At 56.3% G+C, this 132495-nt stretch overlaps 11 protein-coding genes, 1 long non-coding RNA gene and 4 other non-coding genes across 24 annotated transcripts; 14 read left to right on the forward strand and 2 right to left on the reverse strand.

The window, feature by feature from the left end:
* Positions 1-267: 267 nt before the first annotated feature.
* On the forward strand, positions 268-14957 carry TRNAU1AP (tRNA selenocysteine 1 associated protein 1). Of its 3 annotated transcripts, none has more exons than XM_071576848.1 (10): positions 306-410; positions 3533-3615; positions 3730-3827; positions 4539-4638; positions 7852-7904; positions 8452-8583; positions 11699-11818; positions 13231-13393; positions 14298-14331; positions 14476-14957. In XM_071576848.1, exons 3-10 carry the CDS (start codon positions 3742-3744, stop codon positions 14610-14612), a joined length of 825 nt encoding a protein of 274 aa, XP_071432949.1. In that variant the 5' UTR covers positions 306-410; positions 3533-3615; positions 3730-3741; the 3' UTR covers positions 14613-14957. The 3 variants fall into 3 exon arrangements, with proteins under 3 accessions (XP_071432947.1, XP_071432949.1, XP_071432948.1); XM_071576847.1 differs by having other exon boundaries at positions 3533-3609; XM_071576846.1 differs by lacking the exon at positions 3533-3615 and having other exon boundaries at positions 268-410.
* Positions 14958-20293: 5336 nt separating this feature from the next.
* On the forward strand, positions 20294-23175 carry LOC139682375 (uncharacterized). Its single transcript, XR_011699633.1, has 5 exons — positions 20294-20502; positions 20831-20905; positions 21780-21826; positions 22167-22253; positions 22845-23175. It is a non-coding gene; the product is annotated as an uncharacterized lncRNA (long non-coding RNA).
* LOC139682551 (small nucleolar RNA SNORA16B/SNORA16A family) lies at positions 20536-20678 on the forward strand. The gene has a single exon (XR_011699651.1). It is a non-coding gene; the product is annotated as a small nucleolar RNA SNORA16B/SNORA16A family (small nucleolar RNA).
* LOC139682553 (small nucleolar RNA SNORA44) lies at positions 21545-21675 on the forward strand. Its single transcript, XR_011699652.1, has one exon. It is a non-coding gene; the product is annotated as a small nucleolar RNA SNORA44 (small nucleolar RNA).
* On the forward strand, positions 22660-22730 carry LOC139682559 (small nucleolar RNA SNORD99). The gene has a single exon (XR_011699658.1). It is a non-coding gene; the product is annotated as a small nucleolar RNA SNORD99 (small nucleolar RNA).
* Positions 23176-23895: 720 nt separating the features above from the next.
* Positions 23896-25374, forward strand: LOC139682430 (ras-related protein Rab-42-like). Its single transcript, XM_071576765.1, has 2 exons — positions 23896-24155; positions 24839-25374. Exons 1-2 carry the CDS (start codon positions 23896-23898, stop codon positions 25254-25256), a joined length of 678 nt encoding a protein of 225 aa, XP_071432866.1. The 3' UTR covers positions 25257-25374.
* A 1025-nt stretch (positions 25375-26399) lies between these two features.
* LOC139682499 (ras-related protein Rab-39B-like) lies at positions 26400-29045 on the forward strand. The gene is made up of 2 exons (XM_071576904.1): positions 26400-26653; positions 28176-29045. The coding sequence occupies exons 1-2, from the start codon at positions 26439-26441 to the stop codon at positions 28606-28608; spliced, it is 648 nt and encodes a 215-aa protein (XP_071433005.1). The 5' UTR covers positions 26400-26438; the 3' UTR covers positions 28609-29045.
* Positions 29046-29801: 756 nt separating this feature from the next.
* On the reverse strand, positions 29802-36304 carry TAF12 (TATA-box binding protein associated factor 12). 2 transcript variants are annotated; one of them, XM_071576905.1, is made up of 7 exons: positions 36201-36250; positions 34992-35137; positions 33215-33466; positions 31965-32042; positions 31209-31323; positions 30939-31027; positions 29802-30279 (listed from the first exon to the last, which is right to left on the reverse strand). In XM_071576905.1, the coding sequence occupies exons 2-7, from the start codon at positions 35058-35060 to the stop codon at positions 30244-30246; spliced, it is 639 nt and encodes a 212-aa protein (XP_071433006.1). In that variant the 5' UTR covers positions 35061-35137; positions 36201-36250; the 3' UTR covers positions 29802-30243. The 2 variants fall into 2 exon arrangements, with proteins under 2 accessions (XP_071433006.1, XP_071433007.1); XM_071576906.1 differs by lacking the exon at positions 34992-35137 and having other exon boundaries at positions 36201-36304.
* A 318-nt stretch (positions 36305-36622) lies between these two features.
* Positions 36623-36752, forward strand: LOC139682557 (U11 spliceosomal RNA). The gene has a single exon (XR_011699656.1). It is a non-coding gene; the product is annotated as a U11 spliceosomal RNA (small nuclear RNA).
* Positions 36753-38339: 1587 nt separating this feature from the next.
* On the reverse strand, positions 38340-48238 carry LOC139682432 (discoidin, CUB and LCCL domain-containing protein 1-like). The gene is made up of 15 exons (XM_071576768.1): positions 48090-48238; positions 44989-45210; positions 42828-42965; positions 42331-42382; positions 42073-42145; positions 41833-41966; positions 41657-41694; positions 41341-41535; positions 40585-40706; positions 40334-40502; positions 40121-40213; positions 39852-39942; positions 39679-39716; positions 39402-39518; positions 38340-38814 (listed from the first exon to the last, which is right to left on the reverse strand). The coding sequence occupies exons 1-15, from the start codon at positions 48193-48195 to the stop codon at positions 38441-38443; spliced, it is 1962 nt and encodes a 653-aa protein (XP_071432869.1). The 5' UTR covers positions 48196-48238; the 3' UTR covers positions 38340-38440.
* Positions 48239-48664: 426 nt separating this feature from the next.
* GMEB1 (glucocorticoid modulatory element binding protein 1) lies at positions 48665-59279 on the forward strand. 4 transcript variants are annotated; one of them, XM_071576769.1, is made up of 11 exons: positions 48665-48781; positions 50121-50282; positions 51175-51257; positions 52183-52307; positions 53107-53210; positions 53632-53786; positions 54880-55008; positions 55681-55818; positions 56876-56998; positions 57609-58288; positions 58571-59279. In XM_071576769.1, the coding sequence occupies exons 2-11, from the start codon at positions 50155-50157 to the stop codon at positions 58673-58675; spliced, it is 1770 nt and encodes a 589-aa protein (XP_071432870.1). In that variant the 5' UTR covers positions 48665-48781; positions 50121-50154; the 3' UTR covers positions 58676-59279. The 4 variants fall into 4 exon arrangements, with proteins under 4 accessions (XP_071432870.1, XP_071432872.1, XP_071432871.1 ...); XM_071576770.1 differs by having other exon boundaries at positions 48724-48781; positions 50105-50282; XM_071576771.1 differs by having other exon boundaries at positions 57609-58661.
* A 1480-nt stretch (positions 59280-60759) lies between these two features.
* Positions 60760-81695, forward strand: YTHDF2 (YTH N6-methyladenosine RNA binding protein F2). Its single transcript, XM_071576812.1, has 5 exons — positions 60760-60937; positions 61573-61597; positions 61851-61930; positions 65592-67172; positions 80740-81695. The coding sequence occupies exons 1-5, from the start codon at positions 60911-60913 to the stop codon at positions 80761-80763; spliced, it is 1737 nt and encodes a 578-aa protein (XP_071432913.1). The 5' UTR covers positions 60760-60910; the 3' UTR covers positions 80764-81695.
* A 3405-nt stretch (positions 81696-85100) lies between these two features.
* Positions 85101-87354, forward strand: LOC139682427 (peptide methionine sulfoxide reductase MsrA-like). Of its 3 annotated transcripts, XM_071576760.1 has the most exons (6): positions 85101-85237; positions 85639-85707; positions 85812-85931; positions 86415-86519; positions 86838-86944; positions 87078-87354. In XM_071576760.1, the coding sequence occupies exons 1-6, from the start codon at positions 85165-85167 to the stop codon at positions 87234-87236; spliced, it is 633 nt and encodes a 210-aa protein (XP_071432861.1). In that variant the 5' UTR covers positions 85101-85164; the 3' UTR covers positions 87237-87354. The 3 variants fall into 3 exon arrangements, with proteins under 3 accessions (XP_071432861.1, XP_071432863.1, XP_071432862.1); XM_071576762.1 differs by lacking the exon at positions 86415-86519; XM_071576761.1 differs by lacking the exon at positions 85639-85707.
* A 7957-nt stretch (positions 87355-95311) lies between these two features.
* ID3 (inhibitor of DNA binding 3) lies at positions 95312-97180 on the forward strand. The gene is made up of 3 exons (XM_071576675.1): positions 95312-95877; positions 96079-96150; positions 96603-97180. The coding sequence occupies exons 1-2, from the start codon at positions 95557-95559 to the stop codon at positions 96133-96135; spliced, it is 378 nt and encodes a 125-aa protein (XP_071432776.1). The 5' UTR covers positions 95312-95556; the 3' UTR covers positions 96136-96150; positions 96603-97180.
* A 6901-nt stretch (positions 97181-104081) lies between these two features.
* Positions 104082-113064, forward strand: E2F2 (E2F transcription factor 2). Its single transcript, XM_071576695.1, has 6 exons — positions 104082-104693; positions 110022-110109; positions 110574-110793; positions 110911-111069; positions 111226-111340; positions 111583-113064. Exons 1-6 carry the CDS (start codon positions 104412-104414, stop codon positions 112054-112056), a joined length of 1338 nt encoding a protein of 445 aa, XP_071432796.1. The 5' UTR covers positions 104082-104411; the 3' UTR covers positions 112057-113064.
* Positions 113065-114934: 1870 nt separating this feature from the next.
* On the forward strand, positions 114935-131805 carry ASAP3 (ArfGAP with SH3 domain, ankyrin repeat and PH domain 3). The gene is made up of 26 exons (XM_071576794.1): positions 114935-115223; positions 118509-118581; positions 119121-119266; positions 120754-120828; positions 121110-121159; positions 121403-121529; positions 123504-123589; positions 124356-124431; positions 124556-124642; positions 124882-124991; positions 125200-125269; positions 125843-125930; positions 126425-126473; positions 126565-126749; positions 126835-126968; positions 127356-127450; positions 127763-127943; positions 128182-128267; positions 128378-128493; positions 128584-128651; positions 128877-128984; positions 129117-129363; positions 129453-129726; positions 130220-130364; positions 130528-130650; positions 130915-131805. Exons 1-26 carry the CDS (start codon positions 115101-115103, stop codon positions 130987-130989), a joined length of 2997 nt encoding a protein of 998 aa, XP_071432895.1. The 5' UTR covers positions 114935-115100; the 3' UTR covers positions 130990-131805.
* Positions 131806-132495: the final 690 nt, after the last annotated feature.

The following is a 132495-nucleotide window of genomic DNA, read 5'->3' on the forward strand; positions in this document are numbered from 1 at the left end:
ACATTACCCCAAACCCCCCAAAACCCCCCAAACCCCCCCAAATTCCCCAACCCCTCCCCACATCACCCCAAACCCCCCAAACCCCCAACCCCTCCCCACATCCCCCCCTCACACCCCCCCGGCTTGGTCGCTCCTCCCCGCCGGCAGGGGGCGCTGCGGGGCGGGGGTGCCGCTCTCTCCGCCCGCCGGGGCCGCGGAGGAGGCGGCGGGGCCGGGCCGGGCCGGGCCGGGCGGGCCCGGGGGAGGGACCGAGCGGGGCCCGGGGCTCGGAGGGACCGGGGGTGGGGCGGAGGGAGGGCCGGCGGCGGCGGCAGCGGCGGGGCCGGGCCGGGAGGCGGAACGCGCGGCCCCGCTGAACCCGCCGCGGGGCCTGCGGGAGCAGCATGGCCGCCAGCCTGTGGATGGGGGACGTGAGTGTCCGGCCGGGACCGCGCGGCTGCGTGAGGGGCGGGCGGGGGTGGCGGCACCGCGACGGGACCCGGGGGCGCGGGGGGCACTGACCGGCAGGGACCGCCCGACCGGCACCCTCACACCGGTGACAGGCACACTCACACTGCTGACTGACACGCTGACACTGACTGGCACCCTCACACCGGTGACAGGCACACCCTGACACTGACTGGCACCCTCACACTGCTGACTGGCACCCTCACACTGACTGACAGGCACCCTGACACTGACTGGCACCCTCACACCACTGACTGACAGACACCCTCACACTGACTGGCACCCTCACACTGCTGACTGACACCCTCACACTGACTGGCACCCTCACACAGCTGACTGACACCCTCACACTGACTGGCACCGTCACACTGACAGACAGACACCTTCCTACCCCTGACACCCTCACTCTGACACTCTCACCATGACCGACTGATGCCCTCACACTGACTGACACCCTGGTACTGACTGGCACCCTCACGCTGACACCTTCACACCAACCGACTGACAGACAGCTTCATACCACTGACACTCTGCCTGACTGACACCCTCAGACTGACCGACGGACACCCTCACACCACTGACTGACACACACCCTGACACTGATTGACATCTTCACTCTGACATCCTCACACTGACTGACTGACACTCTCACACTGCTGACACTCTCGCTCTGGCACCCTCGCACTGACTGACTGACACCCCCACACCAGCTGACATCCTCACTCTGGCACCCTCATTCTGCCTGGCACCTTCACTCACACCCACTGACTGACACCTCTACACCAACTGACACCTCACTCTGAAACCCTCTCACTGACTAGCACCCTCACACTGACTGTCTGACACTGTCACACCAACTGACTGCGACCCTCATGTTGCTGACACCCTGACACTGGCTGGAACCCTCACTCTGACACCCTCACACCGCTGACACTCTCACTGTGACACCCTGACACTGACTGGAACCCTCACTCTGACACCCTCACACCGCTGACACTCTCACTGTGACACCCTGACACTGACTGAAACCCTCACTCTGACACCCTCACACTGACTGGAACCCTCACTCTTACACCCTCACACCACTGACAGTCTGACAGCCTCACACCAGTGACACCCTCACTCTGACACCTCACACTCACTGAGTGACACCCTCGTCCCACTGACACCCCCACTCTGACACAGCCTCACAGTCCCTCACCCACTCAGACATGTGTGTACACTCCCAAACTGACTGATCCTCCCCACACACGCACTCACAGGCACAAACCCCAGCCCAACAGGCAGGATTGTGAGCAGTTACACCCTCCCAGACACAGTTCCCACACCCCAGGGTGACCCTCACTGCCTCCCCTCAGCCAGGTCACAGCCACACTCGTGGCACTCCCGCTGGTGTCCGTGCTGGGCTGGCACTGACAGGTCTCACACTTCGTGCTCTGAGAGGCACTTACACACTCCCACACTCACAGCCTGTGTCCTTGCATGCTGTGAGGGTTTGTCAGCTGGTTTATCTGCTCCCCTGCTCGTAGGCACTCACACACACTCACACTTGTAGGCACTCACATGTTTGTGGGCACCTCTCCAGGATTATCCCTCACAACCTGCCCCACACACGCACCTGTGGGTGCACTCACACCCTCACAGGGATTTGCACTCTCCATGCACACACACTCACAAACACTTCCACACTCCAGTGTTTCCCTCATTCCTGCCTCTCTGTGCACCTGGCAGGAAGAAGCCCCTGTGTGGGGTCACACCAGCGTGTCACACTTCCTTGTCACATTCTTGTCCCCTCTTTCTTGCACACAGCTCCTCTTCCAGCCCCTTTCCCACAGCTCCCACAGGCACAGTCCTGCTTGCACACCCGTGTGTTCCTCACATGAGTGTCCCTCACCTCTCACATGTGTGTGTTTTACACACACAGCCCAGCACAACCAGAGGATCCCACTGGGTGCTTCTCTCCCACTCACACACTCAGCACATCCAGTTTACCCTGGCATTGCACACTCACACTGGCACGTCAGGGAGTCCTGCCCTGCCTCTGCTCATGCAAGCAGACCCCTGGAGCTCTTTCTTTTCCCCACACAGAGGGTTGTCTGCCACCTCTCCACCATAAGCCCATCTTCTTCCATCATCACCCCTCTCACACGCAGGATCCTCTCTGAATCACACACAGCCTGTTGCCTTTACAAATCCAGGTTTCCTGCACACAACCCCCCCGGGATCACCCTGCCTGGCAGAGTGGTGCTGCCTCCTGCTCCTGGCACATGTGACAGAGTCAGCTGTGCTTCTCACTCACCCCCACGGGGCATCTGCTGCCTTTGACACGTGTGAGTGCAGCGTGGCCACCCAGCTTCACACCCTGCACCTTCTGTCACCTTCTGCTACCTGACAGACACACAAACACACCCGAGGGCTGGTGGTTACTGTGGTAGTTTTAGCGACAGTTACCAAAGGGCCACCTGTTTTACTCACAGAGGTGTGTAGAATTATATACATGGAACTATATGTATTTCCTTTATATATTTTATATACACACAGCACTCCCCATCAAAAAACCCTTACTTTGGGTTAGTTCCCTCCTCCACGGAGAGGTGCCCTGTTCCCTCAGGCCCTTTGTCATGCATGTGGTCCAAATTCCAGCACTGTTTCGTGCTCACCAGCCCTTTACACCACACAGACACAGCTCTCCAGCGTGTTCAGTGCCACACACAGTGACAGTGCCACCCTCCCCTGTCACCCCAACACGGTCAGTGCTCCCGCGGGCAGGGCGGAGCGGGACGCAATCCCAGGGCTCCCCCCGAGTGCTGCCCTGCCCTCTCCGGGGTTGTGCGAGGCAGACACGGCTCTGCAGCCCCTGCCCCTGCTCCAGGGGGGCTGTGCCACCTGCCTGCTGCCACCCAGGGCTGTGCCACACCTGTGTCCCCACGGTGCTGGCCCAGAGAAGGAGCCCAGCACCTCCTTCTGCCCCGCTCCCTGTAGCGAACGCTCAGTTTGTTGCTGTTTGTTTCTGAGTGGCTTTTGTCCTTCTGTGAAGCTCCCTGTTCTCTGAAATTCATGCTGTCTCTTGGGTTCCACTTTGCAGACTGTTGAGCCTGGTTCATGCATGCCTGCTGGTTTTGAGTGGCATCGACCCTCTTAAATGAGTCTTCTTTTTGAAGTGTAAGGGTAAAATCCTTCTCAATAATGTTTTAACTGCTTAGGGGGACATTGACACATATATTCTCTTTTTTGTAAATGCCCTGATCTAACTTGTTGTTTTGTTTTTTTTTACTTTTATAGCTGGAGCCGTATATGGATGAAAACTTTGTTTCAAGAGCCTTTGCCACCATGGGAGAGCTTGTACTGAGTGTAAAAATCATTCGAAACAGGTTGACAGGGTAACTGTTTATGTTTGTTCTCCCAGTGCATTTGGATTGAAGCCTCACCATGGTCCATCCATGTCAGGGTGATTTTCCCTTGGAGCTTTTCACCATTGCTGCCACCAATATGGGAATATTGATGAGTGCAATGGAGAGGGCACTGCTGGCTCTTCAGCCTCCCCTCAACAAACAAGGTTTGCCCCTCATCCTGAAGTGCTCCAGCACTCAGTTGGAGCAGTGTGTGTATCCCATTCCATCCCTCTGGGAATTGCACCTCCTGAAGGCTTTGCTGACTAGTCTGTAGTGCAGCAGAGGTGGAAAGTCTGGCTTGGAGCAACATGAGAACCTTTTGAGTCCAGCTGGAATTAAATGGGAGTGCAGAATAAAGTAGTTTCATTCTAATTCATTATCCTTTTAAGTGGTGTAACTTCAGTTTGCACTTGTTTAAACTTGGGTGGGAAAACTGATGGTCAATGAAAGTAGAAAGTAAACTGTGAGCAAAACCATTTTGTGTGTGCTTGTGTTGACATGACTTATGGTAAGTAGGGGCTATCCCTTTGCTTGAGATCCAGGATTTCTACCTTCTTTTTGATAGCTGAAAGAAAGAAACTGTTCTAAGTATTGCAACAATAGCAAATTTCCTACCAGTTGTCTAAGACACAAAATTACTCCTCAGATGTGTTTTAAATGTGTAACCTTTCTCTCTTCTCTCCTGTGTTGTATGTTCAGAATTCCAGCAGGCTATTGCTTTGTAGAATTTGCAGATCTAGCTACTGCAGAGAAATGTTTACACAAAATCAATGGAAAACCTCTTCCTGGTGCTACTCCGGTGAGTCAGTGGGATCAACCCGTGGAAAACCAAAACTGGGAAGGGTCAGATGGTGTAGAATCTGCATTTTGAATGATTAAAGACAAATGTAATAGTTGGCTAAGTGGGGTTTTTCTTTCTTTAAAGTTTTGGACATAAAACTATTAATGTTGCTCAGAAAAATTGTTGAGAAAAGTCACTGATTCCTGTGTGAATGTCTGGATAAAATCCAGGTGGAGAAATTCTGTGGAGTGGGTTTTTTATTTGTGAGCCTTTCTGCTGTTACCAAGTTGGACTAACAAGAATCCAGAGAAAAACAAGGAAAAAATTAGTTTGAGTGTGGGGTAGACCTGCCACAGTCCTTCCATCTCTCTTCATTTTTAGATTCCTGGAGTCTTAGAATAGTTTGGATTGGAAAGGACCTTAAAACCCATCTCATTCCACCCCCTGCCATGAGCAGGGACACCTTCCCCCAGCCCAGGTTGCTCCAAGTCCCATCCAACCTGGCCTTGGACACTTCCAGGGATGGGAGAACCTGAGAATTGATGTGTGTGTGTCATTTCATATTTACAAGATGAACTTGCAAGTCCATACAGAGTTTTGGGTAACTTTGAAGCTTTATTTTTTTCCTTGGCCCTTAGCAAACAAAAGTTATTCAAACCTCTTTACAGTGGAGAAGGAGCCAGAGCAGTGGCTATTGCAGTACATAACTAACACCTCCTGTTCATGAAAGCTGGGTAGTTGAGAAGAAGAGGAGGAAGAGTCACAGGGTCTAATTTTAGGATGTTGACTCAAATGTAGATTAAACTGGGATGGCTGACACAGCTGTGTGTTGTACCCACAGGAGTTGGCTGCAGGAGCTGGGGTGACTGGTTCATAAAGCAGCTCTAGAATCACCTCAGTTATGGTGTGAGACACAAGGTGGATGGATTCCTATTTTAGTGTAGTTAATTCCCACAGCAGGAAACTGGGAAGTTCAGGTTGAGCTGTTTGGTCAGAACTCCTCCTGTTAAAGGGAGCCCATGAGAGGCCTGGAGGGATCTGATTCATGTGTTTGCCCTGTATCAAAACTAGCATGGCCAGCAGGCCCAGGGCAGTGACCCTTCCCCTGGACTCAGCTCTGAGGCCACACCTTGAGTGTTGTGTTCAGTTCTGGGCCCCTCAGTTGAGGCAAGAGATTGAGGGGCTGGAGCGGGGCCAGAGAAGAGCAACGAGGCTGGAGAAGGGACTGGATGTGGCACTGAGTGTCCTCTTAAACACCTCCAGGGACAGAGAATCCAACATGTCTTGATCCAACCCCACTGTGATCACCAGCCCAGGGCACAGAGTGCCAGAGTGATCCCAGTGGGGTTGGATCAAGGGTTGATGATCTCAGAGGTCTCTTCCAACCCAAGTGAGAAGAGAAGAGCAACGAGGCTGGAGAAGGGACTGGAGCACAAGTGCTGTGGGGAGAGGCTGAGGGAGCTGGGGGTGTTCAGCCTGGAGAAGAGGAGGCTCAGAGGTGACCTCAGCACTGTCTGGAACACCCTGAAGGGAAGTTCTGGCCAGGTGGGGGTTGGTCTCTTCTCCCAGGCAGTCAGCAATAGGACAAGGGGGCACGATGGGCTCAAGCTCTGCCAGGGGAAATTGAAGTTGGAGAGCAGGAAAAAATTCTTTGCAGAGAGAGTGCTCAGGCCTTGGAATGGGCTGCCCAGAGAGGGGGTGGATTCCCCATCCCTGGAGGTTTTCCAGCTGAGCTTGGCCGTGGCACTGAGTGCCATGATCTGGTAAAGGGACTGGAGTTGGCCCAAGGGTTGGACTTGATGATCTCAGAGGTCTTTTCCAACCCAATCAATTCTGTAATTCTGTGACAGACAAGCTGATCATCCTGGGTGCCTTCTGTAGTCACTGGAGAGGCAAAGAGAGCAGGAATGAGATGATAATGGAAGTTTGTTTTTGGGAATACCCATCTTTCTCCACAGTTTCGTTCCAAAACGTGTTGTGTAGGGGGGTGATTTGCATAACACACAGAGGGAATTACAGATGCCAGGCAGGGATCCAGTGCAGCCCAAAACCCTGCACTCAGCAGCCAATGCCTGGCTCATCCCTCGCATTTAGACACTTTTGTTTACAGAAAACTGAGTGTGGCTCACGCTTTTCTTTATTTATTTTTAAATACTGAATCAGCCAGAGGAATAACAGAGTCCTGGTGCTGGTGCTGCCTCTCTTTTCCAGAATTGGTATCCCCAGTTCCCATCTGGGTGGAACCACTCTCAGGTGTCTGGTTGATTTTAAATCCAGAATTTTTGCAGTGAAGTGTGAGATCCAAAAGAAAAAGATGGAAGTGCTTCAAACTGGAATCAAAATTTTGTGTTAGCTTGTGAATGATCCACAAAAAGTTGTTTATCACTGTGCTTCAGTGAATGCAAGTGTGCAAGGAACAGGATTATAGCCCAGAGTAAAGTCTGGGCTCCATTTCCCAAGAATTATTTATTCTGTCTTTAAGGGAAGGAAATCATCATACAAGGTCCAGGAGCACACTGGGCTCTTCTGTACTGAACAAATGTCCTGATCTCCAGGGAATTTCTGATCCTGGTCTGAGATGATTTCTGATCCTGAGATCAGCCCCTGGTCCCTGGGGCTGATGAAAAGATCAGCTGCTCCTTAGTTCTTGTTCTGGGCTCACATGTGAGTTGGACACAAGTTGGTGAACTCTGGTAGGATGTGGACAGGGAGTTCCAGCTGTGCCAGTGGGCACAAATCTGGGCTACTGGGAAGCTTATTTTAAAAATAACATCAGATACAAAATTTAGGGAGGCTTTTAGTGTCCAATGACAGGTAATTCTTTCAAAAACACCTTAATTTTGGATCATACTAAATGAGCACATCATCCAGAGCAAAGTATTTAGCCATGTGTCCAGACTGGGATTGATTTTCCAGTGTGTTGGATTCTGGTCTGCCAGTGTTTGTGTTAAATCACAAATGTCCAATAGCTCTGCTATCATGTCAGTTTAAGACCTTAAAATTAGAATAATTTAACATTTGTTATCAATACCTCTGTTCAGGTTCTGATTTTCATTATCATGGCTGTACTGGCATAAATAAAAACATCCTTGATACCTTAACTGGCTGGTCTGACAGCACTGAGCATCTCTCAGCATTAAAAAGTGTTGTATAAAATCAGCTGATTGTATTTTTTCCTGATTGAATTGACACAACTCTTGAATATTTGGGTTCATTTTTGCCTTGTTGCAGGCAAAGCGATTTAAATTGAATTATGCAACGTATGGAAAACAACCTGATAACAGGTAAGTGCTCAGTGTTTAATTACTCATTTTGCCTCCTTGAGGCCTCTTTATCAATTGCAAAGAGCATTCAAAACATCAACCCATGAGATCATCACTCAGAGGGAGCAGAGCTTGGGCTGCCAGTTTGTGCTTTGCCTTGTGTGTGGATTTATTTTAAGGTGTTCAAACTTTGTAGCATCAAATTATCTGTAGTGTATTAGAGTTTGAGGTCTGTATATTGGAAATAGAAAATCTGTAAATGAGACTTTATTGTTTTCTTGCCATGTTAGAAATCCAGACAGACCCTGTAAGAAATAAGATAAAGGTTTTATCTTTAAATAAAAAGCAGTATTGAGTAGGATGGTTGTGCTGCTTGAATTAACTTGAAAATACAAATTTTAGTTTAGCAGCTTAACTGGTGGAACTTTAAAGTCTCCATTAAATAGTCTTTTAATATCACTTTTCTCCACAGTTAAATAATTAGGCTAATTGGTAACTGTTACTCAGCACATCTCTTTCTTTTATTTGTATGATTGTACTTAAAAAGCTTTCTTTTTGATCTCTTTAGTCCAGAATATTCCCTTTTTGTGGGAGACCTGACTCCTGATGTGGATGATGGGATGTTGTATGAATTTTTTGTTAAAGTTTATCCATCATGTAGAGGTGGAAAAGTTGTTTTGGACCAGGCAGGAGTATCCAAGTAAGTCACTTTTATTCATTTTTTTCTTTCACTGCACATACACAACAGAAAATCTAAAATGCAGCAAGGGCAAAAAATAACAGTCTTATCAGCTTAGATTGAAGTAATTTTAAAATACAATATTCTTGGCCATTCTGTCTGCAGTTTCCTTGGGTCTTGAGACTCACCATGGGGGTATTTTCCTTCCTCTGTGAGTGTGAGGCCCTTTGTGTGTTCCTGCACTTCCTAAAATGCTGAAAAATGCCTTAAGTAATCTGGAAACACTCTGCTCCTGGACTCTCAGGTGGAACTGGGCTGTTATTTAGGCTATTCCTGTGAGAGCCTTAGAGGTTTTTATTTCAAACAGGGTAGGGCTGTGATTCACTCTCAGGTTCTCAGTGACTGCCTTGTTTGTCTTTACTGGAATGTCTTGCCAAAAGCAGATACCAGAAAGTTGGATTTCAAAATGAAACATTTTCTAAATAGCACAAAATTAAACTCTGTTTTCCTAGAGGATGGGGCAGTTGGTGAGAGCCCCAGTTTCCAAAGCAGAGCTTGGCTTCAGTGCAACACAATATTCCAACACCTGCTGGAATGTTGGGATAAGACCAAGACTGTGGCTGTAGATTTTCCCACTTATTCACAGGAAGCTTCTCAGTCTTAGATATGTTGGTTTGAAGGACTCTCTGGAGGTCTGTTGTCCAGTTCCAAGCAGGACCAACACTAGATCAGCTCAGCCATGGATTGAGTAGCCTGGAAAACCTCCCAGGATGGAGACAATTCAACCTGTCTGGGCAGCCTATTCCAGAGCTGCACTCCCTCTCCAGTCATGAAGTTCCTCTTCATGTGCAACCTGAACCTCTTGCAGAGCTGCTCAGTCACTCTGGCTGTTGGGCACTTGTGCTCTCAGTGCCACCTCACCTGGGACTGGGGTGGGCTCTGGGTGCCTCCTCCTCCTCAGTGTAAACCCTGCAGTTCCTGTTTGGCTGCACCTGCTGCTGTCTCTGCCTGCAGAACAGGTGTTGGGCCTTTAGCTGGGCTTTGGGAACTCTTCCTAAGTGCAGACCTCAAGGAAAAGGCATCTGTGGTAGCTTGGGAAGTGGGAAAGGAGCAGAGACTGGGAAGAGCAGAGCTGTCTCCCCTGGCAGTGCCAGCGTGTTGCTGCCAGGGGCTTTGTTGGGACTTGTGCAGTTACTCAAAGCTGAGGCAGCTGCAGGTGTCAGGGTGATGTGAGAGAGGAGCTTTGGGCTGGTGGACGTGCCCAGTGAAGCCTCAGCCCTTCCAGCCAGGGCTGGTGGATCAGGAAGGTCTCCTGGTGCCAATGCTGAGCCTGCTTCTCTGCTTCCTGCTGAGGGTGCAGGGGTGGGGGCTTTTCCAAACTGCAGAGACAGGACAGAGTGATTGCCAGGGAGGTCCTGGCCACAGAGAAATTATTTCTTTGTGGGTTTTCTTCTGTACCAAAATCTGGTTTAGCCATTGGTGTGGAAAAGCTTAAGTATCTGGAAGAGTTGGAAGAATCACTGTCTCCCTTGCTGCACCCACCATCAATTCCTGTACCCTAAATCCAACTCTTTATCTGTCTCCTTCTATTTTGGAACTGCCAGTCTTCCCATTTTTCCTTACACACACCTGGCCCCATCCAAAAGGCTGCAGGAGTCTTTGTGCCAGCTCAGAAACTTAATTGGTTTTGTGTGTGGACACCTTGAACTGACATAAAAGTTGACTTGCCCTGGATTAATTTGCCACAGTCCTTTGGCAGAGGGCAAGTTAAACAGAATGTGGGCTCATGTAGAGTCTTGCTCATGGTTAATAATCCAGATAAGCCTGAGCTTTGATGTGGTATTTTTGTGACGAGGACATACCTGTGTGTTTGTATAAAAATAAGGTACCTGGACTTGTGTGTGGACCTTGCTGTGCAAGATGCTCCATTTTCTGGGGCACAAACTGCTCTGGAGTAGCTTCCAGTGGGGACCTCCCAAGAGTAGCAGGTGCTGCTGCTTTCCAAATAACACATCCCTTAGTGTTTAGGAGTTCCCACAGAATAGATAATACATTGTAAATTTACACCCTTGCTTACGGCTCGTTCTTTTCCCCAGCTAGACAAGCCCTTCCCTCCCAAACTCCTTCCTTCACTTAGATGGATTGTCCTGCCCTCCCACACCTAAGCCTTTGATCTTTCTGCTGCGTGAGGCAGCCCAGCCCATGCTGGATCCTGGCACTGCCCTCCTGGATGCTGTTGCATCGCTGCTGACTCACTGAGCACCCAAATCCCACGCAAAGGACCGCTGGGGATGGAGGGGGTTGGTGTTCCCAAGGTGCAGAGCTGCCACACCACAGTGTGCCCTCATCCAGGGGTCCTGGCTGTGCTGTCCCTGTCCCAGCTGTGCTCTCAGGGCAGGGTTTGGCTACTCCAGCTTGTTTTCAGACCCCCTGTTGGGAATGCTGTTGTTGGGAATGGCAGAAAGCCTACTGGAATATATTCCTGTTGAAAAAGGACTTGATTGGAAAACGTATCTCTTTGATCCTGAGATGAGCTCAGTTGGTTAAAAAACTTGGTTGTAACAATGCCAAGGTCGTGGGTTCAATCCCCTGTGTGGGTCATTGACTTGAGTTGGACTCGATGATCCTTGTGGGTCCCTTTCAACTCAGAATAGTCTGTGATCCTGTGACCCTGGGGAAAAGCAGTGTTTTCCTTCACAGTGGGGCAGTTTGGGATACAGTGTCTGTGTCTTGTCAGTCCTGTGCTGACTTGCAACTCTTGAGATTATCAGTACCCTCCCAGCAGAGATTTGGGGCTTTACCACTCTCTGCTCTTGCATTTCAACATGGCTTGTGTCAGCTCCCTTCCAGCTCCCCACAATCCACTGGCACAAGAGTTGCTTTATGTTTGTCAAGCCCTTGAAAGCACCAGTGGAGCTTGGACCTGTGGCTTTAGGCATTTTGGAAAAGCAACTGAAAGGCAGAATCATTTCATCTCTCCCAAAAGCAGGGACAGCAACCCTAAAGAACGTGTTTCCTTCGCCGGGTTTCCCAGACCCAGTTCAAACTGCACCATAAATAGTTTTGAAAACATGGCATGGTTGGTTTGGGAGTTTTTTGGAGTTGGTTTGATGTGAGTTCTTCTGTGTCTCTGCAGGGGATACGGGTTTGTGAAGTTCACAGATGAACTGGAGCAGAAGAGAGCACTGACAGAGTGTCAGGGAGCTGTGGGGTTGGGCTCTAAACCTGTACGATTGAGTGTGGCTATACCCAAAGCGTGAGTATAAGAGCAGCCAGGTGTTCATAAGTGAGGCATCACATCTATTTTTAAATGTCTTTTAGTGGTTTGGGTACATTTCCTGGATGTTTCCATCACAAAGTGAAGGAATGCCCCTGAATAAGGGGAGTATCAGAATGCCCAGGAATTCAGAGAAATTATAACATTGGCTCAAGACTAAGCATTTTACACTGTTTGTAATTATATACATTATAAAATCCACACACATGTACCCACACTGTAGTTAAATATGATTGTTTTTAAAGTCTATGTTCCTTTGCATTAAATTGAAATAGCCTAAATCTGCTTATTGATGTCTGGATAGCAAAGCTCAATTATCTTGCTAATTCTAATATTATGTCTACTAAATATAAGTCTTTTGGGGCAGGGATTAACTTTTTTTTCTGTGTTTGTTCAGAACCTGATACAATGAGATCCTGGTCTGACTTGGGGCTCGTAGCACTAGGGTAATACGAATCATAGTAATTGCTCCCTATTTGAATAATATTTAGATTTTCAGTGACCTCAGAAGTCTTTGGGGGGGAAAAGGAAGAGAAAAGCAGAAAAAAGGGGTGTATTGTGGTGAGAAGATTGATGTTTCCTTCTTTCTACTTCTCACTGATTTCATCACTAGACATAGCTGTATGTGTGACATATTTTCATGTTCAAACAATATTTGTCATCTCATTTCAAATCTTGATAGTCAGGTGGGATCCCAAGTTCCTTGGGAATGCTGCCACTTCATGGTGAGGAATGGGAATTCTAGTCAGCTCACAGGGTACTTAAGTTTAATTTTTGATTACTTGTAATTCTTTTTATTTCATGAGCTCTTCCAATCCTATTCATTGAAGGCCACCCAGCTCACTGAGAAAGGGGACAAGTCATTGCTGGGTTTCTCTATGACAGTGGCAGAAGGAAGAGGGTTTTCTCCATTCTTATTTAAGAAAACTCCATTTTTTTGCAAGGCATTAAGTCTTTAACCCTTTGTGTAGAGTAAGACTCAGGAAGCTGCACTTCACTTAACTTCATCCTATTTATTAGTAATAAAAAGGGGCCCAAGAATCTGGATTATGGTTCAGGATTGTTCTAAACTCAGGCTTGTAGTCCTGAACTCTTCCCTTCCCAAAGCCAGGAAGTGACACCAAATTGACTGGTAAAGAATGAAAGCAATGTTTATTAATGAAGAGGAGGATGAATACAGGGAAGGGTGTTAAATTTAAACCACTTCTTTATGCAAATGTATGCAAATGATAAATATTGCTGCACTAAACAGTGAATATATTTTAAAGACTGAAATTTGCATGTTAGACTAAGCCTTGTCTATGTACCAGTTTGTATCTTAAGCTATTTCACTGCTTTTTTCATACTTGTTCTACACTATTTGCAACTCACTCCTGCTTTATTTTTTTAAGTAACCGTGTGAAACCCATGGAGTACAATCAGATGTACAACTATAATTACAACCAGTATTACCAACAGTACCACAACTACTACGCCCAGTGGGGGTACGACCAGAACACGGGCAGTTACAGCTACAGTTACCCCCAGTATGGCTACACACAGAGCACCATGCAGGTAGGGCAGCACAGGAGCACCCAGGCCTTGGGAATGGCCTTGGGAATGGCCTTGGGAATTCCTTGGGAATGTTTGAGCTTCAAGCTCTGAGAACCACAGAATGTCCTGAGTTGGGAGGGACCCCCAAGGATCATCCAGTCCAGCCCCAGGCCCTGCTCAGACACCCCAACCCTGTTCCTGTCCTAACCCTCCTGGAGCTCTGGCAGCCTTGGGGCTGTGCCCACTGCCCTGGGGAGCCTGGTCAATGCCCACCACCCTCTGGGGAAGAGCCTTTTCCTGAGATCCAACATGACCCTGGCACAGCTCCAGCCATTCCCTGGGTGCTGTCCCTGGTCCCCACAGAGCAGAGATTGGAGCTGCCCCTCAGGAGTTGCTGCAGCCCCCAATGTTCTCTGTTCATCTTCCACCTCCTCCAGACTGATCTTAATATACACCTCTTAATAATGAGGTCTTAGTACAGCTACTGTGTAGTGTTTTGTAGAACCTGGTGTGTCCTGTTGCCTCATGTGGGGTAAAATTTTACCCTTACTCTGGGGCAAGAAAGGTCTGGAGGACACAAGGGGTCTCTTAATACATTTGTCAGGGTAGAAGGGTTCTCTTGGTGCAGGCAGTGCTCAGAGAGCCTTCTGGGATCCTTCCCAAGGCTTGTTTTGAAGGATAGAACACACCAGAACAGTCACCCCACTTCACCCCAGGAATCACAAGAACTGCTGCCTCTGTCAGAGGCTGAGTGTGGGATCTGCCCCAAGGAGTGTTGGGAGTGGAACACAGGCTTATGTGTGAAGAATTCTGTTGTAATCACTCCAGTATAAAAGACAGTCTCTGACAGTACTAATCAACAGGTGATGCTTGTAAAAGAAAAGACAATTATCTGCTGTCCTAAGGGGTTTGTTTCTCCTTGCAGACATATGAAGAAGTTGGGGAGGATGCATTGGAAGGTATGTTTCTCAAATTCTATACTGAAGTTGTCAGCTCTGCACTGATCAGAGTCAGACCTTCTCAAACTGGCCCTGATTCCAATGTGTGACATCCCTTTACCCTTGTGTAAATCTGGGAATTTTGCCTTTCCCCCTGCCCTGTAGATCCCACGCCTCAGTTGGACGTCCACGAAGCAAATAAGCAGTTCATGGAGCAGAGTGAAGAGCTTTATGATGCCTTGATGGACTGTCACTGGCAGCCTTTGGACACTGTCTCCTCAGAGATCCCAGCTGTGTTATAGCCTCGTTGCTGAGGCACTGTGTGTGTGGAATATCCCAGCAGTGCACTCCGGACTGTTCCGCTGCCCCCGGATCCGGCGGGAAGCAGGGGGGGCCCTGTGCCCACCCAGGCCTGGGACTCGGAGTACAGGAGGACTGTGGCCCTCCTCCTGTACAGGAGTGTCATAGGAGCATCATGGTGACCTTTATTCATGGTGAAAATTAGAACTGCAACAGTTTTATTCCTTTTTGTCTTGAAATGAACTCTCGATACTTGTTGGGAATTGTAATTTATAAACTTTCGACGATGGCACAGGGGAGAGACTCGACTCCATCCTACAATAAAAAAGTTGGTCTTTTAAGTAAAATTACCTTTTGCATTTTGGTTCCTGCCCATTTTGGTTCCTGCCAATTTTGTTTCCTATCCATTTTGTTTCCTGTCCATTTTGGTTCCTGCCCATTTTGGTTTCTGCCCATTTTAGTTCCTGCCCATTTTGGTTTCTGCCCATTTTAATTCCTGCCCATTTTGGTTTCTGCCCATTTTAATTCCTGCCCATTTTGGGTCCTGCCCATTTTGGGTCCTGCTCATTTTGTTTCCTGCTCATTTTGTTTCCTATCCATTTTGGTTCCTGTCCATTTTGGTTCCTGCCCATTTTGGTTTCTGCCCATTTTGGGTCCTGCCCATTTTGGGTCCTGCCCATCTTTCTGTTTTCCTGCCCATTCAGCTGTCTCAGCCATGTGACCCAACCCTCGTGAATGTGTTACTTTTGAAAAAGATCATTGTTGGATACCACTAAAATGTCTCAAAAGCTTCCTGGTGGCTGGGTAAGGTTGCTGTAACTTGAGCATGGGATGAAAGGTTATGTTCTAGTTAACCTAAGCTGTGATCTTGAGCTAGACAGTTTGGTATTCATAAGCAATTTACCTGTTTGGAGAGCAAAGACAGAAAAGAGTGTTAGAAAACCACAAACCAATGCCTTTTACCTGGTGATCTCTTGCTTCTCCACCTGTGTATGAGGAAATAATTCCCCATCAACCAAGCAGTTTAAAAACACTTTTACCAGCAACCATATTTAAATGTTATATTGTGTATCATGCCTTTATTTTTTTACCATGGACACACCTTGATGGCTCATTAAGATGTGGAGATTTTGTAGCGTCTTCCACTGTCCTGTTTCAGAGGGAAACTGAAGATCTTGCAGCAAAAACGGGTCAGAGCAATCTCACTGATATATTGTGCAACAAATTGTTGTGAACCTGAAGGCAGTTTTCTGCTGGTGTTGTATGAACTGGATGGACAAGCAATATAAAGAAGCTGATATTATGTTGCATTAGAGGTGAAAGTGAAAATAATAGCACTTATGTACATGTTACAAGCCCTTTTCAGGCTTTTGTGCCTTAAACTCTTGGAGAAATAGGAACAGAGAAACTACCTGTAATAAATGTCTGTCCAAGGAGTAGTTTGGTAACTGAAATTGCCACTGCAGAGCGTTTCGTTGCCTCCCTGCCCATGTTGATGCAGAGATTTGCCACAAAATTTAAATACTTTGATAAAGCTACTTCTGCTACACTTTTGTTTGTGTCCATAATTATGATCTATTTGTTAGTCTGTGGTTTTTTCTTAACAATTGCAAGTGGGAATGTGAGGAACTGGAGTCAGGTTATCCCTGAGCAAGTGGAGCTGCAGGACTGCTGGATTCCTGAGTTCTCATCTGCTGTGGGTTCTTCCTCCTGCTGTGCCCCTGGCTGTGCTGCTGGCAGTGTCCTCACCTTCACATCCTCTGAATTTAAGGAGAGGAATGTTCCCCGCGAGTTTCAGAGGCAGCAGGAGTGGAAGAGAGCAGAGCTTTTGGATCTTCTGATGCAGCTGCTGAGCTCAGAGCAGCCCCTTTTCCTGGGAAGTTCAGTAGAGTGGCATTCCAGAGGTGAAGAGAAGAAGGGGGTTTATGTCCTGCTGTTAAAACACTTTCTAGATCCTTCTGTTACTGTGCTGTTCTGTGTGCCCTTCCTCCTCTTTTGGAGCTGTCTTTCCCCACCCCCCCAAAGTTTAGCTTTTTAATGCAGCCACCTCAGTTTGCTCCAGGAGGTGACCTGAAGACACACTTATTTATCAGTATAAATTTACTCTGCTGCTCTCAGTTGTCCCGTGGAGCATTTCCTAATGCCTGGATAAACCTTCTCCATCCAAACCTGTGCCTGCAGGAGAGAGGAGCAGATTTATCACCTCACAGAGACAGCAACCCTGTGGGAAAATCCTTTTTGCTCTCTGCTTTTGTTTCTGTAGTGGGAAGTAAAATGATAACCATTAGTCCAAGCCATCCTAACCCCTGATTCCTGGGAGAGCTGGGCACATGCAGACCCTCAGGAGGAGCAATCTGGGAGCACCGAGGCCAGCAGGGATGACCTGCTGACGCCTGTTTACTGGTGCTGCAGAGCTTAAAATAGCTCCTGCATTTCCTTTTCAGAGGGGTTGATGTGAGGCTCAGGGCCACGTTCCCTGGAGGTGTGAGCCAACCTTTTGGGGTTGTTTGGGAGAATCTCAGCCAAGTTCTGTGGAGCTGTTAAATCTGTGTGTTTTTTCTGTGCATCACTTACTCACCTCAGTGTTCATTTTCAGCTCCAGCCGTTATTGCAGCATCTGAAGCACAGAAGAGGCTTTTATGTGGAGCTGCAAAACAACCATCACCTGGAATTTGTAGGGCTTGTGCTTTGGAGTCCAACTCAAACAGAGTGTGGGATTATGTTTCTCCTGGATGGCTACAGGGAAAGCCTGGATTAATTACCATTTAGTGGCACACAGGATGAAAGACAAGGACTCCGTGTAAGAAGGTAATTCCTGCTTTTATCTCTCTGTGCCAAAGGCAAGAAATCCCAGGCAGGTGATACCACAGCTCCCTGGGATTATGTAATCCCTGAAAATTGCATCCAAATCTGCCTCTGAGATTATGAGGCACTCTGCCTTTCAGCAGGCAGGGTTGGGAGCAATTACAAAAACAACTCAAACATCCTTGTTGAAGGTGAGAGAATCCAATTTAGATGAAAGTGCAAGGACTCAGATTCCCATTTGAGTTCCCCAGACTGGGAAAAGTTCAGCAGAGCTGGAGGGACGTGGGTGTGTTTGGACTTTCCAAAGGGTGAGCTCTGAGCTTGTGGCATGGCCTGTTGCCATTAGCCTGTGTTTAATTAAAAGCCTGACAATACACATGAGGGGTGGCTTGGGAGAGATCCTGACCTGCTTCCAAAGGGATGAGGAGTCTGGGGGCATTTCTTCAGCAAATGTGGGGCTGGGTGAGGGGGCTGACAGGGCCTGATGGTGATGATTTTTTTCCCTGTGAGTCTGACTAGACAAAATTCCTGCTGCTTGGATCAGGTTCAGGAGATGGGTTCATATCCTGCACTCTGAGATGTACCCAACACCCTCAGGAATTTCTCTGAATCCCTTTTGAGGAGCAGAGATAAACATTTGACTCTGATCTTTCCGTGCTGGGTTTCTCATTACTGCCTTGTTAATCCCCAGCTCCTGCTAAACAAAGATCTGAGAGGAATTTTTACCTTCCAGCCTCGCTATCTCCCAGTGCATCTTGTCAAGCCTACTGGATACACCAGTTTCTGGATTTAACTTGGGATTTGCTTAGACATGAAATTAATTCAGTGGCAGGATGGGGTATGAATTTGAAATGCAATAGCAGGAAATGTCACTGACAGAGCTCACTTTCCCTTTTTGCCTGGAAGAAAACATCTCTTTTTTTTTTCCCTTGCTTAGCAGTTATTCCCAGGCAAACTGGTTTTTCCAAGTGCATTCAGTTTTGTAGGAAGAGTTTTGGGGTCCTGCTTGGCACACACTCTTTTTTTGCTCAGGCACAGGGTGGGATTGTTGGGGTGTTCTGTGCAGAGCCAGGAGTTGGACTCTGATCCTTGTGGGTCCCTCCCAGCTCAGTATTCCATGATTCTGTGACTCCAACACAACCCTACTTCTGCTGTGAATTTTCCAGGCAAAAAGCAGTGATGGAAAACACAGTTAAGGTGACAGAGGTTGGAGCTGGTCATGGCCAGAGCTTGGCTTGTCCCCTGGGCACAACAACCCCCCTGGAACAGGAATTCTCACCTGCTTTTCCTCACTGATGGTTTTCTCAGAGCACATCCCTGTGCATTGCCTGCTCCCACCTGTCAGGTGATGGGAATTGCAGCCTCTTCAGTGTTCCCTCCCTGACCTGTGCTGTGGAAGAGGCTGGTGAGAGGTTCCTGGGAGGTTTCCTCAGGGATGCAGTGGGATTTTCCCTGCTCCTTTGGGATCTCCATCCGTCTCTTTGGGGCTGGGAGTCAGCTGAGCATCCAGTGCTTTTCACTGTTGCTCTTTGGGGATTCTCCCAGTTCAGCCTCTTCCCAAACAAAGTTTAGCAAGGTGTGAATTTCTGGGGAAGGTTGGGGGGTTTTTCCTGCAGTGATTTCCCAGTTTCTGCCCTGCCCTAGGATTTGACAGGATGATTTTTAGGTTCCTTTTGCACAAGTGGCTGTGCCAAGGAGACTCCAGGGAATGCCTCGTGACTTGGCAGAGCAGCTGGGAGATCCAGGGAGGAGGAGGATGGAGCAGCTGCTGGTCCCCTGGCCCTGCCAGCTCTGCCAAGGAATGTCTGTGCAAGGGTTTGGCCACACCAAGTTTGGGGCTCGTTTCCAGACTTGGCCTTAAATGGGTGCCAGGTTTATTTTGTTGCTGATTTGACATGTTTGGGAGGAGTTACCAGCTGGAAAAGGCCATTCCTGAGCACTGGGAATTTTTTCATCACTTAATTTTGCTCAGAACAGATTAAAAACTGTCTGTTGTCCCCCATCCTTTATGCCCTTTCTCCAGGACTCGGGAAGCATTCCTGGGTTTTTCCAGCTGGTTTCCCACAGTGGCTGTGCCTTCAGCACCTGCAGCTGTTCCAGCACTCCCTTCCAAGCCCTTGGCAGGTGCTCCCATTTTAAATCCTTTCCCTGGATTATGGATCACGAGCCAGGAGCCTGACAGAGGTATCATGTTGGCAAACAGACTTTTGTTTCCAAGAAACTCCCCTGAGGGTGGGGTGTTCCCCCCATGTTCCAAAAGCGAGGAAGGAGTAGGGAAAATGCAGCTGCTGCTGCTTCAGCTTTTCCAAGAGTAACCCCTGCTGTGCCCCTTGGATGGAGGAGGAGAGAGGAATGTCCTGGTGCCACCCGGACTGGAAGGGGCATTGAGGTGGGGAGGGGGGGCACAGCTCACAGACTGGGAATCTTGGAATCATGGAGTGGTTTGGGTTGGGAGGGGACTTAAGGATCATCCAATTGCAACTCCCGGCCATGGGCAGGGACACCTTCCACTGTATCAGGTTGCTCAGCGGGGTAGGTTTGTCCTTTGGGAAGTGGGATGGGAGGGATGGATGGGTGGACTGGGATGGGTGGATGGAAGGATGGGTGGGTGGATGGCATGGGATGGATGGATGGATGGATGGATGGATGGATGGATGGATGGATGGATGGATGGATGGATGGATGGATGGATGGATGGATGGATGGATGGATGGATGGATGGATGGATGGAGTGGGAGGGATGAAGCGGGATGTTCAATGCTGGGTGCCGTGGGCAGCAGGAACTACAACTCCCAGAAGCCTCTGCTGCCCCGGCAGCCAATCAGCGCCAGCGCTGCCGCGCTTTAAAAGGCGGCGGCGCGCCTCCTTCCGCCTCTCTCGGTGATGGCGACGGGGCGGGAGGGCAGTGTGGGTACGTGGGGGCTCATCCGCCCCCATCCACCCTCATCTGCCTCATCCGCCCTCCCCGCGGCCCTCCCGCCGCTCGGCACCGGCGCCCCGTGCCCATCGCCCCGCCGATGGCGCTTCGGAGCGCTCCGATGGCCGCGAAGGGCAGCGCGCCCTTGATCCCCGCCGGGCCCGGCCTGGGTGAGTGAGGGCCCCGAGGCCGAGCCGCCCCTGGCCCGGCCCTATCGAAGCTGTGTCTGTCGGTGCTGTGGCAGATGCGGTCAAAAAGGAGCCGAGAGCGAAGGGATTTTCCCCGACGGTCGCCGCTCAGTTGGAGCTTCTGTAACTGTCCGGCAACATTTCGGGAAAATACACGGCCTGGGTGGGGCTGGAGGGAAGCGGAGGCCCCAAATCTGCTCCTGGGGGCCGAATTGATGCACGGAGAGGTGGGAGGGGGAGGGTAATCCCGTCCTTCGGTTGTTTTAAGATACTTTATATACCTGAAGCTGAAGACTCTGTTATTCCCCAGGAGCATCCGGGCGTGGAAGGTGATCCCGGAGTGTGGGATGGCTGGTGACAGACTCGGCCTGGCGGCCACGGGCAGGTGAGATGGGCGGCCTCGGGAGTGTCCCTTGGCTTGGGAATTTGGGTGAGATGGGCGCTCTCGGGAGTGTCCCTTGGCTTGGGAATTTGGGTGAGATGGGCGATCTCGGGAGTCTCCCTTGGCCTGGGAATTTGGGTGAGATGGGCGATCTCGGGAGGCTCCCTTGGCCTGGGAATTTGGATGAGATGGGCGCTCTCGGGAGGCTCCCCTAGACTGGGAATTTGGGTGAGATGGGCGATCTCGGGAGGCTCCCTTGGCCTGGGAATTTGGGTGAGATGGACGATCTCGGGAGGCTCCCTTGGCCTGGGAATTTGGGTGAGATGGGCGATCTCGGGAGTCTCCCTTGGCCTGGGAATTTGGGTGAGATGGGCGCTCTCGGGAGTCTCCCTTAGGTTGGGAATTGGTTTCGTGGCCTCTCCTGGCCAGAGAGAGAACCAGCAGCGTTCTCTGCCCTCTGCTGGCATGTCCTTATTCCAGGGATGTGGATCCTCCGCTGGGCCCTGCAAACTCCTCCTGTTTCTTGCTCCATCGAGCAGTGCTCACTGGGCCTGGCTAGAGGCAGAAAACTGGGAATGAACCCTGATCCAGAGCCAGTCGGTCACTCTGTCACAGACTTTCCTGGCTGAGCTCCGGGTGTATCCGCATGTTTATCCAAGAGCTGTGGCCCCACGCAGTGGCTGCGGGTCTCCAACAACATGCCAGAGCAACGGGAAGGTCTTTGACTGCTGGGCCTTCTCTGCCCGTGGCTGTCACTCGCCCCTCCTATATATTTTCGGGAATTGGGCAGTTCCTTGCTCTTGGTGTCAGGGTGGGATGAGTCAGGAGTGTGTCCACCTGCTGCTGATTTTTTGGGGGGTGTTGTGTTGTCTTGCAGAATTCCTGGATGTTCCAGGGCTTGCCTTCCAGAGAGACAAACCCCAGGTGAGAACGCGGTGTCAGTGTTGGAGCTCTGCAGCTCATCCCTCCATCCCTTTCCCATCAGATCTGAATACCGATCTTGTGGTCGAAAAAGGAGGAAGAGTAAAAATTCAGGCTGGTCGAAGGGCTCTCTGCGGGTGTGTCCTGTTGGAGAGGGGCCGCTGGGAAAACAGACTGTGCCAGCCTCGCTGCTTGGGGAAGGCTGGGGAGGAGAGAAGCTCCTGCCGGGACAAGGGGTGAATGGTGGGCTTGGAGGGCTCGAGTTTATGTGGAACAGTCTGAGCTGTGGATTTACAGTAACCCATCAGCTTTAGGCACTTACCTCTGGCATCTGTTTTTTCAGGAATTCCTCCAGGAGCTTGTGAATCCCAAAGGATTCTGTTTGCTTCCTGGAGGGCCTGAGTTGTGGGGAAGCTGCAGCGTGGAGCAAGTGAGTGTCCTCTGGGGAACTCCTGGGGTTGGTTGGGCTGTGGGTTTGGATCAGACAAAGGGAGAAACACTGTCCCCCTGTGAGGGTGGGCAGGCCCTGGCACAGGTTGCCTGGGAAAACCGTGGCTGCCCCATCCCTGGAAGTGCCCAAGGCTGCGTTGGACACCTGGTCTAGTGGAAGGTGTTCTGCCCAGGGCAGAGAGTGGCACAAGATGGAATTCAAACCCAAACAAACCATTCTGGGATTCTCTAGTCTGGAGTGGGGTCTGTAGGACAGAGAACAGTTCAGCCCAACTGTGCCTGTGCTGGAAATGTCCAGTCCTTCACCTGGACTGTGCAGGAGGGAATGGCCAGCTTCGTTAAGGGAGGGTTTTAATTGGGCAGGTTTGTTCCCTGTGGCAGAACCGCCTGGTCTGTGATGACTCCTGTGTGTGGAGACTGTTGGATGAGTCCTGCGGATATGGGGCTGAGGCCAGGCACGAGCTCCCCAAAACCCCCTGTGGGGAGGGGAGGGCACAGCCAGGAGCTCCCCAGGGCAGGTGGAGGCTGACACAGCACCGAGGCAAATGAAACTTTTTATCCCTTTTTTCAGGTCTAAGGCTGGAGTTTATTGAGCCCATTCCTGAGGCATTCCTTGCTGCATTGCTGGACTCTGCTTTCCCAGCCCTCCAGGATTGGGAGCTCTGCAGAGCCACAGCCCAGCTCCTTCCACAGCTCCTCTGGGTGGGAGCAACCACTCCAGGGTCTCCACTCACCTGCATTTCAGGGAGAGGGAACTGCCTTGGCTTCAAGTGCTGCTCAGGATCCCATTCTGACACTGTGTGGAAGAACAGTCCCATCTGTGGAGTTTTCTCAAGAGTGGAGTTACTTAATTTTAGCGGGTATTAAATCTTGGAGTGTGAATAAACACAATTTGCTTGAAATCCTTGCAGTGTCTCCTGTGTTTGGGATGTGTTGGGATGGGGTAAGGCCAGGGCTGGCTCTGAGCCTGACAGGGGTGGTCCATGCCAGGGGATCTGAGTGTCCCTTTCCAGTGGAGCTCACCAGTTCCTGTCCCTGCTGCTGCGCCCACCCTGAGGGTGTCCTGGAGCAGCTCCTGCGATTTTACACTTCCCACCACCCTTGGATGGAGCTTTGGTGATCCCAGTTGCCTGTTTGAGAACCAGCAGGGGTGTTGTGAGGAAACAACAGCTTGAGAGTTGGAGCTGGGTGGTCATTCCCTGTCCCTGCAGGGCTGGGACGTGACAAAGTCCCCCGGCGTGACCGGGATGTTTGCCAAGAGCACCTTTGTCCGGGAACAGGGAGGCGGTGCCTCTGACCCCTTTTCCCTGCAGGAACTCCAGAGCCCCTTCCCTATGGAGCCAAACCCTCCCAGGATCTTGGCTTTCCGGGGGTCACCAGCGTGTCTGTGCGCTGATAACCTGGCTGTCCCTTTGTCACCAAAGCCAGTCTTGTGACAACGCCAAGCAACGCCCCGAGGGCCGGAGGATGAGATCGGAGAAGCTTCTCCCTCCTCCCGGGCACTGTTTGTTTGCGCGGGTTCCTGCGGGGCCAGAGCCGTCCCTGTCCCCCGCTGGGGTGGGGACAAGGGTGGGGACCTGTCCCTGTCCCGGCCAGCGCGGCGGGTCGGGCTCCAGCCGGTGATGGGGACAGTGACAGACCCCGCGCAGGACCCCGGCTCCGAGGGGCACTTCCAGTTCCGCATCATCGTGCTGGGGGACGCGGCCGTGGGCAAGTCCTCGCTGCTGCGCTGCTTCGCCGAGGGGCCGGGCGGGGGTCCCGGCGGGGCGACCACGCCCGGCCCCACCGTGGGCGTCGAGTTCTACAGCCGGACCGTGTCGCTGCCGCCCGCGAGCACGGCCAAGCTGCAGCTCTGGGACACGGCGGGCCAGGAGCGCTTCAGGTGAGCTGGGCACGGCTACACAACCCCCGCGAGGGACCCCAGACCCAGCCGAGGCGTCCCCTCCGCCCCGGGTGGGTGGGACTGCCCGGGGGCTGCAGGGACAGGCAGCGAGGGCTCCCTGGGTTAGTGATGCTTTTGGGGACAGCGAGACCTTGTGCTGAGCTGGTTTTTGGGGGGCAGCCAAGGGAGCCGGGCCGGGCGCTAGTCCTGGGCTGCTGGTGGGCTGGAGGGTTTCCTTCCTGATTGCATCAGGAGCTCCTGGGGGTGTGGAAGAGCCTCAAATGGGGCACAAAGGGCTGAAAAGCCAGTGCTGGCTGGCCCAGGGATTCCATGATCTCCCCATTCCATCCCTTGGAGACTTTGGGGGCCCCAGGGTTGGTCTGGCAATGTCCTGGTTTTGTCCAGTGCTTGACCTGGAGGTGCTGCCCCATTCCTGCTGGGCTGTTGGGGGGCACAGAGGGACCCCAGAGCCCCTGCAAAACCACACAGGTCTCCTCTGAAGCCCCCAGTGTGGGGAGGGCGATGCTGAACAGAAAAAGGGGGTCTAAACAGCTCATGCAGGTCTCCCTTTCCCACTCCTCAAGCCCCAGCTGGCACCCAAAACCACCCCCAGCCCCATCCCAGGGACGCCAACACGGGGGCTTCCCAGATCCCCTCGAAATTCCCCTCCTGGTTGTGCCCAGATCCATCACCAGGTCCTTCTACCGGAGCGCGGCCGGGGTGCTGCTGGTGTTCGACCTCACCAACCGCGCGTCCTTCGAGCGCATCCCCGAGTGGCACCGCGAGGCCGCGGGGGACGGGCACCCTCCCGCCTTTGTCCTGGTGGGACACAAGTGCGACCTGGAGGCCGAGCGCGCCGTGTCGGCCGAGGAGGCGGCACACCTCGCCGCCAGCCTGGGCATGGCCTTCGTGGAGACCTCGGCACGCAGCAACATCAACGTGGAGTTGGCCTTCCAGATGCTGGCTGGGGGCATCCAGCGGGAGCTGAGCCGGGGGGTCCTCACCCCACACCGGGGCTGTGACGGCATCAGGCTCATCCCCAGCCGGAGCCACCACCAGCGCCCGGCACGGGGGGAGCACCAGCAGCGCTGCCAGTGCTGATGAGGATGGGGGGATCTCCAGCTGGGACACTCCATACAGGATTGTCCATCTGGGACCCTCCATCTGGGACCCTCCATCCAAGACTGTCCACCTGGGACCCTCCATCTGGGACCCTCCATCCGGGACCCTCCATCCAAGACTGTCCACCTGGGACCCTCCACCTGGGTCCCTCCACCTGGGACCCTCCATCTGGGACCCTCCATCCAAGACCCTCCACCTGGGACTCTCCACCTGGGACCCTCCATCCAAGACCCTCCATCTGGGACACTCCACCCAGGACTCTCCCCGCCCCGTGGGGATGTGTGTCTGTGCCCAGCACCCTCAGCCCCTGGGTGAAGCCCAGGGCTGCATCGCCACCCAGGTTTGGGTTTATTTCATCTCAATTTGGGACTGAAAAAGTGATGCTCTGCTGGAGGAGTTTTTAATAAACTTGAAGGTTTTTTTCTACACTAAATAAAAGATGTGCCAAGCGCTGGACATCAGGTGGGGACACAGCACTCAGCAGGTGGCAGGGGAGATGCTCTGCTTGGGAGAGAGGGTTGCTGGGGAGTTACAGACCCCCTGTCCTGTGTGTGGGTCACTTTTTGGGGCCTCCTGTCCCTGGGGAAATGGGACCAGGAATCCCCTGAGTGCTTCCACCTGGATAGAGCCAAAATACAGTGAGTGAAGGGGCTCCAAAGGGGCCATCCCTGGGAAAATGGGACCAGGAGCCACATCCAGCTGGATGGAGCTAAAATAAAGGGAGCAAAGGGGCTATCCCTGGGAAAATGGGACCAGGAGCCACATCCAGGTGGATGGAGCCAAAACAGAGGGAGCAAAGGGGCTCCAAAGGGGCCATCCCTGGGAAAATGGGACCAGGAACCATATCCAGGTGGATGGAGCTAAAATAAAGGGAGCAAAGGGACTCCAAAGGGGCCACCCCTGGGAAAATGGGACCAGGAACCATATCCAGGTGGATGGAGTCAAAATAAAGGGAGCAAAGGGGCCATCCCTGGGAAAATGGGACCAGGAACCACATCCAGCTGGATGGAGCCAAAATAAAGGGAGCAAAGGGACTCCAAAGGGCCACCCAGCACCCCAGCCCAGCTCTGGGAACGCCTCCTGGGTGGGTGGAGGAGCTCCCTGCCTGCCCAGACTCGCGCCCGGGCGGGGTTGGCGGGCCCGGCACCGGCGGAGGCACCGATGGAGCCGCGGTGGCAGTACCAGTTCCGGGTGATCATGCTGGGGGACTCCACGGTGGGCAAATCGTCCCTGCTGCGGCGCTACACCGAGGGCACCTTCCTGGACGCCGTCAACCAGACAGTGGGGGTGGATTTCTACGTCCAGTTTGTGGAGCTGGAGCCGGGGCTGAGGGTGAAGCTGCAGTTCTGGGACACGGCCGGGCAGGAGAGGTTCAGGTGGGTCCATGTGGTGTGGAGGGGTGGGGGAGATGGGTGTCCCATCCTTGGATTTGTGATCCCAGCCCTGGGGAGGTCCTGGACAGGGTGGTGTTCCCACTGGTGTCTTTCATGGGGGAGCCCCATGTATGAAGAACCAGCCAAAGCCAAGGGAAAGGAGCACTTGCTCCAGCTCTAAGGGGAAGCTGGAGCAAGACCCCTCCAAGACCCCTCTGTCCCACAGCTGCAAAGGGAATGGGGAAGAAGCTGGGAGTCCAATGGGAGCTGGGCAAAGTGTTTCCCAAAGTGGTTTCCAGTTGAGCTGCCAGGAGCCCTCACACCTCACTGTGGAGCTGCCAGCTGGGTGGCTGCTGGGGACAGGGGAACTGGGGAGATGTGGCTGCAGGGATGGGAGAGCTCCAGGACTGTGGCTGCAAGGATAGCAGAGCTCCAGGACTGTGGTCGAAGGGACAGCAGAGCTCCAGGACCATGGCAGCAGGGTTGGGGAAGCCCTGGGGACAGGGCTGCAGGGCACAGGAGCCCTCGGGCACTGTGGCTGCAGGGCACAGACGAGCTTTGGTGGCCGAGCAGGGACAGAGCTGCTCCTGGAGCACTGACTGACATAGCAAAAGGTTCAATTCTCTGCCCTCTCTTGGTGCTTTGAGCAATTTTCTTTGGATATTTGGTGAGAATGACTCTGAAGTGGAAGGCAAAGCAGATGGAGGGCAAGAAAACAGAGGGAAACTTTTCTGATAGTATTGGAAAATCTACAGCTGCGTGTGCTTGAACTCAGCCTTGAGAAAAAACATAAGAATAAATGCAAGAGTACGAAAAGTTCCTCAGTTTTGGCAGAAGGGGCTGTCAACTGCACTTAATTTAGTCTTTAGTCCTGCATAGAGCCAAGGAGCTCCACTGAGACCATGCAGCTAATGAGAAAGATTTGGGGTTGGGCTTTTTTTTTCCTTTTGAGAGGAAACAAAATAAGTTCAGCAACACAGTCCAGAGAAGAGCAACGAGGCTGGAGAAGGGACTGGAGCACAAGTGCTGTGTGGAGAGGCTGAGGGAGCTGGGGGTGTTCAGCCTGGAGGAGGCTCAGAGGTGACCTCAGCACTGTCTGGAACTGCCTGAAGGGAAGTTCTGGCCAGGTGGGGGTTGGTCTCTTCTCCCAGGCACTCAGCAATAGGACAAGGGGGCACGATGGGCTCAAGCTCTGCCAGGGGAAATTGGAGATGAGAAAAAAATTCTTTGCAGAGAGTGCTCAGGCATTGGAATGGGCTGCCCAGAGAGGGGGTGGATTCCCCATCCCTGGAGGTTTTTCAGCTGAGCTTGGCCGTGGCACTGAGTGCCATGATCTGGTAAAGGGACTGGAGTTGGACCAAGGGTTGGACTTGATGATCTCAGAGGTCAGAGGTCTTTTCCAACCCAATCCATTCTATGATTCTATGAACACGCAGCTCATGGCCAGGGCTGCTCAGCTGGCAGGGCAGGTGGCACAGGGCACCCTGGGGGGCTGCTCACCCCCTTTGTTTTTCGGCCCTCCCAGGTCTGTGACTCGCTCCTACTACCGCAACTCCGCCGGGGGGATGCTGCTCTTCGACCTCACCAACCGCGCGTCCTTCGAGAGCGTTCGGCGCTGGCACCGCGAGGTGACGGACACGGTGCGGCCCTCCCGCCTCGTCTTCCTGCTGGTGGGGCACAAGAGCGACCTGGGCGGGCAGCGCCGGGTGGGCCGCAGGGAGGCCGAGAGGTTGGCAGCGTCCCTGGGCGCTCAGTACGTGGAGACCTCGGCCAAGGACGCCTCCAACGTGGCACTGGCATTCCAGATGCTGACGGTGGCCATTTACCAGGCGCTGCTCACCGGGCGCTTGGCGGCCACCGGGGCGTGGAACGGGGTGAAGAGCAGCGTCCCCCTCCCTGTGCCACCCCGGGACAGGGAGCCAGAGAAGGAGGAGAAGAGGAAGAGGTGCTCCTGCTAGAGCTGGGGGCACTGCAGGGCAGGGACACGCTGGGATGTGCCCACTGCTGCACATCCAGGCTTGGCAGGATTGCTGCGATTAACAGGAAGAGTAATTAAGTTTTTAAGGCTCAGTATCTGAGATCCAGGGTTATTGTAGCAGTTTTGAAGAGGACATGAAAATAATGGAGTGGTAAAATGAGTGTTAAAAGGACAGGAAAATAAAGCAGTGGTAAAATGAAATGAGCACTCCAAGGACCCTGGACACGCTCCTCCTCTGCACATTCCAGTGGCAAACGTGTTCTGTCCCTTCAGCTGCAGGAAGCCCTCAGTGCTCCCTGACTGCTGGGGAATTTTTTGTTACTGTTGGGCTGTGCAGGTTTGGTCATCACACAGTGATCCCACATCAGTGGGAGGTGGAGATGGAGCAGAAAGGAGCATTAAACACCCCTGGTTGTCCGTCTGCCTGCCTGTGTTTTCCTTAGGAAGCAGCAGCTCCAAGGCTGCCCTTGGCAAGGGTGAAATCCCCAGGTAGGACTTCAGGACGTGGTGTCACCCCATTCCTTCTCCCTCCCCTGTACTGAGTCAGGCAGGCAATGGATATTACACTTGGGATATTCCATGCAGAATATTCTTGGAATGGACCACAAGGATCGAGTCTAACTCTTAAGTGAATGGGTTTGAACCCACAACCTTGGTGTTCTCAGCACCACGCTCTAACCAGCTGAGCTCACCTCAGGGTCCCAAGTCATAAAGCCCTAAATTCTTTAACTCTTCCCAAATGGAATTAGAAGTGACAAATCTATTATGTAGCTCAGATAATGGATCTGCCACTGTGGCTCAGGGCCTGCCTATTTGAGTCCCCTCTGAGGAATTAGCAGTGCCCATTTTTCCTTTTACATTAACCTTCATATAGTATGATTTGCCCAAAAAACCCTTTCTACAAGGGTGTCCTCACCCCCCAGAGAGGATCCAGGGCTCCTCCCCCATCCTGGATCCCACCTCAGATTCCTGTCAGTGCCCACCCTGGTCACTCAGAGATGAGCACCCACCAGATGGTTCCCAGAGGCTGTTTGGGTCTGTGGAGCTCCCTGGGCTCCTCATCCCAGTGACACAAGAGAGGAGGGAGCCTGAGCTGGTTCTGGAATCACTTCACCCACAGCCCTGACGGCTTCCCTGGGCAGGAGGACTGTCCTTTTCCCAGGCAAGGAGAGAACCAGCTTAATAATTTCTTTATTCATGTAAAACAAACGCAAGTATTTATATAAACACTGACATTACAAAGTACTGGAGCAGGAAGGGGGCAGGAAGGAGGAAACAAAAACCTCTACAGATGCTTCTAATACTGTCCCACACACGACCAAACGCTCTGTCCCTTGGGTAATCAATCACCTGTACGAGAAACCACTTTCAAGTCACAAAGAAAAGTCTCTGCTCGAGACACGTCGCGCTCCGAGGAGGAACGAGGGAAGGGGCACAGAGTGTTTTTTGGCAGATCTCCTCGTCAAGTCAAGATATTGCTGCACCATTAATAAAAAATAGATGCTTCTCTGGAAAGCATTAAATAAAACATCCCACGGGTGACATCGTGGAGGCTTCAGTGGAGAGGCAAATATCCCAAACTGCGCTGGCGGCGGCGCCCGGCTCTGCCCAGGGGCTATTTCTTGGTGGTTTTGCGGATCAGTGCCATCCTCTGCAACAAGGGAGGGGGAAAGTGTGGGAAGATGAGCAGCTCAGAGCAGGTGACTGCACAAAGTGAGGCATCCCTGCTGCTCCCAACGCTGCCTGACCTGCTCCCGCACAGGTCTGTCAGGTCTGGTTGAATCCTAATGGGGTCCCAGGATGGAGCCACAGGAGAGAGAAGTGTCTGTGCTGCTCCACTGGGCACCCCAGGGCAGGGGGATCAAACCCCACCCCTCAAGGCCCCCCCGCTCTGCCCTGTGGGAGCTGCAGCATCACCCAGGAATGCCCCAGCTCTGCAGGGCAGCTCCTTCCTGGCTCTGACTGTGCACTTCAAAAGCGTTGGACTAATTCAGTTTAAAGGGTGTTTTCAGTCCCTCTGCACAAAGACAGAGACAATCTGCAAGGAGCAGCTGTTGTGTGTGCAGCTCCCAGCTGGTTTTAACCCTCCCAAGCTGGGCTGCCCCTCAGAGTGTGCTCTCAGGGCACAGCCAACACCACAGAGGAGCCACAGCAACCTCACCCCTCTCTGCACAAACAGGCCAGGAGGCCCTGGAAGTCATTTCAAGCCCAAACCACTTGAAAGACGCCACAACTTCACCGTGCCAGGAACCCACGAACCCCCTGCCCTTATCAGCCACATGATTCCCAGTGCTGTGAGGGCTCATTTACCTGTTTGTGAGCCTCTGTAGTGCAGGCTTTTTTGTAGGGCCTGATTTCTTCCGAACCAAAGCCCGGGATCCACATGTTCCACTGGCGCTCTGGAATCACAGAAGGCTTTGGGTTGGAAGGGACCTTCAAGCTCATCCATTTCCAATCCCCTGCCACAGGCAGCGATGCTTTCACTCACAGCCCTCCATCCCAACACCACAGCCATGCCCTGACTTCAGGGAGCACCCCTGGGTCTCAGCTGAGGGGAAAAAGTAGGTAAGACCCACTCACCGAGGTGCAACTGGACATCTTTGACCTCGAGGGTGTTGGACTTGCGGTGCCGCGCGAGCTGGCAGGCGGCGGTGACCACGCTCTCGATGAAATCATCAGCAATCTGCAGCAGCATCTGGGGGGACAGGGGGAACAACCAGCCTGGTCAGCTCAAAGTATGTGGGAAGGATGAAAATGAGCCCTCAGAGGTTGGTGTTTGGAGTCATGGAATGTCCTGAGTTGGAATGTCCTGTCCATGAATGTCCAAGAATCATCCACAGACACCTCAATAATCCCACCCTGTCTCTGTCCAAACCCTCCTGCAGCTCTGGCAGCCTTGGGGCCGTGCCCACTGCCCTGGGGAGCCTGGTCAGTGCCCACCAGCCTCTGGGGGAAGAACCTTTCCCTGAGATCCAACCTGCCCCTGCCCTGACACAGCTCCAGCCATTCCCTGGATCAGAAATTGGAGCTGCCCCTTGGGAGGAGCTGCAGCCCCCGCTGAGCTCTGCCCTCAGCCTGCTCTGCCCTCAGCTGGACAAGCCAAGTGCCCTCAGCCACTGCCCCTGACCCTTCACCATCTTCATGTCCCTCCTTTGGACACTCTGTAACAACTTTACATCTTTTTTTGTAGTACCCAAATCTGCATTTCAGGAGTTTTTGCTACAAAGCCTCTTTGGCACTGGGATGCAGAAAGACAGGGATGGCTGCAGGAGAACACACCCTCAAAGGGCCCCCAGCTGGCTCTTTCTGCAGCCCCTGCCATAGGCTGGGACTCACCTCCTCCACATCTTCATCCAGCTGCTCGTTGGGATCCACCTCACGCACCAAGTCCTGCAATTTCTTCTTGGTTAGAACCTGAGGGTGTGGGAGAAGGGGAAGGATTTACTGCCCTGCTCCAGCAAAGCAGCTGCCAGGGAGCACAGCCACAAACACAAACACCTCCTCCCCTGTGTCCTGGGGCCCAGGGACGCTGTTGTCACAGTCTGTCAGCTCAGGAACGGCAGAGATAAGAAATATCAGGTGCTAAGGAGTCATCTTGGAGCACCAGGGGGTTGCTCTGGGCAGAAAGAGGAATGCAGAAGCCAGGATAAATGTCTCCAGCACTGAACTGGCACTAAACTGCTGCTGGCAAGGGGAGAAAAGGCAAAACTACAAGTTTTAAGATGCAGATAACAAGTGTAAGCAACACATCAGTGACTCAAGTTTGCTCAGGGCACGAGGGAAGTATTTCCATGGCTCTAGTGCTTATCAGCTTTAGTGCCTCACATGGAAAACAGGGATAGGGGAGTGCTGGGTTATTCCAGGGCAGCAGCCAAAGGTGGCAGGGAGCAGAAACCACACGGGGCTGAACAACAGGATGCTGAGTCTTAAAAGATGTGCATGGAGGTTGTCAGCCTGGCCGGGTGAACGGGGCACTGGTGGGAAACTCCTGCCTCTCCTGGTTCCCTCACTGCTGTGCCTGTGTTTGTGTCGGGGTTTGGTGCAATCCTGGAATGGTTTGGGTTGGAAGGGACCTTAAATCCCATCCAGTTCCACCCCCTGCCCTGGGCAAGGAGCACGAGCCCAGGTTGTTCCAGCCTGGCCTTGGACACTTCCAGGGCTGGGGCAGCCACAGCTTCTCTGGGCACCCTGTGCCAGGGCCTGCCCACCCTCCCAGGGAACAATTCCTTCCCAATATCCCATCTATCCCTGCCCTGTCACTCCATCCCCTTGCCCAAATGAACCTGGGCAACCTCTTCCTCACCACTCATTTTCCCCCACATTTAAACCCCATTTTAAAAGAATTTCCCCTCATCACACCCTCTCCCAATACACATTTTCCTGAGACTCCAAAAACCTCCTACACCCACAGCATCCATCCCACCAGCCTGGAAGCATCTGGAAAAACTCCCCAAAAACTTCTGCTCCCTCAGGAACTGATCCTTTAAAAGACACCAGGTCTTTGCTGGTGATTTAAGGAGGGAGAACGAAGCCACGGGCAGGGCTGAGCACCACCCCTGTTGTCCTGGAGCTGGGGATGGAATCACCTGGTTGCTCTCAGGGCTGAGTCTCCCTCCTCCACTGGGTGTTCCTGGCATCTTGGCCACGGTGGTGCTGTTGGCCATGGAGCTCTGGGGGGGAGTGCTGGCTGGCTCTGGCTTGATGGAAGAGAAGTTGGAGAGGTTGATCAAGGTAGAAGGGCCAAACTGGTTCATAATCTGCTGGGCTTTAGATTTGAGATCATAAAGCTTGTCCAGGTCCTGCTTCTTCTTGGGGTTGTGGGGACTGAAACCAATCAACTGGAAAAGGAAAGGAGAGCCAGGGTTAGAGACAGAGAGGGAGTTCAGGGGGTGAACAGGGCCTTGTCCTGAGGAAACCACAGTGTCCTGGAGGTTATAGAAGGTCAGGAGTCTCTGGACACAGCAAGAAGGGAGAAGAGGTTTAAATAGAAGAGAAAACCTTCCCTGGTGTCTGGAAAATGAAGTTTCCCAGCAGTACAGGCAGTGACAGCAGCACTGACCCACTCACCCCTCAGGGCCTTCCTGAGCCCATTTCCCACAAACCCCTCTGAGGAACAGCCCACACAGGGCAGATCCAGCTGCAGGATGTGGCTCCTTCCCACTGCAGCAGCAGCACAGGATCCCTCAGCCCCACACTCCAGGGGCCCGAGGAGCAGGCAGGGCTCAGAGCTCTGCACAGAGTGGGGGTCTCATTTTTGGCAGCCCCACACCCCCAGCCCGGCCTGCAGTGACCCCTCCACGTGGGACAGGAACAGCAGGTTCATTTTGGGTGCTGAGAGCACAGTTTGGGTGCTCAGAGGGGGAGGAACACTTGTGTGCCCACATCTGCCCTCTGTTCCTCCTACACCAACAGCCAGAGGAAACAGAACTGGGATTTATGGAGCTCTCAGAGGTGACCCAGGAGTGGGCTGTGGTTACTGGTGACACAGAACCCTCCAGGTGCCTGAAGTTACTCAGTTGCTGACTGGCACCCTCTCTATTCCATGGCTGGCAGGCTCCAAATGCCAAGCTGGATGAAGTTTTGCTCTGTCCTCACTGCCCTGTGACAGGAAACCCACCCAAACCCTGCACCTCCCCCTGCCACCACCCCCATGGGCAGCAGGGACGGGCCTGTCACAGGGAAGGAGAGTTTAGGGCATGGTTTGACTGCAAAGCTCCTCGTGGTGGGGACAGAGGTGGGTGAGAAGCAGCAGCACAGGGTGAAATGACAAGGAAACAAGATTTTATTTAACCAGCTTTACAGATGTTCACACACAGTGTCTTCTCCCTGAGCTACAAACAGACATTTCCCCTCCCCAGAGCAGGCTGGGTTAGTCAGGATTAATTAAACCCACACCAGAAAGCACACGGGAACACTCAGAAGCAGCTGCTTTAGTGCTTCACTCCAAGGCACACTCATGCACCTGCAGACACAGCTGATACCCCAGACACCCTCCTGCAGTGCCCTCAGCATGTTCCCAGCTCAATTTTAACTGAATCAATGATGGAAAACCACGGCACCAACACCCTGAGCCCCCTGGCAGAGAACTCAGCACAAGACTGGGAGGGACCTTCAGCCTTGGTTTAAGCTGGGGCTGATCTCACCTCCCAAATCCCCCCAGCAGGATCCCTGCCCACCATGCAGGGCAAGGGAGCGCCCAAATCCTGGGGGAAAACCCTTTGGCAGAAGCCCTTGAGCAGCACAAAGTGGGTTTGCTGGTTCATTCCTGGATCTTACCACGTGCCACTAAGATCCCTGGACACAAACCCCACGGGATGAGCAGGTTCCCAGGGCAAATCCCACATGCCAGGCCCGTTTACTTACAGCTATCTGAGTGTCTAGATCTTTAATTACATCAGCAACTGCTGTGGGCCCAGAGGGTGCAGAGGCCATGGCCCACAGCCTTCCCAGGGAGTCACCAGCCAGCAGGACCTACTCTGGCCTCCTCATCTTCCACACAACTCCCAATCCTACAGGAACACCAGATATTTCTTTTGGTATCACCCATCCTACACAAGGTGCTGAGAGGAAGCAGCTTCACACGTTGTCCTCACTACAGGGCCAGGGGTTTCTCTGCCACATCTCACAGTTGCTGCTGCAGAGGAGCATCCCACAGGATCCTAAAGAAAAATATGGCCAAAATTCCCCTTTTTTTGGTCAGGAAATGAAGTATTCTGGTGCCTGCTGATGTGCAGGTGAGCCCAGGCCCCACAGCAGCAGCTCCCTCCAGGGCAGGGGGAGGTTTGGGGGCAGTGGCTACTGAGGCTTCTCCAGCTCTGGGACAGCACAGGGTTAGAGCTGTAATTAAACTCCATGTTAATGCCAAAGAGGACATTCCCTGGAGTGCTCAGGGGGCTCCCATTCCCATCAGTCATAATGATTTTCACCGAATATCTAAATACAGCCACAGAGTCACAGACTGGGTTGGGTTGGAAGGGATGTTAAAGAATATCCAGTCCCACCCCCTGCCATGGGCAGGGACACCTTCCACTATCCCTGGATGCTCCAACCTGGCCTGGGACACTCCCAGGGATGGGGCAGCCACAGCTTCTCTGGCACCCTGTGCCAGGGCCTGCCCACCCTCACAGCCAGGAATTCCTTCCCAATATCCCATCGAACCCTGCCCTCTGGCAGTGGGAAGCCATTCCCTCTGTCCTGTCCCTCCATCCCTTGTCCCCAGTCCCTCTCCAGCTCTCCTGGAGCCCCTTTAGGCTCTGGAGGGGGCTCTCGGTTCTCCCTGGATTCTTCTCTTCTCCAGGTGAGCCCCCCCAGCTCTCAGCTCTCACCACCCCCACGGGCACAGCCGCGATGGGACCGAACCCCATTCCCGGTGCCGAACGTCCCCGCCGGGCGCCGCGGGGGCAGCGCGAAGGTCACGGACCGTGCCCGCCACCGCCACCCGCCGGCGCGCACTCCCGAGGGCTCCCTCCGGCAACCTGCGGGCGCAGCGGGCGGTGCGGTTCTCCCGCGGAGGCTCCGTGAGCACCCCCCGTGAACCCCTCCCCGTGAATCCCCTCCGTGAACCCCCCGTACCTCCCCATGACCCGCGGGCGCTCCGAGGCCCCGCCGCGCTCCCTCCGCCGACACCGGGGCGGCACTTCCGCTTCCGGGCGCGCCGCCGCCACCGCCGCCGCCAATCGGGAGCGCGCCCGCCCTGCGCGCGCCGAGGCGCTCCCGCCAAAAGGCGGCGGTTGCCTGAAGGGAAAGGGGGAGGAGGATTCCCCAGCATGCCCCGCGGGATTTACATATTGCGCGCGGAATAAACGGCGGGAGAAACCGCGCGTTTTTCAGGAGAAACACAGCAGAAATTGCGGAAAAAAGGGGGAGAATAGGTGGGGGAAAGAAGAGAAAATAGAAATACAGGGTTTATCGTGGGTAGTGAGCGGCGCTCCTCGCCCTGACTGCGGGGGTGCTCCAGCGCTTTGCGGTGGGGGCCGGTGAGCAGCGCAGCCTTTAAAAAGGGCTTCTGCCGTGCGTGGCACGGGGGGGCCTCGCGCCGCCCCCGCGGAATCGACATCAAGAGATTTCGGAAGCACAATTTTTGTGAGAGCGGGAGGGCCGGTAACCGCCAGTTCCGGCGCCCCGGGCGGGCTGTGCAAGGGCAGAGAGAGGGGAGGGAGGCCGGGGGAGGGTTCCCCGGTGTTGGTGTCACTCTGGGAGTCCCACCCGGACCGGTGGTGGTTGGTGTGTCCTGCGATGGTGCTTTGCGTGGGGCGGACCCCGCGATACCGGTGGTCAGTCCCTCACGTGAGGGGCGGTGACTGTGACAGCCTGGATGGACATTAAGGGATGGCGGTCGCTGTGACACCCGCACCGGCGGGAGCATCGCCGTGACACCCCGTACGTGCGGGACAGCCTGGACTGGCAGGAGATGCGGGACGATCGCTGTGACACCCTGGCCATGCGGGATGGATGGTCCCTGTGACACTCTGGCCATGCGGGATGATCCCGAACAGGCAGGATAGTCCCTGTGACACTCTGGCCATGCGGGATGGATGATCCCTGTGACACCCTGGCCATGCGGGATGGATGGTCCCTGTGGCACTCCGGCCATGCGGGATGGATGATCCCTGTGACACCCTGGCCATGCGGGATGAATGGTCCCTGTGGCACTCCGGCCATGCGGGATGATCCCGAACAGGCAGGATAGTCCCTGTGACACCCTGGCCATGCGGGATGGATGATCCCTGTGACACCCCGGCCATGGGGGATGGATGGTCCCTGTGGCACTCCGGCCATGCGGGATGATCCCAGACAGGCAGGATAGTCCCTGTGACACTCTGGCCATGCGGGATGATCCCAGACAGGCAGGATAGTCCCTATGACATCCCGGCTATGTGGGCATGGATGATCCCTGTGACACCCCGTCCATGAGGGATGATCCCAGACAGGCAGGATAGTCCCTGTGACACTCTGGCCATGCGGGATGATCCCGAACAGGCAGGACGGTCCCTGTGACACCCTGGTCATGGGGGATGATCCCAGACAGGCAGGATAGTCCCTATGACATCCCGGCCATGTGGGCATGGATGATCCCTGTGACACCCCGTCCATGAGGGATGATCCCAGACAGGCAGAACGGTCCTTGTGACACCCTGGCCATGCGGGATGATCCCAGACAGGCAGGATAGTCCCTGTGACACCCTGGCCATGCGGGTGATCCCAGACAGGCAGGATAGTCCCTATGACATCCCAGCCATGTGGGCATGGATGATCCCTGTGACACTCCGCCCATGCGGGATGATCCCAGACAGGCAGGATAGTCCCTGTGACACTCTGGCCATGCGGGATGAATGGTCCCTGTGACACTCCGTCCATGAGGGATGATCCCGAACAGGCAGGACGGTCCCTGTGACACTCCGCCCATGAGGGATGATCCCAGGCAGGCAGGACGGTCCCTGTGACACCCTGGCCATGCGGGATGATCACAGACAGGCAGGATAGTCCCTGTGACGCTCCGGCCGTACGGGATAATCCCGCACCGGCAGGACGGTACCTGTGACAGCCCGGCCCGGCAGGATGGTCGCAGCCACAGCCCAGACCGGTGGGAGCAGAAGGACCATCCCTGTGCCATCCCGGACCGCCACATGATCCAGGATGGCTGCTGTACCACCCCAGCGGTTGGACCAGCGCTGCACATGCATACATCTAGCTATATAAATATATATAATATATGTATTTAAATAGGATTATTCTTAAAAAAAGCTCTCGGGGGCCGCGGGGAAGCTCCCTGCCCCACACACCCCCATCCCCCGGTACCGTGCTCCCCCTCCTCACAAGGCTTCGTGATACACGTGTGCGAGGTCACAGTCCCCGTGGGCCCCCTCGGGGCTGCCAGTCCGCTCGGCCCCGGCCGGCCGCTCCCCGGGCCGCAGGGCGGGGGTCCGGTACCGCACCGGGAGGCCGCCGGGGGGCCCCGCGATGCCGCAGGGGCTCCGGCGCGTCCCCGGGGGCTCAGGCTCGCCGAAGGGTGTGGCGTACTCGGGCTCCGGGGGCAGCGGCTCCGCGTACTCGTGGTGTTTGCCCGGCACGTCGTAGTGGCTCAGGACCAGCGGCAGCGTGTACCCCTCGTCCAGCAGCGGCTTGAAGGTGGAGGGACCCGTCTGGCTGCTGGGGCTCACCTGCACCAGGTCTGGCTCGGCATACTCTGAAACGTGCGGAGCTGCAGTGTCAGGGCGTCACGGGTGGGATGGGTTGAAAAACTGGGCACAGTCGGACCCCCAGGGCTGGGAAAAGCTGTGCCAAAACCAGGGGCAGGATGCCCACGCCATGGATCCCACATCCCGCTGCCACAGCACGCAGCACGGCTCCTGATTCCACCTGGCCACCCTCCAGTGCCCACAGCTGGGATTGAGGTGCTGCTGCTGCTATTATTATTATTATTATCAGCATCATTATTATTATTATTTATATTCATTGTTTTCATTATCATAATTATTATCGTTATTACTGTTATTTATTATAGTTATTAAGTTATTCTTTATTATGTTTATTATCATAATTATTGTTTAATAATAATATCTAGAATACCAACAATAATTATAATAATGATGATAATAATAATGATGATGATAATCATCTGCCCCACCAGGGTCTCCCTTTGGCACAGGACCATGATGCAGGAGGGGTTGAACCAGAACAGGAAGGGGTAGAATGGACAGCCCAGGTTGTAGTGGGGAGACTCAGCTCCAGCTCGGGCTGAGGGACCTGTCAGTGCCCCGATCTCCCTGTTACCTGGGGAATGGTTCCGGCTGAGCTCCCCCGGTGTGGGTGCCGTGGGGAAGGAGGCCAGGCTGGGGAGCTGCAGGCTCTGCAGGGAGCACACCTGGCTCGGCTCCGGCTTGGGGTACTCTGGGCAGGGAGCAGAAACCCCTGGTTGTCACAGGCTGTCACCTGGACAGGTGCCCCAGGAGTGGGACAGCTCCGGGCTCAGCAGCAGCACCAGTCAAAGCAGCTGCACCCCATGGCATGGCAGGACCCCCGATTTTGGGGAGGGGTTGGGAACCTTTACCTTTTGTGATCCCACAGTTCAGCTCTGCTGCTGATTTCCTGCCAAGGGGAGAAGAAAGATGGGGTGAGGGGTCCCAGGCACCCCGTGCCCACCATCACCCACCTCCTCGCACCCTGTGAGGGTGCAGCTCACGTTCAATACCAGCTAAAAGCAGAGGGCAGGATGGGACCCACCTCTTCCTGTGGCAGAGGAAAACCAGGAGCAGGAGGATGGAGCAGAGGAGCACAAACCCACCAATGAGCAGCATCACCAGCAGTGTGGAGTCTGGGGAGGGAGGGCAGTGTCAGACCCCCCGGTGCCCTGTCCCACCCCTCTGCCAGGACCCCACCCAGGGCCACCAGAGAAGGAAAATCATTATGCTGTCACTGGAATGAAGCCCCAGTGACACCTGGAGCACCACAAAACGATGCTGCACCCCAAGGACAGCCCCCTTGACACCCACCTGCCTTCTCTGGGTCCAGGGCGATGCCAGGGATGGGGGTGCGAGTAGATGGGCGGCTGGTGGGGACAGAGAACTCCTTGGGGACACTGGGCACTGTGGGGCAGAGCAAGGACTGTGGCTATTGGACCAGCACCGGGTGTGCCCAGCAAGGCAGCAGTTCCAGGGGAGAATTTTTGGGATGTGGGGGGTGTGAGATCCTTGGGAGGGGCTCACCGTAGGGCCGGGGCGCACGGACCCGCGCCAGAGGGCAGCCCAGGAGGGCCACCTTGAGGGCCATGCGCTGGTGCCACCTCTGGGGTGTGACACGGACGTAGCGGGCGACGATGGGGGGGATGAAGGAGTTGGAAACCTCCCCGTGGCTGTCGGCATTTCCCTCAAAGACCTGTAGAGGGCGAAGAGGTGCCAAAGGCCGAGCGTCCACGGGCAGGGGGGCTCAGCCCCACTGCTGTCCCCTCCATGCCCACCTTGTCCTCCTGGCCACCGCTGGCCCTGTAGGGTTTCCAGTTCTTCCCGTCGCGGCTGGAGGAGACCCGGTAGAAGGTCACGTAGTAATCGTGCTGCTCAGAGGAGCCCTTTGTGATGATGCCTGTGGGTGCAGGAGGGGTCAGTCACGGGGTGTGGGGCTGTGGAAGAGCTTGGGACAGAGCTGGAATAATATAATAATCAATAAACCCATCCCTGAGATACCCACGCCCCAGCTGGGAAGGGCCTAGGAGGGCAGGACATCGCCTGGCAGAGGGAGAGGGGGTTCCTCTGACCCAGGGAGGGGGTTTGGGTGGCAGATTCCAGCACGGGACCCCCCTGCTCTGCTCCCAGGAGCCGATAACCTCCGGCCCCGGCTGCCAGCCCCGCATTCCTCCCTCCTCCAGCCTCCAGCCGGACAATGTGCCCATTTTCCTGGCCGTGCTCGCCGGCTGCCGGCGCACAAAGCCCCGCTCTGGGCAGGCTCTGGAGCACAAAAGGCGCTCGCTGGCACCAGATGCAAGAGCATAATATTAACTTGTTCGTCCCAGAAACTGCTGTGGATGAGGGGGGAGGAAGGGACAGAAGGGGGACAGCCAGGGGGGTTGGTTTGCTCTGCATCCCAGTAAAACCATGGCATGAGGAGCTTCAGTGCACCCTGGGAGTTTTGTGGGGATCAGTAAGGCTGGCACTGTGTCACCACAGAGAGGACAGTGGTCAGTGTGGCACAGGGACATGGGCAGCTTTGTCCCCCTCACCTGTGACATTCCTGCGGGTGCCCAGGTCCAGCTCCAGCCAGGCGGCCTCGGCTCCGGGTTCGGCTGCCCAGGAGTGGCCAGCAGTGCCAAGCGCTGCCCGTTCGGCCACCCAGGCCCTGGTCTGGCCCAGCACATCCACCTCGTGCCAGCAGGACGAGGCGTTGAAGGCGGCCACCTCTAGCACATCGTCACAGGCTGGGAACAGGAGATGGCAGGCTGGGAATCTGGGACACCCAACTGGGCATGGCACAGGGGTGGCACTGGGATTGGCAGCCAAAATCGTGCCTTCATTTCAGGGAGAATGGGACAAAAATACCTTTGTGGAATATAAGTCGCTTCTCCGAGAGGGATCCCCTGTGGGGAGGGAAGAGGGGGGAGCATCAGAACAGGGAACAAACCCAGGGGGTGTTTGAAGTCGAGGGGTGGCACTTCCTTGTGACAACACAGGTGGGTGCCCCAGCCAGGGGTGGGGTGCAGCCCCTCCTCACCCACCTTTTGGAGTGGAGCCCGTTGGCAAAGGCTGACTCGTAGAGGGTGATGCCCTTCTCCCGGGACAGCGTGACCTGCCCGCCCAGCTCGTCGGCGATCACCCCGGCGTGCACGGCGGCCTTGCACAGCACTGAGGTCTGCGGGGAGCAGGGGGTCACAGCAGCCCCCCAGGGGCACCCCAAGGCCCAGCCCACCCCCCGGGGGCTGCTGGGGGTGACAGGCTGGGGACTGTCCCACACTCACATCCCGGTAGCCCTGGCTTGGGTTGCCCCAGATGTCACCATGGATGTCCTTGCAGCCCGCGGGGCAGTACACGCTGAAACACAGGGTGAGGGGGGCTCAGGGCTCGCTCTGCCCCTCCTCACTCCCCCTCTGTTCCCCATCCCACCACAGCTGCACCCCAAGAGTCCCAGGAGAGGGGTGGGGATGAAACCAGGGCTGATGGTGACTGCCAGGGTGGGGGACACTAAAGCAGGACCACTCACCCCCGTGACCACTCACCTGACGTGCTCCTGTGTGTAGTGGGTGCCTCGAACCAGGCAGGAGACCAGGTCTGCAAGGCAGAGACACCTCAGGGTGAGGGACTCCCACCCAACCCACCTCTGCCCCAGAGAACCCCATTCCCACGTCTTTCCCAACCGAATCCTGGTCTACATTTGGGAGTTGACCCCACATATCCATGTCTGGAGGGGCAGGGAGGGGTCACCCCTCAGTCCCTGCAGCCATTGGCCCCATGCCACCTCTGTTTGATATTGGGGTGCCACCTGACCTAGGGGTCCAGGGTGATGGAGGAATGTCCCAGCTGGCTGGGAGGCCTGTGGGGTCTCCCATGTTGTGCCCCCAGTCAGGGAGAACATGAGTCTTCAGGGAGCTCACGGCAATGGGAGCCCACCCTGGGGTCAGCAAGGAGTTCCCTCCACCCCTGGCTGTGCCCCCCTCCATGGGCCATGACACACCCCAGGGGGGTCTGTGCATGCCCAGGGGATGCCCCCCCTTACCTGGGTGCTGTGAGGTGGCATAGGACAGAAGGAGGCCTCGCCCTGAGCGGTGGCTGGTGCTGTTGAACAGGACGGTCACAGAGCTGGAGTTTGTCACCAGGAGTGGGGCAGAGGGGACGGAGTTCCTGCAGTAGGGCCCTGCCGGCAGGGACGGGGCCGTGGAGAGGGTTGGGGCTGGACCAGACTCCTGGAGGGCACCCCAAGATGTCCCTTGGGATGGCCACCAGCCCTTATGGGGACCTGCCACCACATCCCCCACTGCTGGGGCTGGCACACATGGCATCACCCCACAGGATCCCGAAACAGGGGCCGTGCTGCCCAAGCTGCCTCCTAAATCCCGCCCCCAATTAATCCACATTAATTTGCAATCTCCATCTCCCTGATTAAAACTTCGGCTTAGCAGGCAGGCAGGTTCCTTAGGGACATCCCACAGCTGGGGACAAGAGGTGGCCCCAATCCCTGAACTGCCATCGTGCCCCTGCCCCCCACATTGCTCTGCTCTGTCAGGTCCATCACAGGGACCTCAGGGTGCCCAGAGACGCTTTGAGCAAATGCCATCCTTGCCCTGGGGACATGGAGCTGTGTCCCCACAGGGCTGACAGTGACATTTCCTGCTGTGGGGTCGTGCTGTGCCTGTTTCCCCCACCCTGACCTGGGTCATGTTGAACTGAGAGCCCAGGGGACATGGGACATGTGTGTGCAGTGATGTCACAGGGTCATGGGGGCTCTGCATGACATGCAGATGAGATGCAGATGAGACACATGCAGATTTCCCCACCCACCCACTGCCAGATGCCAGCACTGCCCTGGGTCGGTGCTGCCACATCCCTGCACTTCTCAGTGACACCCTGAGACCCTCTGGCCGAGCCCCAGGGCTGGAGGCTGCCACCCCCACGGGGACCCTGCCACGTCCCCAGGCAGGGTCAGGCCAGGGGCCAGACACTGGGGCTGAGTCAGCAGGAAGGAGCCCACAGCCTCCGCCTGCTCCAGCTGCTTCCCGAAAAACATCTGGGAGTCCTCAAGGGCCGGCGCCAGCTGTGGGAGAGGGACCCCAGCTCTGTGTCACGCACTGGCACAGCCCTGGGGAAGGCACCCAAACGGGCTGTGGGTGCCCAGCCACCTCCCTCAGCCCCCCAACACCATCATCTGGGGGTCACCCTTTTCCCATGTTGCTCCATCTCAGCCTGGGCCATGAGGTCTCTGGGTTTTGGGGACAAACGTGTCCCCGAGACCACAGCAGAGGGGATGGGGACAGGGCCCTCCCGTGCTGTCACCCCCCTGGGTACCAGCCCAGAAAGGGTGAAAGCCCTGGAGAACAAGGAGAGTTCCCGGTCCTGGGAGCAGCTGTGGATCCACACTGGCTCCTTTCCACCCTATCATGCCCTCTGCCCCTTCCCAGGGCTGCTCCTTCATCCCTCCCCACCCGTGATGCTTCCCCCCATCCCCCAAGATGTTTTCCCCAGCACTCATCATGCTCCCGGTGCTGCCAAATCCCTCCAAGACCATTAAATCCCTCCGGGAAAATCCTGGAAGCGTTTAGGCAGTGGCTGGACTGATGGAATTAATTCATCAGCAGCTACATCTGGACCCAACTGGGCATCCCCCCCTCTTCCAGCCTGGCAATACCCCCCTCCTCAGGTACCCCCTTCTTCCTCATACCCCCATCCTCAGATACCCCCTCCTTGAATAACCCCCTCCTTGTGTACCCCCCTCCTCAAATATCCCCACCCTGGGACACCCCCTGTATTTAGACACCCCCCTCCTCAGGTCCCCCTATTCCTGGATATTCCTCTTCCTTGGATAACACACCCTTCAGATATCCCCACCTTGGGGTACCCCCTGTACTTGGGTACCCTCAACCTCAGTATTTCCCTCTTGAAATAACTCCCTCCTCAGACACTCCCCTCCTTGGATACCCCCCATCCCTCAAATACCCCCCTCCTTGGATACCCCCCATCCCTCAAATACCCCCCTCCTTGGATACCCCCCTCCCTCAGTACCCCCCTCCTCAGATATTCTCCCTCCCCATGACAAAATCAGCTAAAACCCCAGATTTTCCCAAAACTCTCCTTCTCCAAGTCACTGATATCACCCCCCACAGCCCACCCACAGCCCCTCGGTGGGCTCTGCCTCAGTTTCCCCCTCTGGGACGCCCCCTTACCGTAGGCAGTGCCAGCCTGGGGGTCTGAGAGCAGCAGGGAGCTGTGGGCACAGTGCTCCGAGGGCTCCAGGTCCACGTCCCCAAACGCCAGGAGCAGGGAGGTGCCCGAGGGTGCCCGCAGCCGCCAGCGGCACACGGTGTGGTTGGGATACGTGCCAGGGTAGTTCTTGGAGCTCAGGGTGCCACTGTGGGGTGCCAGCAGCGTGTGGCCACAGCCATTCCCTGTGGAAACACCGTGAAGGGCTCAGCTCCCTGCCTCAGTTCCTGCCTTGGTGCAGCCCCTGGGACACCCCCCAGGCACCCACAGCACCTTCAAATGTTTATTTCTAGTCCAAACCATCATTTTTTGGGTGGATTTTCTGGCCATTTCCCTGCACTTGGGAGTACTGGTTCACCAGGAGTGAGTAATTCTCAGGAAAGCCTTCAGCAGTAGATCTCATTTAGCAAATTAGAAAAAGGCAAGTAGCACTGCCTTTAACTAGTTCATCAAGTAACAAAACCCCAGACATTTTAGGGAGAAAAGGGAGGGTTTTCTGGCTCCATCCCTGAGGGAATCCAGGGATGAAGCTGCCTCAGTTTCCCTCACAGCCACCCAGCACAGCCCTGCACCTTCAGCTCCTCTCCATCCCCCAGACCAGGAGAATCCTGATTTGGGGGGATACAAAAGGATCCAAGGAGGAAATACCCCCATCCATGGGGCTGTACAGCTCCCCCAGGACCCCCTGGCTGCAGCCTTGACTTTGAGGATGACCTTGAGCAGCTGCATCCCCATCGCCTCCTCCCCAAGGCGATGCCAGACCCACCACAAAAGGGGCTTTTCTCTGAGCTCACCACCCCCAGGCACGAGGGAACATCCTGGAAACGAGCTGAAAGCGCCTGGTGTGGAGGTCCAGAGGGATTTCTGGGCAGGATTGGGACGTTGGAAAACAGGGGAAGCCTCACTTAGCCCTTCTGTGTGGGCTGGGGACATGTGGGGGTACAGTGCCCACCCCTCCCACCATCCCCAAAAAGCTGCTGCTCCTGCCAAGCATCCTCCTGGCACAGCCAGAAAGAAAAGGGATGGTGGGCAGGGGTTTGCCCAGCCTTGGCTCCCCTCGCTGTCGCCGGGAGACGACACAAAGCACCGGCAAAGGAAAATCCTGAAGGGATAAAACGGGGGAGGGGCCGGAGGTGAAAGATGCCAGTCCCCCACAGAGCCCCCTCCCTCCAAACCAGCCGCAGGAAGGGCTGGAGGCCAAACTGAAGGGGGGGTTTATCCTGTGGGACTGGGAGAAATCCCCACTTTTCTCCCTGGCAGCTGATGGAGCAGAGCTGGGAAGGATCAGACCCTCCAGGGCTGGTGGGGCTGGAGGGGCACTGGGGACCCCAGTGGCTCCCAGAAGGGAGAGAAATTTGGGGCATTTTGGGAGGGGTTCCCAGCAAGAAAAGTCGAAGCCATTGGGATTTGGACGGAAAACTCTCCCTTGTCCAGGACAGCCCAACACGTGAGCCCAGCTGGGGGTCTTGGATGGACCACCCGCTCCTCGCAGCTCCATCTCCACGCTGGTGGGTGTGGAGGAGCTGGTGGGGACCCATCCCGGGAAAAACCCACCCCGGGAAAGGAAATCCTTGTTAAAAACATCCCGTGTGGCCAGCGCGTGCCGGGAGGACGTACCAGAGATAACCCATGCCAGAGATAAGCCGAGATCTACAGGCGCTCCCGGGAATTCAGCTCTGAGGATGCTACCAAAGGGACGGGAACAGCCAAGGCAGAGCCACGGGAAACTTGTCCCCAGCCACAGGAACACCCCTCCCCTCTCCAAAAAACTTGAATTGCCATAAAATGTGGAAACTGGGTTTCCGGTGGGCGAGGGCGAAGTCACGGCCGGGCCCCGCTGGGCTCATTCCTGCCAGGGATTTGTTTGTTTTCTCACAGGATGCGGGAAAGACACAACAGGGCGATGCTCCGGGAAAAGCCCGGCACGGTCCTGCCTCCGTCACGCTGCCAGCCCCGGGAAAGCTCCGCCGCGTCCGCCAGCGGGTTTGGGATCCGGTGGGAACCCTCTGCGGGATGTGTCCCAAAACTGGATGTGTCCCAAACCCGGGGAACGCAGCGGGATTCCCGCTGGCCCCGTGCCTCAGTTTCCCGTCGCTGGGAACGATGCTTTGGATGCTCCGTCCTTGTCTCCTCGCTCTTGGAGGAGTTGGGGACAAAGTGGCACCGGGGAACACGAACTTCGGGATGAGCTTTGGGTGAACATTCCTTCGGGGTCGTCCAAGACCCCGTGGGGGCAAATCCCCCCAGAAACACGCTGCCGAGCATTCCCGGGATGCAGCCACTGCCCGGCTCTCCCGGCGGCGCACTGGGAGCTCCAGCGATCCTCTTAACCCGGGGATTAGGGATTCCCGGGGAAAGCCCGGCGGGTGGGATGGAGCCGACCCCGGGACCACCGGGGGAAGTGACACCGGGGGCAGGGACAGAGGGAGTGGGGGGAGACCGGGCGGGTGCGGGACCGGCGTGATACGGGGGAGGAGGTGGAGGCAGCGGGGAGCTCGTACTGGAGAAGCGGGATGGAGACCCCGTCCTGTCCGGTACCGGGACAGAGGGATGGAGGAGACCCCGTCCTGTCCGGTACCGGGACAGAGGGATGGAGGAGACCCTTTCCTGTCCGGTACCGGGACAGAGAGATGGAAGAGACCCCGTCCCGACCGGTATCGGGACAGAAGGATGGAGGGGACGCCGTTCTGTCCGGTACCGGGACAGAGGGATGGAGGGGACCCCATTCGGGATCGCTGCCAGGACAGAGGGATGGCAGAGACCTCGTCTCAGACGAAAACCGGGGCAAGCACGCCGAGAGAACCCTGCCCCGGTGCGGACGGTCCGCTCTGGATACAGCGGGGACCCGTTCCCGGGAGTCCATTCCTGTCCGATCCCAGTCCGGACACAGCGAAGAGCCCGGAACTTATCAGGACAGACAGCAGCCCCTCTGTCCCTCCTCCCGCTCCCCCCATCCCGTACCCATCCCCGCTCCCCATCCCGGCGAGCGAAGTGGAATCCCCGCGAGTTGCCGGTGGGAACGGAGCTCGCGGTGCCGCTGCGAGCCCCGGCAAGGCGCACTCACCGTCCTGTCCGGCGGCCGGGCGCAGCCCCAGCGGGCCGAGCAGGAGGCAGCGGCGGAGCAGCGCCAGCGCCAGCGCCCCCGAGGCCGCCCCGCCGCCCGCCCGCATCCTCCTCCCGCCGCCGCCGCTCCGGCCCCGCCACGGCCCCGCCGCGCCGCCGCTCGGCCCCGCCCCCGCCCGCCCCGCCGCTGCCATTGGCTGCCGCCGCCCAGCCCCGTGCTACCATTGGCTCAACTGTCTGTCAGTCAGCCGCCGCGCCACGCCCACCACACAGTACCCGCCCTCTCTCCGCCTCGCCGCGCCCATTGGCCGACACCACCCGGCGCCGCGACGCGATTGGTGCGCAGCGCTGTCAATCATCTGTGGAGTGAGAGAGGGGGCCCGGCTGGGGCTCGCGGGGGTCCCGCCGTGGACATGGCGGGTGCGGCGCGGCCGCGATGGCCGGGGGAGGGCGAGGCCACCCCGCCGTGACCCGCTGCACCCGTTAATCGCTGGCGGGGGGGGCGATACCACCGGCGGCCAGCGGGGGGCAGCACGTGTAAGGGAGGCGGCGGCCGGAAGTGCTGGCGGCCGAGGCCGCGGCGAGCGCTGCGCATGCGCGGGCGCTGCCCGGCCCGTTCCCCCCGCCCTCCCCCCCCGCGCCCCCCCCGCTCCCCCCGGCCTTCAGCCCCCGGTTCTCGGCCGCTCGCCGACGGTAAGGCCCGGGAGGGGCCGGGAGGGGCCGGGCGGGCGCAGCGGGGCGGGGCCGGGCGGGCGGGAGGGAGGGAGGGAAGGGCGGACGGAGGGGGCCCGGCCCCCGCCGTGAGGGGAGGGAGGGGTCGCCGCCGTACGTGCCGCCGCCGCCGCCGCGAGGGCGGACGTCGCGCTCCGCCGGGGGGGGGGAGTGAGGGGGGGGGGCAGCGCCGTGAGGGGGGGCGAGGCCACGCCCCCTCCCCTCGGGCAGGCCACGCCCCTCGGGCGCCGGGCGCCGCCGGGGGGGCCCCGCGGGCCCCCAGCACGTGACACCCCCCCGGTGTCCCCTCGCGGTGTCCCCTCCCGGTGCCCCCCCCACAGTGTCCCCTCCCGGTGTCCCCCCGTCGGGATCACAACCCCTTCCCCGTGGCCCTCACCGGGGCTGTCCCTGCCCCGGCGGGCCCCCCCGCCCGTCGCTCCGTGCCCGGACATCCCGGGGAAGCCGCGGTCCCGCTGCCCCTCCCGGGGTGCCTTAGGGGCTTCTGGGGGTTCCTGAGGGTCCCCGGGGCTCTGGGTGCGCCCCTGGAGCGGGGGCAGGCGCAGGGACCGGCTGGGACATCCGCACCCCCTGCACAAACCGCATCCCTGGTTTGTCCCGGTGGGACGCTGAGCCCCGCTGGGAGGGCCCGGCCTGACATCTCTGAGATTTCACTTGGGATATTGGGAAGGAATTCCTGGCTGTGAGGATGGGCAGGCCCTGGCACAGGTTGGGCAGAGAAGCTGTGGCTGCCCCATCCCTGGGAGTGTCCAAGGCCAGGCTGGACAGGGCTTGGAGCAACCTGGGCTGGTGGAAGGTGTCCCTGCCCATGGCAGGGGTGAAACTGAATGGGGCTTTAAGGTTCCTTCCAAGCCAAACCTTTCCATGTTTCCATGACTGACACTATGGCTGTCCCAGAAGCCTTTACACCCCAAGGGGATGATCCAGGCTCTCAGGGCTGAACTCCAGCTTCACAGCAGTAACAAACTCCCCTCTGTGCCTCCTGCATAGCCACAGGAACATCCCCTGGGATGCAGCTGCCAGGTTCTCCTGCAGCACCACACCTTGACACCAGCTCCCCCTGGGAAGCATCATTCCCAGGCATGTTCCTGGTAGTGAGGGATCAGAGCATTCCAGGGGTCAAGCAGAATATCCCAGGGGCTGGGTTGGAAACTCAGGCTCTTGCCAAACCCACCATATGGGTTTGCTTTGCTGGCCTGGGGAGTGCAGAGCCGGGGAGAGCACCAGCTCAGGAAGTTAGGAGTGGGATGGCACTCAGGGGGATCTGCCTCTGGGATCTGTTCCCAGCTCTCGTGATCCACAGGGAGAAGAAAACCCTCGCCGGGTTCATGTGAGAGATGGCGAATGCCGAGGTGAGCGTCCCTGTGGGTGATGTGGTGGTTGTACCAAGTGACGGGAATGAAGGGGAGAACCCGGAGGATACCAAAACCCAGGTGATCCTGCAGCTCCAGCCGGTGCAGCAAGGGTGAGTTGGATGGTACTGGTGTGACTGGGAGGTGTGGGATGGGATGGGATGGGGAGAGTGGGCTCTGTGGGTTTTCATGGCATGGGGATGGAGCATTGCAGCATTTCCCAGTCTGTGTTGGTTTTGTGCCATGCAGAGGAGAGAGGAAAATGCAACAGGAAAGAGCTTTTGTGTGTGTGTGACTGTCACGGAGCCTCCAAGGGCTGAACTTGTCCTGAGGAATCCTGCCTGGATCATGGCAGTGGTGCTGTCCCAGTCTTCTCTTCCCCCTGCGGCCCCAGGGTGGGTTTTGGCCACGCTGCAGCTGCTGGACATGGTGGTCTGTGTGTCCAGACCTACACGTGCTTCTGTGCCAGCTTCCCCTGCAATAATCCCCCTTTAAATACGTGAAGCTGGGATGTGGAGGGAGTTTCATAGCACCCCTGGTGCTTCACTTTCCCTCTGGATCAATCAGGATGTTAAAAATCTGGCTCCAGTTTGATGATATTTGCAGGACAGGGTGGCTGTGGGCCTGGCAGTGACTTCTCTGTGTGGTCAGCCCGTGCTGCAGTGACACACAGGGCTGGAAGGGACATCCTGGGACACTGTTCTCTGCTTCCTGCTGTTGTGGGTGACAGAAAACAGAGGAGAAGGCACAGGGAAGGCTGCAGAGCTGCCTCAGTGGTGCTGGCAGCGTGGAGGGTGGAAAGGCAGCACTGGGAATGCCTCTGTGTGTGTCAGTCCTTGGGATTATTAGTGCCAAAAATTCCTGGTGATTGAAAATACACCAGACAAAATCCATGTCCCTCAAAGACAGGCAGAAAGGAAGGAACTAGAGTTTTAACCCCATGCTGTGAGTGCCATTTTCCCATGGTTTGTATGGCTTGTTTATGGATGGCCACTCTCACCACAGGATTTACCAGGAGGGCTCTGAGGCCAGTGCTGCCGTGGTGGCCGTGGAAACCCACACCATCCACAAGCTGGAAGAAGGGATTGGTGAGTTCCCCCTCGGTGTGGATGGATCCCCTCCTGTGCAGGGCTGGTGTCTCCAGTCCGCTGGGCTTCCTTCTGGCTCTGCCCCTGCAGATGCTGATTCCCAGGCATGGATGTGGGTGCAGGGGCTGGGCATACTCTGGAATAAGAGTCTGCTGTTACTGCTTGGTCCCAAAGTCCTGGAAGTGAGATCCTGGCTCTCCTGCAATGAATGGTAAGGGCTCCCACGGGGTCCAGGGGAGCCGGGATGTCACCCTAGTCGTGGTGTGCAGGCACTGGCAGCAGGAAGGATGGTGGTGAGGAATGATGGTGGCTGAAGCACCAGGCTCTGGTTGCTGGGTCTTTGCTGAACCAACAGTCTGATGGTTTGGGTTGGATGTTCAGAACAACCAAGTGCTCCCTGCCATTCCTTGAGCAGTGTGTGGGAAAAGGCTCCTGTCACTGGGTGCTGTCACTAGATCTTCACTAGAGTTCTGCTTTCTGTGTGGGTGTGGGTCTTTTGGCAGTAATAGCAGAAAACTCTGCATGTGAAGAGAATATGTTATTAGTAAATATCTGGTATTGCTGCTAAAGAAATACCAGAGCTCCGAGGATCTGAGAGAGATCTGTGCTCCAAATTTTAAACCATTTTGATGCCACAAAGATTGTTCTCATTGACACCTCCCTGTTACAGATGTGTTGGATTTCTGGTCTCATGTTGTCTTGATAGATGAGCTTCATCTGGGGCATTGTTATACCAAAAAGCAGAAGCCAGTTGCTGTTGGAGTTAGTACATGGAGAAGACTGAGAGGACTGATCCTGAGCTGGGATCTGCCCTTTTCTTGCTTTCCCAAGTGCAGGCCTCACAACCTGTGAGCTTCCAGCTCCTGCCTTGTGGGATTTGAGCCTCCTGGGTGGGAAGTCTCATTCTGAGCCATTCCTCCATCAGATCCCAGCACCCTGGAAACGAGCGAGGAGATCGAGATCGCCTATCCCATCACCTGTGGGGAGAGCAAGGCCATCCTGCTCTGGAAGAAGTTTGTCTGCCCAGGAATTAATGTCAAGTGTGTAAAGGTAAGGGATAAACTCCCCATGGATTTCTTCCCTGCTTTCCAGGTGTGCTGCTTGACCTCCACAGGATTTCCTTTACTTTGTGGTTCATCCTGTGTGGCTTTGCCTTGGATTGTTGGTGCTCAAGTTGTTTTTAGATGGGGAGAAGCATGGGAGGAGTGGGTTAAGGAGGGAATGATATCACCCATCCTGTATTTCAGAGTACTATTGGCCCTTGAGAAGGAATTGAAGGCAGGCAGGGGATGTGTGGTGAGATCTGGCAGAGGTTTGCTTCCTTCTCTTTTCCCTTAGTGTCTTGTCACTTCCTTGGGGATCAGGTTGCACTGGGAAGAGAAATCTCACTATTAGTTTTTCCCAGTTGAGAGTGTGGCAGTGTGACAGCAAATACACCAAATCTGAGCCCCATGTGCTGCTTCCCCTCAGTGGGAATTACCTGAGTCACTGCAGCAGAACAGAATGGATGCCTGAGGGAATACCTGTGTCAGCTGGATGCTCCTGGGCTGTTTGATGTAACAGGAGCTCCCATGACTGTACATGTTCTCAGGAGATGATTTAGTTCATAGAGAGCCTTCAGGGCTGTTCTTGGTTAGGACTGTGTGGTTTGAGTGCTGATGGTGGCAGGTCATCTCTGCAAACATCCAACCTGGAGCTGTAAGAATTGCTGTGCCCAGGAGATCAAAGCTGGGAGGGATCTGAGAAGCAGCTCCTCTCTCTGGGTAGGAGAGAGGACTCTTCTGCTCTGTGTTGGATGTCCCAAAGGATGTTTCCCTGTTTGCTGAGCCTTTGTTTGTGTTGTTGGCAGTTCAATGACCAGCTGATCAGCCCGAAGCATTTTGTTCACCTGGCAGGGAAGTCTACCCTGAAGGACTGGAAAAGAGCCATTCGCCTTGGAGGGATCATGCTGAGGTATTTGACCCTGTCCAGTTCAGGACTTCACCCCTGCAGCTCAGGACCCACGCAGGCACTTTGTCTGCTTTGCAGTCCCCAGGAGGTCTCTTGGAGCCTCATAGTACCTGGCCAGCAGCCTGCAGAGATTCTGGCACTGTCTTATGAGGGGCAGGATCCCTCATCCTGGACAGAAGTGGCCTCACCTGGGGGTCCTGGTACTTAGTGGGGGTGAAACAAGACTGGACCTGCATGTGAAGCTGGGACATGGCTTGTGTTTGCCATTTGAAAGCCTTGCAGAAAATCTTTTGTGTGCAGAGTGGCCTTGAGATCTCCCATTCTGTGTCCTTCCCATGGCCATGGCATTCCCACGTGGAACACTCCCTTTTGTCTCCAGGCTGAGATTGAGCTGAGCCTGGTTCTCTCCCCCCTCCCTGCACAGGAAGATGATGGATTCGGGGCAGATTGACTTCTACCAGCACGACAAAGTTTGCACCAACACCTGTCGGAGCACCAAGTTCGATCTCCTGATCAGCAGTGCCCGAGCGCCGGTGCCGGGGCAGCAGAGCGTGGTGCAGACCCCGACCTCAGCTGATGGTAGGAAACCAGTTATTGATGCCATGGGAATTCCCTCTCATGCCTCTCTCCCTCCCAGATTCTCCCTAGGCACAGCAGGGTGGTCCCACTGTTTTGGAGAAGACTGCTCTGGGTTTTGGGTAGGAAAATGTGTCTGCTCAGAGAGGTCTTGGCAGCATCTGTCAGGGAGCTCTGCTCTGCAGGACTGGGAAGCACCTGGCACCAAGCAGGTGCTTTCCAGAGAGACAGCCTTGGGAACCAGGAGAGGGACTGAGAGCCTTGAAGGGATCCCTGTTCTGGGATCATCATGGGAGCAAACACCTGAGAGAGCTCACACAGTGTTTTCCAATGTATTTTCCATTCGGGTGGTTGCTACAAAGGCACAAGTTGGGCTCATTCTAACAATGAATTTAGGGGTGCTGAGCTCCCCCAGAACATCCATGAACAAGGTGTGATGGCTGGACATGATCTGATGGTCATTCCAACTGCAAATGCTCAGTGATCTCGTGCTCCAGAGCAGAAATTGGTGTCTTTGCTGAGGTTAAGGGAGAAGCCTTATGGTGTCATTTAGCTGTGTGGGTTACATTTCTCTGAGCCCCTGGGTGGATCAGATAGGAGAGTTGTCCATAGGCTAAGGAGAACCTCTTGGAAAGCACCATGGCCACATGGTAAAACCTTACAGTGCCTGCACATCAACTTAGTCCCAGATTTGATCTACAGACTTAGGATTGAGTCAGATCCATTTCGCTTTTATAAACCAGCTTGGACACCAACTCCATCATTTAGGATTAGGGTAGTTCTGGGTGCAGAGCTCCCTGTGCATGATGCAAGGGTAGAAGGCTGGCTGAGCCTTATTTGTTCCCTTCTTTATTCTGATCCCTTTCTGCTCCTTTGATGCCAGGACCCCATTTGCTTTTTGGAGGGCACGTGGTTTGCCCTGCAGAAGCCCCAGAGCCCTTCGCAGTCACAGTTCCAACAAGGAGCATTTGGTTGGAAGAAGTCAGGCACAGACCTGATCCATGAAAAAGAGCCTGGGAGGGTTGAGAAGGGTGGGAATCAAAGCAGGGATCCAGGGCTGGCACTCCAGAGGGAGCTGAGAGGGGCTCTCTGGCAGGGAGCATCACCCAGATCGCGCTGTCGGAGGAGAGCATGGAGGAGGGGATCGAGTGGAACTCGGCTCTGACGGCTGCTGTCACCATGGCCACTGAGGAGGGCATGAAAAAGGACACAGATGAGATCTCAGGTAAGCTCAGGCTGCTTGCTGGGTGGTTTTCTTCCCCTCTCATCCCCCATGACATTTTCGAAATCCTGAAAAGGAGAGCTTGAGTGATGACAGAGCTGTCCCCCAGCCCCTTGGCTATCCCAGCATTTCCCAGGCATCCAGGCTTCCTGCCAAAAACCAGAGCTCCCCACTGCAGGACTTCAGCCCTGGCTTTGTGGCTGATGGATGATCCCCCAGTTCAGATCTTACTGTTTACACTGGAGGGCTTTTCTTAATTTATTCCAAGGATGTAAAACATGTCTGCCAGCCTGGAGCTGGGCTGGAACCAGCAGGGAGCAGAGTCCTGTTTGTTCCCTGTTGGCTCTCTGGGCTTTGCATTCCCTCTCAGGATCACTATGGAAGCTTGGCCAGAATTTCCTCAAGATTTTAAGATCTGCATCTTACAAAGATGTGAAATGAACATGTTTCACATCTTTGCCCTGGAAGTCATGTAGCTGCTTGAAAACCTGTTGTAATTTGCTGTCCAAGTTGGGTTTTCTTGGTTTGGGATTGGTTGTTCTTCACATGTTCTGTCAACCTAAATGGCCAAACTGGAAGCCACCTTGCAAAGTTATACACACCTGAAAGGTTTAAGGTGGGAGAAATGGCAACTGCTTGTACATGTTGATTTCTTTTCCCCCTCTTTTGTGCCAGAGGACACGCTGATGTTCTGGAAAGGAATAGCTGACGTGGGGCTGATGGAAGAGGTGGTGTGCAACATCCAGAAGGAGATAGAAGAAGTCCTAAGAGGGGTGCAGCAGAGGCTGGGGCAGTCTCCCTTCCAGATGACAGGTAGGTTGTGAGAAAGGAGCCTCAAAAGGGCAGCTGCAGGAAAAAAATCCTGCCAAGTGTCTGTCCCACCATGTAAAGCTGGTGAGTCAGGATGGAGAGCCAGTTCCCACTCATTCTGAGCTGTGGGAACACACTCTGGGTGTGTTCTTAGCCTGCCCAGCTGTGAAGTGCCTTTGCTTCAAGGGCCAAGGACACACCATTCCACCCTGTTCCCTGAGCAGAGTGACCTTGGCAGCTGGCTGGGACCATGGGATGAGTGTCTACAGCTCCCAGCCCTCATGGAAGCTGTCCCAGAGTCACTTTGGTTGGAGTTCATCAAACCCTTATCTGTGACAGTGCAGGTCTAAACAGGTCCTGCCCCCTCACTTTTTGTTCTGCCTTCACTGGTGCCAGAAAACCTGTTTTGGGGGTTGAACCAGATGAGGGGAATGATCTGGGTTAAAAATAATTCCCCTCCCCATTTTTAGGGTTATTTTTATCTTGGATCAGTTCCCTAATCCAGTATGGCACATGTCCCTGTGAGCACCTCTTGTTGATGCTCTTCCTGAGACAACATCCATGAAGCCACAAACTTCAGTTTACCCAAGATATTTTCTTTTTCTTAATTTTCTAATTTACCTTTTTGCTGGCAGATCTTTGTGTCTGGGAGGTGGCAGGTTTCGGGAGCTGTGAGTGATTGAAGTCAGTGGATTATAACAGACATTTTGCAAAGCTTTCAGTGGAGCTTGGCATGTTAATGACACTGTCAGCAGCATGGGGTGATGATTTGTAGGTGGAGAGCTCGTTTGTATCTCTGTGATTGCAAATTATGCTTTCATTTGCAGCAGTTTGGAGCTGCTTGAGTGACACAGCTCTGTTCCATTTGCTTTATCATGTGAATGGGATTATTTAGTCCTGGGATGTCAGAAGGATGAGGGAGCTGGGCCTGCCTTTGTCAGCCAGCCCTTGTGAAAGAACAGAGAGAGCTTTAGAAAAAGCTGCAGAAAATGTTTGGTGTAATAGGAGCATCTTTTGAGTACCTGAGTCCTGCATGGGACTGAGCACCCTTTCCTTGCAGATGCTGCTGTCCTGAACAACGTTGCCCACACATTTGGCCTGATGGACACAGTCAAGAAGGTTCTGGACAACAGGAAAAACCAGACAGAGCAAGGGGAGGAGCAGTTTCTTTACACACTGGCAGGTAAAGTGCCTGATAAGTTCACATCCTGCTGCTGCTCTTGGAAATGAGACTTTCCTTCCACACAACCCCGATGTGTCTCCCTGCTCTCTGTGTCCTGTAGGATCTGTTCTTACCTCTGTCCTAGTGCTCTACTGCCCTGGATAAATGAGGTCACTGTGCTTCTTGTGGCTCCCAGTGTTCTCACCAACAAGGGTTGAGGAGGGTGTTTCACTGATCCTGCTCCTGTGCCCAGTGCAGGTGCTTCACTGCTGGGGAGGTGACCCAGCCAAGCTCAGGAAGCAATTCCAGCTGCCATGGGGGGTTTCACCACTCTCCCTTGTGGGTGGGTTTAGCTCAAAGAGCAGAAATGCCAATCTCCTCATCAGTAGGAGTAGCCAGCAGGGATGGAACATTACCTGTGCCTTATCCAGCTGCTGACAGCCAGAACATGGGCCAGGTCTGTGTGGGTGGCAGGACAGCCTGGCCTTCTCCTTCAGAGCAGTTTGATTCCAAGGGAGATGCCAAGATCCCACTGGCTGGGTGGTTGGGTGTCCTCCTGCCACAACCCTGGGGGGTGATGGAGCCCAGGGGCTCCCCCTGTCCCCAGCCTGACACCCTGTTCCCTTCGCAGACCTGGAGCGGCAGCTGGAGGAGCAGAAGAAACAGGCCAGGGACCAGAAGGCCAAGTCCCAGACCATCCAGAACGTGGTGCTGATGCCCGTGAGCGCTCCCAAGCCCCCCAAGAGACCCCGTCTGCAGCGTCCAGCCTCGGCCACCGTCCTGAGCCCCTCCACGCCCCTCCAGCAGCCCCAGTTCACCGTCATCTCCCCCATCGCCATCGCGCCCGTCGGGCAGCAGTTCTCTGTGGGCAACATCCCCGTGGCAACCATCAGCCAGGGCTCCAGCCCCGTGACTGTGCACACCCTGCCATCCGGCTCCCAGCTCTTCCGATACGCCACCGTGGTGTCCTCCTCCTCCTCCTCCAAGACCAGCTCCTCGGACACGGTGACGCTGCACCCGTCCTCCAGCCTGGCGCTGCTGAGCTCGGCGGCCATGCAGGACAGCGGGGCCCTGGCCAACGTGGCCACCGTGGTCAACCCCGTGGAGCTGGTGGCCATGGAGTCGGGCATCACCTCCACCATCCAGGCCGTGGAGGGCACCTCGGAGGACGGGCAGACCATCATAGAGATCGACCCCGCGCCGGATCCCGAGGCGGACACGGATGAGCCAGAGGGCAAAGCTGTGATCCTGGAGACGGAGCTGAGGACTGAGGAGAAGGTGGTGGGAGACGTGGAGGACCACCAGCACCAGGTCCATAATGTGGAGATTGTGGTCTTGGAGGACTAGTGGGGAAGGCAAAGTGTCAGTCTGGGGAAGAGTTGGGAATTTGTTTTGTTTCAGGCTTTGTTTTTTTTGTTAAGCATCTTCTCCAGCCACCTCATTTGTTTCCATGGATATTTTCATTGTACTGTATATAATATATATATATATATAATTTTGTTTTTTAAAACAAAAAAAAAAGCTGGAGAAACACATGAGACCTGGAAAAGGCTCTGTCTCCATGGAGCACTGAACAATACCCCCTGTTTGCAGGGTCAAGGAGAGACTGGATCTCTGCTGGACAACTCAACTGGGAGGAACCAGCCGTGCACTTGGTGCTTCTGCTCCGGGGCTGCCCTGGCCCCAGAGACTCTTTGAGAGACAATAACCAGTGGCTGGAGCGTGGAAGTGGCTGTGGGAAGGGGTGACGGATTTGGGGTGGAACAGGTACCTCATTTGTATTTTTATTTTCCCCAGGGAAGGGAATTCTGTTGGACTCTTCACTGTCACCTCAACTGAGATTTTTTTATTATTGTTCTTGCTTTGGGGAGGCCAACAGTACCATGAATTTACTGTCCATGTTCTCCTCCTCCTCCATATGTATTTTTATATCTCTATTTTTTTGTATTTCTTCGCTCTCTCCCTTCCCTTTGCCCACATTTCCCAGCTGCACAGCCCTGGGACCTCCTCTTGGGCCTCCCTGTATCCCAATCCCACCTCTTCCCGTGGCACTTTTCCCCCATCCCTTTCCCTGCCTGGCCAGGCTCGGTGCTGCCGCTTGGAGACTCCGAGATCACTTCAGCCTTTTGCAGAAAAGGCAAAAAACAAAAACAAAAACAAAAACCAACTCAAGCTCAAACCCAGACCCTCCCCCTTGGCTGGGGGGGACCTTCCGGGGTGTACAAAGCATGTTGTGCTGTTGCTTTCCGGGAGAGCCAAATTCCGGATCGGGACAGCTTCTGTTTACACTGTGTGCTGAGGCTGCTCCGTGCTTGTTGCTACTCGTTTTGGTGGTTTTATTTTTGTATTATTATTATTATTATTATTATTATTTTATTTTGTTTTTCTTCTTTCTTCCTATAATCTCTTGGCAGGATTAGAACTGGCACGTTGCTGAAATACTGTGTCACCCCGCTGTTTTCCCTCTTTCCCTCTTTTTTTTTTTTCTGGTGGGAAGATGGAAATGGGAAGTGCTGGGTGCCTTTAGTGCTGCAGAGGTTTGGGAAGGGCTGGGAGGGGGGAGCTGCTTGGCTGGAATTATTAAGCAAAACAACAGCAAAGGAGAAACGCACCTGGGGAGGGTGGGGGGAGGGCAGGAAGATGTGTTTGGCTATTTTTTTGCATTAAAAGGAAAAATGGAACCAAGATCTGATGGTTTATTCGTGGAGAGGTGGAAGGTGGGGGCTCTGTCCCCTCGGTGACAGGATGGGTGGGCAGGATCCCTCTGCCCCAGTTTGGGAAGGGTGGTCACTGCTGCTCTGACCCTGGAGTCAGGGAAGTGTTTCCTGGCTGAGGATGGAGGTGGGAAGAGCTGTGGGAGCCAGATCTCATGTTCAGCCTGGAGAAGAGAAGGCTCCAGGGAGCACTTACAGCCCCTTCCAGTGCTTTAGGGAGATCCAAGAGGGCTGGAAAGGGACTTTGGACAGGAGCCTGCCTAGAAGGACAGGACAAGGGGAATGGCTTCCCACTGCCAGAGGGCAGGTTAGGTGGGATATTGGGAAGGAATTTTTGGCTGTGAGGGTGGGCAGGCCCTGGCACAGGTTGGGCAGAGAAGCTGTGGCTGCCCCATCCCTGGAAGTGTCCCAGGCCAGGCTGGACAGGGCTTGGAGCAACCTGGGCTGGTGGGAAGTGTCCTTGCCCATGGCAGGGGGTGGAAGTTTAAGGTCCATTCCAACTCAAAGCATCCTGTGATTCCACGGTTTTAGATCAACTTATCTACCTCCTTCCATGTCCAGCCACCTTCCCTCCATCCCTCTGTGTGGCTCCGTGCTGGCACACCCTGGACCTCATTCCCAGTCCAGGCTCCCCGCAGCTCCCCCACCTGAGCCGTTCCTGGCTAAAGGGGCACGATCTGTGCTCTCCCCTCTCTCCTCTCCCACCCACCCGGCTGGACACCGAGCTGGGGCCATCCCGGCGTGGCGGTTGTGCCGAATACTCCTCCGAGCCCCGAATTTCCCGCGTGTCTCCGATAAAGGGCGTGCTGGCCCTTTAAGAGCCGTGCCGCGCCCGGCCGAGCGGGGGCGCTGTTCCCTCCTCCGTCCCGGCGTGCCGCGCGCGCGCGCCGCCCCCCCCCCCGCCTCGTTTCCCGCCATTGTGCCTGGGCGCGCGCGGCGCCGCGTGAGCGGGCGGGGGCAGCGCGAGGCGGTGGCGCGCCCGGGGAGGGGGGGGGGGGTCGGGTCATAGAGACGCGCGGCCGGGGGTGGGGGGGTGGTGGGATAGAGCGTCCCCCCCTCGCCCCAGCTCCGCCCCGCCCCGCCCCGCCCCGCCCCGCCCGGCGGCCGCGCCGGGAGTCCGCCAAGGGCCGCCCCGCAGCGCCCGCCGGGCCTCGGACAAAGCCGCGCCGCCGCCTCTGCCGCCCCGCCCCGCCCCGCCCCGCAGCCCCGCCGCGGAGCCATGTCGGCCAGCAGCCTTCTGGAGCAGGTACGAGCGCCCCTCGGCCTCCCCCGGGACGGGCCCGCCGGCCGAGCCTCGCGGCGCCGGGCCTAGCGCGGGCTGCGCCCCGGGCGGCGGGTGCGGCCTCGCCGCGCTCCATTGTGCTGCGGCGGGCACGGCCCGCGCCTGGGCCTGTTCCCCGCCTCCCCGGGCCCGGCCTGGCCCCCGGCCCTGGCCCGGAGTGGGTCTGGCCCCGGCGGGCCCGGGCGCCCCCAGCTCGGCCGCCTCTGTGTCCGACCCCCGGCCCCGTTTCCCGCCCCGCCAGGTCTCTCACCCCTCTCAGGGCCGGATCTGACCCCCAGGCCGGGTTTGTTTTCCCCTTGCGGGCCTGTTTTGTCTCGTTCCCCCAGGCCGGGTCTGTTTCCCTCCCTCCTCGTGTCTAGTTCCCCTCTCCTCGTGCTGGGTCTGTTTTCCCCCGCTGGGTCTGTTTTCCCCACTCCCAGGGCCGGGTCTGACCCCCCAGGCCGGGTCTGTGTCCCCCTCCGGGTCTGTTTCCCCAATCCCAGGCCGGGTTTGTGTCCCCCGGCCTCGTCCTTCCCCCTCCCCTCGCCGGGGCCGCCTCTCCCCCTGACTCACCGCTCTCCTTCTCTCCCTCCCTTTCTCTCCCCGCCGTGCCGCTCCAGAGACCCAAAGGCCAAGGCAACAAAGGTGAGAGCTCGGGCAGGGCTGGGGGGATCCCAGGGAGGGAGGGAGGGTCTCCCCAAAATCTGCCGCGGGGCTGCTGGGCTGGAGGAGCTTCGCAGGTGTTTGTGCTGTGGGGAGGTGCCTGGTGTGTGCTCTGTGTGTATTAGAGCTGGCAGGAGTTTGTCGTATTGTAAAGTTTGGCTTTAAATACTTAAAGCTGGTAAATACTAAGAGTTTAGTGCCTGTTTCTTTCCTGATGTTTCGCGTCTCTCCTCAGTGCAAAACGGCTCTGTGCACCAGAAGGATGGGTTGAATGATGATGACTTTGAGCCCTACCTGAGCCCCCAGGCCCGCCCGGTGAGTCCCTGCTGGGTTCCTGCTGCTCAGCAGAGGGGAGTTTGGCCTCCTTGTGTCTTCCCCATCTCCACTGACTGCGTTTGGATCTTTGCCAGCACCTTCATTTCTCCATTTCCCACCCTACACCTTCATTTCTGCAGGCAGGAAGCACTGACTTGCCTTCAGGTTGTAGTGGGGGAGGTGGGAAGTTTTCAGCAACTTTTTGGGGCTGTGAGAACTTCCTACACGTGGTTTTCAGCTCTTTTTTTTTTTCCAATGTGACTCTCTCAAAGTCACCATTTCTGCTCTTTCAGTTTTACTGTTGTGTCTGTGTTGGTTTCTGGCTCTTTGCACCACAGAGATGTGCTGAGCTGGGTTGGGAAGTTGCCTCACTGTGCTCAGCAGGGCTTTTGGAGGATCAGATCAACCTTCTTATCTCTGCACCAAGTCAACTGACAGTGCCTGTCATGGGGATTTCTCTGTTTCTCACCAAAAAAACCCCCAGAGCCCATGAGTGATAAGAGTGTTGAGACTTCCTGAGAAACCTGATTACAAGTGGAGCTGGGGGGTTTGTGAGCAGCCCCTGGAAGTCCAGCTACTTCTCCTCTTCACTTTCTCTTAGATCAGCTCCACTGTTAACTGGTTTTTGTTTGTTTTCCTTAATGAGCTGCAGGGGAGTGACACAGAACAGATGGAGTTCAGCTGATTAGATGTACAAGGGAGCACTGGAGATAAACATCTGTAGTAGCACCAGAGCATTCAGTTCATCCTCTTTGCAGTTGTGGTCAGTCAAAATAGGCTGTTCTGGGTTCCCCTTTCTGTATTTTTGCTCATTTTTACTGGTGTGTACATTGTTTTTTATCATGTGAAGGTAATGCCTGTTTTATTGGGACTCAGGTTTCTGTCTCAGTGAAATCTTCAACAGGTATTTTCCTTTTTTGTGCCAAAGGTCTGAGGATAAATGTTCTTTATTCAGAATTCCCCTGTCCATCAGTATCATTCACTGTGTTCTGCTCCCTAAAAAGTTTCAAGCCTAAATTTAACCTTCATAGGGTGTGTAGTTACTTTCTGAAGTCTTCAATAAAACCAGCTACTTTTCTAGGAGCTATTTAATTTTTTTTCCTATCTCAGTTACCAGCATCCTTAATTTCCAGCTTCCTTCTGAATGTGGATGAATTTCCTGCAAACTGCAGGTTCATTTAAGCCTCCTAAAAACAGTGAGGGTTGCTATGATTTTGAACCATCACATTATTTCCCCTTATTTTGCACGTTTGATGAAGAACTTCTGGATCTTTAATTTCTTTTGGTGTGTCTCATGCTGGTATAAATAACTTTTAAATATCAAGAAGTGGTTGGAGCTGCCCCAGGAGGCAAAAATTGAGCAGGAGGGAGGTGAAACCACCAAGTGAACTTGGAGTGGGACCTTTGGGTGACCCTGTCTCAGTTCCTCACTCTGATGTGTTGCTTCTTAACCCTATAAAATAGACCAAACCCTGAGAGCTGAGCCTGGAGTGGGGACACCATTCTGCTCAAAAACACAAAGGTATCAGAACTGCTGGAGATGGGAGGGGAAGGAGTTGCAGACATGGCTCTGGATAACAAGATAAATTAATTTTGGAGTTGCTTCCCAAGCTCTCCACACACATACAAGGTAACCAAGTTGTGGAGTTTCCCTGTTCCTCCTTCCCCAGCTGCTCTTTCAGGTGTGACTGTTGCTGTCACCCCCTCATCGAGGTTACTGTGTATTTTAAAGCTCTGATACACAGTAAATGATTCTTTAAAACCCAAAACCCCCACAGAAACATGAGGTCAGGCTCACGTAGTTCTGGTCTGGGGTGAAGAGGAACAGCGAATTTGAGGAAATAACTGTGTGAAAAGTCTTAGTCATGGAGAGAGTGAGAAGCTGGGGGAGTTTATTTGCATGGTTGAGGTGACAAGGGGATGGCTTTTAATGTTACAGTGATGTCCTTCCTGTGGAGAGGAAACAGCTCTGCCTTGGGTTTAGGGATGGACCAGCTTGTTCCTGTTCCATTAAAGTGAGTTTTGGGAGAGAAAATTTTACTCTTACAATTGAGGGATTAAATTGTGAAGAGGCTTCGCTGGTTCAAAATAATAATATGGAGGTTTTAAGTTCTTTCATTTGCCTTACAAATTATTGTTGGTGCTTTTGGGCAGGACTGAGTTCCTCAATTAGTAAAACCCTGGGTGAGAGTGAGTTTTGTTATTCATTTGCTTTTGGGAGCTCTTTGTGGGAAAACCAGAGGCTGGAGAGCATCTGTGTGAGTTTTCACACCTCAACCCCATGAACTACCACAGAAATCTTGTCTCTGAGCACCTTCTGTTAAATAATTCCTGTTAATGTTGTGAAGTTGAGGCTGGGTTAGACCCAAACCTGTTGCCTTTTGTAACTGGGGAAGGTGGAGTGGCAAACCAGCCATCCTGGTGGGGGCCAGAGGCATCCTGGTGGGGGCCAGAGGCATCCTGGTGGGGGCCAGAGGCATCCTGGTGGGGGCCAGAGGCATCCTGGTGGGGGCCAGAGGCATCCTGGTGTCTCCCTGGATTTCAGCATGGCACAAAGTCCTTCAGGAGCCACACTTGGCACTTGAAAACACGATGGAAGGAGGAGTGGAGCAGGGCCTGCTGTAAGCCAGGCTTTTAAGTGGGGGCTGAGCCTGCCTTTGATCTCCTGTGCACTGGGCTGGCCTGTCAGGGGCTGGGCAGCACGAGGCTGCTGCTCCCAGGTTCAGATTACTGAGGATAATGTCCATTAGTGCAGCTGGAACTGCTCCCCGGAGGGGACCTGGCCTGGGATGGGAAATGACAGATGGTTTTCATGTAAGCAAATCTTGGGGATGTCTGAGACTTCCCTAATTGTCAAATGAGGTGCTTGTTTTTGTAACCTAAAGGCTGTTTGGATGTTAAAAGGGAGACCAAGGCACGCAGCAGGCTTTGTTTTCCTCTCTGGGTTTGAAACCTCCTCGTGCTGCTGCCTGTGAGAGGCTCCTACTGAGACTCCCCATTTTCAGGTATTTTTTAGTGTGTGCCCACAGCACTGGAGCAGTTTGTGCTTCAAGGAACAGCCTTTAAATCTCTGTTTCTTTGCAAGTCCTTGCACTATCCTGAGCTCTGCAGCTTCAAGTTGTGGTAATGAAGGTGTTTTCATGGGTAGTAAGTTTAAGGAAGGCAATTAGAGATGCTCATAATTCTGGCAGTGTGTTTTATTTGGTCCTTTTCCTCCTTATTTCACTTTTCTCTGCATCATCCCAACAAACTTCCCCTCCAACACCAGTATAAGGGCTCAGTATGTAACACAGGCCAGAAAAGCCCTTGTTGGGAGTAGCTACAAACAGAAGATATTTGGATGCAAGGTAAGATACTGGTTTTAAAGCCTGTCCAGCCCCACTCCATGCATCAGGAAATCTCATTTCCACATGGGAGGCTTTCTGAGCCTTTGTCTTTAACCTTTCTGAGCCTTTGTCTTTAACCTTTCTGGCAATGAAACAGCTTTTCGAGTGCTTGTAACAAAGGAGGTGTTCAAGGCTGGGCCTGTTTATCTGCCCAGCCCTAAGGTAGGGAGGGGTGGGGCACGGGAAGTCTTATGCTGGCTTTATTCCTGCTCCCTTGAAATGGGTTCAACTCCTCCTGACTCCCCAGCACTCATGTTTTTGTGGTTTTCTTTCAGAACAATGCATACACTGCAATGTCTGACTCCTACTTGCCCAACTACTTCAGTCCCTCCATCGGATTCTCCTACTCCCTGGGTGAGGCCGCCTGGTCCACGGGGGGAGACCCCCCCATGCCCTACCTGACGTCGTACGGACAGCTGAGCAACGGGGAGCCCCATTTCCTGCCCGACGCCATGTTCGGGCAGCCCGGGGCGCTGGGCAGCACCCCCTTCCTCGGGCAGCACGGCTTTAACTTCTTCCCAAGCGGGATTGACTTCTCAGCCTGGGGGAACAACAGTTCTCAGGGACAGTCCACCCAAAGCTCAGGCTACAGCAGCAACTACGCCTACGCCCCCAGCTCGCTGGGGGGGGCCATGGTCGACGGGCAGTCGGCCTTTGCCAGCGAGTCCCTCAACAAGGCGCCCGGCATGAACACCATCGACCAGGGCATGGCAGCCCTCAAGCTGGGCAGCACGGACGTGGCCAGCAGCGTGCCCAAAGTCGTGGGCTCGGCCGTGGGGAGCGGCTCCATCAGCAGTAACATCGTAGCCTCCAACAGCTTGCCCCCGGCCACCATCGCGCCGCCCAAGCCGGCCTCGTGGGCCGACATCGCCAGCAAACCCGCCAAGCAGCAGCCCAAGCTCAAGGCCAAGAACGGCATCGCCGGGTCGAGCCTTCCGCCGCCTCCCATCAAACACAACATGGACATCGGGACTTGGGATAACAAGGGCCCCGTGGCCAAAGCGCCGGCGCAGGCCTTGGTGCAGAACCTGGCGCAGCAGCCGGCGCAGGTGTCGCCACAGCCCGTGGGCCAGCAGATGGCCGGCAGCCCACCGGTGGCCCCGGCTCCGGGTGGGCAGCAGCCACCGGCCCCGCTGCCCGTGCCCCCGGCACAGCCGGCCCCGCTGCCCGTGCCCCCGGCACAGCCCGCCCGCTGGGTTGCCCCCCGGAACCGCGGGAGCGGCTTCGGCCAGAACGGCGTGGACGGTGCCGGAGCGGGGCCAGCCCAGGCCAGCGCCGCGTCCCCCTCGGAGCCGCACCCGGTCTTGGAGAAGTTGAGGTCCATCAACAACTACAACCCCAAGGATTTTGACTGGAACCCGAAGCACGGGCGGGTGTTCATCATTAAGAGTTACTCGGAGGACGATATCCACCGCTCCATCAAGTACAACATCTGGTGCAGCACGGAGCACGGCAACAAGAGACTGGACGCCGCCTATCGCTCCATGAACGGGAAGGGCCCCGTGTACTTACTGTTCAGTGTCAACGGTAGCGGCCACTTCTGCGGCGTAGCAGAGATGAAATCTGCTGTGGACTATAACACCTGTGCAGGGGTGTGGTCCCAGGACAAGTGGAAGGGACGCTTTGATGTCAGGTGGATTTTTGTGAAGGACGTTCCCAACAGCCAGCTGAGGCACATCCGCCTAGAGAACAACGAGAATAAACCAGTGACCAACTCCAGGGACACTCAGGAGGTGCCTCTGGAAAAGGCTAAGCAGGTGTTGAAAATCATTGCCACCTACAAGCACACCACCTCCATCTTTGATGACTTCTCACACTACGAGAAACGCCAAGAGGAGGAGGAAAATGTTAAAAAGGTAACGTGTTGGTGGGCTTTGGATGAGTCCTGCGGGGCAGGAGGTGGAGGAGGGGCTGTCTTGGGCTGGACTAAATCCAGGGTGGGAAGGTGTGAGCTTGTGAACAGGCTTGCTGAGCATCAGCTGCCTTTTGGCCACCTGCCTGCTCACACCTGGAGCCCACACCCAAAGGGCAGCTCCTGTTCAGGGGAGAATGGCCAGAGGAGGCCACCAAGTTGACTGGAGGGATGGAGCACCTCTCCTCCAAGGAAAGCTGAAAGAATTGGAATTGTTCAGCCTGGAGAAGAGAAGGCTCCAGGGAGACCTAATTGTGGCCTTCCAATGCCTAAAAATGCTACAGGAAAGATGGAGAGAAGAGACTGTTTACAAGGGCCTGGACTTAGAGGACAAAGGGGAGTGGCTTCACACTGTACAAGTAGGTGTAGATGGGATGTTAGGCACAAAATCTTCCCTATGAGGGTGAGGAGCCCCTGGCACAGATTTCCTGGGAAGCTGTGGCTGCCCCATCCCTGGAAGTGTCCAAGGCCAGGTTGGACGGGGCTTGGAGTGACCTGGGCAGGGGGTTGGAACTGGATGTTCTTTAACATTCCTTCCAACCCAAACCATTCCATGATTCTCTGAATCAGGTGCCAGCTCCTGGCAGAGCAGGGTGAGAAGCCTTGGCCAGGCCTTGCCTTGTGATGGAGACCATGCTGGTTGCTCTAAATCTCAACCTTCCCTGAGTTCTGTGCTCTAAACAAAATGTATTTCTGTGCCATTGTCAGCTCCTGGTTTGGAGCAGTTTGAACTTGGAGGTCAGTGGCAGGTTTGGGGAGTTAGTGGAAAGCAGAGCTGGGTCTTTGGCTGCAAATCCACCCTCTGCCCACAGTGGGGACAGTGTGACAGATGTTTTCCACCACTTGTAGAACCTTCAGGAACAGCAGTTCCTGTCCCTCCCCAGGCAATCTATTCCTATGCTTAATTATCCTTCCTGTAAGGAGGCTTTGTCTAATGCCCAGCCTAAATCTCCCTCTCTGCAATTGAAGTCTGTGACTGCCTGTCCTGTCTCCAGGGGTTGGGATCAGGTCCTTCTGTTCCTCCTGGCTGTCTTTGGGGCCATGGTGGGCTGTCACCTGCTGTCACCAACAGTGTGGCACCTGTGCTGAGCTCACCATCTGCCTGCAGCTCCTCTGGATGCTGTTCAGGTTGTCTCAAAGCCTCCTCTCATCATCTCCTCCTTAACAACTCCTTAATTGAAAATCCTGCCCTAAATTCAATGGCCAGTGGGCTCTGAGTCTTGCTTGGGTTCAGCTGTGGTAAAGTCACCTGGGGCTGCCCTTCCCCACCACGCTGGTCTGGCTTGTGTTTGATCAAAATGATAATTACAAATTAGCGTTAGCACAGCTGGCTGTGAGTTTGCCAAGTTTCCTCATGATCTCTTTAGTTTCATCAGTGGGGAATTTTTCACCCAACAGTTGAAGAGCAGAGTCAGGAGCTGCAGCTGCTCACTGTGACAGTGAATGCAGTTTTAAATATTTTATGTATTTTACATTGGAACATTGTATAAGTAACATCACTGAAGCACAAAGGTGGTCATGTTTTGTCACCAATAATCAGCTTGAAGAAACCTCTAAGGGAGCAATAAGGCATGGCAAGGTGTGGAGGTGTAAACTGGATTTTTATGAGAACCTGATTGTTTTGTGTGACTTCACATCCTAAAATTGTTTCACCTGATATCCAGTCCTGTATCTGCCCTGTGAGGTTTGTGAGGTCAGAGAAACTGTGGCTGTCCCATCCCTGGGAGTGTCCAAGGCCAGGTTGGACAGGGCTTGGAGCAACCTGGGCTGGTGGAAGGTGTCCCTGCCCATGGCAGGGGTGGCACTGGATGAGCAATAAGGTTCTTTCCAACCCGAACCATTCCATGATTCTGTGGCATCCTCCAGATCTGACTTTAAGGAGCAGCAGTTTGCAGTGTGAGGGAGTCAGACCTTGGCTCGGGGGGAGAATGCAGGGGAGATGAGCTCAGTTGGCTGCAACAATGCCAAGGTCATGGGTTCAATCCCCTGTGTGGGCCAGTGACTTGAGAGTTGGACTCGATGAGCCTTGTGGGTCCCTTCCAACTCAGAATAGTCTGTGATTCAGTGAAGGTGCTGCTGGAGGACAGATGAGGGATGGATGAGAAGAGTCGATACTGAGTATGTGTAAACAGGAGGAATTGGAAAAAAGTGGGAAAGGCTGTGGGAAAAGCAGACAGACCAACAGTCTCTTCTGGAAATCTGCTGTGTTTGCTGTCTAAAGCTTGAAAATCAGGATGATAATAAGGCTTGGCAATTTTCTTAAAGCCATAAACCATCTTCCACTCCTGCTCCCAGTTGCATTTGAAGTCTCCTCCCCTGCCTGGCTCTCTCTGGAGGGTCGGAATGGGCAGCGATAGTGAAGCGCCAGCGCCGCCTCTCCGAGCCACGTCCCACTGGATGCAGCAGCAGTTGATTGAGAAAACATTTATTCTTTGAAAAGGAACTTAGTCATAGGTCTCTGGAAGTCACAGATGAGGAGGCAGCCCTGTAGACACAGGGTTGGTGTTTGCTTTTTGCCGTTTACTCACTCCCTGTTTCACGCTCTGGGCCCCTGGGACATCCGGCACGGAGGAAGTGACTTGGTTGTTCTTGCAGAACAGTTGGACCTCCTGGAGCTCCCACTGACACAGCCTGGAAAGTGCTTGAGATTTCTCTAACTGCTCTCTCATGGTTTCATTGAGAACTAGTTAGTTTTGCTCAGGAAGGGTTTTCTTTCTTCCTGGAGTGATGCTCACCCTGGGATTGTGGGTGCCAGAGCAGTCCAAGCCCTGCTCTGTCTGCCTTGAAGCATCTCAGGTATTAAAAAAAAAATTAAAAAACCCTGTGAGGAACCAGAGGTGAAGCACTGAAAAGTTCAATTGCTTCTCTGGCAGCAGCTCCCTGCTTGCTTTTTGTGCTGGTTTTGTGCTGGGGAAATCCCATTGCTCCCAGCTCTTTGTCTCTGCCCCAGTGTGAGATGTTTGTGCTCTGCAGTCGTGTTCCTTGAAGCTTAAACGGCTCAAGGCTTGGCTTGGTTAGAACTTCTCCCAAGCTGAAATTGTTCCACTTGGCTCCAACTTGTCCAGACCTTTGACTGATTTGCAGTTTGATTCCTGATTGCTGCCTGAGATGGCTGAGCTCTTGTGAAAGTCTGGGAACTCTTTGAATGTTCTTTTATACTTCTCATTTCTTCAGAATTCCCTAAAGCAGGTCTGAGAAATGATAGGAAAAGTGCTTTGCTTACTGTTTGTGTTATTCCCACTGTCCAGTGAAGGGGATTAGGTAGTCCAGTGTTGGAAACACTGGAAGGATCCTCTTGCTTGTCCTTTCCTGTTACCTGTGCCCATCCTGTCCTATTCCTTTGGAGTGTCTTGCTTTGCTCCACTAATCCAGTTTTTCAAAAGCTTTGGATGTTCTCCTGACCCAAAATAATGGAGCCAGCTCCCAGTGCAATCCTGCCTGGAGCAGTTTAGGGCTTCTTGAAACCCAGAACAGCTGCTTTTATGGTAGAGCATGTCACTGATTTCTTCCCTGTAAGAATTATTTTATCCTTTCTTTTTTTTTACACCAACAAAATTCCCTGGCCTGTTGTCATGCACTTGGATTTCTAGGAATGCTGCAGTGACCTTGGTGTAAAGATTTCCAGCAGTGATCTGCCTGGTGTTTTGTGGAAAAGCAATGAATGGAAACTCTAAGGGAAGTTTGTTTTGGTTCTTTCTCCCTGGCCAGGCCTGGGATATTTGGCTACTTGCAGATTCCAGGGATTTTAGGAAGGATATCCCATGAAAACCAGTCAGAGCCATCAGGTTTGCAGTTGAGAAGGGGCACTTTGTGCTGGGACTTTGGGTGTGGAGTCAGGATGGGGTTGGTGGGGTTTTCAGTGCTGAGGTTCACCAGAAGCAGAAAGATGGGATTGGCCAGATTGGAGCTGTTATTTCTGGAATTGTGCTGCTTGTGCCTCAGCTGACACTGCTGGTTAAAGGAGCATCAATAGTGTCAAGTGTCACTGCCCCCTTGGGACATGTGATTTAAGGGATAACTGAGGGGTGTTGTGTGAGCCTGTTTGAAACAGGCTATTTCACAGTCCCTGGAATACAGGAATGCTTTCTGATGGATTTTACAAAGCTCTTTTCTTCTTCCTAATTTATAATCTCCAAGGAGAGGAGAGAGAATATTCCCTATAGATTGAACAGCACTTTATTCTGCTCTTAGTCATCCTGGGAATGCTGCATTGCCTTGGCATTCCCATATCCTACAGGACAGTATTTCTAACTCCAGGATTCAATTCCTGGATGTCCCATGTCCAGGCAAAGCCAACTGTTTGCTGTGGCAGCACTGCTTGCACTCCCACAGCTCCTTTCATCCCGTGATCCCAAGGCTGTTTGCTCCTTTCTGCTCCAAATCCTGGCCATAGTGAAGTTAATTGATTGATGCAGCAGGACAGGATTCCCTCGCTGTGCTGCTCACCAATGCACATGGTTTCTCTCAGTTTATTTCCAGGCCATTTAAATCCTGTAGGTCTGTGTCCACACTCCTATATTTGCTCAGGAATAGAGGAAACAAACCATCCTGCTTATTCCAGTGGTTTGGCATAAGGAATTCTTTGTGCTTACGATAGTTTTAAGCCAGCACTCCAAAGCCCCTGACAACACTCATGGATTTTTAGTTGTTGTAGCTTTGTCTAAAGGCAGGAGAAAACTGGAGGGGAAGGCTTAGATGGGATTGATGCTCTAATCCATGTTTTCTGCTGTCAGACAGGGAATTGTGTTTCCTCATCCCTGAAACAGGAGCAGCTGGGAGCCATTTCACTGCCACTGAAGTGGAAGCTGAGTGGTGGAAGAGCAAACCTGTTGCATGACTCCCAGGCACTCAGCAATAGGACAAGGGGGGCTCAAGCTCTGCCAGGGGAGATTCAAGTTGGAGATCAGAAAGAAATTCTTCCCAGGAGTGCTCAGGCATTGGAATGGGCTGCCCAGAGAGGGGGTGAATTCCCCATCCCTGGAGGTTTTTCAGCTGAGCTTGGCCGTGGCACTGAGTGCCATGATCTGGTAAAGGGACTGGATTTGGGCCAAGGGTTGGACTTGATGATCTCAGAGGTCTTTTCCAACCCAATCCATTCTATGATTTGCTTCCTAGCCCTGTCTCTCACTTGTAGTATCCTGTTGGAAGTCTTGAAAATTGTATTTTAATGTCACACTTGTTAATATTATAAAATAATACAATATTTTAAGTCATCTTTTGAAGTTGGTTTAAGGGACTGTCGAGATGCACAGTTGAAAGTTGTTTTTCAGTGATTTTATCCCTGTCTGGCAGGGGGTTGGAACTAGAAGGGCTATAAAGTCCCTTCCAACCCAAACTACTCTAGAATTCCAGGATTGGGTCAGACTCTTATGCCGTGAGGAACTTGGGCACCTCTCACAGGTATGACCTTGTTCTTGTGGACTTGTTCCCAACTCACTTTTTTTGCCCACTTGGTGTGGGCAAAACTTCATGTCCCCTCCAGGTCCTTTTGGCTGGGAGATTCCAGCACTGAGCTGCAGAATACCCTAAACTAATTGTTCTTATAAATATGTTAATTGAATCCATTATGAACATCCTAATGAAAAACCCAAACTTTTCTTGAAATGGGGAAATGGCCTTAAAGTTGAAGGAGGGCAGATTTAGATTGGATTTCAGGAGGAAATTGTTCCCTGTGAGGGTGGGCAGGCCCTGGCACAGGTTGGGCAGAGGAACTGTGGCTGCTCCAGCCCTGGGAGTGTCCAAGGCCAGGTTGGACAGGGCTTGGAGCACCCTGGGCTGGTGGGAGGTGTCCCTGCATTGGAATGAGATGAGCTTTAAGGTCCCTTCCCACTCAAATCAGTCTGTGATTCTGTGATAACTCACAGTTGTGTGGCTGGCAAATTCTCTGGAATTACCGTGGAGGGCTTGGAATGCAGGAGGGACTGTGAGGTGTCAGCAGCAGTGGCTGCTTTTTTGTTTTTCCTTCTTTTTCCCCCACACAAGCTGTGGGTAACTTGCTGACACTGAGGTTCAGAGCTGCTGACACAGGTACTGTGTTTCAGGCTATTTTATTAACAGCTACTTCTCCAGAAAAAGGACTTATCTTCCCAGGAAAACTCCTTGCCAGCCCTTGTGTTCAGTGAAAGCCCCAGGGCACGGTCTGGTTCAGTTCCCTGGATTCTCTCCCTGGTGCAGGAGTGCAGTGGGTCACAAGACAGTGGCTGAAAGCCGATTAACATCCCAAGGAAACTGCTGGAGCACATGGATACAGGGGCAGTCCATGAGAACAGCCCCATCCATGGTGTTCCTCCCTTTTTCTTCTGGAAAATGCAGTTCTGCAGCAGCTTTTTGCCTGAGAGTTTCTCTCTTCCATCTCAGTCCATGAGAACAGCCCCATCCATGGTGTTCCTTCCTTTTTCTTCTGGAAAATGCAGTTCTGCAGCAGCTTTTTGCCCGAGAGTTTCTCTCTTCCATCTCAGGTTCACGAAGCCTTTTGTCCTGTGTGATTAGCCCTCTCATTTTCCTGTTTGTCCCTGGTGTAATTGTCCTCTTTCATGGCTTTGTTGAGTTAATAACCAACTCCCCAGCGGTTTGCACCACTGGAGGTTTGGCAGCAGGAGCAGTGCCACCCTTATTTACCACAGCAGTTACCCGGGGCAGGCCCTGCTAACAAGGGCTGGCATTATCCACGCTCTGGGCTGGGATAGAGACTTGTTTGTAGCTCCTTCCAGTGACTGGTGCCCAGTGTGAGGCTTTTTAATTGACATATAAGTCATGTAACAGTGCCTTTGAACAGTTAATAATGAAGCATTTGGGGTTTTGTGAGGCTCCTTCAGCAAGAACTTGGAAATATCTGGTTCTGTATCATTAGAACTCTACTTTTTTTTTCTTAAAAGCACAATGCTGAGCAGCTTTTGTGTGTGGTTCACTGCAGAGCTATTGTAATGCAATCCCAGTTTAGAAGATTTAGATAAAATCTGCCTAAAACTCCTGTCTTTTGTTTCTAATCTTGGGAGGGAAAGGAAACCACACTCTTTTAGTGCCCTCTGTGTGTGTCTGTGCTCTGCTATCACCTCTCCTACTTGTGGTGGCATCTCCTCTAAAATGACTTCAGAGAATTTCCCATCATCTTTGCAAAATCTAAGAAGTCATGAAGTCCTGATTTGGATTTAGCCCCTTCCAGTGCCATGTTCTTGATAGATTTAAAGGAGAGAAGGGAAAAAAAAAGGAATTTGAAATATAAAACCGAGTTCCAGTGAATGTGGCTTTGTGTTCCCTTTGAAGTGGCTGTAAAATGAGGGGACACACTATAGGGAGTGTTGGCTCTTTCACTTGAGCTTGTGAATTCAGCTCTTCATGGCTGACAGGAGCAGGCAAATAGATCTCCTCTTGTCCTCTCATAATGCAGAATGTTGTGGGGTGTTTCTGGTGTAACATGAAGTGTTTCTTCTGCTTTCTTTGGGTTGGAGGGGGTGTTTTAGCCTCAAACCCCAGGCCAGCTGCAGTGGGTCAGACCCAAGTCTGTGCAGTCTGATGTTGCACCTCCTGTGGCTGCAGGAGCTGCTGGGCATGGAGGAGCCATTGATTGGGCATCCTGGATCTGTTTTTCCAACAAAACCCCCTGTGTGGACTGGCAGTACCCTGGTCAGGAGCAAACACCTGTAAGATCAGCACAAACACATATTTATCCACCTCTGAAGTTTTCCTTGCCTTGAACAACTTGTAGCTCTGGGTTTTCTGCGACCCAGAGGATGTATCTTTATTAATTCATGATTTCTTGTCCAATGTGCTCCTTGAGCATCCTCAGGATCTGAAGTTCTTCAGCTTAATTACGTGTGTTGTGTGAGGAAATGCATCCTTTTATTTTATTTTGAGTCTGCCTCGTGTGATTTCCCCAGTTCTTGTGCTGGAACAGGTGGTGAGCAGTTATTTCCCTGTATTCCCTGTGCCTGCTCTGCTTTTCCAGCCATCTCTTCCAGGCTGGAGGGCACAGTGGCTCTGCAGATGGAAACCCTTCTGTCCCTTGCTCATCCCTGTTGTTCTTTGACCCTTTTCCAGCTCTTTTCCAGTGGAGAGGAGCAGAGCTCAGGATGGATCCTCTCTGGGTTTGTGTAACAGCAGTGATGGGTTCTGTTCAGGGTGAGGTTTGCTTTTCTCAAGGGTTCCCATTTTCCTGCAGTTACAGATCATTTTTCCAGTGGTTAATGGCCATTTTGGAGCCTGTCATCTTGGAGTTAGGACAGGAATTTCCCCACATGCATCTTGAAATTTAATCTCAACCAGATAGACCAGATTCACTGTAAAGCTCAGCTGCTTTTTCTCACAATCCTGCACAACTCATTTTTTTATTACCCTCAATAGCTCAATATAATCAGTAAATTTGGTCACTTTGTTATTCACTCTCCTTTCTAGATATTTTATGAATATATGGGGGCCACAAATTCCACTGAAGCTCCACAGGTTTTCAGTCCTTGGCATTACATGTGCATGGTGTGACAGAGGACACTGCAAAGGCTTTATTAGTTCTACAGAAGTGAAGATTTTGGAATATTAAAGTAAAGTTTTTACCTTTTCTAAAGAGCTTTGTGGCAGCTGTGCTAATACTTAGTGCCTGGGGGATGGTTTAAGGTAACCAAAGCAATGAAACACAGTTCCCTTTAGTGATGGGATAAAGAATAAAGACTCCCTGGTTGAGGACCAGAATTTTCTTTCTTCTTAATGACTTGAAGGGACTTGTGTTATTTTGCTTGTCCTCCAAAGCCAGCAAGTCCAGTTCCAGTCCCTGGTATGATCCCAGTCATCCTCACATGGAATGCCACTGGGAATCCTCCCAGCCTGCTCTAAATCCTCCCTCTTTGCTCTAAATATTTATGGATATTCTCAGCTTTTCACCATCCTGTTTCCTGCACCAGTTTTGCCCTGTGGGACGAGGCTCCCTATGGGAGAGTAATTATAAATGTTTATGGGAATTGGGCTGATTTATTCAGGCAATTAAATGAGATGTTTAAGCAAGAAGAGGTTTGTTCTTTGCAATGGGATTGCATCAGTTTTAAAAGGTGCCTGGAAAAATGCTGGGAAGCAGCAGCATGCCTGTGGATTCTGCCACTTGGACCACCCTGCTTGTGGAAAACCCCCTGGAGAGGGAAAGCCCAGGCTCTCTTCATGTCCTTCTTGCCCCAGGCTGGCAATAAGTGTCCAAGGCCATGTGTCTGCTGCTTTTTCAGTGATGTGAGTTTGCCCTCTTTGGGGTTTCTGTGGATATTTGACTTTGATTTTGATCTGTAGATCTGCTCTGACAAAGAACCACTTTTATTTCCATGTCTCCCTTGGTGCTCCACTGGCTGAGCAGGAGGTGCTGAAGGTGTCAGACCATAACCAGATCACTGCCTGATTTTATCCCATTTCTTGGGTGAGACAGACTGGGCTGTAGCTTTTCTCTGTAACCCTGATGGCTTTCTGATGCAGACAACAGGAAAACCTCATGTTTGGTTTGGAAATGTTGGGATTGAGGCTTCTTGAGGAGCTTAATAAGCAAGTGATGCACCGTCCATCATTTGTGCTGACTGTCCAGCACTGAGCAGATCCTTTGGGGCTGCTGTAACTCCTGAGCTGTTTGACCAGGGAGAGTTCTCTGTGTGTATCCTGAGGCCAGGATTTGGTTACAGGCTCCCCAAGGCTGCCAGAGCTCCAGGAGCATTTGGACAAGGCCTTCAGGAGGTTGTTGGGGTGTCTGTGCAGATCCAGGATGATCCTTGTGGATCCAGCTCAGGGTGTTCTGTGGTTGGGAGTCTCAGCCCTTTGTGGGATGACACTGGTAGCACAGACCCCTCTACAGACAGTGCTGCAGACTGGAAGCAGTTCCCCTCTGCTGAAGGGATCTCCTGCTGTTCCTCTGTGCTTGTAGGACTTGCTCAGGTTGAGCTGGCACTGCTGCCTGGCCTTCCCTGCCCGAGGGCTCCGGGCTGTGCTCCAGCCCAGGCAGGTCCCAGCGCACCAGGGTTTGTGCTGCACAGCTGGGAGCCCTGCCCTGCCCTGGCTGCTTCCCATCCCAGGCCCTCCTTGGGATTGGAGGCTGCTCTTTCCCCATCCCTGGTGTGGCAATGAAGTCCTTACCTTTGCCAGGAGCAGCTGAGGCTCAGTGTTGGTTGTTAGTCATGGGAAGGGGCTCTAAACAAATGGGCAGCAGTTGTCACCCATTATTGTTTGGTTTTGTCCAAGCTCTGGAGCCCCAGTGGCCCCCCAGTGTGAAGAGATAAGGTGATCTGATCTCCCATCAGCTGGTGCAGTTGCTGTTGTCAGGCCCTGGCTGGTGACAGTTCTGCAGCCCCGGGGGCAGCAGTGACAGGACCCAGGTGGCTTTGGGGGGGTGATTATCATAGAATGGATTGGGTTGGAAAAGACCTCAGAGATCATCAAGTCCAACCCTTGGGCCAACTCCAGTCCCTTTACCAGATCATGGCACTCAGTGTCACAGCCATGCTCACCTTAAAAACCTCCAGGGATGGGGAATCCACCCCCTCTCTGGGCAGCCCATTCCAATGCCTGAGCACTCTCTCTGCAAAGAATTTCTTTCTGATCTCCAACTTCAATTTCCCCTGGTAGAGCTTGAGCCCATCGTGCCCCCTTGTCCTATTGCTGAGTGCCTGGGAGAAGAGACCAACCCCCACCTGACCAGAACTTCCCTTCAGGCAGTTCCAGACAGTGCTGAGGTCACCTCTGAGCCTCCTCTTCTCCAGGCTGAACACCCCCAGCTCCCTCAGCCTCTCCCCACAGCACTTGTGCTCCAGTCCCTTCTCCAGCCTCATTGCTCTTCTCACTTGGGTTGGCAGAGACCTCTGAGATCATCAACCCTTGATCCAACCCCACTGTGATCCCTCTGGCACTCTGTGCCCTGGGCTGGTGATCACAGTGGGGTTGGATCAAGACATGTTGGATTCTCTGTCCCTGGAGGTGTTTAAGAGGACACTCAGTGCCACATCCAGTCCCTTCTCCAGCCTCGTTGCTCTTCTCTGGCCCCGCTCCAGCCCCTCAATGTCTTTCCTCAACTGAGGGGCCCAGAACTCAACACAACACTCAAGGTGTGGCCTCCCCAAGGCAGAGTCCAGGGGAAGGGTCACTGCCCTGGGCCTGCTGGCCACGCTGTTTAGATGGCTCCTGTTGGCACAGCTGCCTGGTGGGAGCTCCAGCAGCACCAGTGGCTGTCAGTGCTGGTCTTGAGCCAGGACATGTGAACCATTCCTGAGCTGCTCCTGCCCCTCCTGTTCCTCAGGGCTTTGAGGGATGGGGATCAGTCTGAACTGGTGTCCTTTGCTTGCTCCTCCCCCATGGATCCAAAAGATGCAGCCCAGGTCTAATGGAAGTGCAGCCAAAGAGAATGAAAGAATTCCTGGTGGAAGGATTGTATCCCAGAGCAATGCCCAGTGTGGGCAGATGCTGTTCTGCTTTCTCTAAGCTGTCTCATAGCTGGGTGGGCTGGGGATTACAGCATCCCACAGCCTGTGGATTCAGAGCAGGATGAGCCAGGAATGATGAAGGCAGGCTGGGAGAGCTGGGGGTGTTCAGCCTGGAGAAGAGAAGGCTGCAGGGAGACCTTAGAGAGCCCCTTCCAGTGCCTAAAGAGAGCTGGAGAGGGACTTTGACAAGGGAAGTGGCTTCCCACTGCCAGAGGGCAGGATTAGATGGGATATTGGCATGAAATTGTTCCCTGTGAGGGTGGGCAGGCCCTGGCACAGGTTGAGCAGAGAAGCTGTGGCTGCCCCATCTCTGGGAGTGTCCAAGGCCGGGTTGGGCAGGGCTTGGAGCAGCCTGGGATAGCGGAAGGTGTCCCTGCCCATGGCAGGGAGTGGAATGGGATGAGCTTTGGATGTCAGGCTGATTATCCATGACAGGCTCCTCAGGACACTCAGTGTTGATAGAGAGAAGCAGGAGTTCTTTGCTGAGACTTTGAGGCTGAACAACACTAGATTTAGGAAAATCAGGCTGAAGATGTTCACTTTAGTCCCCTCTGTCTTGGGTACATGGGGACATCTGCTCTGGTCTCTTTGGAAGGTGGTGCCTTCTGCTGTGGCCCACTGGGATTTTGAGGGAGGGGTCACTTTTGCTCCTTGTCACCCCCACCCTGGTGTCGGGATCACTTCCCAGCAGGGACAGGGCACTGATGGGGGTCCAGCTGTTCAGGTCACAGGGTGCCATGTGCAGCAGGACCCCCAGCCCCTGTCCCAGCGCAGGGCACTGTCCCTGGCGATGCCCAGGGGGTGATTGGTCCTGGCAGGCGGTTTATCCCGTGTCGGTGTTTGGGAAGCTGCGGCTTTAGCCCGGCAGCCGCTTCCCGAAGGAATGAGTCACGTTGCCATCTGTCCATGTGCACCACAACGTGCCTGCTGCTGAGCCAGGGGCAGGGCTTGGCACCTTCCTTTGGAGCTGTGGCTCTCCCTGCAGCGCTTGTTGTGCTCCGTGTTTGGGCCTGGCTCCCCTTCCTGCCCTGGCAGTTGGATTTTGGCAGTTGGGTTTTGGCAGTTTTGGCCAGTGCAGCAAACTGGGGCAGAGTTACAGGAGGAGAGGGGAATTAAATCCACTCATGTGGAGTGACTGTTCCTGAAGAGAACATCTGCCCTGCCCTGATCCCTGTCCCCAGAAGGCAGTCTGGATCACGCAGGGCTCGGTTTCATCCAGCTCATGCACAGGAGGTGGGAGGTGAAGCCTCCTTGGGTGTGTGGCTGAGGGGCTGCCAAAGCCTGGGGTGTTGTTCATAACGTGCTGTTATCTATCCCAGGATTGAGGCTGCCTGGGCATGGGCTCTCCTGGGTTTGGCAGTGGCACAGGACGTGGTTTCCTTGAGCAGCCCATGTGTTTGTGGCAGAGGTTGTGTGAGCTGCCAGGGGTGGGGAGCTGCCTCCCATCACCAGGGTGGTGTGGGACAGGGGGAGCAGGCAGGGACATCTTGTTCCAATGCAGGGACACCTTCCACCAGCCCAGGTTGCTCCAAGCCCTGTCCAACCTGGCCATGGACACTCCCAGGGATGGGGCAGCCACAGCTTCTCTGCCCAACCTGTGCCAGGGCCTGCCCACCCTCACAGCCAGGAATTCCTTCCCAATATCCCATCTATCCCTGCCCTCTGTCAGTGTGAAGCCATTCCCCTTGTCCTGTCCCTCCATACCTTGTCCCAAGTCCCTCTCCATCTCCCCTGGAGCCCCTGGAAGGAACTCTCAGGTGTCCCTGGAGCCTTCTCTTCTCCAGGTGAGCCCCCCAACCCTCCCAGCCTGGCTCCAGCCCTTGGAGCATCTCCAGGGCCTCCTCTGGACTCTCCAGCATCTTCACATCCTTCTAATGTTGTTCCCCAGAGGTGGAGGCAGCTCTGCAGGTGGGAAATCACCTGAGCTGAGGGGAAGAGGGGAAAACATGCCAAGAAAAGTGCTCTTTCCCTGACTTTGCTGCCATGGGAGAGGCTCTGTGGCAGAGCCACGTGTTGGGACATTGATGGGGTGAGTAAAAGTGCTCTGAGCTGACACAATCTCTGTTATTTCTTCTGCAGGAACGCCAAGGTCGTGTCAAGTAACAGGCCATTCCTCCCCAGAGACTGCATCCCAGCCATCCTTCAGAGAGACAGAAGGAGCAAGAGTATCCCAGAGAGAATTAGGACTTTTTTTTCTTAATTTCATTGACTTCGAAAAGACTTTTACAAACTTGCAGTTAAAAAAAAAAAGTATTGGAGTATCACAAGACATAGGACTTAAAAAAAAAAATCAAAAACAACAAAAAAATTCCTTCTAGGTAGAGTAGAGGTAAAACCTGCCCCCCTTTTCTTTTGGCTTTGGTTGTGATTTCAGAGCATACGCTTTGTTTTTTGTCTTTTTACTATGTTTTTTGGGATTTTCCAGTCCATAAGTGGCATCTGCCTTTTTTTTCTCTCAATTTTTAAACCCCACTGCTTCCCCCTTCCACCCCCTTGCGCCTCCTTCCCCTGGTTTTGACATTTGCACTTGGAACACCGAGTTGTAACATCCACCATGGAGAGTGGAGTAACTTTCTCTTTTCTTTCTTCCCCCCCTGCCCTGCAAAAGGAAGAATTCCCCAAGGAATTTGAGGGGTTTTGGCCTAAGAAGAATTAAACAAAAATTACCCACGAGGTTGTGTCTTAAAGGTGGTTCATTCTTCTCTGACCCTTTGTTACTCAAAAGTCAAGTACTAAGAGTCCTAAGAAATGTTCTGTTCTTGTGCATTACACAGATTAAGTCTGGATTAATTTGACTTTTTGAAAGCTGAGAACAGTGGTTAAAACCTTGTTTTGTTTACAGGAAAATTAATTTTGGACAGGGAGAAAAAAAAAAGGAAAAAAAACACCAAAAAAAAAAAAGAAGGAAGAAATATTGTAAAATGTGTAGTGACTTTGTTTCAGTTTCTTGTTAAGCCAACGAGGAATGGGCGTTGCCTTTTCTTTTCACCATTAATCACTTCTCAATAATAAACGTGAAATCCTGTTGAGCATCACTTGGTGTCTCCTGCTCCCTTCTCCTCCCTGCCAGGCCCATCCCATCTCCTGGAAAAACACCTGGAAACAAGGAGGGGAGAGGTGGTTTCTCCTTGGGTTTGGAGCGGGGTGTTCTCACCTCTCTCTGGGCATCCCCAGCTCCATCCCAGTCCTTTGGCATCATTTTGATGGGTGAGAGGGGCAGTGCCCACCTGGCCTTGTTGCTCAGGATTCCTTCCCACTTCATGGGCATTATCCAGCTCCTTCCAGGTGTGTGAAAACCCCACATCCCAAATCCCCTGGGAAAACCACTTGTCAAGATAATGAAAAGGAATACCAAAAAATCCAGATTTTCTTGTTCCAGAGGGAATGAAAGAGCCACAGGCAAATCTCAACCCTGAGCCTGTAATCAGGGGGTGTCCTTGAGGAAAACTGTGCTGAATTGGAAATATCCCAATTATTAAATCACAGTTGGATTCATCCTGGTGCTCCTGGCCTTGGCATTGCCCAGCTCCCACACAGGAGGGAATGCTCCCACACCCTGTGTTGCACTCACTGAAAAATCAGCTTAATTGGTACCTTTTAATTGCTCCTTTTGAACAGCAAACAGCACTTGGTCCCAAATATTCCAGTGGGTGTCAGGTAAAGACCTGGGCTGGTGTTTCTGCAGGTGGCAAAGCAGTTCTGTGGCCATTTGCATTTAATTGGGATATTTTATATTAAATTAAAGACCAGGTTGGGGCTTGGAGCAACCCAGTCTAGTGGAAGGTTTGCACATTGGATTAGATGGTCTTTGTGGTCCCTTGCAACCCAAATCTGTCTGTGATTCTATGATTTGTTTTCTTCAAAAGAATTTTTCTGAATTCTTTGATAGTTTTGGTCTCTCTTTGAGGTGGCCCCAAATTCCTCACTGGTGCCCTCGTGTGCTTTCAGAGGGAGGTAAAATCTGTGTTGTGGCAAAGCTGGAGGAGGGAAGGACAGAAACTCAGCCTGACTGAAAGCCCAAATTAAACAATTTGTCTTTTGAATTTTTATGAATAAAAAAATAAAGCAGGAGAAAGGAGTTTGGGGCTGTGCCTGCAGGTGTTTGTGTGCTGGTTTCACTGTTGGTCAGGCAGTTTCTTCCCCTTTTTGGTCCACAAGTGCCAACCCAAGAGATGTGAGAGGAAGAGGAAGGTGAGACTTGAAACCTACGACTCTTCAGCTGCAGATGTGGTGGCCACAATTATTTTTATTTAAGGGCAAAATAACTTTATCCACTGGTCATATCCATGTCCTCTAACCTGGGATGAGCTGCTGCTTAAATTTCCCCTGTTCCAGTCTGGATCTGGTCCTGTTCTGGTTTAAAGTGGGGCAAAACTGGGAATTTTCTAGTACAGCTGTGGAGGGTTTGCTCTTCAGCAGAGCTGTGTGTGGAAAACAGCAGGATAAGGAGGAAAATCCATCTATAATTGAAGCCCCAAACAACTTGAAATGTCATCTCACTGAGTGTGGCACAGGTAAGAGCAAAAGGGTGTTTCTTACTGTGATTTCCTTGGGAAAAATAAAATCATTTGCAGGGTTCATGAGGGAAGGGAAAGGAAGAGCTGCTTCTCTGCTGTGCTTCCAAAGTTGTATAAATCTGGAGTTGTGTAATCTTGGACTGGGCCTGTGCACAAGGGGCTGGTGCAGGGACTGATTTGGGGTTTTCCAAACTCCAAACACCCCAAATCCCTGGAAGGAAACAGCTCAGCTGAGTCCTGGAGGTTTTGAGGGGCAGGTTTGGTGCTGTGGCTCAGCACCCAGAGCTGCTCCTGGTGGGGTTTGCTCGGGAAAAGGAAATTCCCAGATCCCCTGAGAGAATCGTGGAATCTTTGAGGTTGGGAGAGCCCTCTGGGATCATCCAGTCCCACCATTAACCCTGCACAGCCACGTCGACCTTTTGCTGGGGGATGCAGGATGGCTGGGGGGGCACAGCCCCGGGGGATGCGGGATGGCTGGGGGGGGATGCAGGATGGCTGGGGGGGCACAGCCCCGGGGGATGCGGGATGGCTGGGGGGGGATGCAGGATGGCTGGGGGGGCACAGCCCCGGGGGATGCGGGATGGCTGGGGGGGCACAGCCCCGGGGGATGCGGGATGGCTGGGGGGGGGATGCGGGATGGCTGGGGGGGGCACAGCCCCGGGGGATGCGGGATGGCTGGGGGGGGCACAGCCCCGGGGGATGCGGGATGGCTGGGGGGGCACAGCCCCGGGGGATGCGGGATGGCTGGGGGGGGGATGCGGGATGGCTGGGGGGGGCACAGCCCCGGGGGATGCGGGATGGCTGGGGGGGCACAGCCCCGGGGGATGCGGGATGGCTGGGGGGGGGATGCGGGATGGCTGGGGGGGGCACAGCCCCGGGGGATGCGGGATGGCTGGGGGGGCACAGCCCCGGGGGATGCGGGATGGCTGGGGGGGGGATGCGGGATGGCTGGGGGGGATGCAGGATGGCTGGGGGGGCACAGCCCTGGGGGATGCGGGATGGCTGGGGGGGGCACAGCCCAGGGGGAGGATGAGGATGGGGATGCAGCAAACAGGACCCGGGCTCATCCCGCCCGGATTGGATGGATTTTGGCAGCCCTGGGGGACAGCGGGGGCACCGACAGCAGCAAACCCTCCGGTGATATCAGCAGAAATTGCTTGGCAGGATGTGGGGAAAAGCAGCGTGTCCTTGTGCTTTGTGCAGGGAGAGCAGCAAAAAGCGTTCTCGGAGGGAGGAATAAGCTGGGAAAAGGATGTTAACGTGGCCAGGCTGATCCTTGTTCTCTTCCCTCGCTAACGAAGGTGATGGGATTTCGTCCACCCGCTCCCTCCAATACATCCCGTCTGTTCCCCCTCCCTTTCCATCGGCTCCAGCACCTCTAAAGGCAGCAGCACCCTCTCCTGGAGAGGGATGAGCTGGGAAAGGCCCGAGGGAAGGGACTCTGGGGGCTGGGGAGGGGGATTTGGGGTGCCCTGGGCTGGCATCCCTTCCCACCCTCCGTGCCGAGATCCGAGCTCTGCCCTGGGGTCCGGCACGGCCGGCGGGTCCGGACCCCACTCCTGGTTTTGGGAAGGTTTGGGGGGGCTCAGCCGTGGGGATGGGGAGGCAGGACCCGTCCCGGGGTGACCCTTGGGCTCTGCCAGCCCCGTGTGCGTTAACGATTGACGGGTGTCGGGCCACGCCGGGACTCTGCCCGTGTCCCCTGCGGTCACCCCCGGTCGGGTCCACCGCCCCGGCCCCATCCTGCCCCCGGACACCCTCCCAGCCGCGGGGGTCCCACCGAGGGGGTTCCCCCGGGGCTGTGTGTCCCGTCCCCCTGTTCCTGTGTCCCTGTGACGGCCCCTCCTGTGCCCCCCATGGTGACCCCGCTCTGGGCCAGGCTCTGCCTCCTGCGCTCCTCTCCCTCCCAGTGCTCCCAGCGCCTCTCCCAGCGCCTCCAGCTCCTGCTCCCAGCTCGAAGGGAGGGCCAGCCCATTTCTGGGGGGCCATGCGGGGTGTGGGGCGGCTCCCCAGCCCCGCCGAGGCTCTGCCAGGCAGAGCAGAGAGGATGACAGTGACAGGTACTGAGGCCACCCCGAACACCCCTTCCAGCACCCTTGCGTAGTCTGGGGGGGCTGCTCTGGGGGTGTTGGGGACACTGGGACCCCCTTATGGGACACAGAGACCCTCCTGGGGACACTGAGATCCCCCTGGGGCAGCACCAGGCAGGGCAGGGGGTACCAGAGCAGCCCCGGGAGAAGGTGACAATCCTGAGACCCCCATAGGGGCCCATCTGGGGTCAGGGTGGCCAGAGGGCCAGAAGGGGGCCTGATGTCCCCAGAGGGTCATAATGTCTCATGGGGAGCGTTCTGGTGTCCCCAGGAGCTGGAGGGGACAGGGACGGGGGCAGTGCCTGCTTTTAGGGTGCAGGTGGCTGCAGTTTGGGATGGGCTGGGGGTCCTGAGCCCGTGTCCCCTCCCAGCCACCCACGCTGTCAGTGGGAACCCCACGGTCCCGCCGTTCCCAGCGGAGATGGAGGTGGCGATTTTTGGTGAGTGGCTCCTCCAGTGCCAGGGGAGGAGAGTGCCAGCAGCCAGGGCTGGCCCCTGAGCCCCCCAGCCCCACTCACACACCACCCCACCTGCCCCCCCACAGGCATGGGCTGCTTTTGGGGGGCTGAGCGACTCTTCTGGAACACACCGGGGGTCTTCTCCACCCAGGTGGGGTTTGCAGGAGGCTTCACCCCCAACCCCACCTACGAGGAGGTGCGCACAGGTAACCAGGGGCTTCCCCTCCCGTGCTGCCACGGGGACCCCCAGCGTCCCCCACCGTGGTGTGACACCCCGATCCAGCATCACAGCGTGTCCCTAGCCCCTGCCTTGCCCCGTCCTGAATCCCACGGGATGCCCTCTGGTGGCTGTTGGATGATGACCCCCTGTGTCCCCCAAACCCCCCAGCCTGGACAGACAGCCCTGGCTTAGCCGGACAGACAATTTGCAGAGGATTAACTGTCTGCAGGGATTATTATCCTGGCTGCCATGTCCAGCTGGGGATTTATCCCAGTGTGGGATAGACTTGGATATCCAGGCACCTGAGGAAGGGGGTCCTGGGGGTGATGAGAGGATCCTGTAGCCCCTCCCTATCCCAATCCCTCCCTATCCCAATCCCTCCCTCCAGCCCTGCCATCCCGGGGCAGAGGGAGGTTGGGGGTCAGGAGGCCAAGGTGAGGGGCTGCAGCAGGGCTGGCTCTGGCCACAGGGCTGACGGGGCACGCCGAGGTGGTGAGGGTGGTCTTTGATCCCCGGAAAATCAGCTACGAGGAGCTTCTCAAAGTTTTCTGGGAGAACCATGACCCCACTCAAGGTAGGGACAAGCCCCTGGGGCTGGGCAGTGGGGAGTTTGGGGAGCCTAACCCCAAATGGGCTCCAGGAGGAGGTTTTGGTGCTGGGGGTGGGTGCAACATTTGGGTTTAAGTCCTGATTTTGGGGGACTTAACCCCAAACACGCTCCAATAGAAGGTCCTTGTCATCTCCCCATTTTGGTGCTGGTGGATCTTGCAGTGACTTCCCTCACTGACCCCTTTAGCAGGACCCCCTGCCTCAGTTTCCCCACTGTGGGTGAAGGCAGTGCCTGGTGGGGTCTGGGGTTGCCCCATAACCCCCCCTGGGTACTGCCCTCCAGGCATGAGGCAGCAGGAGGATGTGGGCACCCAGTACCGCTCCGTCATCTACACCCTGAGCCCCCAGCAGCAGGAAACTGCCCTCCGGAGCAGGGACCTGTACCAGCAGGTACTGGGGACACCGGGACCCCCAGGGCACTGGGACCCACCCTGGGGACACCAGGCTCCACCCTGGCTGTGCCACATGTGGGTCAGTGGGGTGGGGGTCCCTCCATGCCCCCCCTGCCTCGGGACTGTCCTAGGAGCTGAGGACACGGCGGCGTGGGGACATCACCACTGCCATCGAGCCAGCCCGTGACTTCTACTATGCTGAGGATCATCACCAGCAATACCTGCACAAGGTGCCCGGGGCCTCCTGTGGCATGAAGGGCACCGGGGTCACCTGTCCCATCATCCCCTGAGGGGTCACTTCCTGTCCCCTGCGCTGTCTGCACATCACTGGGCTGTCCCCATGTCCCTGGCATTACTGGCCCCACATGTCACTGCCACCCCACAGCTCCCCATGATTAAAGCCCTGTGACTCCCACCCTGTCCTGGTTTTCCTGGTGTGGCTCTGGGAGGTGCTGGGGTGGGGGGGACACACTCATGGGTGCTGTTTGGGGGGCTGTGCCTGTGTCAGCTCCAGGAGAGAATATTGGGGGGTTGGAGACTCATGTTCTGGGAGGTGCTGGGAGGTCCATGAGGCTCCTGGAGCTGGTGTCATGGTGGGGGACAGAGAGTGAGGCTGCAGTCTGAGGGTGCCATGCCCGTGGGGCTGTGTCCCTGTGTCTGTGTGTCCCTGTGTCTGTTTGTCCATGTCCCTGTGTCCGTGTCCCTGTCCCTGTGTCCTTGTTCCTGTCCATGTGTCCGTGTCCCTGTCCCTGTGTCCCAGTCCCTGTGTCCCTGTCCCTGTGTCCCGGTCCGTGTGCCCCTGTGTCCGTGTCCCTGTCCCTGTGTCCCAGTCCCTGTGTCCCTGTCCCTGTGTCCTTGTCCCGATCTGTGTGTCCCCGTGTCCCTGTCCCTGTGTCCCTGTCCCTGTGTCCCGGTCCGTGTGCCCCTGTGTCCGTGTCCCTGTCCCTGTGTCCCAGTCCCTGTGTCCCTGTCCCTGTGTCCTTGTCCCGGTCTGTGTCCCTGCGGTCGCGGGGCGGTGCTGCAGTTCCGCACTCTCCCGCCAGGTGGCACTGCCGGGCGGCGCCCGCTCCCGGCCGCCAGGGGGCGCAGAGCGCGCATCTCTGCGGTACTTACGGTACGAGCGGTACCCGCGGTCCGTGCCCCCCAAACCGGCCCCCGCGGCACCCGCAGCTGTGGGTGGCACATGGGGACAGAGGGGACGAGCGTGGGCGTGCTCAAGGGCATACAGGTCACCTACATACACCTACATACGTGCACGGGGCCATACAACTCACACACATACACATTATGTGCATGCACAGGTGCCGCACGCCGTGACCTCACACCAATGTCCCCACGGGGGGTAGGTGTCCCCCTAAACTGCAGGAATGGGGGCAGAGAAGGTGCCAACACGTCTCTGTGTCACAGGGACCACGTCTGGCGTGGGACGTGATCCCATCTCCGCAGGGGATGACACATACAGGGACATTTCTGTAGAAAGTGAAGCTCCCCAGGTCAACAGAGAGTGAAAAACTTCACGAAGAGCAGAGAGAAAGCCAGGTTGGCTTCCGGCACCTGCCCCGCAGCTGCCACAGCACCCGGCCCTGCAGAGGGAGCTGGGGAAGGGACAGGGGACAAGGCAGGCACCCTGGCCTTCAGCCTCACATCCCAGCATCCTCCTTATCCCATAGGATGGTCCTGGAGAGGTTGTGGGCACCTGTGGTGAGGTTTCATGGCTGGGATGGTGGTGCTCAAATGTCAGGATTTCTGGGTTGTTCTCCCAGGGCCCCCTGGACTTCCTTCCCCAGCTACTGATGGGGCAAGGAATGAGGGCAAAGGATGGAGAAGCTGCTGAAGGTTTGGGCTGGACCACATCATTCCAGTCCTGGATTGTGGTTTTCGTCGTCAGCAAGGGGGGAGAATCTGAATTCAGACCCAGAGTGAGGAAACTGAGGCAGGGACAGTCACAGTGCTGGGACTGGGGGTGGGGACCCCTGGCCTGGCCAACCCCAGGCGTCCTTGGATTGTGCAGCCACAGCTCCAGTGGGTTTGGAAGAGCACTGGGATTTACTGGGAGGACACAGAGCCCTGCAGAGATGTGGCTTCAGAGAGGAGATGGAGAGGCCCCTCCTCACCCCCCCACTGCCCCTCACCTGGCACCTGCTCTGGGCAGATGGAAACTGTGTGTCAGAGGAAGTGGGGGGGACACCCAGCTGTCCCCTCCAGGGCCTGTGCTGAGCTCGACCTACCCTGTCCCCCAGCACAGCTGGGATGAGTTGGGACAGCTCAGCCCATCCCCCAGGGGGGGTTCCCAGCAGAGGGAGGGCACAACCACTTTGTGCCCCACTTTGCTGCCTGACACATCATCTCCTGCTTAAACCCCATCCAAGGACCCCCAGGGGTGACCAAGTTGGGGGTCCCTCTCCCCAGACCCCAGCGCTGACACTGTCCCTGCCCAAGTTTCCCCACTGAGGTTCAGAAAAGTGGGTTCCTATCCCACACTAGGGTTGGAAAGGCACAATCCAGGGTTGGAAAGACACAAATCCAGGAATTGTGTGGTCCAGCCTGAATGTCCACCAGCATCCCAAGGCCATGGGGATGCTTGGATCCCATCCCAAGAAATCAGAGTGGCAGGGGCTGGATGAGTGGGGAGGTGAGGGAGGGGATGCTGGTGGGATATTTACACCAGGGGGATGGAGGCAGGGAGGGATCTGTGGGGCTTCTTCTCCGAATGAAGAAAATAACAATTTGGGCAGGTTTGAAAAGCGCCGAAACCACGACAGGAAACCCAAATTGTACAAATGCAGATGTGAGTGGAAAAAGCTCTTGAGCTGGTGGCTCCGGCTTTCACCTCTGCTAAAAATAAACCTGCCTAATTAGGGGCTGATGGGGGCCAAGATAAAACACCCCCCCCCCCCAAGTTTTTCCATGGGGTTTGTTCCGTGTGATGCAGAGGGATGTGGGTTTCTGGGGCTAGTGGGGATTAATGGCTGGGTCAGAACCTTGTGTTGGGTTTTGGGGAGGATCTGGGGGGTTTTAAGGTTTTTTTTGGGGGGGCTGTCAGGTTTGCTGGGGTGGGGGGTTGCTGGGGTTGGTGTGATTTGGGGCTGGGCAGTGCAGGGTGGGGGCTGTGATGAGTTGTAACGGTCCCTGGGTGTAACAGGCAGCCTGGCAAAGCCACATCCTGCAGCGTGGCACGACCTGGGGGGAGGAATTTGGGGGGCTGAGAAAAGGAGGGATTTAGAGGGGGAACAGCAAAACCCCTCCTGGGACCTGCACATCCCCACAAAACCCGGGCTGGGCTCCTCTTCCCCAGAGAGCTTCCCCTCTCCAGGCTGGATCCCCTGAGTGTGGAGGGGGCTGTGGTGAGGGCGGTGCCAGGTTTGGGTGCCTGTTGTCCCCCCCCTGCCGCACCCTGGCCCCGGGAGGATATCGTGGGAGGCAGGAGGTGCCTCAGTTGTCACCCCAGCGCTGGCAGCGGGGCCCGGGCTGCTCTGAGTCACCCCAGTGTCCCCACACCTGCAGCGGCCGCGGGGGGAGGGAGAAGGGATGCTCACACCTGCAGCCTTCACACCCCGCAGCCCCATCCTCCTCCTCCTCCTCCTCCTTTTGTAGGGGGAATGATGGATGCCATTTGGGGATGGAGGAAACAAAAGCGTGGAGGGAGAAGGGGCGGGGCTGAGCACCAAATTGGGGGCGCATCCACAGGGGTGGCACAGCACCTGCTGGGGGCACCCACATGTGCCCATGGACCCCCCCCGGGGTAGGAGGGTCACCCTTAGTCCCCTTGAGGTGACATTGGGATGTGATGCCCCATCACCCCAAAACACTGGGGATGCCCCAAAGTGGAGGGCAGAATAAGACTCCCCAGGGGTGCAGATGGGACAGGAGGGGGCTGCTGTGGTGCCAGGCCTGGGGAGGGGAAGTGGGGGCTCTGGCCGGCCTTGGGGGGAGGTCGTGAGAACGGCCGGGGCCGGGGGGGCAGCGCAGGAAGCGCCGGGGGGCGGCCGCTCCCGGCTCCCCCAGATGTGCCCGTGAGATAGGACGGCAGGAAGCAGCTGCGGGGAATCCCGGCGCTGGGAACAGCGGCTGCCGCCCGCCCGACGCCCCCCGGGCCTGCCGGACCCCCGGCCCCGCTGCCTTCTCCCCACCCCCACCCCGCCCCCGGTACCGCCCGGGGATGCTCCGAGTGTTCCGGCCCTGCGGGGAGATGGGGGTGCCCAGGGTTTGCCCTGGAGAAGCAGCTCTGATTCCTCCTGGGAATTCTCTGATTCCTCCACTGGCTCTGACAGTGCTGAGGGGGATGGAGATGGATTCGTGGCTCTGCTCCCAGCTGGGCTTTGGATGGGAGGAGGTGTGGGGAAACTGAGGCACAGGCGGTGGCTGAGCAGCCCGGTCATGGTTTAAAGTCATGGATCCCCCCCCCAGAGGGCTGGGAATGCTCCTCTCCCTCCCCTGGGTGCTCTGGGACAAGGCAATGCCTCCCTGTGTTCACTCTGGGCCCTGATGACAACCAGCGCTGCCTCCAGGCACCGTTGGGATGGGTCACACTGTCCCTGCCCCGGGCATGGGGCCGGGGGGGGGGCCCTGGGACTAATCCCCTGCACAAACAGCCACACATTCCCCAGGGCAGGATCCGGTCTCCTGGTGACAGGGCTCGGGGGAGGGGGGGCTCGCTGCCCCTTTTTGGGTGCCCATTCCCAGCAGTGCCTCTCCTGGGTGTCCCCCAATCTTCCCCCCATTTCTCTGGGTATCAGCCCCTTTTCCAGCCCATTCCAGAGCCTGTCTGGCTCTGGTGGCAGGTCCCTGTGGTGGGTGAGGGGTAAACTGAGGCACAGAGCAGGCAGGTGCCTGGGCTGGGCTCCTTCCATCAGCTGCAGACCCTGATGTCCATCCAAGTCTGCCAGCTCCAGTCCATAACCCCCATTTATCCCCAAACAACCCAAATCTGAGACATCACAGATCAGGACAGGGGTGGCACTGCGGCCACAGGGACCCCAGGGAGGGTTTGCCAAACCACGTTGGGGTTTTTGGCACTTTCTCTGTGTGACCAATGGCCAGAGCAGGACCACAATGTCCATCCCTGCCCATCCCAGACTCGGCCCATCTGGGAACACTCAGCCCTGGCATGAATTGGGGTGTCAGGAGAGCTGGCACCTGGGTAGGAGCTGGATCACCAAATGTCACCGTGTGGTACAGCCCAGCTGGCCCTGGGCTGCTTCCCCCAGCTGGACACAGCCCTGGGGAAGGTGAGAAGGGGATACCAGAGCCCATTTAAGGAGCTGGAGTCCCTTCTCCTTGAGCATCCATCTGGATTTCTTCTCCAGCACCAGAACTCCCTGGGATCAATGCCATGCCATGCCATGCCACGTGGGTGCCCAGGCTGGATTTGGCTTGAAGCATCTCCAAAGATCAGTGAATAAAAATCATCTCTGAGCTCTTGCTCCCACATTGTGCTGAGCTACTGCACAGCCAGCCAGGATCCCCCAGTTTCCCTGGCTCCTGAAGGATCCTGAGGGTCTCTGAAGATCCCAAGGAGATGGGATTTATACCCCAGCCCCATCGGAAAGCGAATCCAGATGACCCCTGGGGAAGAGCCCTTCCCTTTGTAGCTGCCTTGGGCGCTCTGCCACGTCTCTGTTCCTCCCCTCTCCCGTCCAAATCCCTTCCCCGCAGCCAGCACTTCCAGGCAGCCTCCAGCTTCCAAAACACAAGAAATTCCCCCCCAAAACGCCGGTGTTGTCCCTCTGGGACAGCGGGACCCCCACGCTCGCCCTCCCTGCCCCGCAGCAGCCGGACTGAATCCGGCCCTTTCCACTCCACGTTCCATCGCTCACATCCTGCCACCTGTACCGACTTATTTCAGGAAAAAAATAAATATATCAAACCAAACTCAAGCTCAAGGGGGGCATCTTTTCTTTTTTTGGGGGTGCAGCTGCTTTTGAACCCCCCTCCAAGCCGCAGGGACCTCCACAGGTATTTGCAGCACTGGCAAATCCCATGGGATTAACGACCCGTTCCAGGGAAAGGGGGAAAGGTTGCAAGAAGCTGTTGGGGGGGGACACGGTCATCCCCCCGGGGGACTTGGGGAGGCTTTATATCGTTTCGGGGGGCTCGCCGAGGTGGATAATCCCGGCTCCCGCTTCTTCTCCTCCTCCTTTTAGCTTTTCTTTTAATAAAACACCCGGTGTGGGCCCTTTTCACCATGAAATCATCGCGCTCCGGAGCATTCCCGCTCCCTTCCTCCCCCCTTTTCCCTGCTCCACGCCAAGAAATCCGCTCCCCCCGCCAGGACACCCCAACCCCGGCTCTGATGGTGTGACAGCACCCTAAAAACGATCCACCCCCCCAAAAAAAAAGAAAACAAACCAAAGCGCTGCGCACCCGGAGGGAGGGGAGCAACACAAAGTCGGGGGGGATCCCATAGAAACATCCCAGCGCTCCCAGCCCTTTGCGCACTTGGGGTACCCCAGGAGTGGACTGAATCCCCCCGGAATTTGGCCGTGGCGGTGGTTCGGGGGGTTGTTGCGGGAGGGGGTGCGGGAAGAGGCGGGGGGGAGGTTGCCTTGGCCACGCATCCCTGTGTGAATGCATGACGTGCGCAGGGCTGGCGCCAGGCTGTCTGGGGCCGGGAGTTAGATCAACACAGCTGGAGGGCCCGGGCCACAGCTGGGCAAAGGCAGCGGGTCCCGCCGCCCAGGCAGGGCCTGTGGGAACGGCCGCCAACAAAACCCCCCTGCAAACAAAAGCTCCCCCCGCCCCCCCAGCCTTTGAGCCCCCCCACCCCTTGGGAAATAATGGGGGGGGGGGTATGGGAATTTGCACGCTTGTGTTTTTTTGGGGGGGTGTTTACGACTTGTTAAAAAGAGTTTTGAAATGTTTTGTTAACATTTTTAAAATTTTTGTTAATTTCGTTGACTTTTACGTGTCTTGATTTCTCTTCATTTTTAAATTTTTTTAAAGGCTCATTTTGGTTTGCTTTTATTTTTAGGGGGCTCTGGGTTGTTGGCTCTTGCTTCCAAACAGGTTAATGAGGGTAATTATGCCTCTTCCCAAGCTGCCACCCTTCACACGGAGGCGATTTCCCAGGAAATTCTTAACGAGGTAGGGCGGGAGGGGGAGTTGAAGGGGGGGGAGAAATAAAAGACACAAAAATAATCCAACCCCCAAAAGTGCTGGATGCTCCTTCGAAGGGTTTTTTTGAGGGGCTGTTGAGCGACTCCTGATTGAAGGCCCCCAACCTGTGGCCCCCAGACCCCTTTTGGGGGTCGAGGGGGGTGAAAAAAAAGGGAAATGAACGCCACCGCCACCAAACTGGGATTTGGGCAGGTCTGGAATAAATTGCTGCTGTGGGCAGGAGTAATTTGGTCCAGGTGCCTCTGCCCCCCAACCCACTGCACCCCTCATTAGCTGGGACCCCCAGGCTGAGCGGGGTCTTGGGGTGCCCCCCACCCTCCTCAGTAACATCCCCTTCTTGCACTTCCATAACCAAACCCTCATAAACACCCCCCGTAACTACATCCCGTGGAAATCAATATTTGAGGAGGGGGGAGTTGCCCCTTGGGCTCATTAAGGAGTCACAATCTGGGTGTTGGGGACTGTCACCCCCCGGGACCCCTCCATGTGCCACCCGCTGCGTTGACACCCGTGGGGACCCCACATCGCTCCAGCTTTGGGCTTTTTTCTATGGATATTCTCGGATTCTCGAAGTTTTGAGGCAGTGGTGTTTCAGGAGGGGGGTTTCCTTCATCCCCCCCTCATCACTTCTACTGGAATAACCCCCTTGCCCATAAATCTCCTCTTTCCCCCCTCCAAAATAAAAAAACCCTCCAGGCCTCTCGCAGGCGCTGACCTAAATCTGGTTTCTCCATCGTAACCTCAGTTTTACCGCAATTAATTTTTTTCTGCTGGTCACAAGATAATTCCTGACGCCAGAAAGTCTGGAGGTCAGATGAGAAGCGGATTGAGGAACAGGGCGGCACTAATTTCCTTAAAACTGGGAGGTTGGAGGGGGGGGAACCCCCATCGTCCTGCCTGAAAATGGGGGGGATTCACTGGGATGGGGATGGGGCAGTTGGGGGGTCTGGCTGTGGGGTGTCCAAGGGGTTTAGGGGGGAATCCCCCCGCGAAGGGGGTGGGTTTGGGGGTCTGGCTATGGGGTGGGAGACCTGCGTGGTCGTGTCACCCCCAGTGGGGCCACCCCGGCCACCAAAGGTCCATTTTGGGGGGCGGCGGGGGGGTCCTAGAGGGGGTTTAAGGCTTCAATGAGATGCAGGGACGGTCTTCGAGACCTCATTAACATTCGGGGGCGGGGTTTGGGGCTTAGTTTACATTAAAAGGGGTTGTTCTATTGCTATTTTACATTAAAGGAGGTGGGATCCGAGCGAATTTGCGTGCAGGGGGCACGGCCAGCCGGGGCTGTCTATATAAAGCGCAGCGCGGAGTTGACGCCTCTCCACTCCGCCAGTGAGGTTTGAAGGTTTCGGATTCAAGGGGTAACACAGTCCAGGCTCTCAGAGCTCTCCAAGCTTTGGTGGTCCCGCTGTTCGGAGGTCCCAGCAGAGCCTCAGCCGCCGTGAGAGCCCCCAGACGTCCCCCGTGCCGCGCCCCCAGCCCAGCTCCGAGCCCACCATGAAAGCCATCAGCCCGGTGCGCTCCGTCCGCAGCTGCTACGAGGCCGTTTGCTGCCTGTCGGAGCAGAGTTTTGCCATCGCCCGGGGCAGCCACAACAAGAGCCCGGCCTTGGAAGAGCCCATGAACTTGCTCTACGATATGAACGACTGCTATTCCAAATTGCGGGAGCTGGTGCCGGGTATCCCGCAAGGCACCAAAGTGAGCCAGGTGGAGATCCTGCAGCACGTCATTGACTACATCTTCGATCTGCAGATCGTGCTGGAGGAGGGGGCCAAGGGCCGCGACCCCTCCTCCGAGGCCACCTTGTTCTCTCTTAAGGTAAGGGTTGGTTTGGGCGCCGGGAGGTGGAAATGTCCGACTGGGGAGGGGCAATATGTGGAAGTGGGGGATACGTGTTGGGATGGGGGTGATGCGGGGTCTCGGGTGTGTTCAGGGGGGTCCTGGCGCGGTGGGGAAGGGGGAGGAATGGGGACCACCCGCCGCCGGGGTGACGCTAAGCCGTGTCCCCTCTCTCCGCAGGCGGCCGAACTCGCCTCTGAACTCTGCTCCAAAGACGAGAGAAGTTTGTGTCACTAACGGCTCCTCCATCAGGTGAGTGTCCTCACCAACCCCCCACAGCCATGTGCACCCCAGTCCTTCCCATACAGCCCACCACAATCGCGTCCCGACCCCCCCTGGACCTCCCACAGCACCAGCATGCCCAGGGTACCGATGCCAGCCCCACCAACGCGATGCCATCTCCCCCCTCCACAGTTCCCTGTGCTTCTCAGTCTCCCACCACCCGCACCCCAGTTCACTCTGCCAACACACCCTCCAGGATGCCCACAGGCCTGACAGGGACCCCCAGCCCCCGTCCCCAACCAGCGCCCACGCACCCCCAGCATGCCCAGGGGACCCACACCCGTCCCGAGCAGCGCCCTCCCCCTCCTCCCACCCCCTCTTCCCAAATCCCCATCCCTCAACCCGCTTATCACCACACTAATTATCTCTATTATTTTTCTCCTCCCTCCCCCTCTCTTCTCTCCCCTCCCGGTGCCAATTAGCAAACAGGCAGCGAGTGTCGGTTCCTGGTTCGTTATCAGCCGGAGGTAAATAGCAGCTTCCTCCGTGGCGCCGGGCTGTCTGCGACCTACCGGCCCCGGCATCGCCTCCCCCGGGCCCGGGCACCGCGGGCGGGGAGCGGCTGGTCCCGACCCCCCCAGCGCTCCACCGCCAGCATCCCACCCCCTGGAGCTCAGCATCCCATCCCGGCTTCGGACCCGAACTTTATTCAAGATATTTTTAATGATAGACTTGATGGTGATGATGATGATGATGAAGAGGAGGTTGTCTGTATATTTTTGGATTATAGCAGCGAGTCCTTTTTTATAAAGGTGTTTAATGGGATGGGGAGGGCGGGATTGAGGGGGGTTTTGGGGAGGGGGACACACACACATCCTCGAGTATGAACCAAACTCTCTGGGGCCGTGGCCTCGTGTATTGTGGAGCTCTATACTAGAGTATAACTTTTTGTACCTTTTGTGCAGGAAGGTGAATTTCTGCGAACATGCCTTGTACTTGCTTTATAAACTTTTTATAAAAGTTACCATTTTTACATAATAAAATACCGTTTTGACTGTTACTTTGTCTCATCCCTGGGTGGAAAAACAGCCCCCTGCGGTTGGGAGCCCCCCGAACTCTGGGAAGTTCTAGGGTTACTGTAGGAATCTCTGTAATTGTGTAACAGCTTTGAAATGTCAGCTCAGGTATGGGAGGAATTAACCCTGGGCTGCCGGCTCCGGGCCGAGGTGGCTGCCAGCTATTTTGGGTGCTGTTCTGCTTATCTGATATGGAAGAAGTGAAGACGCTGCTGAGCCCCGGGGACCATCTGGAGGTGTACCTGGAGCCCTGGGAGAGGGGGAAAGGTGCTTTTTTCACTTTCTGCCTTGCAAAAAACAGCCTGGTTGGTACCCTGGGGCTGGATTTGAGCTGCTTTGGGGCTGGAAGGGGCGATGCTGCTCCCGCAGGATACACCCCCCAGGGGAAGGGGAGTTTCTGGGCTGCCTGTGCTTCCCTGGGTGGTACCCAGAGCACACCCCCTGCCCGGCTTGATCCCCCTCCCGGGGTCAGCACTCCAGGGAAGGGGTGTTGGGAGCAGAAATGCCTTTCCTTCCCCTTGGGTAATGCTGCGGTTTCCCTTTGGCCCGGGAGCAGATGTGACCCCCGGCCGGCTCAGCTGCGGAGCCGGTTCCTGCTCCCTGGGGAAGGTGCTGGCCTGCCTGGGATGAAGTTAAATTAACTTCACCCCCACCTGTAGCACCATCATCTTCATCCATCCTCTGTGCCAGGCGCTGGATTTGCTGCCTTGGGCTCAGCCAGGCACAATGTGGGTGCTGCTTTATGGCATTGGGGTGTCCTGGGGTGCTGCAGCATCCAGAGGAGCTGGGAAGAGGAGGAGGAGGAAGGGTCTGGGGGTTCAGGGTGAGCCTCCATCCCCATGGCAGCCAACATGAGCTCAGGGTACAGCTGGCACCCACCAACCCCCCTCCCCCTTGTCCATGGGCATTTCCACAGGGAAAAGCAGCATGTGGAGCTTCCAAAAAGCACCAGCTGGTCCAACGGGATCACCAACCCCTGGGAACATTCCTCTCTCCTCCCAGCTTGATGTCCCCAGGCTCCCCGAGGGCAGGGCACCCTCAGGCACCCACGGGTGGGGTGGGATGGGGTGTCTGGGTGCTGTGGGAGGCAGGTGAGGGTGTCCATCCGGAAACCTCCACGTCTGGGAATGGAGCTGCTGTTGTGCTGAGGCTAAAAATAGGCTTTTGCCATCTCCACTGGCTCTTGGCTCCAGAGGGAAAGCCAAGGGGTGGGTTAGGGGTGAGTGTCCCCACGCTCACCCCGGTGTCGTGGTCCTCCAGCTGCACCAGGGTTGATGTGCCAAAGGGATTTAAGTGGGATGGGTGGGAAAAGCACCCTGGGAAAGAGCCAGGGAACAGGGATAGGTCTCGGTAGCTGCAAAGTGGGGCTTCCTGCAGTCTGAGCACCCCAGGTCCCAGTGGGTCCCCCAGTGGGGGGGGGGGGGGGGGGTGGTGACAGAGATCCTGGACCGGTGGGAGCATTAATGAGCCTGGTTTGAGGCTGGGGCTACTGGGAGAAGCAGGGCTGGGCACTGGTGGGGTGGGAGAAACCAGTTCTGCTGGGACTTTCTGGATGGAAAAGGCACAGGGGAGGCAGAGGGGGACTCCTGCCCCCGGGGAGTGGGGGTGGCCCTGCTCTCTGTCCCCTCCCGGGGGTCAGGGCAGGGGATTCCCTCAGCCAGGGCCAGGGGCTGTGGGGTTTGGCAGCGGGAGGGTTTGGCTCTGGTTCCCGGGAAGCGTCCCAGGGCTGTCACCTCCTCCCCCATTGTGGATGGATCCCGGCGCCTTGCCCGGAACAGCCACCCTGACATTCCCAGGCCCTGGGGATGGCCTGGAGCGGGGAACAAGCCTTGTCCAGCCCCACACTGGCTCCCTGGACTGGGCTGTGGCGTGATGCCAGTGCTTTCCTTGAAAAACCTGATTTAAAAAAAATAAATAGAGAAAATGGGGAAAAACACAACTAAAAATAACAGCCAGGGCTGGGATTTACCCCGTGGGGCAGATGCGATTTACCGTGGGGGACAGATGAGATTTACCTCGGGGGGTAGGTGGAATTTACCTCGGGTGTGTGTGTGTAATTTATCCCCTGGAGCAGATGGAATTTACCCCATGAGGCAGATTTATCTGGGCTGTGGTGGGATGTCGATGCTTTCCTGGAAAACTCTGATACAAAATAATTTAAAAACAAAGAAAAAGGGGAAAAAACACAACTAAAAATAACTGCCAGGACTGGGATTTACCTCGGGGGCAGATGGGGTTTACGCCGTGGGGCAGATGGGATTTAACTCACGGGCAGATTTACACAGGCTGTCATGGTATGCCGATGCTTTCCTGGAAAACCTTGATTAAAAAAAAAAAAAGAAAGAAAAGAGAAAAAAACACAACTAAAAATAACCATCGGGGTTGGGATTTACCTCGGGGGGCAGCTGGAACGGGAAAAATCCCCCTGGCTGAGCAAACCCGACTTTATCACCCCACCTCCACTGCAGGGGTGCAGGAAAGAGGATGAGGAGGGCAAAAACTAACCCCGGGGGTGGGTGAAGGCCGAGTGTGGCCCCGCCGCGGTGCCGGTGGCCCCTGGGCCGGCTCGCTCGCCTCTTGGCAAGCGCCGGAGTCTGATGCAATCGCAGCGCTGACGGAGGCGGCGGTTCCCACCTGTATTTGCCATTGTGTGCCCGGAGCTGTTTGCAGGTGTTTGCTGGCGCCGCGCTGTCTGAGCCGCACTTCCCTCCTCCTCCTCCGCCTCCTCCTCCTCCTCCTCCTCCTCCTCCCGCTGCTGCCCCGGCCAAGGCCTGGCCCCCCCGCCCGGCTCCCCGCCAGCCGCGCTCACACGGATGCGGCACACGCGTGACCTTGGCCGGGCGCGCTCACGAATGGGGTGGGGGGCGCGGGGAGGGGGGAGTGTGTGTGTGTGTGTGTGTGTGTGTGTGTGTGTCTGTGTGTGTGTGTCTGTGTGTGTGTCTGTGTGTGTGTGTGTGTGTCTGTGTGTGTGTGTGTCTGTGTGTGTGTGTCTGTGTGTGTGTGTGTGTCTGTGTGTGTGTGTCTGTGTGTCTGTGTGTGTGTCTGTGTGTGTGTGTGTGTCTGTGTGTGTGTGTGTGTGTGTGTGTGTGTCTGTGTGTGTGTGTGTCTGTGTGTGTGTGTCTGTGTGTGTGTCTGTGTGTCTGTGTGTGTGTCTGTGTGTGTGTCTGTGTGTGTGTGTGTGTGTATCTGTGTCTGTGTGTGTGTGTGTCTGTGTGTGTCTGTGTGTGTGTGTGTCTGTGTGTGTGTGTGTGTGTATCTGTGTCTGTGTCTGTGTGTGTGTGTCTGTGTGTGTGCATGATGTGCACTTGCATGGAACACGTGTCTGTGCACACTCACATGTGTGTGCATGTATGCACATGTGGCTGTGCATCTACACGTATGGCTACACTGACACGCATGTCTGCACACTCACATGTGTGCAGATATGCACTCGTGCCTATGTGAATTTACACATCCATAAATGCACTTACACACATGGATACAGACACTGACACACATGTCTGGGCACACTCACACATATGTACATATGCAGACAAGTCTATGTGCACTGACACACGTGGCTACACTGACACACATGTCTATGCACACTCACACACGTGTGCACACATGCATACACAGCTGAGTGAACTTACACACACCTGTGTACACGGACACACAATTGTGCACACTCAAATGCACGCACATTTACACACATGTCCGTGTGCATTTACACACACCTGTGTGCATTTACACATGTGCCTGCACTGACACACTCACACATGTGTATGTGTATGCAGACACGCCTATGTGCACTTACACACATGGACACGCACACCAACACACATGTCTGGGCACACTCACACATGTGTGCATGTATGCACATGTGCCTGTGTTTATTTCCCCCCACCTGCACTTACACACGTGGCTACGGACACGGATACATGTGCACACACACCCATGTGCACTTACACACATGCCTGTAGTGACACACATGCCTACAGACAGTGACACACACACCTGTACTCACTGACACGCCCTGATCCAGCCAACCTGGACAGCATCCACAATCACAGCATCCCAGATCCAACCACGAGCCCCCCCAATGCCTCAGCCCACACTCCAGGCACCAGGAGCTGCTCCCAGCCCTCTCTTTCAGGGGCACCCTGAAGCCCCTTCAGCTCCCCAGCTCCAATGCCTGTGTCAGGGGTTGGATCCTGGCCTGTCCCCGTGGGTGGGGGTGAGTGGGTGCCCCCATCCTGCCCGGCACAGGGTGTTCCCAACACCCTGCTTGCACCTCGCCCTGCTCCAGTTCCCACGCCAGCACTGAGTGGGGAAACTGAGGCATGCTCAGGATTTCCAGTGTGGGAAGGGTGTTCCCATCTCCCAGCTTTCCCACCACCCTTCCAGACTCCCCAGATTTCCTCTGGCACCCTTCACTCAAAGGTTCTGAATTGCCATGCCAGGAGGGCTCATCCTGCAAACCAAGCTGGAAGGGGATAGGGGGGCTCAGCACCCCTTTGGCAAGAGTTCCTGAGAGTGCTGTGGGATTCCAGGGGGCTATTCCTGCCCTCTCCCCATCCCTCTGCAGACCACCCGGTGTCTCGGCAGCCACCCTGCCTGTTCCTGCCAGCCCTCCCCTTCCATTTCCCACAGGTGACATGGGGGCTCTATCTGGGGGAACCGGGGGCTTCACTCTGTCACTTCGCTCTGTCTCTCTGTCCTTGTGCTCCGGTGTCCCTCCATCCCGTGTCCATCCGTCCCTGCATCCCTCCATCCCACGGTCGCTTATCGGCCCCGGGATGCGGGTACCGGGGGCACCCGGGCGGTCCGGCCCTGCAGCCGCGGCTCGCTGCTGCCGTCTCCAGGGCAGAGGAGGAAGTGTCCGGTTCACTGGGAAGGACCGGCACACCCTCGGATGCTCCTTTTGGGGAGAACTGAGATCTCCTTTGGTGTCCCCCTGGCAAGGACCGGGACCTTCCCTGGTGACCCCCGGGAAGGACCGGGACTTCTCCGGCGACTCTCCCCGGGAAGGAACGGGATCCACTCCAGTGCCTTCCCCAGGAAAAATTGGGATCTCCTTTGCTCCTCCCTGCAAATATTCCTGGAGAAGGAATATTAGAAGTGGCCTCATTTGGGGTCCATAGTGCAGTCTCAGCCCTCTGCTCTTGGAACATCTCTTTCTCTTCCTCGTAGTCTGCCTCACAGTGGAGTCCCTGATCCCTAAGCCGATTATCCAGAAGACTTTCCAGATCCCAAGGTAAGCCAGAACAGGGGGAATCGTACCCCAAAGCCTCTGGTCTGGGCAGAGATTCAGTCATCCAGTTGTGATGCCTCCTTCCCACATCCTGGATCTGCACTGGGAAAGGCTCTTCACCATCACCTCTTCACCTTGGTTTGGGAGTGCAGACCTTCCCCATACCCTCAGGGGAGAGGCCAGGAGAGGACTGAAGTCTCCTGGCTCCTTCCCCCCTCCATGGCCAGCACAGTGATGAGATCTCTGGTGGCTGTAACCCTTCTGGACACCCAGGCCCTCCCCTACTCCAATGTCCCTGTCCCAAGGGCTGGAACCAGCCCAAGGCAGCCAAGTGACACGGATTTATCCACCCTGCTGGGCATGGCACTGAGATGGAGGTGGCAGTTGCTTTCTTCCCTCAGGGGGAAGATGAAGGTCTGGGTGGGTTGAGCTGCCAAGCTCAGCCTAACTCCTGGCAGAGGGACACAGTGCCCAGGCAAGGTGGCACCATTGCTGCCAGGCCTTTTGTTCTGCCTCAAAGCCCCTGCACGGTGGGAGGCAAATGCCTGCCCTGGATTGGATGCTCCTGGCATGTTTCTGGGTGTCCCTTCCAACTGACTTGTAGTCTGGAGGTCTGGTGTCCATCCTCATCCACATCAGAGGCTGTGCACGGTGTGCGTGTCCGTCTGTCTGTCTTCCAGGAAGCTTCTTTGCAAGGAAGTCCACCTCTGTGCACCCCCATCCCAGACCTGGATGTGGGGTTGGCAAATGCTGGAGAGGAGAGCGATGGAGAGGAATGAATGGATGGAGACAACCAGGTGATGGAGAGGAACCAGAGGATAGAGAGGAACCAGGTGATGGAGAGGAACTGGGTGAGGGAGAGGAATGAGATGATGGAGAGGAACCAGAGGATGGAGAGAAACCAACTCCTGTGGCTCAGTGGCCTCAGTAGGATTAAACCCTGGCTCATCTCAGGGGCTGTGATGGCCTTTTACTGGTCCCAGTAAGTCTCACAGAGAGATGCAGCCCCCCCTCCTGCCCCCTGGGCTGCTACATCTGGGGATGTGAATGGAGGGCTGATGGAAAGGGGGGGGGATGAGGGTGGAGAGATGTGGAGGGGGTGATGAGGATTGGGGGGTGATGGGAAATGGGGGGGATGACAGGAATGGTGGGACAATGGGGATGCAGGGGATGATTGGGATGGGGATAGGGGAAGGTGGGAATGAGGGGATTCGGGGATGATGGGAAATGGGAGAGATAATGACTGGGGAGGTGATGGCGCTGGGGGGGCCCCCAGCCTGGAGCCTGGGGGCATGGGGTGCCCTCTAATAAATAAATGAATGAAAAAAAAATGAATCCTAGTCCCGATGCCCAAGCACAACAACCACCCACTCCCATCCCAGGCCCCCGGCCTCATCATTGGAGGTGGTCCTAATGAGACCACGCCCCTGATTTGCATACAAGACCCCTCCTCTTCCCTCCCTCCCACCGCTGTGCGGCCCCTTTAAGGCCCCTCCCGGCGCGGCGCCGCCAACGGCGGTGAAGGGGGCGTGGCCACGGTGGCAACAGCCAATCAGCGCGCGGCATTTTCCGCGGGAAATCCGAATTTCGCGGGACGGATTTTGGCGCTTAAAAAAAAAAACCCGGAAAATAAAAAAAAGAGAGAAAAGAAAAGGAGCACTCTGGGCTCGGCGCGATCGGGTGGGAGCGCAGCCGGGCGCGGGGGGTCCCGGCACAGGGGGGGCCGCGCCCCGGCCCCAGCGCGGCCGATTTTTGGAGCCAAAAGCGCCTTTTTTCGCCAGTTTTGGCGGCATCCCCGCCGCGTTGCTTCTCTGCACATTTTTCAGGGGGTTTTTGGGGACCGTCCGGTGGCATCGCCCGCCGGGCCCCCTCCCCGCTGCTCCGAAATGCCACGGCTGAGATCGTGACGTCCTCCCCGGTGCGGGATCGCGGGGCGCTCCTGCCCCCTCCCCCGGGCCGGCCTTCTCGGAAAGGACTTTGCAATGCTGCGGCTCCCCAGGGGAGTGTCCCCCGCCCCGGGGAGGGGGGGCACCGCCCTCCCGGCCCCCCCTCCCCACCGCCACCCGAAGAAGGCCATGTCGGTGATGGGCTCCTGCGAGCGGGGGGCTCCCAGCATGGGCAGCCCCCCGTTATCCAGCGACTGCTTCACCCAGGTCTACACGCCGGCCGCTGTCAGCGTGCCCGCTGCCCGCAGAGGGTGTTTCTATGACACCCCGCAGGGCCCCGAGCTCAGGACCCTCGACTCGGCCTCGGGACGGCTGCCGGTAAGGTGTCTGCCCCCCATCCCCTGCGGGGCATCGCTCGGGGGGCACCGGGGGGCTGCGGGGCGTGCAGGGTGGGCAGCGAGGGGCGGGTGACCCCAGCGCCTACAGCCCCCTCCCTTCCAAATTTTGCAGCTTATCGCGGGGTCTGCATCCCCCGAGGGGTCTTTTTTGGGGTGGGGGAGGGCGAGGTCTGAAATCAGAAGTCGCAGTGAAATGGCTCAGATGTTTCTCAACTTCCCTCGCCCCTGCGTGCCCGCGGCTCCGGCTTCCGCTTTTCGGCCCTTTTCGGCCTTTTTCCTTTCTCCAGCTTGCAGAAAGTCCGGGTCGTGCTGCAAAGCCCCCCCAGGATTCCCAGGCGCTTTGGGAACCGCTTTCCTCGGTGGGGAAGCGAGGGGTGGGCGCAGGCAGAGCCCGTGCCCGCTACGGGTGGGGGGCACCGGCCCTGCCCTCTGGCTCTCCCCTCCTCGGGGCTGTGACCCCCGGGGTGGGGGGACACGGGGCAGGGCTGGTTCAGCATCGCTGCCCAACCTTGGTTCCCATCCGTGTTTACAGCAGGGACTGTTTTTTTGGAGGGTCCCATCCTCCATGGGTCACCCCAACGCTGTTACAGGGTCCCCTTTGCCCGGAGCTGTGCAGGGGGTCGCTGTCCCATGTCCCTGTCACCATCCCATGCCCCTGTCACCAAACCCCCAAGGGGGTCACGGTTGTTGCTTGCAAAGCCCAACACCCTAAACAGGGAAACTGAGGCACAGGTCGGGCGCTGGCCCCGTGCCCAGTTTTGGGTGGCTCTGCCCAGCCTGTCCCTCCTCCCGGGGGGCCCCGCAGAGCCCCCGGCCCACTGGCCCCACTGGCAGCTGGCATTTAATTCCTGCCCGGCCCAGCCCGGGCGCACGTCCAGCCCTCACTGTGAGCCTCTGTTCTCCCCGGCTCCTGGGAGGGATCCCAGGCCCCGCTAACTCCGATTTAGTTTTTTTCAAGGCCTGATTTATTTATTTATTCCCCCCCTTTCCCCAGTCCCTGATGCTCTTGGTGCCAGCTGGGGACATGGGCACTGCAAGGGGAGAGGAGGTGTCTTTGCTGCCCTCTTTGTGCCATGGCTGGGGGGTTGGATGGGGCCATCCTGGGCCATCCCCCCCAACCCCGGGGGGCTCTGAGACCACCTGTCTCCTCTCTGGCCTCTTTGTCTCCAACCAGTGTGAGCTGCCACATCCTGCATTGCCAGGGGCTGTTTGAGGAGACGCCATCAGTGCTGCCCCCTCCCCTAAAATCACCCCACAAACTCCAATCCTATGGCTGTGGAGCTGGTTTTGGGCTAACGGCCCCTTTAATATCATCATCATCATCATCATCATCATCATCATCATCATCATCATCACCCATGCTGGGAAATGCTCAGGATGCTCTTGCTGTCCCCTAAATGGGGTCTGGGAGGGCTTGTGTGACACCTGGGGACATGAAATGCTTGTCCTCAAGTGACATTTGGGATCAACAGATTTTGGGCCTCTTTGTCATCACCACCACCATCATCATCATCATCATCATCATCATCATCATCATCATCATCATCACCCACACCATGAGATGCTGAAGGTGTTCCTGCCCACAGCTGTCCCCTGAACAAAGTCTGAGGGGCTCATGTGACACTTGGGGACATGAGATGCTCCTGCATCCCCCTTGGTGGCTTTCAGTTGTTGTTCCCCTCTGTCCCCATCCCATTCCCTGCTGCCATTATCGCATTCCCGGCACTGGAGATCCCATTTCCAGCCCCGGTGCAGCACTTGCAGCCCTGACAGCTGGAGCTGCTGCCCCACACACCCCGTTTATGGCACAACCTTTGTGTGCAGAGCCAAGACAATCAGATAATGAGCGTTTCCTCCCAATTCCTGAGCAGGGCAATTGTGGCCGCTCCCACCCGGCACCGGCTTTGTGCCACCTGAATGATCTGGGGTCACCTGGAGGAGCCCATCACCCTGCAGGAAAACAGGATGGGTTGTCTCTTATGGTCCAAAAAAAGCCTTAAATTTCATATACTCCCCGATTTGAGGGTTCTGGAGCAGGTAAATGCATTTTCCTCCATGGAAAATGGGTATTTTGAAGCGTTTTTAGCCCGTGCCAATGCTATGCTGAGTGTTTGGGGACTCTACACGAGCTGTGGGGTCTCTGTAGGGGCTCAGGGCTGTCCAGGGGCACTGGAGAGAGGGGTGTCTGTGCCGTAGGGTCCCAGCTCTCCCTGCCTGCTCCGTGCCAGGACAAGGGTGTCCAGAGTCCGCCGTGGTTTCGGTATGACCTGGCAGGGCCGAGCCACCCGTGCAAAGAGCACCTGAGGGTGGCAGCCCCTGTGGGTGCTGGGTTGGCAGGAGAACCTGCTCAGCAGCACCCCAGATTCCATGGGGGTGACACAGCATGATCCTGTCCCACCTTGACCCACCAAAGGGTTTTCTCCCTGGGCAGGTGAGGGGTTTTTGGGGGTGGGGGTGGGTGGGGAGGTGGTGACTCTGCTTTCAGAGGGGATTCTTTTTCGATCTGGCTTTTACAGCCTCCAGCTCCTCTTCACTGGGGAATGTGTTCTGGGATGGAGGTGCTGGCTGCACCCCGGAGTGGGGAACACTTTGGGGTGGGGTTTCCTGCTTTCCTCCCCAGAGCAGGGTGGTCCCCCATCATTCCTCCCTCCCCCTGTCCTGTCAGCCCCTCTGATGCACCCAAACCGGGAGATTTCACATTGCCCCATCCTAGTGCTCCACTAGCCCCAAATCTCCCCCAGGCAGTGGGGGCTATGCCTGGAGGGGTCTGACACAGCAACCCCAGTGGCATGAGCAGCATCCTGATCCTGGGGTGCCCCGTGGCCCCCCGCCAGCCCTGGGTGCCCATCCCCAGGTGCTGCGTTCCCACGCCCCCGTGGGGGCGGCGGGGCTGGCAAAGGAGGGGGGAACGGGGAGGGGGAGCCCCACAAAGGGCCGGGCAGGGCCCGGGCAAGCCCGGGGAAGGCAGCAGGCGCTGTTGAAAGGGAGGGTTGGCAGGAGGAGCCCCCCGCGGCCCCCCCGGGGCTGAGGGATGCTCTGATGCTTGGGCTGGGCGCAGGGTGTAGCCCCTGGCGCCAGGGCTGGGCCAAGGGCTGCTTGGCAGGCAGAGCTGGCAGGGGGCCCAGCCTGCCTGCCCCCCACCCCTACTGCTGCTTTACACCCCCCAATATTTGGGGTCGAGCCTCATTTCCTACCATCCTATCAGGGTGTCTCCACATCCTGGGATGTCATACTGGGGGCTGGTGAATGGTGTGGTGGGGGTCCTGCCATGCCCTTTGGGGGGTGTCTTTGGGTTTGGTTGATGCCCCTCCACCTGCTCTGGTTCATCCCACCCCCCTCCAGTGCTGGCAGGGTGCTGGGAGCCCCTCGCTGTGCCCCACTCAGCTGTCGTGTGCCTAATCCTGCCCGGCTGGAAGGGGTGGCAGCTGGGGCACAGGAGGGACCCCCTTGTCCATTGTCCCTTGCTGGGACACTCATGGTCCTGTCCCTGCCTGAGCCCAAGCCCCCACCCCCCAAACTGCACATGGGGGAGCAAGGCTCTCTCTTTCTCCGCTCCTGCACGAGGGGAGGGGGAGAATTGGAGTGGTTGGAGGTGTCTGAGAACACCAGGAGCTGCCTGGGGTGCTCCGTGCCTCAGTTTCCCCGTGGCTTGGGCAGGTGGGGTGCAGCCGAGCCCCCCCTGCATCGATGGGAACACACGATGGTGCTGCAGAAGCAAAGGGGTGCCAGCAGAAGGGGGCGGGGGGGAGCAGGGTGATGCCTCTCCCGGTGCTGGCAGATGGATGGGGTCTGATCCGGGGCAGGTGTTTCCCATGCACTCGGCATTAACCGTTGGGGTGCCGGCAGCTCCGGGGCAGATCCGGGGGCAGGGGGATGGAGGCGCCTTCACTGGGAAAAACCTGCTCGGGGAAGGGTGGGAGGGAACAGATTCCCACAGGAGCTCGGGACCAACCTGGCTCCCTGGGGGGGCGGAAAACAGCCCCTGGGCGCCTCTCCCGCCGGCCCCCTCGGGTGGGAACACGCCGAGGTGCCCAACCCTTCCCCACAAAGTGGGGTGTGCTCCCCAGGGAGCCGCATTGGAGCGGCACTGAGCCGGCACAGGGACCTGCGAGCCATGAGGGACGTGCTGGGGGGGACTCTCTGGGACAGCCCAGCCTGGGAGCAGGTACTGGGGGGACAGGGTAGGACTGGGGAGACCCTGTGGGACAGCCCATACTCGGAGCAGGTGCTGGGGGGGACAGGGTAGGACTGGGGAGACCCTGTGGGACAGCCCATACTCGGAGCAGGTGCTGGGGGGGACAGGGTAGGACTGGGGAGACCCTGTGGGACAGCCCAGACTGGGAGCAGGTACTGGGGGGAACAGGGTAGGACTGGGGAGACCCTGTGGGACAGCCCAGACTGGGAGCAGGTACTGGGGGGGACAGGGTGGGACTGAGAAGACCCTGTGGGGCAGTCTGGCCTGGAAGCAGGTACTTGGGGGAGGTTGGGATGGGGCTGGGGGGCTGCTTTCTGCTGCTGAGCCAAAATGGCCCCCCAGAATCCCTCGGGGGCGTGGGGGTATCCTGGGGGATCAGTTTGCATTGGGAGTGGTTTGGTGACACCCCCCTCAGCTCCCCTCTGTATCTACTCTGCTGCACCCCCCCTTTTCCCTATGTCCCTTCTCCCCAACTGCTGCTGGGTGGGGGGGTCCCTTGGGGGCAACTTCAAGGAGCTTCTTGCCCTGGCAAGGGGACACACATGCAGGGATATGTCTCCCCCCTCCCAGGACCCAGCACTCCCCCCAGCCTGCCCCAGTTCCCCTCCAGCTGGGTGCACGTGCCTGGGGCACCCACAGCTCCCGGGGGGGCTGTGCCTGGCTGGTCCCAGGTGTGCTGGTGGCAGCTGGGTGCCCTCGGCTGCCTCAGCCGTGGCCGGGGTGGGAGGAGGGGGCTGTGAAACCCCCACACCCGGCGAGCCAGCTGGCAGGGTGGGAGGGCCAGGCTCCCACTCCGGAGCCACCACGTTTCCAGGGAGCCCTGGCAGGGGGTGAGGGGAAATCCCAGTGGATTCCTGGGGAGCTCTGGAGCAGGCAGGAAGCTGTGAGGGTGATGGGACCCCTCCATCTCCTCCCTACCCAGTTCTTCTGGTGGCCCCTCATGCTGCCAGGTGCTGCTGTGCCCCTTCCCAAAAGGGGTTTTGCAGCTGGATGAGTCTCTTACAGGAAGCCCCAACTGCAGGATGTGGCACCCAGGGCTCGACTGATGATCCATGGGAGGCTGAAAGGGGTGTCTGGCTTGGGCCCAATGTGGGGTTTTCTCTCCTGCTCCAGGCCAAGAGGAAACTGGACCTGGAGGGCCCCGAATTTCGCACTCCCAAGGGGAAGGGTTGGACGCTGGCGCAGGTCCCCAGCCCCAGGAGTAAGTGGTGCTGGGTGAGGTGGGATGGGGGGAGCTGGAAGAGGGCCAGATCCCACTTCTCTGTCCTCTTAGAATCATGTCCCCTCTTGTACCACCTTGTATCACCTACATCCCATGCTGAGGAGAGGACAGGGGAGTCTCATGTCCAGCCCTGTGTCACTTCCATCCATATTAAGGAGATCACAGGGAAGTCTCTCATGTCCAGTCCGGTGTCACCTCCATGCCATGGCCCTGGCTAAGGAGAGGACAGGGGTATCTTTCATTTCCAACCCCATGTAAGCTCTCTCCCATATCCCATGGAAAGGAAAGGGCAGGGTGGTCTCTCGTGTCCAGCCCTGTGTCACCTCCATCCCACATCCCATGCTGAGGAGGTGACAGGGGGGTCTTTTGTGTCCAACCCCGTGTCACCTCCATCCCACATCCCAAACTAAGGAAAGGATGGTGGGTCTCACATTTCCCCACAGCCCCCAAGTCTCCCGGGGAGAAGACCCGCTATGACACGTCCCTGGGGCTGCTCACCAAAAAATTCATCCGTTTGCTGAACGAGTCCCCCGATGGCGTCGTGGACCTGAACCGCGCGGCCGAGGTGCTGGAGGTGCAGAAGCGCCGCATCTACGACATCACCAACGTGCTGGAGGGCATCCAGCTCATCCGCAAGAAGTCCAAGAACCACATCCAGTGGATGTAGGTGACGCTGGAGGGCTGGGCAAGGGACATGGAGCTGGGGTGAGGGGAGGACAGGTGGCTTGGTGACGTGGAGGTTGTGCTGTGGTGCCACTCAGGTTCTGTCCCTGCTGGCAGGGGGACGGGGATCTTCGAGGACACAGCGGTGACGGCGAGGCAGCAGGTTCTGCGGGGGGAGCTGGTCGAGCTGGCCAGGACAGAGAGGGCACTGGAGCAGCTCGTGCAGGACTGTTCCCTGCAGCTCCGGCAGCTGGTGGAAGATGAGACCAACCAGAGATATCCTTGCTGGAGGAGATGTGAAGAAGGGCAAGGTCTTGGGGAACGCTTGGAGCTTCTTCTCCAGTTGAATTCCCCTGGGCTTGGGGGGATGTTTGGAGGGATGGGGGGTTGATGTCCTGCTTGCAGCCCCTCTTTTTCCTATACCTTGTCCACGCTGGCGTACGTCACCTACCAGGACCTCCGTGCCATCAGCAGCTTCCAGGAGCAGACAGTGATTGCTGTGAAGGCTCCCCCAGAGACACAGCTGGAGGTGCCAGACTTCAGTGAGGTGTGTGGGGCTGGGGTGTGGGTGCTGCTGGATCCACACCATCCTCGGTGGGTTCCTCTGGGGAACCAATCCAGTCTGACCCTGGGTGGTTTTGAGGTGTCTCTGTGGGGCTGTTTGACCCTTGCCTGGTCCTTTAGAGGTTGCAGTGCCCTGGGTGGACCTTGCATGGATTGAGGGTTGTGGGGTAGGATATGGGAGACCTTTTGGGTCCCCCCTCTGAGCCTTGCTCTGTCCCCCCCCAGGACAACTTCCAGCTCCACCTGAAGAGCACCCATGGCCCCATCGAGGTGTACCTCTGCCCGGAGGAGATCACAGAGGAGAGCCCCACGAAGGACCACCCTGTTCCCTGTGCCACCACCTCCCCACAGGACCACACCATACCCGTTTCGCTGCCAAACAGCTCCGGACCAGCCCTACAACCACCCCAGGGCTGGGGGGGTTCAGGAACCCCCTCCTCACCCTCATCTCTGCCTCTCACCATCCTGGGGGGGCCCAGCTCGGTGCTGGAGGTGGAGCCCGGGCTCCTGGGCTCCCCTGCCCACCTCCTGCAGCAGACAGAGGACCAGCTGCCCTGCACCCCATCCCACCTGGACTTGGGATCCTTTGTTGCCTTCTCGCCCCCCCTGGAACAGGACGATTATCTCTGGGGGCTCGAGGGTGAGGGTGTCACTGACCTCTTCGAGGCCTACGACCTGGGGGACCTGCTGAAGCCCTGAGTGTCCCCCCAGGGCCCATTGCCTTTGTTCCCTCTGGTCACTTGTGTCCTGAGCGGGGTCTCTGCAGAGTGGCTGGAGAGAGTGGGACGTGTTGGGATTTCTGAGGGTGGTGGTGGGGGGCTTGTGTTGCCCACCCTGTGTGGATTCTCCTCACTCTTCTGGGTTGGTTGTCACCTGGGGCTGTGTTTGACCCAGACAGCGCCCTGGGATCTGTCCAGGTCTCATCCTAGAGCCCTCCCAAAAAGCTGTGGGGGTCCAGTGCTGGTGCTCCCCACCATAACCCCCCACCACTCTGGGAATGCTGGTGGACTGAGGGTGCCTTTGGGTTCCCCAGGTGGGTTAATGCCAGCCCTGGGTGGCAGAGAAACTCCTGGCCAGAATGGCCTGTGTCGTGTTTTCCAGTTGCTCCCCAGTTAAACTGGTTCTTTGAGGTCATGACAGGTCATTTCCAGCAGCACTTCCCCCCTGGCATGGCTTAAAAAATCATTTAGGTTGGGAAGCTGAAGTCACCTTTGGGTAATGAGATCATGAAGCTCATGAGGCTCTGGCAAATCCCTGGCCAGGACACAGAGCCATATTCCCGGGGGGGGCTGCAGCCCCTCTCCCCCAGTCCATACAGGCTCCTTCCAGCCTCTTGGAGCTATTGGTGCTGGGAATGTTGAAACTGGAGTGTGCTGGGAGGAGGTGATGAGCTGCAGAGAGGGGCTTGGGAAGCAGAAGGGGAAAAGCCCTGGGATACAGGGTTGGATACAGCTTTTAATGTTGCAAAATATCCATAATTATTGCACTGTATTTATCTGGGCCCCCCGCTGGTGTGGGGCTGGTGTGGGTCGGGGTGGGGTTGGATTTGTCAGTGGGTGTATTTAAGTTGTTCTTCCTTGAGACTTTGGTGCTCCTGCAGTTTGGCTTGGAGGTGGTGTGGGTGAGAGTGTGTTTTGGCCTGGAAAAACTTGTGGCACTTGATGTTTTCCTCTAGGGAGGGGTTGAAATAAAATAAAATTTTGGAGTTTATAAGGGGCTGGTTTCCTCTAAGCAGCAAAATGCTGGAGTGGTTTGGAAGGAGGGGGATGTTGGGCTGCTTTTGCTCCTGTTTTCAGCATAAAAAAGCCTGTTTTGGGCTTTTTTAACTTCTCTGGAGGCACTGGTGGAGAAGGGGGTTGAGATGAAGCCACAAAAACAAGTCTGACCTGGTCTGATTGGTGATTTCCAGCCCAAATCCGGCTGGGATGAGCCTTCACCTGAGCTCAAGCCCCTTAAAGCAGGAGCCTGGGAAAAGCCCCAGGGATGGGGGTCGGGTCCCTATGGATCCTGGGGCTGGATGGGCTGATGTACTCCCATTTCAGGGCAGGTTTGGGGGCTGCAGAGGAAGGTCCTGGGGAAGCTGTGCCCGTGGAGGGTCCTTTCCCAGGATGCTGCCTGTCCTGGGGATGCCAACAGTGCTGGTGTCACAGTGATCCGTGGTACCAGGTGATGGTTGGTGGTACCTGATGTCCAGTGGTACCCAGAGATGTCTGGTGATGCCCAGTGGTACCCAGTGATGCCCAGTAGTATCTGGTGGCTGTTGCTGGTATCTGATGTCCAGTGGTACCAACTGATGTCTGGTGGTACCTGAGGTCGTGGCACGTGTTGCGGAGTGAGGTGAGGAGGAAGAAGAAGAGGAGGAGACCCCCCCGGGCCAGGTAAGCCGGGTGAGGGGCACAGAGTGCTGCAGACACGGCCCTGTCCCCATGTCCCCATCCCCCGTAGCGCTGCGAGTCCCGCAGGACCTCGGGTGTGTCCCTGGGCCGTGTGGCCCCCTCGCAGTCCCCGGGCCGGCCAGGAGGTGGCAGGGCCACCCCAGCCAAGGGGCTGCCCCGGCCCCGCGCCTGGGGGGACCTCGCGGGGGCAAGTGAGGGGCGGGAGCGCCTGTGTGATGGGGGGTCTTACCCATGGGGAACCCCCAAATCCCTCCTGCCCCCGTCCTGCCTGAGCTGCAGCACCTTAACCCTGTGTCTGCCGGAGCTCTGCCGAGGGAGATGTCCCGGGAACTCGGCAGATGCTGCTCCTCCCCAAATTAGGGTGGGCACCCCCAAACCATGGGCATCCCTGCTTGCCAGTGCAAGGGTGGAATCTCTAAACCACAGCTATTCATCCAAGGCCTGTGATGGCTCTTCACACACCCCAGTACCTCCAGCACCACAGCGACACCAAGTTAGAGCAGAGCTTGGGCTGGCCCTGATTAGGCACAAACCTGAGGTTTATTGAGCCCCACTCCTGTGTTAGTAAGAGGGTCGAGAGTCTGTCACTCCCCGATCTACCTGGGTGAGGGGTGTGAGGTGCTTGGACAGGTCTGCAGAGCACCTTCACACCTATGTTGGCATCTCTCATGGCAAAGGAGCCCCACTGAGGCTTTTTGTCCCCTTCTGTTCCAGTTTGACACCAGCCCCAGCCCCGTGGTGGGATGTGCTCGGCATCTGTTCAGCCTCAGCACGTGCTCCTTCACTGTCCTGTCTTCCTCCGGAAAAAGCAAATCACCAAAATTCATCTCCTTGAGCCTGTGAAGGGTGGGATGAGTGAGGGGACAGTGAGTGCAGAGGTTCCCTCCAGCGGGACAAAGAGCCGAGCGCTTTGGGAACTGTCCCTTGCTCAAGGATTGTCCCCTCGGGGCTCAGGAAGGGCAGGGTGGGGGCAGCCTCCAGTTAAACCGCAGTGGATGTTGGGGTGATGTGGGTGCCATGGAGAGCCGGGAGGTGCCGATGCAGCCGGACCCCGGGATTTTCCTTCCTCCCCCGGTGCGGGGGTCGCGTCAGGAGTTTGGGGGGCTCACGGGGCCTCTTCGCCTTTAACGGGCGGGCGGGCGGGGCCGCCTCGTGACGGCGGCGGGGCGGGAGCGGGCGGAGGGACGGAGGGAAGGAGCAGCTCCCGGTGCGGGGCTCCCGGTGCGGGGCGCGGGGCGCTGAGCCGGGCTGAGCCCGCACCCCCGGCGCGCTCCGCAGGGGAGCCCCCCGCGCGCTCCCCGTGCCCCCTGACCCCCTTCCCGGTATCCCCCCGGTGCCCTCCGCACCATGCCCGAGCAGCTCAGCGTGGCCGAGTTCTTGGCCGTGACCGGCGAGGATCTCAGCTCCCCGGCCGCCGCCTTCGCCTCCAAGATGCAGAAATGCCGGGGGGCGATGGGGGCTCTGGAGGAGGTGAGCGGGGCCGGGGGGGCTCGGGGGGTCGGGCTGCGCACCCCGCCTGGGAACACCCCCCGCACCCCGCCTGGGAACACCCCCCGCATCCCGCCTGGAACACTCCCCACACCCCACCTGGGAACAGCCCCCGCATCCACCCCGCTCCCACAGGTGCTGACTCTCGATGCTTGCGCCTCCCTCGGGCTTCTGCTTTTTTGGGGTCCCACTTCACCCCGAGAGCGCGCTGGTCACCCTAAAGAGGGCGCTTTGGACCCCTCGGGTGGAGGGGCTGTTTGCACCCTCCGAGCAGCCCCAGCATGTGTTTTTTGGAGGGCAGAGCCTGTAGAAATGGGCAAAAAGCTTCTTTAAAGCTCCACGTGCCCCCCGAGGCTGGGACATCCCCTCCATCGCCCCGGAGCCAGAGCGTCCCCCGGCATCCTTGAGACGAGAGTATCCCCGCTATTCCAAGGGCATTCCCCCCTGCCCCTGCCGGGAACCAGGGCATCCCTCTTTTCGCCTCGGAATCAGGGCACGCCCACCCTGCCAGGGGCCAGGGCATCCCCCCAGCGCATCAGCCCCACATCTCCATCCACCATGGAGCTCCTGTGCTGGAGTCAGCCCCGATGGAACTTGGGGGGCTCCCCTGAGATTAAAGCCAGGGGAGTATTTTTAGCCTCCCCCCAAAATCGCCGGCAGCATTTGTGGGAAGGCTGGAGGTGGCGGGGGATGCATTAATCCCCCTTCTCCCGCCTGGGATAAAGGCGGTTTCCAGCTGGTCCTGTGGCTTTTGCCAGCTCCTCTTAGCGAAGGAATGGCTTTGAAGGAGAGCCAGGGCTGGCGGGGAGCGGGGGGCCCCAGGTGCCGGGGCTGTTGGGATCCCTGGAGGCAGCGGGATGGGCGTCCCGGGGCTGGAAATCTGTGGACACACCATGGAGCATCCTAGTCCCTGCCGGCACATGCTGGTCCCTGCCATGGATCTCGCTCTCAGCTGGGAAGGGGGAGGCAACTCCTGCCTGGAGGGAGCAGCAGGAATTTTTTTGGCTGCTTGGAGAGGCTGCGGTTGAAAGGGATGGGGATGAGGGGAGAGGCGTCTCCCAGGAATGGCAGGGGGGCCCTGTGGGATTGGGTTAGTAAAGCTCCAGTGAGCGTGAGAGAGCTGGGAATCATGACTGGTGTCGTGTGCCATGGGGGGAATGGGGCTGAGCCCCCCATCCCACTGGAGACTGCAGGAGGGGACCAAACCCCAGCCTGGCCTTTGGCACCCCCATGCCCCAGCTTGAGAGGAAAAGGCAAATCCAATCACACCAGCCCCACGCCACCCTCAGAGCTCTGGCATATGAGCTCCCAGTTTATCCAGGCCAGCACCACATCCAGCTCCCAGCCTGGCAGTTTGTCACCCTGGCACCCGCGGCGGCTCCTTCGCCGGGCGGCACGAGCTGGTGCCAGGGGGGATGCAGAAGAATGACCCCCATTGAGCATCCCGACCGGGTTCCCCAGGCTGTGAGCCCGGCTGGCTGTGAGAAGGGCGTGGATTCATCCCTTCCTCCATCCCACAGGGAATCCCTCCTGCTCCAGTCCCCGTTGTGCCGATGTCCTCAGCTGCCCTATGACCCAGAGACCTTGAGTTGGGCCAGGGGGTGGTGGGTGCTCTGAGGGGCTCCAGACATCTCTGCTCCCTGTTCCAGAGGGTTGTCCCTTTGCAGCCAAGGCCCGTATTCCCAGCAGCCAGCCCGGTACATCAGGGTTGCCAGCGCTGCCTGGGATGGGGCAGCACTATGAAATTATTTCCTCTGCATTTACCACCCCAGTGCCAGGCTCTGTTTGCCCTGTCTCCACCAGTGCACTCATGGACCCTTCCCAAAAGCCTCGTGTCCTTCCCTGGATGAGCCCTGCTCCACATGAGCCCCACATTCAGCCTCCTGCAGCTGTGAGCTGGCACCAGGATGAGCTGCTACATCCTGGATGCTCGGAGCTGTTTCTTCCCCTGTTTGTCTGGTGATGCATCCAGAGCATCTCGTGCTGCCTCAGTTTCCCCTTCCTGAGACTGTGCCAGGTTTGCAAGCCTGAGGCATCTAGGCATCCAGCCATGGCTTCCCCCCTGAGGCAGGGAATACCTCTGCTCTGGAGAGCTTGGCGTGCCTGGATTTGGTGCACAGAGGGGCCACGGGGGGCTTTGGTGCATCCCAACATCCTCCCCATTATAGTAGGTGCATTGCAAGACTCCTCTGAGTGGGGGATTTGGCTCCCAGCTCAGCTCCAGTTCCCTCCCAGCTGGCTCTTCCTGGCCAAAGCTCATCCACAGCATCCCATCCAGCCAGGAGGGCCTGGGAGAGCAGCACTGCAGCCAGGCTGACCCTGCTGTCAGGAAATCAGCCTTGACATCAGCCCCAAAACCTTCGGCAGAGCTTGAGCAGAGAGAGAGCCTCTTTATTGTAATTCCTCCGCGGTTTCATCCCTCGCCCTTCTTGCTGTTCACGCCCTCTAAATATTTCCAGTCTGTTATCATGGCTCTGGTACCTGCAGCCAAGCCAGCCTTAACCCTTTCCTGTTTGTGGGCCAGCGTGTGTTTGGTGATGATGCTGCAGCCCCTTGGCTTGGGGTTGAGTTGGGGTTGAGTTTGCCATGGTGCTTGGGGGGCAAAGGGGGGTTGTCTGCGTAGGGAGGGATGGGGGGACCAGGCTGAGGGTGGGGAGGGCTCTAAACCAGTGAAGGATATGGCTGATGGGGCTACAGGAAGGCTCAGAGTGCTGGGGGCCACAGGCAAGACCCTGCATGAGCTCAGGGCAGGCAGGGGGTTGTGGAAAGCCACATCCCTGGTTGTGGGGTTGTTGTGGTTTACACACAACTGGCATGGGGGTTTATGGGATTTAGGTCCCCATCAGTGGGAAGTGAGTCCTGGTTTTGGTTCTGTGGCATCCTCTTGTCCTGAGTCTGGTCCTGAGCCGTGGGGATGGGCTGATGTGCTACATGATGCTTCATCTCCTCCTTGGTTGAAACAGCCCCTGCAACAGACAGGGAGGCATTTTCTGTGGTTGCTGGAAGCTCCAAAGAGCCTCTCACCCCCTGCTACTGTTTTGCTCAAACCCTCCTCTCCGGGGACAGCCAAAGCCCTGCCTGGCAGCAAAGCCACAGGGTGCACATCCCCAGGATGCCTCCAGCTCCTTTCCCAGCCCTGGGAGCTTGGATCCTGCCCCACACATCTGCATGGCAGAGCTGCAGCCTTTCCAAGGGCCAGCTGGGCTGGGGGAGCGGCGGCCGCGCTTGGTAACGAGCTCCGTTTGTTTTCTCTCTTCACTTTCGCAGAGCCTGGATGGGGACCAAGCTGTGCTCCAGAGGATCAGGAAATATGTGAAAGCCATTCACATCTCTGGGCTCAGTGAGTTGGGCTTTGAGAAGTGATGGGGACGGTGGGGTCAGTGGGGGCTGTGACAGTCCCATCCCCTGCCAGTGCTGGTCATGGCAGACAGTGAGGTGACCACACGTGGTGGCCAGCCTGGGGGCACTTGGGCCCCTGGCAACATGCTAAGGTGCCAGAAATTGTCTTGAAACAATATAAAAATTGAAATTGAGATCCTAAGGAAGGTTGTTTTGGACATACCAGTGCTGTCCTGCTGCAGGATCAGCCCAGCTTTGCTGTGGAGGGATGGGGAGATGAGTGCTGGGTGCTGGTGGCACCTCATGATGTGACTTGGCAACATGATAAGGTGCCAAAAACTGCTTGAAATATGTATAAAAAGGGAAATGGAGTACACTGGGGAGGTTGTTTTGGACACACCACATCCTGCAGCAGGACCAGCCCAGCTCTGCCATGGAGGGATGGGTAGATGGGTGTGGGTGGGACCTCACAGTGTGACCGTGACATGTCAGGGTGCTGCAGGGCCACCCCATGTCCCTCTCTGGTGTCTCCCTATACAGCTCATGTGGAGAACGAGGAGCAGTACAGCGAGGCCCTGGAGAACTTTGGCAACAACCATCTCTCCCAGAACAACCACGAGCTCTCCACTGGTTTCCTCAACCTGGCTGTCTTCACCCGCGAGGTCACCGCGCTCTTCAAGAACCTGGTGAGCCACCCCAAATCCATCTGGATTTGGAAACACTCCTCCCCAGTGCAGCCCCCCTCCTCCCAGTGTCATGCAGCAATCCCCTCCTCCCATCCTGCGGCTCGGGGACACATTCCCAGTGCTCCCAGACCATCTGATACCCTCATTACTGGATTTACAGCTCATTCCCAGCTCCCTGGGGCCATCGACCCTGGGATCCAATGGGCAGCTGGTGCTGCTATTTTCATTTTTCCCCTTTTTTCTTTCTTTCTGTGTTTTTTTTCCCTCACATCAATTGCATCTCTGATCTTGCTTGCCAAGAGTAAATCAAAGCCACGCCGGGCTGTGCAGTGGGGCCGTGGGGAGCAGGCAGAGACGGCTGTGAGCCGAGCCAGCACTGCCTTCCCCACCTTGGGAATGGCTCCGCTGGAAAACTCAGTTCCTGGACGGATCTGGATCTTTGCATACCCAGCAGCAAAGCCCCATGTGGCTCCCTCTCTGTTCCCTTTCGAATCCCCCTCTCCAAGGAGGGATTTTGGGCCCTGGCTCTGCTTAAGGAGGAGATTGATTTCTGCTGCCCTTCCCCCAGCAAGAATTTCAGATTTTTGGCGTCTCCTCTCCCAGTTTCCCCAATCTGGGCCTCCCTGCTCCTCCCCTTCCCCATCCCAGCTGTCCCAGCCCACCCAGACCCCTGTGCTTCAGTGGGGCTCCGCAGAACTTGTCCTGGTGGAGGAGTCAGACCAGTTTGGGGGGCCCCCACCTCCTTTCCCATGTGCTGCCGAGCTCAGTTATGTGCCAGGACCCTCAAGCACATCCCAAAAGCTGTGTTTCCCCTCCTCCTGGAATCTCCCTGGAACTGTCAGAAGTGGGGTGCCCTTTTCTGCCCTGTTTGGGGCTGCTCCTGTGCCCCAGGGTTGAGTTTCTCCCCAGGGGACCAAAAGCCTTTAGAAGGAATCTGGGTGCAGCAGGGAGGTCTCATGTGGGTGCTGGAGCTGCTCTCACAGCTCTCAAGTGGGATGCACAGAGGGATGCCAGGACTGGAGTGGGCTCCTGTGTCCCCACCAAGGACCCTGCCTGGCACTGCTGGGGGTGGTGGTGGGTGAGCTGCTGTCCCCAAACCACAGGAAAGGAGGACATTTTGGGAAGCCCCTTTGGCACTGGGGTGCTCTTTGCATCACAGGGCCATGGAGGGGCTGGTGGCATTCCTGGGTGTGGGGACTGGGGACAGGGCTGAGGTGTTGATGGGGGGGGAACAGTTTTGGTTTTGGCAGCCTCGGTGCTGATGTGGTTTGTGGGAAGGGCCCTGCGTCAGACATCTTGCAGCCAGCTCCAGCAAGCCCCAGCCTGCCCCGTGCCTGGATCCTGGATCCAGCCCTGCTTCCAGCCTCTTTAACCCTTCCTGGGGCAGCCATGGAGCTGGGGGGAGGTCCCTGGCACCGGGAAGGACCTGGGGCTGCACCTCCCCGACCTGCCCCTCCATGGGGTAACCCCATCTCTGCCTTTTGCAGGTGCAGAACCTGAACAACATCGTGTCCTTCCCCCTGGACAGCCTGCTGAAGGGGCAGCTGAGGGATGGCCGCCTGGTGAGTCCCCCCAGCCCTGTCCCAGGGTCACCCATTTGGGGATGTACTGCAGTGAGACCCTTGGTATGGACACAGCTCGTGCCCATGGGCAGAAGGAAGTTGTTGGGGCTGGAAAGGAGCAGTGAGGGTTGGGGGTGATGGCAGCAAGTGGTGAAGACCCAGTGGGGACATCCCTTGTCCCCAAGGGGTGCAGTGATGCAGAGCAAAGGCCTCGGCTGCTTTGATGCCACCAGCTCTTTCACCTTCCCTGACAGCTGCCCCTGCTCTCTCCTTTGCCACAGGACTCCAAGAAGCAGATTGAAAAGGCCTGGAAGGATTATGAGACCAAAGTGTAAGGAACATGCTGCCTCCAGCAAAATCCACCTAATTCTGCTCTGCACAAAGATGTTTTGTGCCCTGGCTGGAGCCAGGCACTGATGGTGCCAGTTTGCCATTGGGAAGGCTCTGGTTGAGCCTTTCCCAAAGGGAAAAGAGACAGGGAGACGGGCTGGAGATGTTTCTCCTGATCCCATCCCAGCATGGGACGCCCCTCAGAGCAGGGGTGTGTGCAGCTCACCACCATCCCCTTGCACAGGGGGAAGATGGAGAAGGAGAAGGAGCGATCCCGCCTGGCCGGGGTCATCCCGGCCGAGCCGGCGGCCGCGGAGGTGGCCGAGGACATGCAGAAGGAGCGGCGGCTCTTCCAGCTCCACATGTGTGAGGTAAGGGCTGTGCTGGGGGGCACAGGGACTGTTCATCGCTGGGGGGACACGGGACATTGCTCTGCTAAAGCTGTGTGGGAACATCAGAGCCTGTCCCCATCCCCACCGCCAAAATAGCCCCATATGGGTGATCTGTGGGACCCTTGGCTGTCCCCATCCCGTTGTGTCCCTACATGGTCCTGGCTCAGGGATCCTCATCCCATCCCCAAATTGGGGTCCCTGTGGGATGCAACTTCCAACAGCATCCATGGCACCCCATGAGGGTGACCTCTCGCTGCAGTGAGGCACCTGTGGTGCCACCCATGTCCTCCCAGCCCAGCTCCTACCCCTTCACTGGGTGTGGCATTTGGGGCAAAAAATGAGCTGTTGGGCTAACATCCCTGAGCCTGGCTTTGTGGTTTTGCCCTGTCCTCAAAACTGCTCCTGGTTTTGGTTAGAGGGGCTCACAAGTCACCCCAGATCCTCGTGCCAGTCCCAAATCCTGGCAATCTCTGCTCAGAAGATGAGATGGGAGCAGGTGAAGGATGGAAACCTAATTTTGGACCCCCTCAGCAAGGAGGAGCCCACGTGTTCTGGCTCCAGACACTCAGCAGCCCCATAAACCTCCCGAGGGTGACACAGAGCAGGGAACAAATCCCCAGTGAGTTGTTCCAGGTCTCTCCCATGTTCTTGAGGGCCAGAGCCTGGTGCTGCCCTGTGTCCCTCCCAGCAAAGGGCAGGGGGTTGTGGGGAGGAGGCTGTGCCCGCTGGGGAGCTGGGACCGGGCCAGATGAGTCACTCCCTTGAATAGCTCCAGTGTGGGATGGATAAATAACAGCACATGGAGAGGCGGCGGGAGCTGGAGCCGGGCACGGCGGCTGCGTGTGAGCCGGGCACGGGCACGTGAGAGCTGCTGCTGGCCCTGGAAATATGGGGGCAGCTCTTCTGGGAGGCATGTGGGGCACGTGGGTTTATAGGGAAGTGGGTATGCTGCTTCCTGGGAGTCGGAACATAGTCCTGTTCCACCCCATGGGGTGGTTGTGTCTCCCCATCGTGGGCCATCTGACACTCCCTGGGCTGTGGGTGCAGCTGGATCAGGACCCAGGGGTGCTGGAAGCATCCCTTTGCACCCCTGGGTGTGGGTGGCAAGGCAGGGACATCCCATGGGAGCCGGGCATGTGTGGCCTTTTCCAGGTGGGACTTGGTTCAGGGAATGCAATCTCAGCATCTCCAGCTTGCACAGCAAAGTTTAACAACCCTCCCCAGCCCAGTGACCCCTCAGGGTGTTCAGAGTGTCCAGGGCACCGGGACACTCCATTCCAGAGCCTCTCTTCCACCATGGAAAGCCCCTGGAGCCCAGGGCTGCCTTCCCTCCGCCTCACCTCCTGTTCAGAACCATTCTAGCAGCTGGAGAGGAGCTTGCAGGGGGAAAATCTCTTCCCCCTCCTTATTTTGCTCAGGGTGAGTGAGACTCTGGGTCTTCCTTCCCTGCCTGCAGCTGATGGATGGGTTTGATGCACGGAGCTGAAATTCCCCATCCCATGGGACACCTCTGCAGACCTCCAGGGCTGCTGTGCTGCAGGTGCTCACTGCTTGGAATCTGATCTTTTGGGAATAAAAGGGTCATATCTTAAAAAACATTTGGGCTTTTTTTTTTTTCTTCACAAGCTGCCTTGAGTTTTGGTTACTTATTAACTCCAGAAGTAATGAGCAGCAGGAGAAGCGTGCTTGGCTGGAAACCCTGGAGGCCTCAGTCCTTGAACTTTCCAGGTCTTGGAGGACTTCCAGGGCCAGGTTTTTTGAGGGTGGTCCCCAGTGAGCTGCCTTCAAATCCAACATCATGAGTCGACTCCTTGAAGCCCAGCCAGTGTTTTAATCCTCCTCCCTGTGCCGGGAAGGGAAGCGAGGGCTGGGCAGGCTCTTGCTCTTTCCTCTGGGGTATTTTCAGCTGGTCCTTGTCTCCATCACCTAATGGGGTGTCTTCTCCTCCTCCAGTACCTGCTGAAAGCCAGTGAGTCTCAGATGAAACAGGGACCAGATTTCCTGCAGAGCCTCATCAAGTTTTTCCATGCTCAGCACAAGTAGGTGCCTCCTGGGTCTGGGTGGTTCATCCCTGGGGCCTGTTGTCATCCTTAGGGGGTCTCATGGGATTCTGGGGGCTCCTTTTGTCATCCCAGATCCATAAAGCTGTTGGTGAAAGTGTTGGGCACAGCCAGTCACTCTCTGGTTGTATCTGCAAGGTTGAAACGTGCTTTGTTGGCTTGAGGAGCTGTAAACGTGTCCATGGGGCTGGGGAAGGGGGTTGGCTCGGGATAGATCCGATTATTTGGTTTCCTGGATAGATTTCCAGGGATGAGTTCAGCTGAGCTGCTCCAACATCAGCCATGGGGCTCATAATGAGGGGGTTTGGAGCAAGGATGAGCATCCCCTTGCCTTTCCCTTTGCTCCATGAGACTGGAGTGGGTGTCATCATCTCCTCCAGCTATCCAGCAGGGAAACTGAGGCAGAGAGGGACAGTCCTGCTGGATAAAGGGGTGTCCTTGGCTGGAGCTGTGACCCCAGAGATCCCCTGGACGTGGCCTTTGGCAGTGCTGCTCCCCAGTGCTGGGATTGAACAATCCTGCATCCCAAACACCCCAAATATTTGGGGTATCCAGACTCTGTGGGCTGGGCTGAGCCTTTGCTGGGCTCTCTCCAGATCCCACGAGCCAGGGAACCACAAAGCAAGAGCAGCTTCTCAGGGAGGGGGTTGCCGTGATCTCCAGCCACATTTTCTCTCAAAAAAACCCTCTTTTTTCCCCTCCATCCTCCCCGTCTGCATCTTAATCACCCTCAACAAATGCCCAGTTTCTTCCAAGATGGCTGGAAGGCTGCCCAGAACCTCTACCCCTTCATTGAGAAGCTGGCTGTGTCCCTGCACGCGGTGAGTCCCACACGCTGCCATCCATCCAGGCGTGTCCCCTGGGATGCCACCCCCCCGTCCCTGTGCCAGCCCCTGAGAACGCCCCTGCTCAGCACAGCAGTGAGAGCAGCTCCTCCCTTTCCAGCTCCACCAAGCACAGGAGGAGGAGGTGAAGCAGCTCACGCAGACCCGCGATTCCCTCCGCAGCATCCTGCAGCTGGAAAACAAGGAGGTGAGAGCCCCAGGACTGGGAGGGTCCTGGGTACCCTGGGGTTAGGCTGGGGATGGGGAGAACCTGGGGACCAAAGTAAACATCCATGGGAGCAGAGCAGGAGACCTGGAGGATGTTTGGATGCTTGGAGGGCACGGGGGTCTCTGGCATCCTGCTGGACACTGCACACATAAGAATGAGATCACTTGGAGCAGCCACCCCTGCACCTCTCACTTTGCTTTTTAACTGCCTTTTTCCAGGAAAACCTGAGCAGGAAGAACTCTGGCAGTGGCTACAGCATCCACCAGCACCAAGGGAACAAGCAGTACGGCACAGAGAAGTCAGGATTCCTGTACAAGAAGAGTGATGGGTAAGGATGGGTGTTTTCTCAGCTCCATCCCAGTGTTTTTGATGCCCATAGGATCCCCATGTGGGCTCAGCAGGACATTCTGTGCTCTGTGAGTTGCAGGAAGCACAACCCCACATGACCGTGCTGAGGGCTGGTGTGAGAAGTTTGGGGTGTGGATGTGGGTGCTCAGGGCTGTGCAATCCTCACTCTTCCTCTTCCTCCTCCTCAGGATCCGCAAAGTGTGGCAGAAGAGGAAGTGTGGTGTGAAATACGGCTGCCTGACCATCTCCCACAGCACGGTGAGGAGCAGGGGGTGCAGCCCTGAGCCTTCCTTGTGCTCCTTTTGAGCCTCGGAGTCTGTTGGATTTCAGATTTAGTTTTGCCCAAACTGGTCTCAAATCTGCCTGGCTTAAAATTTAACACAAGATGGGACTGGAAAGTCTAAGGGTGGGTCACCTGTGTCTGACAAGTGTCCCTGAGAGGGAAAGGTGGGTTTGGTTGGGGCAGAGAGTTGGGCAATGAGGGTCCAGACAAGCCCAAAGGGGCCAGGGCAGTTTGGCAGGAGGTGCTTCCCCCTGGCGTTGGAGGCTGGAAACTGCAACAGGGACAGAGGATGTGGGTCAGGGACATCTTGGAGCCCTGTGCTCCTGCAGAGGGTTCCTGTTCTCCCACAGAGGGTTCCTGTTCTCCCGCAGAGGGTTCTTGTGCTCCTGCAAAGGGTCAGACAGGGCCAGACTCACCTGGTTGTTCCAAGAGGAACCATCTGTGGTGGTGGTTGTCCCACCGTCAGAGATGGAGATGCCCAACCCTTGGTGATGCCCATCCCACCCCTTCCTGGTCCTTTAACCCACCTCCACCCTCTCACCCTGCAGATAAACCGTCCCCCTGTCAAGCTGAACCTCCTCACCTGCCAGGTGAGGCCCCACGCCGAGGAGAAGAAGTGCTTCGACCTGGTGACACGTGAGTGCCTGAGGTGGGGTGCGTGTCTGGGGTGGGATGTTTGACCCAAAGGTGGAGGCTGTGGTGGGAGCTCTCCCTTTGTGGTGTGGGTTTTCCCCCTGGAACACCTGGACACCCTCTTTGAACCATTTTAACCCAGCCCTGGGTGCCTCCCTGGCTGTCTGTGGAGGAAGGAGTAAGCTCTCCAAGGAGATCCAGAAAGCTCAGACAAAAAGAGGTTGTGACAGGTCTTAGGTGATGGAGAGTGATGTGCAGTGATTTAGTTTTTAATTAAGCAGCTTCTTTGGAGTGATTTCATCTAATTCTTTCAGTCCTGGGCATCCCTAAATCATAGAATGAGAGAATCACAGAATGGTTTGGCTTGGAAAGGACCTTAAAGACCATGGGCAGGGACACCTTCCACTAACCCAGGTTGCTCCAGCCTGACCTTGAACACTTCCAGGGATGGGCCAGCCACAATTTCTCCCCTTTCCCCCCTCTCCCCATCCCTGCAGACAACAGGACATATCACTTTCAAGCAGAGGACGAGCAGGAGTGTGTTGTGTAAGTGTCACAGCCCATCCCCACTCCTTGAGCTGCCAGATCCTTCTCTGCCTTCCCCATCCTCCTCTTCCTCCTCCTCCCTCGTGCTCAGGTGGGTCTCAGTGCTGCAGAACAGCAAGGATGAAGCCCTGAGCAATGCCTTCAAGGGGGATGTGGGCAGTGGGGCTGCAGCAGGTGCCGGGGTGGACGGCAGCGTCCAGGAACTCACCAGGCTGGTCATCAGCGAGGTGAAGAACATGCCAGGGAACAAACAGTGTTGTGACTGTGGGGCCCCAGGTACGTCAGGGTGTCCCCCCACCCCAGGTGTGGGTCTGGCACCCATAGGGGTCACAGTTGAGCCCCCATGTCCCTCCCACCACAGACCCCACGTGGCTCTCCACCAACCTGGGCATCCTGACGTGCATCGAGTGCTCTGGCATCCATCGGGAGCTGGGGGTGCATTATTCCCGCATCCAGTCCCTCACCCTGGATGTCCTCAGCACCTCCGAGTTGCTGGTAAGTTGCTTCCTGAGCCTGGAGGTCTCGTGGCCACTGGGAATCACCCTCCGTTGCTCCCAGACTTTCTGGAATGTGGAGTTAATTCCTCCTCCTCCTCTTCCTCCATCCCCAGTTCGCTCCAGTGCTCGCAAACTTGCCCCAGTTTCCCCATTATGGTTGTCTGGGCAAGGGGGGACTTTCCAAACCTATTTCCTAAGGAGAGGATGCTGGAACTGCTCCCTCATAAAATTCCTCTGCCATGAAAGAGCATCCCTGGCAGAGATGCTGTGCTGGGAAGGTCCTGGGTAGATTCAGTGGATTCCTTCCCTCTGGGATGGGATCTGGCTGGAGCAGGGTGAGCGTGGCCAGGAGGGCTTGTCTCCCCCCATCTCTCTCTCTCCATAGCTGGCTGTCAGCATCGGGAACACCCGTTTCAACGAGATCATGGAGGCCACACTGCCCACTCAGGACTGTCCCAAGCCCTCGGCTGGCAGTGATATGTGAGTTGGGTGCAGGATGGGGGCTCAGGGTGGGCTGGGAGGAGAAAGAAGAGGAAGAGAAGGAGGAATAGGAATGCATGGTGTGTGGTCTTTGTTCCCATCCTGGTGCCCATCAGCTCTAAGACAGCCCTGGGATGTGAGAATGGAAGATCTTGGTGTCAACACCTGGATTTTGGTGGGGATCTGCACCTCTGTAGAGGCTTTCCCTTGATCCCGAGGCTTCAGGAGGAGGCAGGAGCACAGGCTGCCCCTGGCTGTGGTGGGAACTGGAGGGGTCTGGTCTCCATGCCCAGCCAAGCCCCTCTCCCACAGGGCTGCCCGCAAGGAATACATCGTGGCCAAGTACATGGAGCGACGCTTCGTCCAGAAAAGCAGCCGGGACGATCCCCACCGCCTCTGGGAAGCCATCCGTGCCCGGGACCTCCTGGCCCTGCTCCAGGCCTTTGCCGAGGGGCACGACCTGGCCAAGCCCCTGGCCAGGCCCGAGGGGCAGGTGAGCCCCACACCTGGGAGCATGGGTGGATTTCCTCCCTCTGGGTACCTGTGCTTGGGGTTTTCCCAGGCTTTGGGTGGAGATGTGCCCGTGGGAAGATGAGCATCTTCAGATGCAGCTTCCTTCTCTTCCTTAACTCATGGGAGATGAGCATCCATGGGTCCAGCTCTCCTTTTCCCTCCATCCTGGGGAAGATGAGCATCCTGAGGCTCATCTCCCTTCTCCCATGTCGTGGCAGGACCCAGGTGAGCTGGCACTACACATGGCTGTGCGCCACGCCGACAGGTCCTCCCTGCCCTTGGTGGACTTCATCATCCAGAATGGGTGTGTTCCCAAGTGTTCCCGGTGTTCCCTGCCCACTCCTACATGGCAGGAGTGTGCAGGAGGCCTGTGTGCCCTCGAGCCTTGACTCTCCTGCTGGTGGCCCTGCACAGGGGGACGCTGGACCGGGTGACACAGGACGGGAACACGGCCCTGCACTACAGCGCACTCTACAACCAGCCCAACTGCCTCAAGCTGCTCCTGAAGGGCAAAGCTGCCTTCACCACGGGTATGGGGCTGGGACTGGGGGTGTTTGGGGGTCCCTGGTGGCAGTGGAAAGGCTGTAACCTGAGTTTGTCCCCCTTTGTCCCTTGGGCAGTGAATGCGGCGGGTGAGACGGCTCTGGACGTGGCGAGGAGGCTGAAGCACAGCGAGTGTGAAGAGCTGGTAGGTGGGGTGGAGGGTATGGGGGAGATGCTTGGGATGGGGAGAGGGGACCAAAGCATGTGGGGAGGGCTGGCGTGGAGGTGAGTGGCTGCTGGGGCCTCTCCTCTCTGTGCTGAGACCCCCCTGCCCTTCCCTGTGCTGAAACCCCCCCGACCTTACCTCTGCTGACACCACTCACTTGCCCCCATCCCGAGGACTCCCCTGACCTCCCCATCCATCTGGCAGCTGGAGCAGGCGCAGGCAGGGAAGCTCTCCCTGCAGATCCACGTGGACTACGACTGGGAGCCCCCCTCGGAGTTCCCTTATGACAGCGAGGATGAATTGGAGGAGAAGGTACCTGGGAAGGGGACACCACATCCTGTGAGGGGGAATCCCACATCCCCAGTGAGGGGGCTGGGGGAGTGCAGACCCTTTTTTGGGTCTGGTGGCAGTGGGGCATCCCTGAGTCCACGTGCCTGCCCCCAGGTGAGCCCCCTCCAGCGCTCCTTCAAGGGCACGTCCCCGCTGGCCGCCAGCCCCCCGCCCGCCTGCCCCCAGACCCGCTGGAGCTGCATGGGGGGCATGGACATCACCAACAAGACCTACGAGAGCATCCTGGTGCCCTCCCGCCCCGCGCCCCGCCGGGCACACAGCGAGGAGATCCCCCCGCCTCTGCCTCTCAAAAACCCCACGCGGGGCGGCTCCCGCCCCAGACCCGGCCACAGCCCCACCGGTGAGTCGGGGCGGGGGTTCACCCGCGGTGGGGCTGTGCTTTCACCAGGACACCCATTTATTGTCCCTGCTGTGTGTGTGTCCCCGCAGAGCGCCCCGAGCTGCCCCGGCAGGCGTCCGAGCCCCACTTCTCCGGGCCGGCGGAGGCTCCGGCGCCGCGCAGCCTCCCCTCTGCCAGCAGCACGGGCGCCCTGGATGGCACCCCCGGCACCCGCAGCCCCCCCGAGAGCCGGCGGGCAGCGTACTGGGAGACCCGCTCCGACACCGACACCAGCAGCACCCGGCGGGGCCCAGAGCTGAGCCCCCCGCCCGGGCAGCCCCCGCCGGGCAGCGCAGCCCCCGACATGCCCCCTGTCAAGTTTGGGTAGGGACCCCCCTCCAGGCTGGGGGTGGGCACTGGGGGGTCGGTTTCAATCCTTGCCAAGCCCAAATTGTCCCTGTGGAGCAAAGGGATCCCCACGCCCTGAATTTCCTAAAGGAGTTGGTGTTGCCACTGGGATGCAGAACGGGGTAAGAGCAGCCATGGGGATGATGGGTTGTCCCTGGAAAAGGTGATGCAGATTGTTTGGGGTGACACCAAGATCCCCTGCAAATTGTTATATAAAAATTTTATAATCATATAAATATATATTATATATATATTTATATGTTATAATATTTTTTCTCCCCTTTGGGAAAATGTGCTGGAATGGGCCCACCTGAGGGAGTTTGTGTGCTGGGGTCCCTCTCCATCAGTATCCAGGGGGATGTGGGTGGGACCCTGGTCCCTTGGGTCCCCTGGCAGAGCCCTGACCCCACCAAGACCTCGCAGGAAGGAGGACAGGGAGGGCTGACACTGTCCCCACTGTCCCCCACAGCTCGGAGAGCACCCGCTCGTACCGACGCATCGGTGGCGGGGTGGGCAAGGCAGGGCCAGCCGTGTCCCCCCAGAGCCCTGGTGGCCCCGAGGACCCCACTCTCAGCAAGGTGCCCCCCGTGCCCATGCCCAGGAGATTTGCTCCGGTAGGTGCCACGACTTGGGAGTTGTCACCCTCTGCATCCCCAAGCATCCCAGGTCCCCTTATCCTGGGGTGGCAGAGGGAAGGATCAGGGGTGTCACATCCCTGTACTCCCCTTGGGAGTGACCTTGGGGGGGGTCTGTCACCCCCTTTGCACCTCGTTTCAGGCCAAGGGGAGGCAGAAGCGGGTGAAGGCGGTGGCTGACTGCAAGGGGGACAAGGCCCGGGAGCTGACCTTCTCCAAGGGGGAGGTGATCGTGGTGACACGGGAGGAGGACGAGCAGAGCTGGGTGAGTGTCACCGTGGCATGCACAGGTGCTGGGATCCCAGTTCTGGTCGTTTTTCCCCACTGGGTTCTCCTCTGAAGGAGTGGGGCACGGATGGGGGACCCCTGCCCCGTCTGTGCATGGAGGAGGGCTGGGAAGGCTCCTGCTGTGTCACCACGACTTTGACTCTCTAAATTCCCCTGGGAATTGGGTTGTCAGCCCCAAAGCTTCTCCCATGCCTGAGATGGGACTCCCACCCCTTTGACCCCCCCTTTTCTGCACCCCCAGGTTGGCTTCATTGAAGGCGACGGTTCCCGCACCGGAGTCTTCCCTGCCAGCTTCGTCCACCTCTTGCAAGACTGACCAGGCAGTGTCCCCATTTGTCACTGTCCCCTCGGCGAGGATCAGAGGCAGCTCCCTGCTGGGGGCTCAGCAGAGCCAGACCACGAGGGACATGTGCCCAGGACTGACCACTGCCCTCCAAGGGGGCTCAGAGACCCCCCCTTGGGAATTCCGTCCGTGGATGGCAACACTGGGGAGCTGAGGGGCAGAGAAAGGACTGAGGTTTCTGTGCCAGCCCCTGCTCCTGCTGCTCTCCCCTTCTTCCCATGGGCTCTGCCCATCCCCAGGCCTTTCTCCTCACTCTGCAAGGAACTGGGGATGGGGGAGCTGCACTTGGTGATTTCCCCTGTCCTCTGCCAAGGAGTTGTGCAGGCCCTTCCCCAGCCTGGGGGGAGCAGGGCTGGGGGGCAGCTGTGCCCCCTCAACCTCCCTCTGTACCCCAACTGTGAAGCCTTTGGGATGGGCAAAAATTAGGAGGGGGCTGGAGGGTCTCTAACCCAGACTTGGGGATGCTCCAAATCTTCCCCCAAAACTGGCAGTGAAATGCCATTCCTGATTTGGGGGGGAGGTGGTGGGGGATTGAGGTGGCCCCGTGTCCCTCCCCTGGGGTGGGTGCTGGATCACCGCCCCAGCCCTGGGAGGTCTCTCCAAGGGGATTTTGCTTTATTTTTCTGGGACCAACATCCCCTTGTGCTGATGTCCCTTGGAATGTACCTGCCTCTATACCCCTCCCTGTACCCTCATTCCCTTCTCAATTCTGTGTCGAATGTTTCATCTCAAAAAACAGTCTTTTTTTAATGTTTCCTGTCTGTGATTTCTAATAAACCATCATTTTTGTAAGAATTTGTATGTGTGAGGGCCTGCCCTGGCCATGTCCAGGCTGGTGATGCTGGTGACGTGACCCCAAGGTCAGTGGGGTCTGTGACTGGCTGGTGCCCACTGGAGATGTGGGTTTTGGGGTATTTTGGTACTCTGTGTGTGTCTGGGTGCTCCAGAGAGGAGTTTGGGCACCAGCCACCCCTGGTGGGTGAGGGATCAGGGACAAGTGAGGGTGGCAAGCCTGTTGTCACCCACCCATCCTAACAGCCTGGGGGATTGTCCCCACAGACGTGCCTCCCATTGCTGCCTGCCCAGCCAGTCCTCAGTGGCTCCTTTTTCCCACCACAGACTGGCACACCATGGACTGGGGGCTCAGCAGGGCTGTGCTGGGTTTCAAAGACTGCAGGAGAAACAGAATCATGGAATGCTTTGTGTTGGAAGAGACCTTAAGGATCATCTTATTTCACACCCCCCTGCCATGGACAGGGTCACCTTCTACTAGACTGGGTAGCTCCAAATCCTGTCCAACCTGACCTTGAACACTTCCAGGGGTATTCTCAGTATTGGACTACTCCAATATAGGGAGTTTTACAACAGAGTGGAATGTTGCAATATTTAGGAATCCCACATATATTTGAATATTCCAATATACGGAGCATAAAGACCCCCCACCTCGGCGATCTCGCTGCCGCAGGACACCAACTTTGG

This window comes from Pithys albifrons, chromosome 24 (genome assembly GCF_047495875.1).
Source record: "Pithys albifrons albifrons isolate INPA30051 chromosome 24, PitAlb_v1, whole genome shotgun sequence".
Classification (NCBI taxonomy): domain Eukaryota; kingdom Metazoa; phylum Chordata; class Aves; order Passeriformes; family Thamnophilidae; genus Pithys; species Pithys albifrons.

Coding starts and splice junctions, on each gene's coding strand:
- TRNAU1AP (XM_071576846.1), top strand. CDS start 384: ATGGCCGCCAGCCTGTGGATGGGGGAC. Junction 3,828..4,538: donor ATTCGAAACAGGTTGACAGG/GTAACTGTTTAT, acceptor TTGTATGTTCAG/AATTCCAGCAGGCTATTGCT. Junction 8,584..11,698: donor GACCAGGCAGGAGTATCCAA/GTAAGTCACTTT, acceptor GTGTCTCTGCAG/GGGATACGGGTTTGTGAAGT.
- LOC139682430 (XM_071576765.1), top strand. CDS start 23,896: ATGGGGACAGTGACAGACCCCGCGCAGGACCCCGGCTCCGAGGGGCAC. Junction 24,156..24,838: donor GCGGGCCAGGAGCGCTTCAG/GTGAGCTGGGCA, acceptor GGTTGTGCCCAG/ATCCATCACCAGGTCCTTCT.
- LOC139682499 (XM_071576904.1), top strand. CDS start 26,439: ATGGAGCCGCGGTGGCAGTACCAGTTCCGGGTGATCATGCTGGGGGAC. Junction 26,654..28,175: donor GCCGGGCAGGAGAGGTTCAG/GTGGGTCCATGT, acceptor CGGCCCTCCCAG/GTCTGTGACTCGCTCCTACT.
- TAF12 (XM_071576905.1), bottom strand. CDS start 35,060: ATGGCCTCTGCACCCTCTGGGCCCACAGCAGTTGCTGATGTAATTAAA. Junction 31,028..31,208: donor AGATGTCCAGTTGCACCTCG/GTGAGTGGGTCT, acceptor CTGTGATTCCAG/AGCGCCAGTGGAACATGTGG. Junction 30,280..30,938: donor CTACAGAGGCTCACAAACAG/GTAAATGAGCCC, acceptor CCCTTGTTGCAG/AGGATGGCACTGATCCGCAA.
- LOC139682432 (XM_071576768.1), bottom strand. CDS start 48,195: ATGCGGGCGGGCGGCGGGGCGGCCTCGGGGGCGCTGGCGCTGGCGCTG. Junction 42,966..44,988: donor CCAGGCTGGCACTGCCTACG/GTAAGGGGGCGT, acceptor CCCTGCCGGCAG/GGCCCTACTGCAGGAACTCC. Junction 40,503..40,584: donor GCGGTGGCCAGGAGGACAAG/GTGGGCATGGAG, acceptor CGCCCTCTACAG/GTCTTTGAGGGAAATGCCGA.
- GMEB1 (XM_071576769.1), top strand. CDS start 50,155: ATGGCGAATGCCGAGGTGAGCGTCCCTGTGGGTGATGTGGTGGTTGTA. Junction 51,258..52,182: donor CAAGCTGGAAGAAGGGATTG/GTGAGTTCCCCC, acceptor TTCCTCCATCAG/ATCCCAGCACCCTGGAAACG. Junction 52,308..53,106: donor TTAATGTCAAGTGTGTAAAG/GTAAGGGATAAA, acceptor TGTTGTTGGCAG/TTCAATGACCAGCTGATCAG.
- YTHDF2 (XM_071576812.1), top strand. CDS start 60,911: ATGTCGGCCAGCAGCCTTCTGGAGCAG. Junction 61,598..61,850: donor CAAAGGCCAAGGCAACAAAG/GTGAGAGCTCGG, acceptor GTCTCTCCTCAG/TGCAAAACGGCTCTGTGCAC. Junction 67,173..80,739: donor AGGAGGAAAATGTTAAAAAG/GTAACGTGTTGG, acceptor TTTCTTCTGCAG/GAACGCCAAGGTCGTGTCAA.
- LOC139682427 (XM_071576760.1), top strand. CDS start 85,165: ATGCGGGGTGTGGGGCGGCTCCCCAGCCCCGCCGAGGCTCTGCCAGGC. Junction 85,238..85,638: donor AGAGAGGATGACAGTGACAG/GTACTGAGGCCA, acceptor GTCCCCTCCCAG/CCACCCACGCTGTCAGTGGG. Junction 86,520..86,837: donor GAACCATGACCCCACTCAAG/GTAGGGACAAGC, acceptor ACTGCCCTCCAG/GCATGAGGCAGCAGGAGGAT.
- ID3 (XM_071576675.1), top strand. CDS start 95,557: ATGAAAGCCATCAGCCCGGTGCGCTCCGTCCGCAGCTGCTACGAGGCC. Junction 95,878..96,078: donor CCACCTTGTTCTCTCTTAAG/GTAAGGGTTGGT, acceptor CTCTCTCCGCAG/GCGGCCGAACTCGCCTCTGA.
- E2F2 (XM_071576695.1), top strand. CDS start 104,412: ATGCTGCGGCTCCCCAGGGGAGTGTCCCCCGCCCCGGGGAGGGGGGGC. Junction 104,694..110,021: donor CGGCCTCGGGACGGCTGCCG/GTAAGGTGTCTG, acceptor CTCCTGCTCCAG/GCCAAGAGGAAACTGGACCT. Junction 111,341..111,582: donor AGGTGCCAGACTTCAGTGAG/GTGTGTGGGGCT, acceptor GTCCCCCCCCAG/GACAACTTCCAGCTCCACCT.
- ASAP3 (XM_071576794.1), top strand. CDS start 115,101: ATGCCCGAGCAGCTCAGCGTGGCCGAGTTCTTGGCCGTGACCGGCGAG. Junction 127,451..127,762: donor CCCTCGGCTGGCAGTGATAT/GTGAGTTGGGTG, acceptor CCTCTCCCACAG/GGCTGCCCGCAAGGAATACA. Junction 128,268..128,377: donor GACTTCATCATCCAGAATGG/GTGTGTTCCCAA, acceptor GGCCCTGCACAG/GGGGACGCTGGACCGGGTGA.